Here is a 142800-nt window from a genome sequence, read left to right as displayed (position 1 = left end):
TTTTGAGTCAGTTTTGGTCATCTGTATCTTTGAAGAAGTTTGTAAATCTCTCTTTAGTTGTTAAATTTCTTGGTGAAAATCTGTTCATATTATTTTCTTTTATCTTTTATTGTCTCTAGGCTACAGAGTGATGTCATCTCTTTCCTTCTTGGTATCAGTAATTTGTGTCTTCTCATTTTTCTCTTGATCCTTCTAGCTAGAGGTTTATTACTTTCATTCATTATTTTATGAAATAGCTTTTATTTCCATTTATTTTCTCTATCATTAGATTTTTATTGCACTCAGCTTTATAATTTCTTCCTTTGACTTACTTGAGTTTATTTTGTTTTTCTTCCTCTTAAAATGTAGACCTGTCATTTATTTTAAACCTTTCTTCTTTGCCAATATAAGCATTTAAAACTCTAAATTTTTCTCTGTTATAGTTGCATTCCAGATAGTCTAGGTTGATTTCATTGTCACTCACTTCAAAATATATGTGATTTCTTCTTTGACCTAAAGACTAGCCAATTATTGTTTAATTATCAAATATTGTGGTGATATTTTAGATATCTCTATGTTATTAAGATCTATTTTAATTCCACTGTGGTCAGAGAACATATTCTACACCATATCAGTCCCTTTAAGGTTACTGATTCTTTTTTATTATCTAGTATATGGTCTATCTTGGTGAAGATCTTGTGCACTTAAAAAGATGATTTATTCTGCCATTGTTCAAGATGGTGTCCTGTAAGTATCAACTGACAATGGTTGACAGTGTTGTTCACGTTTCTAGAGCCTTGATGATTTTCTATTCTGTCAACTACTGATCATTGCCAATTATTCGTTCTCACTGTAAGTTTTTGGTTCTTATATTTTGAAACTCTATTAATAGATGACTTCAGATTTTGATTTGTTAATGTCTTCTGTTTATAAACTATGTTTTCCCCACACAATTAGAGCAAAAAGACGATAACCAAAAATACTTGCTAACATTTTTTTCATAAATTCTAGTTTTTAAATAAATAGCCATAGAATTGAGTTAAAACAGGGAAGAATAAAAACTCAAACATAACTTCATCTCTAGAGAAATAAAGCAACATAGCCCTTTTTAAACATCTTTTAATACATTTTACAGGAATATGGTAATATCTTCTTACAACCAAATAAACATGACTATTTTTTGTATCATTACTATTCAACATTATTTTTAGCGGCCATATAATATTCCATATGGATGACCTAAAATGAAATTAACTTCACATTTACACTAATCTCTTTAATCTTATAGCTATCCACTCATTGGAATCTTCTTTCCAACTTTTATTCTATTGCCTTTCCTCTCAGTTTAGGGTAATCCACAGATTTATTTGAATGAGGTCTCCACCTGCCTCTAAGATGTGGATATAAATGTTTCACAGCACAGGCCCCAGGTGGAGCCCTATGGTCTGCCCCTAGAGCTGATCCTCCAGCTAACAGCCTTTCATTCCATACTTTTCTGAAATGTTTGTTCAACCAACTCTGCATCCATCCAAGTGTATTATCATCTTGCTCCTTCAACACCATTCTAAATACCTTGTTGTAGGAAGCTAATTCACTTTACTGATTTTTTTTGTTAAGGTTGAGCCCTTAAAGAACCATTTGTGTAGCATATTAGGCATCCGTAATGGACTCCACTGAAACCCTTCCTCTTTCCTTTCAGATTCCTTTCACCAGCTCCTCATGCCTGGCTCCCCTCCTCCTGGGTACTTTGCTATTTGCTAACAGCTTGCACTGATGATTTTCAGAGCGTTGACCTTGGGCACTGAAGCTGCTTCACTCTGGGAATTTTATACTTTTCCCTGGGCAGACTCTAGCCATGACTAACTGGCTTGAGAACATAAAAGCCCAGTTCTTTTGATTCAAGGTGGTAAATTCTGAGTTTTCCACAGGATCAGACTGAGTCTGGGACCTGAAATCCAACCTTCATTTGGTTTCTTCCCCTTCCTTATCCTGCTTCTTCTGTTCTCTACGGATTTCTTCTGAGAGCAGCCCCTTAAAAAATCCTTGTCCCCAAATCTGTGGCTCAGGGTTTTCTTTTAGCAGATCCCAAACTAAGACAGCATCCAAATGCCACCCAAAGTATTACTCAAAGTAGGTCCCCCAGAACTCTCACCCACTCTACTAACCTCTCCCTTACAAACCCCTAAAAACTGGTGTGCCAGATTTTAAGACAACTTGACATGTGAATATCTATGCTTGTACTAAAAGAATCACAGGACGTTTTATTCCCCTGTAGAAGAATTCACAACGGAGTTCTAAATATAGGGAATTCCACTTGTGTGTTTAAAATAAAACTACAAAATTTTACCCACCCACCCCCAAAATTGACCTAGAGCAACTTTTCCAGAAATAACGTATCCTACATAAAGCAGTGCCTCATATAGCAACCCAGTAGCTGAGACTTTGAAATTCCTCTCTGTGAAAGTGGCTTTCTCCTGGGGCCCCCTGGTAAGTTTCTGATTCTTTCCCTCAATCCCCTCCCTGTACCCTGAAGGGAGTTGCCATGGTGACCGTGGGCCTGTGACCTCTGGAGTAGCTCCGACTCAGAAGAAAAGGGCTTCTGCTCGCTCACTTGGCTAAGAAGCAGGGAGCTGAGATGCAAATGGCATTCTCCTCGGTCAGTGGGGCAGATACTTAACTACTTTAGCCTCGGAGGCAGGAGGAAAGTGTTCAAACAGCTTCAGATGCACCTGATCTGACACTGGGCTCTCCCTGCTGCCCAAGACTGGAAGCATTAACTATGTACCTCAGAGCCGAGTTCAGACAGAGGCGTGCACTCCAAGGAGGGCTATCCTTAGGGAGGCGGGTTAGGACTGAATAGCTCTAATTAATTTATTATTGGAGTTCACTAGTACAAAGAGAGGGTCACTACATATGTAAATGATGCTGTTTTTATCCCGGGATTTAAACGCTCTTAACCAAAGAAATGAAAGCTATCTCACATTTGTTTAATTAGCTCATTTGAATAGAAGAGAAGCCTAGGAGAGACAAATAGGCCTGAACTCAGAAATCGGCTCGCCTGAATCATGCCTCACCCCATTAAGAGAGATCCTGCTGAACTGTTTCTTTGGTACTTTTTTGAAAAATGTTATTAGTATTTGCAATTACAAAAAGAGTACGTGCTCAATTGTAAGAGGCCTTTCATACCTTTGGTGATGATGATTTCAACAAACACAGTCATTCCCCATTGTCTCCCCCACAGGCTATGACACTGCTTCTGCTGCTTAGCCTCATATCATGGGAATTCCTCCAGGTCAACATATATAGAACTGATCTTTCTTCAATACCCCCATAATAGTCTGAAAGTGAAAGTCACTCAGTCGTGTCAGACTCTTTGCGACCCCATGGACTACAGAGTCCATGGAGTTCTCCAGGTCAGAATACTGGAGTGGGTAGCCATCCCCTTCTCCAGAGGATCTTCCCAACCCAGGGATCAAACCCAGGTCTCCCGCATTACAAGCAGATTCTTTACCAGCTGAGCCACCAGGGAAGCCCCCATAATAGCCTATTTATGTACTATTCTGTCCTACAATTTTCTGTAATACTATAATTTATTCAGATCTTCCCTGGTGGCTCAGCAGTAAAGAATCCACCTGTCAAGCAGGAGACCTGGATTTAATCCCTGGGTGGGGAAGATCCCCTGGAGAAGGGAATAGCTGCCCACTCCAGTATTCTTTCCTGGGAAATCCCATGGACAGAGGAGCCTGGTGGGCTTCAGTCCACGGGTTCCCAAGAGTCAGACACAACTTAGCGACTAAACCACCACCACCGTAATTTATTCAACATTTATCTACTGATGGACAGTTCTTATTTTATCAGCTTTTGTTACTATAAATATAGTAACACTCTTGTATATAGAGATATATCTATCTGTAGGTATATACACATCTTACTGTATATATACAATATTATATATCTTAATATATATATAGATATATATACACGTACTGATGTTTTTGTTTCAGCAGGATACATTCTCAAAATTGGAATCAAAGGATGTGTTCATTTTCACTTCTAACAGTCACCTTGAGATTGCTTTCCCAAAGGGCTTTAGCAATTCACATACCCATTAGCAATGTATGAGAGTTCCTGTTTACCCACGTACTTGACAGCATGGGATGTTATCAATCTTTAATTTTTGCCAATCTGATGGGTGAATATGGTATTAATTGTTGCTTTAGTTTGCATTTCCCCAACTATAAGTGAAGTGTCTTTTCAAATGTTTATCAGGAATTTGAGTTCTCTCGTTTGTAAAATGCTTGCTCCTGTCCTTCATCCATTTTTTTTTTAAGCTTTGTGTTTTCCTTATCGGGTTGTGTATTAAGCATATTATGTATTGTCTGTCATAGATATTATTGTGGGCCTTTAGACTTAGTGATACTTGATTATTTTCGTCCTTTCCTTGTCAGTGTCACTTGTGAATGTCAGCTTTCACCGTTTTCCCTAGCTAATGGGCAACGTGTGGGAATGGGGAAAAGCACGTTGTGAATATAGACCAGGGAGGAGACTCAAGTGACCAGAGGAGTGAGCCTGTGCTGAGAGGCTGCGGAACCAAGCTGGACAGCATTAAGCATCTGTAATATTCATACCTGGTAAAGAGATGAGTAGTTTCTCCAGAATTCAGTCAATTTCTGTTTTGCTTTAAATGTTCTTCCTTCTCTTAGAATAAGATCCTTCCCAGGTGGTGCTAGTGGTAAAGAACCCATCTGCCAATGCAGAAGACATGAGATGCGGGTTCGATCCCTGGGTCGGGAAGATCCCCTGGAGGAAGGCATGGCAACCCACTCCAGTATTCTTGCCTGGAGAATCCCATGGACAGAGGAGCCTGGTGGGCTACATTCCATAGGCTTGTAGAGTCAGACATGACTGAAGCAACTTATCATGTACGCCCATATTCCTTTATCTGGCTCACTCCTATTTCATCCTCCAAAACTCCACCCAACATCACCTCCTCTGAAAAGCCTTCCTTGATTCACCCACAGGCTGATGCAGAATTACGTCGTATGTACGATTCTCTTCTAGCCCTGGTTGAACACAACCCATCTCCCTCACCCAGGACTCCTTTTGGAACTTTTGTCCACCCTCAGGGTCTGGTACTGTTGTGAGTGCCCCATTTGTTCAAAGAATGGCTTGAACGAATTTAGCAAACTATTCTTCAGTACCCCTGATCCAGGTGCTCTGGGAGTGACAGAAGAATTATTACATGATCCCTGATCTCAGAGTGATTGAAATCTAACTAGAACTTAGATTTCAAAGAACTAGAAAATTGAGACAACAGCATGTGAAATCGCCATGTAACTGAGCCTATAAATATTATGGGAGCTCTGACTTGGGGTCGGGGTGCAGGAAACAGGGAGGACTTGGGGCTTGATTTGGATTTTGATGGGTCAGTGAGATTGTAGGGAGTAAGAAAAAAAACAAGGGCAGTCTGATACAGCAGTGGGCAAAGGCGTAGTGTGGGGAAGGGGACGTGCCCGTGGTGATTGTGAAACAGTGGGAACACTGAAGGGACCAGGGCAGAGCGTTTGTGCTGGGAGGAGGAAGAAGACAAGTAGGAGAGTATCTACTTCCCAGAAATGAATTTCTGAAGTACTATGAATTGGCATGCTGCCTCCCCCAGTCTCGATGGACGATTCTGACTCTACCATGTACTCTAAAAATGTGTTCACATGTCTCTCTCACTACATTGAAAGTTCCTAGTTTGGACTGTGGACACCAAAAGATGTCCATGTCCTAGACTTCAGACCTATGAATAAGGTGCATTACCTGGCAGAGGGGAATTGAGGCGGCAGGTGGAATGAAGGTTAAGGTTGCTAATCAGCTGATCTTAAAACAGGGAGAATAATGTGAGTTATTCAAGCGAGCCCAATGTAATCATGAGTCCTTAAGGGAGGACTTCCCTGGCGGTCCAACAGCTAACACTCCACACTCCCAGTGCAGGGGGGCCAGGTTCCATCCCTGGTCAGAAAGATTACACATGCCTCAGAGCACCTAAGCTCAGGCACCGCAACTACTGAAGCCCGCATGCCCTAGAACGCATGCTCTGCAACAAGAGAAGTCACTGCAATGAGGAGCCCGCACATCGTAACTAGAGAAAGCGCATGCACAGCAACAAAAACCCAGACAGCCAAAATAATTTATTTTAAAGTGTTACAGGGAGGCAGAAGAGAAGAGTCAGAAGAGCTGGAACTATGGAAGATGGTCAGCATGATATGAGAAGTATTTGGCTCACTGTTGCTGGCTTTGAAGATGGGGGAAAGAGGCAACAAGCCAAGGAGTATGGACAAGCTCTTTGAAACTAGAAAAGGAAACGAAAACAACTCTCTCTAGTGCTTCTGGAAAGAAACACAATCCTGCTGACCTTGATTTTACCCAGTGAGGCCCATTCCAGTCTTCCAGCTCTAGAACTGTAAGATGATAAATGTGTATTGTTTAAGCCACTAAGTTGGAGAGGACTTGTTGCAGCAGCAATAGGAAACTAACTCGAGAGGGACCATGTCTTATCTGTATTTTCACATACACACAACCTGGCTCCTGTTTCCTGTGGTGCCCCCAAAATGCTTAATTAATGCACCTGCAGAAAGAATTCCTCCTGACTCAGCATCCCTCCCAAAAAACACAAAGCGAACTGGATCAACACCCCTGGGCTCCAAACCACGTGCTCTGAGTCTGTTTGCGGCTCAGCATGGATTTTGTTTTTGCTATTATAACTAATACCAGAGCAAACATCTTCCTTCTGGGTTGAAACCATTTGCTTATTCTAGGCAAAATTCCTGGGTCAGATGATGAACTTTTTAAAAAAAATATTTATTTGTTATTTTGACCGCTCCAGGTCTTAGCTGCAGCATGTGGGGTCTAGCTCTCTGAGCAGGGTTTGAACCCAGGCCCCTCGCATTGGGAGCTCAGAGTCTTAGCCACTGGACTACCAGGGAAAGTCCCTGATGGATGTTTTTTATGGCTCTTGATCCATTTAGTCATCTTATGTTCCAGAGAGTTCGAGCTAATTTATGTGTCCACTTGTAACTGAGCACCACCCTCTGCCCCAACTGGACCCAGCAGGGCCCTCATGCACAGCCTCCTCTCTGCACATGAACCTGACCCTGCTCTGATACCAACTGTGTAAGTCCTGGCCCCTGAGACTCAAGAGGCCTCCCACACTGGGCAGAGATCCTGGCCATTTTGCTATGGCAGCAAGAGAGACTTCTCTGTGCAGCCATGAGAGGCATTCCTTAGGGATGATGCTGGCCCAGGAGGGAGGAACTTGACACATCTCCCTAGCTTATTTTTAGTCAGCAATTAAAACAAGAGGTTTTTTTTCCAAGGGTTACAAGAAATGATCTGCCTGTGTTCGGGAAGCTGGTAATTTTCCAACATCCCCAAGTAGGTGGCCTGGGAATCGTAGTTGACTGATCCAGAGGCGGAAGCTGGGGGACTTCAAGGTCTGGTTCTTTTTTTCCCCTTTGCAACCTACTGGGTGCTGTGTTTGGGGTCTGGTTTTGTTGTTGATTGTGCTACTAGGAGTATCGAGAAAACAGAATTAGTCATTTTTCCACCTGCTTCCAGCCAACAGGACAGAGACGGGTCTGTAGGCTGAATCTGCCCTTAGGAGTGACTACCTCCTGGCTTTAGGGAAGACAAAATCCTGTGAGCCAAACTTTTAAAAAATTTTTATCTATTTATTTTTGGCAGCACTGGGTCTTCGTTGCTGCACACAGGCGACTCTCTAGTCGCGGTGCATGGGCCTCTCATTGAGGGGGCTTCTCTTGTTGCAGAGCACGGGCCTCAGGGCGTGCAGGCTCAAGAGTTGTGGCTCTCGGGCTTAGTTGCTCCAAGGCACGTGGAGTCTTCCAGGACCAGGGGTCCAACCTGTGTCCCCTGCGTTGGCAGGCGGATTCTTAACCACTGAACCACCAGGGAGGTCCGAACCAAACTGGGCTTGCCTCTGCTTCCTCACTCCAAAGCCTTCATGGGCTCGGGTGTGGGGATGGTGTTTAAGCCTAGAGAGGCCACCAGGAAGGGGTGGGGCCGCCAGGGCCTCCCGTGAAGTCTGCAATCAGGGGCTTCTGGGAAGCGCCGCTCGGTCTCGGGCTCTGACGTGGGCAGGCTGCCCGGCGGCTCTCTCCTCGCTTTGCTGTTTGCTCTTTGCCCTCAGTCTGGCCTCTTCGTTTGAAATAGGGCCTATGACAAAGCCTAACTTAGGACGGCAGAGGACTGTCCAAAGTTACTGTGGTTTGACCTGAATGTGCCTGGTGCAAAGAATAGACCTTTCCAGACCTCTGGAGTCTGGATATGTCCATTTTAGTCTTGGCCTCTGGTCAGACTTCCCACCTGACTTGGGGCCTCAGGCTGCCTCTCTGTGAAATGGCCAAACAGTACTCCTTCCTGGGGAGCAAGCACACGCCCGGGGAGAAAACATCAGCAAATGTTTATAACTCCATCACTGACGTGGCAGCTGAAACAGCTAACAGAGCGAAGCCTGAAGGGGTCCCAGATCCCCCCTGGGGCCTCTTCCTCCGCTGCCCACCGCCTGTTCTGCACCCCAACTGAGCGGGCTGACCTCCAGCCTCAGGGCAGGCCCCAGGCCTCTTCCCAGGCGGTGAATTTCCTCTGGCACTTTGAGGCTCCCCCAGGAGGATGCATCAGACCGCAGCAGGAAATGAGGAACATATTTTTAAATCAGAAGGGGAAGCGATGTCTTGGTGTCAGATAAGTGGCCTGGATCCAGGGCTGAGAGACCGTGGCCCCTTTCCCCTCACAGACAGCAGGTGCTCTTCTCGATGTGGTTATGGCAACAAAATAAATGACGGATAATTGCTTTTGTGACAACTTGCCAATTAAATTAGACTCAGCAGAATAACATAATGACAATTTGTTATGCTCCGGTGGGCACTAACATACCAATCATAATTAAATGCTATGACTGAAATAGAATACCGCTCGACGCAGGAATATATAACCCCAATTCCCTCTCTGCAAAACATTATACGTTGAGGCTTGATTTTAATTTCGGGAAGATAATGGCATTAGTGCATATCCAAGTGGGTTTGTGGAGAGGTTTGCGGTGAGGGGAGATGGGCCTGGCTGGGAAGACTGGACCTGTGAGGAGATGCCCTGGGGCTGCACTCCAAGGTCAAGGGGAAGAACGGAGGGGCCCCTGGTTGTACAAACAGTGCTTTGTGGTCTGGGGCCACACCTGGTCGCATCAGCCCAGCTGGGGAGGCCCCAGTGATGACTCTGCAGCGACAGGAACTCTGCTGCAGCATCTCCAAACCCCACTCCAGAATGTTCCAGGGGCAGATCCTTGAATGAGAAGCCGAAGCTCACGTTTCGTGATAAAGGGGCACTGAAGGTGTGCCCAGCCTGGATCCAGTACTCTTCACCCATAAGGCATTTTCTCCTGCACAACCCTTAACTAACAGGAGGAGCCAGCCTCAGAGAAGAGGGACTTTCTGACAATCACAGTTTGTCCTTCCAAACCCAGACTGTCTGCCTTCAAAGCCTCCTCCCCTGTGCTCCCACCATGCTGTCCTCTCCACGCACTTGCGGGCCGCACAAGGAAAGTTAGGTCAACAGCCTGAGGGAAGGAAACTCAGGGGACAAAGGTCAAAGCTGACCAAGTGGAGGTGGAATATCTGCCCCGCCCACCCAGTCTGTCACGTACAGCCCCACCCTCCTTGTCACAGCTGATTGGGCCAGGAGTGGACAGCTGATTCAGCCAATCACATTCTCCCCCGGGGAACTTCAAAACGGAGCTACTTCAATTCCACGAAGCGGTCATACAGGCACACATCTACCTCATTCACTCTGAGCACTGTAACAAAATAGAAACCCGTGGTTTATGAACAACAAAAACTTATTTCTCACAGTTCTGGAGGCTGGGAAGTCCAAGATCAAGGTGCCAGTAGATTTGGAGTCTGGTGAGACCCACTTCCTGGTTCATTGCCATCTTCTGCCTCATGGGGCAGAAGGGGCAAAGGCACTCTCTGGGGTCCCTTTTATGAGGGCACTAATTCCATCCTCGGTGGCCCCACCCTCATGACTTGGTCACCTCCCAAAGTTCCTGACTCCAAATAGCATCACTTTGGGAGTTAGGATTGCAACAGATTACTTTTGGGGGACACAGATTTTCAGTCTATACAACACTGATTTTAATAAGAGCTTATTTATATTATAATATACATACAGTACATGAAGCACTTAAAGGTTACAATCCAACTATCAAATATTTGATCTACACTGGATGTTCTGATAGTAATAAGTACTAATTATGTATTCTAATTTTAATATCCTTATTGCTGTATTAACCCCAAACCATTCTGTAAAAGATTGGAGGTGGCTTTTTAAAACCAAATAACAATGATTTTATTTACTTTTTTAAAGATTGTAAGGGGGTCTTGTAGAGATAAAAAGATGGTTGAGGTTTCTCCCTTACTTTCTCAAAAATCTTTACTGAGCTTTCTTTTACCGCAACCATGTAAAAACAAATTATACAATACTGAAAGGCTAAAAATAAAAATCCACCCCAATTAAGCCACTTTTCAAGGATGACCACTGACATCAAGTCAGTATGCATCTTTTCTCCCTGCCTGGACTGTCCTTTGAATGTGAGCATGGACCTGATGTATACTACTTATGGATACGGTGATAAGATATTTGGGATTTTCTTCAAATAACCCATGGGTTGAAGAGGCAAGTGAATGGAATGGAAAAAGATGGAAAAAGAATAACCAAGAGTTGAAAACTGTTGCAAAAATATTTTGGGACTAGAGGGGTTCAGTACACTCTTTTTTTGTGTGTGCTTGAAAATTTCTACAATAATAGCTTAAATTTGAAATTATTCTTTTACTTTTTAACTATTTAAAAAATAGACTCATACTTTATGTAATAATTTTCAATTTGCTTTTTCCTGTAACTAACGACTTGTTGTGGACATTACTCCAAATCTGCACAACATAGATCAGCCCTATTCTTTCTAGTAGTTTTCCAGTATATGGATATTCCATAATTTATCTAACTTCTCTTATCGTGAAAGATTATTTGCAGTGTTTTTCTATAAGGAAGCTAAGTGAACCTACTTAGGCATATATCTTGTCTCTCTTGAAGGAAGATTTCTGTATGATAAATTTCTAAAAGTATAATTTCTGATTCAAAGGGCAAATGTATTTCAATTTAACTGACACTGCCAAATGCTTCTTTAAAAATGTTATATCAGCAAAAATCAACAGCTAAGACTATATCAAATGTAAGAGCATATGTGCATCAAAAGAAATGATCAGCAAAGAAAAAAGGCGACCTACAGAATGGGGGGAATATTTTGCAAGCCAAGTATCACATAAGGGGCTAATATCCAAAATCTATAAAGAACTCATAAAACTCAGCAAAACAAAATACAAGTCAAAGCTACACTATCACCTCACACCTGTAAGAATGGCTATCATCAAGAAGACAAAAAATAGTAATTGTTGACAAGATGTAGGGAAAAGGGAACCCTCGAACAATGTTGGTAGGAATGTGAATTCGTTTAGCCACCATGGAAATAGAGGTTCCTCAAAAAATCAAAAGTAGAACTAACATAAGATCTAGCAATCCCACCTCTGAGTACTTATCCAAAAGAAATGAAAATAGGTTATTGAAGAGACATAGCACTTCCACGTTTACTGTGGGAGGGGCTGAGTTTTAGTAAGTTTCAGTTTCAACCATGCATGTGTTTTTATCTTGTCCTATATTGCTAGCATAGAGTACTAGCAATCTGGTTATCTTGTGCCAATTCTGACAGGGAAAATAGACCTTATTTTGCTTTATGATGCCTTCTTTGTTGCTGAGGTTGTGCATTTCTTATGTGCCACATGCATTCCTTCTTCTGTGAATTGCCAGTTTGCAGAGCTTGCTCTTTTGTCCACAGTATTCCTCTTTCTTACTGACTTGTAGCAGCTCTTTGTATATGGTAGATGTTAACCATTTGTCTAGTACATGTTTTTAAAACATTTTTTCCATTCTTTAGCTTTTGTTTGTGGTATTTTTCACCTTACAAAAGTTGTTATTCTTCTGCGTAGTCAGAACTGTTGCTCTTTCCCTTTTGTCTGCTGTATTTCATGTCATGTTCAAAAAGGCCCTATATTTTCTTTTCTTCTAGTACTTTAACAGTTTTAAGTTTTATTTTTAGAGTTTTAATTTATGTGGGACTTATTTGGGTTGTGGTACCAGATAGAGAAATAAATTTAAGTTTTCTCTGAAATTCACAACCTACTCCTAACAATATTTAATAATCCTTCCTTTTCTCATTGATGTGCAATGCTATCTTTGCCATTTACTTAATAACGACACAAACGCAAGTTGTTTTTCTGAAATCTGTTGCACTTCCCTGGTCTAATTGCCTATGTATACCTGTATCATGCTGTTTTAATTATTGTTGCCTTATAATACATGTGATAGCTAGGAGATATCTCACATTCTGATATTTTAAATTTTATTGACTACCTTCATGCATTGATTCTTCCTGATGAACTTTATTTTCAAGTTGTTAAGAATAAGAATGACTATTTGATCTGATTAGTTGCCTCAACTATATCGTTGGAAAGGATGGTCCAAGACACTTTTGGTAAAAGAGAAAAGCAAAAATTATCAGTGGATGCCCACACATTCCCAGGATGCCAGGGCTGAAATCTAGCTCAGTATCAGTACCAAGAATAATCCTGCCCCACACCCATGTCCTTCTCCACTCAACCTGCTCTGTATCCAACTCTTGTTCTTTTCTATTGGGCTTCAACTCTGATTTCTACTTGCATATGAATTATGTGTTTCTCTGGCCTTCCAACCAGCTCTTGTTCGCTTGGCATGTTGTGGTCATTCTATAACCTGCTCCCTCTCGCAGGTGAGTGGTCCCACCTACTGAAGTTGGCCTGTGGGTCAGGATTGGACAATGTCTTCAATGCCATAATTACAGAAGGAAACAGGAACATTCTATTCTTCCCTGCTTTGACTTCATTTCCATAATGCAGAAATCCCAGGATTATGACACTGGGCTTAGACAAAGTCATAGAATAATTGGCACATTGAAAAGGTGCTTTGAAATTTTTTAGCAGTAATTACAAGTAACATTTTCTCCTTGTGTTCACCCTTCCTGTCCTGTGCTGAGAATTAGAAAGGAAGTATTCTAGAATTGTTGTCCATGGTTCCACCATTTCCAGAAAGCGGCTGACTTCATGGTGCCTGGGAAGTTTATTCTGATCGACCTGAAATCTTCACCACTTACTGATACTAGATGTTCAAGACTGTTTGACAGTCTATGACTGTCAAATCTGCACTTGTATGACCTTGAGAGTAACTCCTTAAATTTGGGTCCTCTGTACCTCACTTTCCTCACCCTGGTTTCAGCCCTGGAAGATCCCTGTAGTGGATACTGTAGTCCAGTGCCCAGACCCCCTCAGCACACATCCCTGTGACACGGGCTATCAGCTGATGAGGGCTCAAAGCTGGCTCCCTCGCTGGGAATTTCTCTGGCCACAGGGAACTGCCTTGCTCAAAATTATATCCCTTCCAGGGCCAAGGACTGGCAGAGGCAGGAATGTGGAGCCCCGCCTCCTTGTCCCTGAAGCACGGTCCCAGCACCAGAGCCTCTGCTCCCACCACCAATCAAGAAGCAGATGTTTGGAAGATTCTGGTGGTACCACAGCCCTTGCTGTCATGGAAGTCTGCCAGCTTGGAGTGGGAACCAGGGCAGGAAATGGCTCCAATCAGGTTCAGGCAACTCTGCTTCTTGTTCTTTTATGACCCAGCAGGCTCCCTGGAACTGCAGGATCTGTGGTAGGAAAAGATGCCACATGGAGTTTCAGGCAAGCCCCAGGAAGAGAATAATATTATAGACCCCCTTGGTTCTGAAGCAAGACAGGCCATCTGCAAGAAGAACTACAGGCAAACGTAAAAGCAGCTCCCAGATGCTACCGAACCTGGGAGAGCAAGGACTGACCAAGTGACACCAAGTAATCAGACAGGCAACCAGAGCTACCCCTCAAGAGCCTGGTTTCGTCAGATCTACCCAGTCACGGGGGCAGGCAGGCCCAAAAGTTATCCGTCGTAAGATAAAAGTGGTACATTCAGGATCAGCGCAAGTGAGCTGCAGGAATAGGTAACTCAGATCCCATGTTATACACCAGTGTTGCCCCAGCCCCAAACCTATGCCTGCACAGGGGTCCTGCATGGCCAGCTGACAAAGGAGGAGAAAAACCGAGCCAAGTTCACATGTAGATCAGCCTAGTTTACGTTAGTGTGAACCACAGCTGCTGGTTCTCAGCAAAGGTGAAGAAGAATACCTTGACACCCGGATGTTCCACTGGGGCATTCTTGGTGTTATCATACCCAGGTTTAATAGTAAATGGCTAAGTACAGCAGCCAAGGCATGAAAACAGCATGGTAAACAAAACACCTCAGAATCCCCCGGAATGAGAGTCTGGGTCATCACCCCAAACAAGCCACTTAGACCAGCAAAGATGCCAGCCAAGGGTAAGAAGAATGTAGTACAGGTGGTGGAGAGTTGGGTATTTGAGTATCAGAGTCTTGAACTCAAAAGCAGTAGCAGGGGCTGCCCTTCATTCCATTAGCCCTTTTCTTGTCTGTTTCCCTTGGAAACAATCTGCAATCCTAGAGAAACCATCAGAGATAGGTCAGACTTACTATGAGAAGCAAGTGAGTCTGAGAAGCTCAAAGGTTAATCTGTCATGGATACTGTCCACCAAAATCCCTTCAGGGCCACCCACCCATTCCCAGCTACTGTATGGACTGCTTGTGGCTCAGAGCTTCATCCCTCATTGGAAATTTCTTTACCCAAGGTACATCCTCTCCCTGGGATGGCCCCGGCCAGTGACTGGCTGATAGAGGAGAGCAAAGGCCCAGCCTTCTCGCCCAGGAACAACATTGAAGAGCCATCTCATTCACAGAGCTCCCCAGACAATTAGCTGAGACTCTGAGGCAACCACACTGGCGGGGAGTCCAGCCTCCCTTGCCCCCTTACAGGTATATCTCCTGAAAATGCTCCTAACTAAAATTTTGCTTGCAGCTCTCCATCTCAGAGTCTGCTTCCAGGAGACCCAACCTAAGACATCCCCCAAGTTCTGGCTGAGATATTGGAAAACTGAAATGATGCTGACTTGGTTCTTTGACATAAGGAACTCCGACAGTTTCACAGCAACCTACTGATCAATAGTTAATCCTTGGATCAATTTTCACATTAGTTGTTTGCATCCTGTTCCCTTTCACTGGGATTTCAGGAAATTATCCAAAAAAGGAGAGTGCAGCCTAAGCCATACTTCATTGGTGACTTCCACTCTTGTGCCTTTCCTCCTTATTTGAAATCATATGATTCAGGAAAAATTTAAATAGTAGTAGTAAAATCTTCATCAAGACAAGGTCAAATCCAGGGACCTCTGTTAAGGAACACAACCAAGCTTGTCCTTCAAAAGGGAAGGGAAGGGAGATTAGCATTTAGGATGTCTGCAGGGGACTCTGCCATACAGGAATATTTTTAGTAAATGACAAAGAAAAAGGTAGAATACGGGCTGATTGACTGACTGACAACTCCATTTTTAATCTAGACATCTTTAATAAATTTCTGCAGTGCAGGATTATCAATCTTATCTCACCTGGATTTCTACCCTTCACAAGGAGATGGCCTTGATTTTAGAGGCCAGAATAAGTAGCTTCTTTATCAAAAGGTTCTCTGTAAACAGCCAAGTCTGAGCAGCCCTTAGATGGGCCCCAGGACTTAAGTCTCATCAACTTTTCATGGTAAGAGAGTTTTTCTGACTAGTTACACATAGGCAATCCATCTCTTTACGTAAAGCCTTCTTGGATTTAAATGCAAGCAAAATGCAAATGCCAGCTTCACCTGGATAGGTAATGCTATTCTAGGATGTTAAAGTCACATTGGCAAGTTTCCTGGGTCAGCAGAGTGCAAAGCTCTTTCCACCCAGGATCTCTTTTGACTCTTTCAACCCTTTGAAGCAGATACAGTGCTACTATTATCCCCATTTTGCAGATGAGCAAATTGAGGCTCTGAGAAATAAAGTAACTTGCCCACAATTACAAAATGTTGTGTCAGAGCTGAAACCCCAATGCAGTCTGTCCAAGGTAGAGCCATGTTTTTAACTATGATGCAATACTCTGATATCTTATGGGTTTTTAGCAATGACATATAAATGTCATAGCATCATAGCCACTTACATTTTTTAACACTTACATATCAAATGTAACAGTATATTTTCTATGACAATTTAAAAATGTGAAGCGGTATAACCCTTTTATTTGCAAGACAGGGGTGTGGGATATTGTCGGTTATCTATTTTCCAGATTTTTCAGTCAATTTGTCTATAAGTATTTCTTACTTCCAAATTAATGAAAATTCAAATTATATTTTTTGAGTCACAAATAAGAGACAAAGGAAGTTCTACATTTGACATTCTTTTTTGAGGACAAACTTACTGAGAATAGAACAATGTCTTTTTTAGGTTTTCTGATACCAAGCTAAGTGAGATTTCCATATTGAATTCTGCTGCCCAGAATTTCTTCTTTATGGGGGACAACATGGGTTGAGGGTGGAATGGGATAGGAGAACGGTGGATAGACAGCTGGTGTATTTGTCCTATAACAACTTCTCTTTTTTCTGCACAAAGGGTTTTTTAATTATGTGTAATACAGGCAAAATTATATAAGTCAATAAATTTTTAAGAATTTTACATGTTCTGATTCTTTGAACTGCCAATCACCTTAGTTCCTCCAAAGTCATAATCTTCCAGAAAAGATAGCCCTTTCAAAAAGTTTTGTTCAATCCACAGCTGCCTTGTCAGTCAGTTCACAGTTCTTTTAGTTGGGCTTCTTTGATTTCCAGTGGGACAGAGCACACTTCAAAATCCCCCACCTGTAATCTTCAGGATCCAATCTCCTCAAGCAGTTTACTTTAGGACCGTGTTTAGGGGCAGGAGATGGATCCGCCTGGTTCTGAATTTGACACCCTCTAAAAATGCGTGTGTGTGCACTCAGTCGCCCAGTCGTGTTCAACTCTTTGTGACCCCTGGACTGTAGCCTGCTAGGCTCCTCTGTCCATGGAATTCTCCAAGCAAGGATACTAGAGTGGGTTGCCATTTCCTACTCCAGGGGATCTTCCTGACCCAGGAATCAAGCCCACGTCTCTTGAGTCTCCTGCTTTGACAGGCAGATTCTTTACCACTGCGCCATTTGCGAAGCCCCTAAAAATGTATTAAGTTCAAATCATATTCACTCCTAAGCCGTCACGCCCTAGAACAGTACCGATCGTTGGGTTATGCCAATACCTAAGATAAAGAAAGATTCACCGTTAGGTTTTCATAGTTCACTTGGCAGCTCTGTCTTCTCATTCTTTCCCATGGATCTAACAGGTAGTTCTATGAGTAAAGGAGCTCACACAGTTACTTTATGAGGTGTTTCCAAAGATGCAGGTTTATAGAACAACTTCTCTTTTATTGTTGTCTGTTCTCTCAAGGTATCTTAAAGCTTATCTTTTATTTACTTAAATGTAATAAGGAAGAAAATTCATTTATTTTCAGTAGTCTGATGGTTTCAAGATCCAAAATCTTTATAGATCTGTTTCTGCCGGCTGTTTTTGCTGGTTCTCACTCATGGAGTTGGGTTTCCTTGTGTGCCTGGTTCTCATCAACCACAGTCCAGTATTTTAAAAATGATTTATAGGAATAATATGTGGCCCAGTGTCCAGAGATCTGCTTCTGTAATGTGGAGCCATTCCAGTCTGGACCCACCTTAAAGCACGTTCGAGGCTGCTATTTCCTGGACCTGGACAATCTGGGTAATTGGAACCTGGGTTGTAATTCTGCCTGAAGGCTGCTCCACCCTGAGATCACCTCTCCCAAGCAGGTAGCCCTGGGGGTCCCCTGGGGCTGCAGAGAGGGCTGCCTTCCGGCTTCCACCGCTCTCTCTTCTGGGAGCTACAGGATTGTAAGCATGGTAACCCTCAGGGCCAAGCTGTCTCTGCTTATTCGCCTCTCTTGTTCCTGGTCTACCATTGACCTCTCTGGTTCCTATTCTTCCGTCTCTGTTGACCTAGTCATTCTTAGTCTCCTGTCAGGAACTTAATTTTATCTAAGAAAATTTCAAACAATGTTTTAGGCAGTTTTTTTTTTGGCTGCACTGAATCTTCGTTGCAGTGCAAGGGCTATCTCATTGTGTTGCACGGGCTCCAGAACGCGCAGGCTCAGTAGCCGTGGCACATGGGCTCAGTTGCCCCAGGCATGTGGGATCTTAGTTCCCACACCAGGGATCGAACCCACATCCCCCGCATTGGAAGGCAGATTCTTAACCACTGGACCATGAAGGAAGTCCCTATGTAGCTTTTATGGTTTCTCCAGTGGGAGAATTGGGCTAAACAGTTTCACCCACCATTGCTATGAAGTCTCTCCAACTACGAGCTTTTCAAGAAATAACAAACTTGAACCAAATTTGAGACCTTACTAATACCAGACATTTGATTTATGTGTCTTAAAATAAAACTTACTTTTTCAACAAACACATCTTGAATTGCACTCACTGAGGTCTCCTGTCCACAGAGCGCTGATGTAGGGTCCTCAAAGGAAGGGGGTTGGTCGGCCTGGAGGTGGGAGGGGAGACGGTTAGAGTCGCCTGCAGCATCAGGCCCTGCCCGAGAGCAGCTGTGCAACCTTGGCTGGTTTCCTCATCTGGAAAATGAGAAGAAGAAGAATGCCTGTCTCACAATGTTGTCGTAGGGATTAAATGAGATTAAATAATACATGCAAAGCCTTTGGCACAATGCTAAGTGTCCGATAAACATGATTATTATTATTATCCCTGAGATGCTAATGTCCTCAGACACATGCACACACATGCTTGCCAGACTGCCCGCTTTTCTCCACACATGCCCACAGATTGAGTTGAGAACCACTGCCTTGGTTAACGGTGATTTGAATAAATCAGTCAATTCCAATGGTCTGGTTGCTAAGGACATCATTCTGAAGGCCTTAAAGGCAGGCTGCTTGGATTTTATCTCCCCTTAACTCATTCTGCGGCCCACAAATCAAAAGTATGACCATAACTCAGATGGGGAGAGGACCTGGGGATCTCCCCCCAAGAAGAAGTGCCCCCCTGTAGCCATGTGGAAAGTTGTGCTGTTGTGATAAAGCTGTTTGGAAATAATCAAAAATTCTCTCAGGAAGCCCAATTATACTTTTACATCAAGAATCAAAATGCTGGTGCTGCAGACTTCAGCCCATCATTCACAAACCTTTTATCCTGTAATTAAGCCAGACCTGCTGCTGGGTTAATTCTTCCCTGAATGCCACCACCCTTTGAGCCAGCCCGTATGTCGGCAGAAGACTTCACTCTGATGATCTATTATACCAATACATCACCGCGGTGAGCTGCCTCCTTAATGACTTATCCATAACACATCATCGGAGTGAGACACACTCGTAATATACTGCTCAATACGTCTGCATTGACCAAGGTGGGGAGCCGCCAACCGCGGCCGAGTTCATGCCCTTACATGGTCGGTGTCAGCACACGGGGCCCACGCTGGGCTCTCCCTTCCTAAAGAAATGTGTATACAGGTGGGAGGGCTTCCACGCCAATAGGCTTGTAGAACCTGAAGCACTAAGACCCTAAGAAATTCCTATAAATCCAGACCAGAAAAGCCCCTCAGTGGGTCACGTGCCTACCCTCCTAAGCCTATCAGATAGGTCGGAAGCATTTTCCTTAAGCTCTTACTTAGTAGAAGGCCAGGGCTATGGCACTGGACACCTCCAGGGGGCGCTGTTCATACGGCAGTCTATGCAAATTGTGCCTGAGTCACCCCAGCTGGGCAGCCCCCTCAGTGGCCTTGATTAAGAGCACAGACTCCGGCATCACTGCCTCCTTCGAATCAAGGTTCTTTGACTCTAATGGTCCTATATCATGGGGTTGCTGTAAGACTGAACAAGATAACGTAGCCAGGGCACCTATGACATAGTGAACACTCAGTACTCATATCAGCCGTAACATAGCAACCTTTCCAAACGCCGAGAGCCAGGGCGCCTGCAGGTCCAGGGTGGGGGCAGCTGGCAGCCCTGTATTATGACCTCCATTCTGTGAGGCCCTAATTCTTATGCATTTAGATTCTGCTTCATTCAAAAGAAAAAAGGAGGGTGAAGGGACAAAAGAACGCTTATAGAAATGGGCATGAGGATAAAAATGAGTAGATGGGGATATTTGGACAAAGGGAAAGGAAGATCAAGCAAAGTGTAAGCGAAAGTAGTACACAAAACACCGTTAGGAGAGCCACGGTGACAGCGATGGGAGCACTCAGCCGCTCAGCACAACAGTTCCAGGAGAACGATGTGGCACCGCCCAGACAGTGAAAGACCGGAACGCCCTGCAGCCCAGCAATCCCACTCCCGGGTGTGTACTCAGCTCAGAGGGTCTCTTTCTTGCACAAAGAAACATTTACAATACAGTTCCCTATGTCCATTGGCAGATGAGTGAATAAAGAAGATGTGGTACATATATACACAATGGAATATTACTCAGCCATTAAATGAAGTTGGGTCATCTGTAGAGATGTGGATGGACCTAGAGACTGGAGAAAAACAAATATCATATATTAAAGCATATATGTGGAATTTAGAAAAATGTTCCTGATAAACCTATTTCAGGACAAGAACATGCGGACATGGGGAGGGGGGACGCAAGGGTGGGGTGAATTGGGAGATTGGGACAGACATAATGTACACTACCCACCAGGCTCCTCCGTCCATGGGATTCTCCAGGCAAGAGTACTGGAGTGGGTTGCCATTTCCTTCTCCAGCGGATCTTCCCAACCCAGGGATCAAACCCAGGTATCCCGCACTGCAGGCAGACACTTTACCGTCTGAGCCACTTTAGATTCCATATATACACGACCATGTGTAAAAGAGGTATTAATAGTTAGTGGGAAGCTGCTATATGGCACAGGAAGCTCAGCTCGGTGCTCTGTGGTGACTGAGATGACTGGCATGGGGTAGGGGGTGGGTAGGGGATGGGAGGCAGGTCCAAGCGGGAGAGAATTTACTGTACATATGGCTGATTCACTTCATTGTACAGAGGAAGCTAACGCAATATTGTAAAGCAACTACATCCCAATTAAAAAAATAATGTTCCCTGCCACATCCTGGAGACAAAACAAAAAACTAGAAACAGCTTAAAAGCCCACCAGCAGGTAAATAAATGTGGGACTGCCAGCTCTTAAAGAGCACACCCCATGAACCCGGCATATTTTAGACGCTTTACAACTACAACCTTATTTCAAATCTTTACATCAGCTCTATGAAGTACATGCTATCCTTGGCCTTATTTTATAGCTGCAGAAACTGAGGCACAGAAAATTTAATTTGCCCAAGGTCACAGATCTAGAAAGTGACAGAGCTGGGATTTGAACCCTGGCATTCTGGCTCCAGAGCCACGCTCTTAAACACTACAGCATAATTTCTCTAGTCTAAGAATAGAATGCTGATTTGAGTCGTAGCTGACTGACCTAGTGGTTTTCCCCGCTTTCTTTAAGTTAAACTTGAATTTTGCTATGAGGAGCTGAGAGATCAAACCAGTCAATCTCAAAGGAAATCTACCCTGAATAACTCATTGGAAGGACTGATGCTGAAGCTGAAGCTGAAGCTCCAGTACTTTAGCCACCTGATACAGAGAACTGACTCACTGGAAAAGACCCTGGTGCTGGGAAGGAGAAGAGGATGACAGAGATGGTTGAATGGCATCACCAATTCAATGGACATGAATTTGGGCAAACCCCAGGAAATGGTGAGGGACAGGGAAGTCTGGTGTCCTGCAGGCCATGGACTCGCAAAGAGTCAGACATGACTTGGCAACTGAACAACCATAATAGAATATTATACAGCAGTGAAAATGGAATTAATTTCATGTGTCAGCACAAGTCTCAGAATAAGAGTTTTGAGTAAAAAGAACAAATTATCGAAGACTACATCTACAGTACGGGCTTCCCAGGTGATACTAGTGGTAAGGAACTAACTCACCTGTCAATGCAGGAGGTGTAAGTGACTCGGGCTCAGTCCCCGGGTGGGAAAGATCCCCTGGAAGAGGGCATGGCACTAACTCGCCTGTCAATGCAGGAGGTGTAAGTGACTCGGGTTCAATCCCCGGGTGGGAAAGATCCCCTGGGAGAGGGCATGGCAATCCACTCCAGTATTCTTGCTTGGAGAATCCCATGGACAGAGGAACTTGGCCGGTTGCAGTCCATAGCGTAGAAAAGAGTCAGACACAACTGAAGCAACTTAGCATGCACACACACACACATATGGTCTATATGTAGTGTGAAACCACTAATATGTTTTAAGACATGCAAAATAATGTTGTGTGTTTGTTACAGATGCATACATTGGGAAAAAATTTTTTAATTTATTATTTTTAAGTGGGAAGCATAAATACCTAGTCCAAGAAGCTATTTATCATGGGATATGTGAATATTTGTTGTATAGTCTCTGTAATTTTAGCATGCATGAAATATTCCCTAACTATCAAGCAAGTTCCATTGTAAGCCCCTACACCAGAGTTACACATGCCTGATACTTCAACTCTGAATTTCCTCACAGCCAGAGCTAAGGGGAACTAAGATACTGGATTTTCCAAGACCACAAAAGTAAGCCATCCGATTTGTACAGAAAAGGCACAGATTTTCTTTGAATCAAGATGTGAAAGAAACTTCTCTCATGAATTTCCAGAGTGAAAAAGATGGTGAATAACATTCCTACAGAATAAAAGGGGAGCATCACTCAATCATCTTCTAGCATCTCCCAATGCCCACTGGTGCTTCATGTCAAAACCAGACTCAGAGGAAGCCGCTCTGTGAGGACCCATCTCCACAGCCTGCATCCAGAACCTTTCCAGAAGAGCAGGTCTCTGAGAAGCAAGAGGGAAGCAGGCAGATTCTGGGAGCTGGTGCCTAGAAGCATGTGAGATAACCTCAACTCTGGGCAGGGCTCTCCTTCAGCTCCAGCTCCATCACTGGGACCCCCTACAGTCTTCAAGCTGGAGCAGCTATGACCTAGCTCGGAAGAATGTGCCCTTTTGCCTGGGGCAGCTCACGATCCCTCTGACTTCTCAGACCCTGGGTCCATTCAGCTGCCTGTTGAAACCTTTGGTTCTTATTCTTATCTTACGAAATATACAGTCAAGGTAGCTGATGGAACAAGAAATAGAGCTGTATGCATCTTATGTAATTGTGATATTGTGATTTGTAATTCGATAAATACATCGGTCTCTGTCCCCAGCTCCTGACACAGCACTCCTGAAACCTTTGTAATTTCCAGCAGGCTAGGAATGTCTTTTGTTCTAAAGCAGTGGGTTCTTGGATGGTTCCTGGTTGAGGTGCTGGTCACCGGAAAGACCAAGCCACAGTCAGAAGCTTGGAATTTTTAGCCCCGACCCCCCATTCTCTTTAGGAGGGAGAAGGGCTGAAAATGGAGTTAATGATTGATCGTACCTACGTGATGAAGCTTCCATAAAATCTCAAAAGTGTGGGGTCCAAGATCCGTCCGGGTTCGTAAACATGTAGCGGGACTGCAAGGGAAACTCCCTGCAGAGGGCTTGTCCTGTGCATCTCTTCCATCCAGCCGTTAATCTGTGTCCTTTATCACATGTTAACTGGTAAATGTAAGTAAGTGTTCCTCTGAGTTCTGTGAGTTGCTGTAGCAAATTAATCATACCCAAGGAGCGGGTGGTTGGAAGCTCTGATCTACAGCTGGTTGGTGTGAAGTACAGATGATAACCTGGATTTGTGACTGGCATCTGAGGTATGTGCAGGGGAGATGGGGTGGGCAGTCTTAAAAGACTGGGCTCTCAACCTGGGGACCTAATGCTATCTCTCGGCAGACAGGGTCAGAACTGAATTAAACGGTAGGATACTCAGCTGATGTCTCAGAGAATCGTTTGTTGTAGGGGGAAACGGCCACACACTTGCTGACCAGACGTGTTATCTGTGAGCAGTAAAGGCAACTCACAGGAAGAAATACCCAGGAGGGAAGAACTGGGTTTCTCCCTACATTGCTGCTGTTGTTTAGTCATAAGTTGTGTCCAACTCTTTTGTGACCCCGTGGACTGCAGCCCACCAGGCTCCTCTGTCCATGGGGTTCTCCAGGCAAGAATACTGGAGTGGGTTGCCGTGCCCTCCTCCAGGGGATCTTCCTGACCCAGGGATCAAACTTGCGTCTCTTGTGTCTCCTGCATTGGCAGGCGCGTTCTTTGCCACTAGCGCCACCTGGGAAGGCCCTGTATTGGTTTCCTGGGGCTGCCATAAAAAACCACAACAAATGGAGTAGTCTGAAACAAACATTTATTCTTTCACAATTCTGGGGGCCTGCGGGGCCACGCTGTCCCTGAGGGGCCTAAGGGGGGACCCCTCCTTGCCTCTCCCAGCTTCTGCTGGTTGCAGGCAACCCTCAGCACTCTGGTTTTTGCTCACATCTCTCCAGTCTCTGCCTCTGTCTTCACGCAGCTGTCTTCCCTCTTTGTGTGGGTCTGTTTCCAAATACCTCTCTCCTGAGGATGCCAGCCATTAGATTTGGGGCTGGCTCTAATGCAATATGACCGTGCATTCATTTGTTTACATCTGCAAAGACCTGATTGTCAAATAAGGTGACATTCACAGGCACCGGAAATGAGGACTTCAGCATATCTTTGGGGGATGACACAATTCAACCCGAAGTAGAACCTCGGTCAGTGTTACTGTTACGGGAACCACTGACTGGAACTGCCTGCCCTGGCCAGGCAAAATAGTAGCCACCTGCCTCTGTTATCTTACAACAGGAGGTCCTGGTAAGGAACGCAGAACTAACAAGTTATAACCAACCTGAAGAATTCAGGAAAGGCCAAACGGACAGAGGGGATGCCAGTCCATATGTCCTACCAATCTCCCAGAGTCCTTCTCACTGGAATCCATCTTCACTGAGAGATGTGTGTGCCACAGGAAAGACCCTGAGTCAGAACGATGGGCCAAAGAAAACCCAGAAACAATCCCATCTCCATAAACCCTGAGACTGCCAGCCATGTGGCAGAGCGGGCCTCCAGGATTCCCTCACCCTGCTGCTCTCCGCCCAGGCGCCGTAAAGCTTCTTGCTTCGTCAGCATGTGTCTCCTTGGACAATTCATTTCCGAGAGTTAGACAAAGGCCCACTCTCGGGCCCTGGAAGGGGTCCCCCTTCCTGCAACATTACTATTCAGAGGAACTAGGTGGAAATACACCACAGTGGAAGCAAGTTAGCTGAACCCTCATCCATCCTAGCAGGAAGCTCAAACACTGTGACCGCAGATGGTAAACAAGAATTGGTGGTATAAACTATGATTTCTGGAAAGGGAATCACCAGGGGCTCTAAAACTAGACGTAGTTAACAGTGGTTGACCCCAGGGACTGACATGGGGTAGGAGGAGGCTAGGAGCCTGTCCAGAGAACTATGGGGAAATGTGAATGTGGACTGGGGATTGCATGCATGCAAGGCAATGTGGGATCTTAGTTCCCTGACCAGGGGTCAAACCCACGCCCTCTCCAAGTCTTAATCATTGGACTGCCAAAGAAGTCCCTAAATTACTTTTAATTACCATCTTCTCAGGCCTAATGATGGTATTGTTAAAGTCTTGTTTTTCAAAGAAGCAGACTGTCAGTTCAGTTCAGTTTAGTCGCTCAGTCATGTCCAACTCTGTGACCTCATGGAAGATGCTGTCCAACCATCTCATCCTTTGTCATCCCCTTCTCTTCCTGCCTTCAGTCTTTCCCAGAAACAGGGTTTTTTCCAGTGAGTCAGTTCTTCACATCACGTGGCCAAAGTATTGGAGTTTCAGCTTCAGCATCAGTCCTTCCAATGAATATTCAGGACTGATTTCCTTTAGGGTTTACTGGTTGAATCTCCCTGTTGTCTAAGGAACTCTCAAGAGTCTTCTCCAACACCACAGTTCAAAAGCATCAGTTCTTCGGTGCTCAGCCTTCTTTATGGTCCAACTCTCACATCCATACATGACTACTGGAAAAACCATAGCTTAGACTAGATGACCTTTGTTGGCAAAGTAACGTCTCTGCTTTTTAATATGCTGTCTAGGTTGGTCATAACTTTTCTTCCAAAGAGCAAGTGTCTTTTAATTTCATGGCTGCAGTCACTACCCACAGTGATTTTGGAGCCCAAAATAATAAAGTCTGTCACTGTTTCCATTGTTTCCCCATCTATTTGTCATGAAGTGATGGGACCAGATGCCATGATCTTAGTTTTCTGAATGTTGAGCTTTAAGCCAACTTTTTCACTCTCCTCTTTCACTTTCATCAAGAGGCTCTTTAGTTCATTGCTTTCTGCCATAAGGGTGGTGTCATCTGCATATCTGAGGTTATTGATATTTCTCCTGACAATCTTGATTCCAGCTTGTGCTTCACTCAGCCCAGCATTTCTCATAATGTACTCTGCATATAAGTTAAACAGGAAGGGTGACAGTATACAGCCTTGACGTACTCCTTTCCTGATTTGGAACCAGTCTGTTGTTTCATGTCCAGTTCTAACTGTTGCTTCTTGACCTGCATGCAGATTTCTCAGGAGGCAGGTCAGGTGGTCTGGTATTCCCATCTCTTGAAGAATTTTCCACTGTTTGTTGTGATCCACACAGTCAAAGGCTTTGGCATAGTCAATAAAGCAGAAGTAAATGTTTTTCTGGAAGTCTCTTGCTCTGCCCTTGGACGTGGGGAATCTCCTCACAGTCACTCCAGCACCGTGCAAAAGCAGACTGTAGCCTTGGGTAAAAGTGAAAGTTGTTCAGCCCTGTCTGACTCTTTGTGACCCCATAGACTATAAGCCACCAGGCTCCTCTGTCCATGGGATTCTCCAGGCAAGAATACTGGAGTGGGCTGCCATTTCCTTCTCCAAGGGATCTTCCTGACCCAGAGAGTGAACCCAGGTCTCCTGCTTTACAGGCAGACTCTTAACCAGCTGAGCCACGAGGAAAGACTGTAGCCTTGGGCGACAGAGGCCATGTCTGGACTTACTTTAAAAATATGTCAGCTGTTTGTGGGTGGCGCATGAGGTTGGAGGCTGAGAGCTTCCCCTGCCGCCACCAACATGGAGAGTTTGGACAGAGTCCCGTTCTTGGTGCTCGAATGCCCGAACCTGAAGCTGAAGAAGCCGCCCTGGGTGCACATGCCGTCGGCCACGATGGTGTGCGCTCTGGTGGTGGTGTCTTACTTCCTCCTTACTGGAGGGATGCTTTGTGATGTTATTGTTGAACCTCCAAGTGTTGGTTCAGTGACTGATGAACATGGACATCAGAGACCAGTAGCTTTCTTGGCCTAAATGGACAGTATGTTATGGAAGGACTTGCATCCAGCTTCCTGTTTGAGTTTTTTCATGGCTAGAGTCTTCATGAGAATGAAGCTGCTGGGGTATCTAATGGGTTAGAGTGTCTTTTGAGAAGAAATCAGCAGGTACTGAATTTTCTCCTGTTAATGAAATTTTAAAGGCTGTACTAGTCCTTGGATATGAAATACGGAAAAGGATAAAAAATAGCAGAAAAGAAACATCTAGTGAAAAAATAGGAACCATATTAAAGCTTGGACTAGAATGCCTTTTTGGTGTCAGAAACAAGCTTATCAGTATTTTTCCCTGCTGGCCTTTACTGACGTACCAATGATGTTAAGTGGCATTTTCTTTGTGGGGGTTTTTTTTTTTTTTCTTAAAGAAAATGTACTTCATTTCTACAGCTATAATACTGAATAAAGTGATTGTTTTTTACAAAGCCCTTGACATTTTTTGGAGGTGACTTTTCTGACCTTCAGAAATTAATGTAAAACCAGGAAGTGAGGTCCCATAAGCTGAGAACTCTGGACAGCTGATCAGCTTTATCAATGAGGCTTTGCCTTTAAACAGAGTGTGTGACAGTACATCATTTCAGATATGTACGGAAGACTGTTTCTGGAACAATAAGATACATGAAAAGAGCAGTAATAAATAATTTTTCTATTTAAAAAAATTTTCAAAAAAAATACAGACGAGCAGATATGGCAAAATATTAATGAGTTAAGTCTACATGATGAATATGTGGAGGATCATTGCACTATTTTCTCTACCTTTATGAGTGTTTCCATAATCAACATTTAAAAACTGAAAAGACCTTGAGTATGTATTTAGTAAGTCTTGGAGCATGCTTTCTCGCCCCAGCTTTGCAGTTCTTCTCGGAACCACAGACCCAAAGACTCTGCCTTTTGAGGTCTTGCAGCTCAACCCTTTATTTTACAAATGGCTGAAAAGGTTAACGACGTCCCAAAGTCACAGCCAATTAGGGGATGAGCTGAGTCTGGGCTAATGCTAAGTCATTTTGGTCGTGTCCGACTCTGTGCGACCCCATAGACGGCAGCCCACCAGGCTCCCCCGTCCCTGGGATTCTCCAGGCAAGAGCACTGGAGTGGGTTGCCATCTCCTTCTCCAATGCATGAAAGTGAAAAGTGAACGCTGGGGTCTCCCAATTAGGGCATGAGCTGAGTCTGGGCTGGGGTCTCCAGGAGCCGGAGCCTGTGCTGCACCTATGGTCTCCCTTCATCTCCCGCCTCGGTCTGGGGCTTAAAGGAGCTATTTCTAAATGTCGGTAAGCAATGGCGGCACACTCAGTTCTTTTGTGTCGTGTTGTGTTGTTAAGGCAGACATTGCCTGTGGGTCACTGAGTTCTCATACATACGAAATTTTGATTACACCCTGAAAGTTCTATTCTCTTCAACGTGACAGTGAAGTACATTCAAGTCCTTTAGATCTTAAAGTAACCCCCGTGGGCTTTGGCAGCACGTCTGTCAGTTGAGCAATAAGCATCTGTCATCTGTCTTTCATTAATATTAATTATAAGTGGCCTATAGCTCAGGGGAACAAAGTTCTGTAGATGAGACTTTCCTAAATTCAACCTTCTTGACTTCATAGGTATTCAAAGTGGTTCTTTTCAGAGGTTGGTCTGAATTTGATTTTGATTACTTCAGTAATCAAAAGGGAAGGAACAAACAGGTCCAGTTCTGAGAACATGCTGGATTGGCACTTAAGTTGCCCAGGCCAGGAGACACTGCTGGAAAGCTGTAGGACTGTGGGAAATTCTGGTGCATTTTATCTGCCTGGAACTCAGGTTACCAGATGTTCCTACTCAGCTGGGCTGTCTCCCACAGCCCCTTCCTTTTCTCTCACATCCAAAAGTGGGAAAGTGAGAGAGGGGGCGAGGTTGCCTTCTTAGGATTTAATTTGTTGTTTTTCTGAGGTTAAGCCTCTTGTTCTAACTTCAGGGGCCCCCACGAGTGTGGCAGGAGCCGGGTGCGGTGAGATCAGCCAGGCCCGGGCCTGGACCCTCCCTCTGCCCGGTCTGAACTGAAGACCCTGCCTTGCCATGAGAGGTGACAGTCAGCCCAAGGCTGAGGCAGCAGTGACGACAGCAGCCCGTGGTCTGTGGAATTTTACCCTGGGAGGGGTGGGGTGGAAGCCTCGAGGGGCTGAAGCAATACACGGGCCAGGGCAGGGGATGGAGCCTGGCAAGCCTGGCAAGCCGCAGGAGGGTGCAGAGGCAGGGACCAAGGCTGGAGCAGGGCCATCTCGCCGCACTTGGCAGAGGCCAGGGAAGCCGGTGAGAGAGCTCAGGACCCCCTCTCCCCACGTTTAATGTGCGGTAGGTGATCCTGAGTGTGTCTGCAGGGGGTTGTGCAAGAGCAGGCCTCCTCAGCAGGACTCCTCAGCAGGAGAGACCACCGGCCTCCTTGCTGCTCTGGACCCTCCAAAGTCCCCGCCTCTGTTCTCCTGGGGGAAGCCTGGCTCTGCGGCCAGGGCCATTTCCATCTCCCCACACCGCTATTTCCTGTCACTGTAGGAGGCTCGCGTTTACACCATTCTGTCACATCCGTCTCTTGTATGGGTTCTGCCCCCAAAGCATACACGGTGCTGGTACGAGTCTCCCCATGGTATGGATGGGGAAACGTTTATTTGTCCATTCGTTCACTCAACAAACACACTTTCAAGGACCTAGTAGGCTCTCCGGTTCAATTCCTGGGTTGGGAAGATCCCCTGCAGAAGGGAGAGGCTACCAACTCCAGAATTCTTGGGCTCCCCTTGTGGCTCAGCTGGTAAAGAATCCACCTGTAATGCAGGAGACCTGGGTTCGATCCCTGGGTTGGGAAGATCCCCTGGAGAAGGGAAAGGCTACCCACTCTTCTAGCCTGGAGAATTCCATAGACTATTCAGTCCATGGGGTCACAAAGAGCTGGACATGACTGAGCGCTTTCACTTCCCTAGAACTGAATATTTAGAAGGATTAAGTGACCTACTCAAAGCCACAGTCACACAGGGAAGCAAGTGCCAGGACTCGAGCACAATTCTTTTGACTGAGACCTCCGGAGGAAAGAGGCCAGAGCTCTTCCTCCAGGCCTCTAGGTCATGACCCCCTGGCTACCCCCTACAGTCTGGGGTGCAGAGGAGAGAAAGAAAGGAGAAAAGATTACCACAAGGAAGGCAGGGGAGCAACAATGACAAAGGGAAAAAGTGACAGAAGGAATGCCAGTAAGACACCAGTTTCTCACACACACACACACACACACACACACACACACACAGAGTCTGCTTAAGAAATAACTAAAGAAAAGCAAGTTTTTCAGTGAAACCTACCAGCACTGGGTAAGTTCCAATGATGGACAAGTTCCCAGGATGGTCTTTGGTTTCGTCCTTTGGGTTTTTTGGTTGATTGATTGGCTACTAGGAGGCTGGAAGACGATAAAGGAGATGGTAACTACTGGGGGAGAGGGTTGAGAAAAGACAAATGATTAAACAAGCATCTGGTGAAAAGGTATGTGACACCAACGTTTTGTTTCTTCTGCATTTTGGTCTAAAGCACGTTCACTTCCATCCAGTGGGAATCAACAGTTGCTGAAGCTTTCCAAGCAGAGAGAGCGAAGACAGATCCGGTTTGTTGACGCTTGTTTGCTGCATATCACAACTCCAAGAGGCAGCTGTGGGGTTTCCTGTCCTGCAGATAAGGAAACCGAGGCACAAGCTATTCACTCGCTCATTCACAAGACAAAGCAACTGATCAGGGTTTCAATCTCAGGTGTTTGGCCACAGGCCTGGGTGTTTCCGCGGCTCCGCACTGCCCCCTCTGCCTGCACCGTTCTCTCCCTCCATCCTCTGAAGCAAATTCGCAGACTGACTGGAGGTCAGAGAACCCTGCTGCGGGCAGAGACTCCAAGGGCTCAGCACTGGTTAGGTCCTTCCCCTTCTGCTCCTGTTAGGGTGCAGACTGAGCTGGGTCCACCCACCCCCCACTCTGCAGGTCTTGGCATGTGTCCTGTGGCCCTTCCACTCCCATCTCTACTGTACCCCCAGGCACCCCCAGGACCTCAGCTTCCTAAATCTCAGCCAGAACATCATTTTCCAAGGACACTCGCCAACCTTGAAAGGCAAGGTATCCCGAGGCAAGGAAACGAACCGATCGTGGCCTGTCAGCGTGAGAGGGCAGCGCCATCTAGCGGTGCTGGGGCCAACGTCCCAGGCGGTGACATTTTCAAACAATCAATATCTCATTATTAACCATAATCACAACCTGATGTTTGCTTTTGGAGAAATGTTCAGCAGCAAGGGATGCACATGCACTTTTCCGCATGTTTCAAGAGGTCTGAGATCCTAAATGCCAAAGTGACTATTAAACAGTGTCCTGCCTGTGAGCAAATAGGAGGGAGTGGAGATTGATTGTGTATCTTTTTCATCTAAGCTGCTCACCCAAAACAAAGCATCCGTTGAAGCCACTGACCTTTCACTAACTGCTGGAAGGAAAATGCTTGATCAATAATAAATAGACCACTACTGGATTTTGCTTAGAACCATCTTTTAATTAAAAGAACTGAGTGACTAGAATCAGGTGACTGACATTTCAGTTCCAGTTCAGGAAAAGCATCAGTCGAGGGTAAAACTATACCCCAAATGTAATTTCATTGTCAGCTAGAATTTAAGGAAAATCCCTTCTCTGTAATCTGCACCGATGGGCTGGGGGCGGACCACGGCAGCGGCATTTGTAGGGGACTCAGCACTTAACTTCCTGCCTCCCTTGCCTTCCCCTAGCAACCTTTTAATTTTCGTGCTGCAGCAATAAACACTTGTCTGGTTCAACCTCTCCACAGAAACTGCTCCAGTGCTGGGCTCATCCAATCAGAGACCCGCTTGCCACACTGAGCGCTACCCTGGAAGTGACAGGAAAGCCATTTCCTGTCTTTGCCACAGGAGGGCAAGTGCCCTTCCTCCATCAGCCAAGGTGACCTCAACCAAGTTGTTCACTGAACCTGCTCAGGCATCTGTCTCGTCGGGCCCCATCAAAAGCTCAGAATGCATGATTAACCCAGCCAGTCAGTCTCCCACCTTTTGGCAGCTCTGGGATGGAGCTCAGGAACAACGCCCAACCTCACAGACACAGACACACACGCACACACACTCGACTCACATTTCCTCGTTCCCAGCTCCACAGTGCCAGCTTGCTTTCACTCTCAGAGCCACCCTGTCACATGGTGCAGCTCCCAGGTAGTCAGGGAAACGGACAGCCCGGTTCTGAGCCGGGCTTGGTCAGAGCCTAGAAGGACGAACGAGGCTGCACAACCCGAGTGAGCCTCGGCTGGGTGCCCGAGAACAGAGCGGGGCATCAGGGCTGGCCTCAGAGAAAGCCTTATCATCCCACTTGAATCGGATGATAAGATTCTCATCCCACTTTGTTTGAAAAGAAAGAAGCCGGCGAGTGTCTTCAAGTGGCAAGTCGTCATTTATTTTTGTCTATTTGACTGTGTCGGTCTTAGTGGCACATCGGATCTTCAATTTTCGTTGCCGTGATCTTTGTTGCAGCATTGGAGGTCTTTACTTGCTGGCATGCAAGACCTTTAGTTGCGGGATGTGGGATCCAGTTCCCTGACCAGGCATCGAACCCAGGCCCCTGCACTGGGAGTGTGGAGTCTTAGCCACCGGACCACCAGGGAAGCCCCCAGCCATTATTCATTTGGGGAAAGGGTATCATTCTAAGAAAACCAAGAATTCTTCAGAGGCACAGTTTTTCCCGTAATACCAGTTTCACTATCAGAGAACAGGATATTGAGTGTTAAACAAATGGTCCCCAATCTTACAATGGTTTGCTTACAATTTTTTAACTTTACAATGGTGTGAAAAATCTGCATGCCATGGAAACTGTACTTTGATTTTGGAATCTTGATCTTCTCCTAACCTAGCGACAGGTACATGATACAGTCTCGTGATGCTGTCAGCCGTGCCAGCACAAGAGCAAACAACCGATACTCTGACAACCATCCTCTTTTTCACTTTCAGTACAGTATTCAACAAATTGCATGAGATATTCAACACTTTATTATAAAATAAGCTTTGTCTTAGAGGATTTTGCCCAACTGTAGGATAATGGAAGTGTCCTGAGCGTGTTTAAGGTAGGCTGGCCTAAATTCTGATGTAGAGGGGTGGTAAGTGTATTAAATGCATTGTAAACTTATGATATTTTCGACTTACGATGTGTTTGTGGGGACTTAACCCCATCATAAGTCAAGGAAGACTACACAAAATTACAAAAAGAGTTGTGCTTGCCTTTTAAGGATACACAGTCAAGGATCAGTTCTACCCATAGGACTTCTCTCGTGGTCCAGTTGTTAAGACTTTCCTTCCAATGCAGGGGGTGTGGGTTTAATCCCTGGTCAGGGAGCTAAGACACAAAGATCCCACATGCCTCAAAAATAAATAAATAAATAAAATAAAAGCAATATTGTAACAAGTTCAATAAAGGCTTTAAAAATGTTCCACATTAAAAAAAAAATCTTTAAAAGTATCAGGTCTACCCAACAAAAGCAAATGAAGAACTGTATAAAACCTGGTGAATGCAGGACCACTGCAACAAGCCTCACTATTTAGACACAGGAATATACTGAACCTGTTTCCTTTGCTAACATTCTTACTCTCCAGTCCTAAGCACTCACCTGGTTCAGCTCCCACATCCTGCATCTCCTTCCTCTTCCCTTGAGAGCTCATTCGTTCTCCTGGCTCCAGCCCTTCCCTGTGCTAAGGTTTCCTCCCCATCTCCCAGACCTCCAACCCATATCTCTGCCTGCCACTTGAATGCTGTCCTCTAACTCAGTATGTTGAGAAATGCAGCTCTCTTCCCCACCTTGACCTCTGTTAGTGACGTCACTGTTCTTCTGGTACTCAGGTTGGCAAGCTTAGAGTCTCTGCCTCCAAGTGGGATGACTGCAGAGACGGAAGTCTTTCTGACATGTCTCTTCCTCCCTCCCTCACTGCCCACCCCCCATCCCATTCTGTATGTCACGTCTGGCCGAATCTTCCTTTGACCTGACGCTGTCTTCACTATGTTACTTCTCTGCTCCAACCTTCTTACACCCACTCAACTCCTCTGTGTAGTTAAGGAGGCCACCGTGATCCAATCCCATCCTATCTGTTCAAACCTGTTTTCCACTGCTCCTCAAGAGCGTAATAAAGGTACCCATCACACATATTATAAGTGAGTTTTGTGTTCATTGTCTCAAGTAATTCTCATAGTATTAACACTAACTGGAAGCCAAAGAGGCAAATACCATCCCTATTTCGTAGTCAGAGAGACCACGATGGGCACAAGGTCACACCAGTAAAAACTGAACAACCGGAATAGAACCCAGACCTACAGACTCATCTTGAGCAGATTTCACTGTAACCTGGACATACGCCTTCCTTGGCTTCAGCTCAGCAAACCCCCATGGAGGGCCCACTCCTGATTTAATACTTCAGTGCATACACATAAGGATTTCTGCCCTTGTTCCCGCTCTGAATGGGAAGAGGAGAGCTACCCTGGCATGGAAGACCGGGGTCAACCAAACAGTGGACCTGGGACTGCAGCGAGCACAGCCTGGAAGGGGCTCAACGGGGACTTGAGAACTGACGTGAGTTTTAGTAAAGCTTTCGAGCACAGATACCATGTGAAAAGGCCAATAATGGCTTTTAAAGACCATGGTGGCAGGCAGGTGGTTCCTGGCAGAAAAAGCAGCAGGCACACTTTCACATCCCTCCCACCCCCCTTCAAGGGTCTCCAGGCAGTGGTCCTAGACTAGTCCAGGGCTGACCCTCTTCCTGTCTCTCTACACTTCACTAATTTAAAAGGATTCCTGTTCATCTTGCTTTGAAAGTCACCTTATCTTCCCAACAACGATAAGTTTAAGTTAAGAAAGAGGTCATAGGCCTTCCCTCCTAGGCCACTGGTTGAGAATCCACCTTGCAATGCAGGGGACATGGTCAGGGAACTAAGATATCACATGCTGCGGACCAAATAAGCCTGCAGGCTGCAGCTAGGGTCAGGGCACCGCAATGAAAGATGCTGCTTGACGCAACAAAGATTCCCCCCACCCCCACCCCCAGCCACGACTTAGACCTGACGCAGCCAAATAAATGCGTCAATTTTTAAAAAGAATGAGATCACACTTCCACTGTCCAACACTATAGGGACCTGGTGATGGCTTTTGTTCACAATGACCATGGGAAGAGTTTTGAATGCCCCAAGGAAGCCTCACACCTTTGACCTTGTTTTTTTCATTTACTGGCATGCCATGTGGCTTGTGGGATTCCCCAACCAGAGATTGAATCCAGGCCCTTGGCAGTGACAGCCAAGTCCTAATCACTGAATCACCAGGGAATTTTCTTGCTTTTTCTTTTTAAAGATTTTCCACCCTGGCTTCCTCAGACGCCTAAATTTTGGTCACCCACCCCCTCATCCAGGGACTGCCAGTGGGAAGGGAGCAGATGTTCAAGGATCCTTTTGGGGGGTTCCGTTCAGGGCAGTGGAACTCCTAGGTTCTTTCTCCAGCTCCAGGTGGGTGGGTGGGGGTGCTGAGCACACTTCCAACTTAGCCCAGCAGCTCACAGACCTCCCCTCAAATCGTGGGACCCAACCTGGCTCTGCGTGAACTGGTGCTTGGCACCACCACCCAGCTGCTCACAATGGCATCCCCTTTGACGATCTTGATCACTGAGATCCAACCTAAAGGCTTGCTATGCATCCAAAGGATCTGAGACTTTAGTGGAAAACAAGGTACAGAACACTATGCAGAATGTCCCCTTGTACACCTTCACAATTATTTCTGGAAACAGGTGATGGTGGTGGCCTTACGGAAGGAAAAAGGGGAGGGCCGGGGGATACACTGGGGAGGATACTGGCTTTTCACCACGGGCATTTTGGACCAGGGGCATAGTTTTTAACTATGCAACCAATAAATTTTTAAAACATTTTCACCATTAGGACAAAGAAACTGCCTTTTAAATCCTAGAAAGGTTTAGAAAGGTAACAAGTCAGCCCCGATCATTCCTCTGAGAACACAACAGTCTCTTCCCCCTGTTGAAATCCTTCTCCCAAGGCCTCGTACTTGGCACTCAGTGTTGAATGGCCATAATTTACTTCCCCAGCTAAATGCAAAGCATTCCCTAAACAAGAGGAATTGTAGAACGAAGACAAAGGTGGGGGGTAGGGAAGTAATATGGCTGAGAGTGGCTCTTGCCTCGTATATGCCTTGACCTTCCATGACCTGAGTACCGCGCGCGAGGCGTCCGGGTGGTGGGATGTGGGCCCTGCCCCTAACCTACCAGGAGACAGAAGACACTGCACAAAGAACGGGGGGAAAAGCTACATGGGTTTGAAAGGAAGAAGTTTCTGAAGAAGCTCATTAATAATAGCTGAGGAGTATTTATTCAGTAAAAGATAAGAAAATGAATAAAGCAGGACAGCTGGCAAAAACTCGTAAGCACAGCTTGACACCAGGGAGGCAAGTGGATGGGGGTGGGGGGTGTCATCCCTCTTGGCAGCTCAGTTACCTACAGAGACATCGTCTGAATTCATTTTTCAGCTACATGTGATCAGTCATTCATTCAGGAAATCTTCCTGAGCAGCCTACTATGTGCAGGTCTATGCTGTCTCCAGCACTCAATTCATGAGATTGCAGTTTTGACCTTACTTCATCATCAGTGACAGGTCCTTGCTCTTACTGCAAAGCACATGTCAGCCTGGCCTCTCAAGCAAAAAGTAAAGATTATTCACAGACAAAACAGCTGGCCAGGGAACCACATGTGATATGCAAGTCAGAGTTGGATGGATCCGAGACAAGAGTCTAAGCAAACCAACTCAGAGTGAATCCCATTCAAACAGTACTTATAAAGGTTTTCTCACGCTATTTACAATTTTAAAGTAAATTTACTTTAGAAGCACCGAGGAACTCTTTATTTAATACCACCATAACATAAAAGTTCACACAACTGCTTCTTCAAACCATAATACAGAGCTTTATGACAACCTACAAGTGGGAACCCAAAGAAGGCAAACACCATGCCTCAGAGATCAGGAAACATTTACAAAGTTCAACTGTTAAAACAGTTCAACATTCCAGTAGTGAATCCAGCTTGGATGGCAGTATACACAGATTACATTCTTCAGGGAGGTGAGAGGCCTTTGGACTCTTCCCCAGGTGACTCCAGATGCTGGGCCTGCGGAACTTCTTTCAGAGGCGGGTTCTCCTCCAATGCAGTTTGGGATTCGACACCCATGGATTCAGATTTCCGGGACACTTGACTACCTTCCTGTTGCTTAAAACACCAGATATAAGTACATCACTCAAACGTTATCACTTTCATTCAACTGGCTGAAAGTATTAATATATGACGAGGCACATTCTATCACTGAGTCAAAAATTTAGCATTACTATCTCAGGTCAAATTCAATTATACACAATAAACACGAAAACTCTCTACAGAACCACAATTTTAAAAGCCCTCATGACAATTCACTTGTTCCATGCAGCAATCCTTACCACAAAATTCTAGTTTACTCAGTCTACCAGGATTTGATCTGGAACCACGGGTGGAGAAAGAAAACCAAGCCTTCTTTTAACCTCCGACAATCAATCCTAGTAAGAGCTGTGATAATAAAATACTCACAGTCCTTGCTTTTTCTACTCGTCTTAAAATGACACCTTCCGCCAACAAAGCCTTCCCTGCTTCCACAAATAACTTCTCTTCATCTGTTTCTCCAAGTTTCTGTAGCTCAATGTACTTCTCCACGAACCTAAAATTCCAAGCAGTCACATCTTTGCTCTGTATACTGAGAGTTGTCAAATCCTGCTGTTACACATTACCAAGTATTCCCTTAAGAGATCTTCCCATAGGAACATCTTTTTCCTCAAGTGGAATTCAACAAGACTCCTCAACCTGACAACTAAGCTCTAAAACAAGGAAAGGTAACCCAAGACTTGTGGACTGACTTACCGTTGACAGGTAGACTTGAAGTTTGGGTTGAACAGATCAAAAGCTTTTGGACCAGATCCATAGGCTGCATAAAATTTCCTTGAAAATACAAAACAATACAACATAAATCTCCAGTTACAGATCATGGCCAAGAATGGAGTAAAGAATAATTGCTAGACCCTGAGAAATTGAGTATAACATGACTTACAGACCCTGAGCCAAACAGCTTTTGTCTTCAATAAGCCATGTGTGCACATGGTAAATACATGAAATGTTACAGAAAGGCATCCAGGGCAAAGTAGCACCCCCCCTCAGCCCTGTACCCCATCTCCCAGTTCCCCTCCATGTAAGCAACACTAACCAGTTCCCTGTGTACCCACCCAGGAATGTTCTATCCATATGAGTATACATGTATCTATCATTCCCTGTGCTCAGCCACATTGTGTAACCCCCAGGACAGTAAACACATCTTGCCTTTTTACTTAATATTTCTCAGAGATCATTTCAATTCACTGCATGTAGATTGCTTTTAGTCCTTTGCTATTTTACTGTTGCAATGATTACCTTTATCCACATTTCTTGGTGTACTATGGAATAATTTCATAAAAATGGATTATTGAGGCTTTCCTGGTGGCTCAGTGGTGAAGAACCCACCTGCCAATGCAAGAGACACGGCTTTGGTCCCCGGTCAGGGAAAATCCCACATGCCATGGAGCAACTAAGTCCGTGCACAACTACTGAGCCTGTGCTCTAGAACTTAGGAGCCGCAACTACTGAGCCCATTTGCCACATCTACTGAAGCCCGCACATTTTAGAGCCCATGCTTCCTAACAAGAGAAGCCACTGCATTGAGAAGCCCGTGCACCACAGAGTGTAGCCCCCATTCTCCGCAACCAGAGAAAAGCCTTTGGAGCAATGAAGACCCAGCACAGCCAAAAATAAATAAATTAAAAAACTATTTTTTAAAAATAGTACTGTTGGGTCAAGATACCTTAATTTGTAATCTGACCTTCCAAACTGCCAAAATGCTTTCCAGAGGGAGGGGCTGTATCCATTTATACCCAGACAAGGGTATCAATAGGCAGATAGGAGACTGCCTATTCCCCAAACCCTGACCATATTATATTTCCCAACTTTTTGACCTTTATCAGTCTGACAGGTCACCTGTTGTACTTCACTGTAGTTTTGCTTTTCTTATTAAACAGACTCAGTATCTTTTCATGTTTAAAAGCAAAGGAATTCCCTTTTCTGTGACCTATCCATGTTCTTTGCCCATTTTTTCCTTTTAGTCGTTTTACAGCAACGTAAACAGGAAACTAGCCCTTCGTCATACACGTCGCCAAAGTTCTTCCCAGTACGTCAGCTGATTTTTTATTTTGCTTATGGTAGTTTTTATGTGCAGAAAACTTTAATGCTTTCATTTATGGCTTCTAGATTTGGTGTGTTTTTTTTCAACTTAAATAAGTTTATTTAAATATTTACTTATTTGGCTATGCCAGCAATCAGTTATGGCACACGGGATCTTTATTTACAGCATGTGAACTCTCAGTTGCGACATGTCCCCTGCATCGAGAGCAAGGAGTCTTAGCCACTGGACCATCAGGAAAGCCCTGGCTTCTGGGTTTTTATGTCACGCTTAGGTAGGCTTTTATTAATATCATTGAGATTATTTTTCAATTATCCCATGTTTTCTTCTATTACTTTCATGATTTTGCTTTTTCCATTAAGATTTTGGCTTCCTAGATGTCTTAGTGGTAAAGAATCCACGTCCCAATGCAGGAGACACAGGAGACTCAGGTTCTATCCCTGGGTCAGGAAAATCCCCTGGAGGAAGACATGGCAACCCACTTCAGTATTCCTGCCTGGAGAATCCCATGGACAGAGGAGCCTGGTGGGCTGACTGTCCATGAGGTCACAAAGAGTTAGACGCAACTGAGCAAGCACACATTCAGTAAACTTATTTTGTTGTTATAAGTCCTTAAAATATCAAAAACATCAAAACAAACAAAAAAGCCAAAGAAAAGATAAAGGTTCAAAAAACTATTTAAGTTCACAGTGTTATAATTTGGGCATTACAAGTAACAGGAGGATGCAGTAAAATATTCCATTCTCCAATGACCACCACCCAGTTCCGCTGCTGTGTACACAGAAGCACAAATGATTTTAACATATAAACAACCCTGAAAGCATCCCGACCAAGTGAATGGAATGGACCTGAGCAGAAAGGTACTGGAAGAATATTTAATGCCCTAAAGACCTCTGAAAATTTCCAAATACAACCAGAACATACTTGTTCTCCTACCTCAAAGGTGTGTTGGGCAAGGGGGGCAGCGTGGTTTTCAAGTGAAAGGTGGGCGCCTGGACCTCAATAAACAATATGATGACTTTCTAAGTTTTTTGTCTTATTCAGGAATAGGGGCAAGAATAAGGGATATGTATTCATTTCAATTAGACACAGTCTCTGATCCTAACATTCCAGATGTTAAAAACTGACATCAGTATTTAAGGGAAGGAGATTTATCCTGTGAATTCCCGGTCAAGTCGACCTCCTTGAGCCTCACAGTTCTCATGACTAAAACGGAGACGAGGATACCTATCTTGCAGGATTAGAGTAAAACCTAAATGAAGTAACGTTTGTTAGGGGCTTAACACAGTGCCAGACACCAAACAGATGCCCAGAAACAGGTAGCTATAACTGCAATGGCTGGTCAGCTGCTGGGCACCAGGTTCTAATTCGAACTTCTGCTTCTCTGTCCTGGGGAGGGGCACTGATTACCTAGTCTGGCGAGATAATTCCTATGTAAGTGGCCAGACTGCTGGCTAAACCTTTCCTTCTGAAGTTGCGCTGCCTCTGGTCCACTGTATGGGCGCCACACTCACGCTCTAATCTGATCCTCGTGGTAAAAGATGTCCTGGGTGGGAGATTTAGCTTTGCCATATCGCAAGCGAGGCCTTCGGAAGACCGGCTCCCGCAGCGGAGGGAAGGCGTTATATATGTCAAACCAAAGGGGTTTCTCCTTCAACACCCCAGCCCGAATCAGGTCTCGCGTCCTGAAGGAAGAGTAAAGAACAAACGTCAGTAAGTGACAACAGCCTGTCTGAGCCCCTGATGCAGTCTGAGACACTGGCAGGGTCGCGGAGTCCAGAAGACAACCGGAAGGAGGGCAGAGCAGGGGGTCCCCTACCTGCTAGATGGTAAAATGTTTCCAAACTCCAAACCAACCAAACAGTGCTCAGGGTTAATCCACCTTCTCATGTGCGTTCCACTCCCCTCGCCTCATCCACGTCCAATCAAGGAAAATGCAAAGACTGTTCTGACCAGGCCCAACGGCCCCATCCTCCCTTATTTTTCCCAGAGACCTCCACTTGGAGCCCGGCTGGTAAAGAATCCGCCTGCAATGCAGGAGACCCCGGTTCGATTCCTGGGTCGGGAACATCCCCTGCAGAAGGGACAGGCTACTCATTCCAGCATTCTTGGGCTTCCCTGGTGGTTCCGATGGTAAAGAATCCGCCTGCAATGCGGGAGACCCAGGTTTGATACCTGGGTTGGGAAGATTCCCTGCAGAAGGGGAAAAGGCTACGCAACACACTCCAGTATTCTGGCCTGGAGAATTCCATGGACTGTGTAGTCCAAGGGGTCGCAGAGTCGGACACGACTGAGACTTTCACTTCACTTTCCACTTGGAGAGCGGAAAGGTGCGATCTTGAACGTGCGAACTAAGAAATTCAAGCGGTGACGCAGCCAAGCACAATTTTTCAGAAGCAGGACAAAGCACGAGAAAGGCCTGGCCAGGATCAGACCCACCCAAGAAAGGGCGTAAAAGGGGGAGACGCGCTCGCGCCCTCGGCACACCCCCGGCTCCGAGCACGCACCGCGTGAAAATGCTCCCCACGGTTTCCAGCCGGCTCCCCGCCATGCCTGGGGCCTTAGATCCCGCGCTGTGCCTGTACCGGAACCGGAAGCGCCCGCGGCAGGCAAAGTGGGCGAAAGTCGCGGGTCGAGCCACCGATCGCAGTGCCCGGGTTGCGGCTCGAACGGGAGGGCGGGGCCAGACGGAAGCAAAGGATGGCCGAATCGCCGCACTCTCGGCTACTCGCCAGGCTCAGACAGGAGCACTCGATAGCCGAGCCACCAGGGCGGGAGAGAGCCAAAGCCGGGCAAAAGCAATACATGACCGATCCAGGAGAGGGCTTATTTGTCGCTTTACCCTTTCTGGCCACCTCTGCTCTTGAAGGAGCCAGGGAAGATGATGGGGAGGGAGTAGGGAAACGCAGCCTAGGTCCTGGGGGAGCCAACAAGGCCAGGAATTCATGAGGCGGAGATCAGAGATCACCAGCTCTAGGCTCAGTCTGCGTCTCATTTTGGTTGGAGTCACATGTGGTGACTCAAGGACGGAAGAGCAGATAACTAAGGAGGGTCTTGGAACGCAGGAACGGAAAAACCAGACCCTAATCGTCCTTCGCTCCCCCATGGTGTAACTATTAATGGAACAGTATAACCTGTCTCTCCTCCTACCCCGTAGGGAGGAGGCATTTGCCCTACTCTTTCCCCCACGCAGTATAGGAGCCTCATCCAATCAGCAAATGGCCCGCAAGACCCCTAGCGCGCTCCTTGTACCCTGGCTATAAAAGTGGACTAAGGACCCCCCATTCAAGGTCGGTTCTCCCTTGAATTGGCCCGCTGTTCTAACAGCATCTCCCACTCTAATAAGCTTTATTCTTTTTTCATTCTGTCTCATGTCTGGAAATTCTTTTCCAACCCGCGCCGGGACCACGATATCCCAGTCTACGCAGAGGGAAACCGAGCCCCGAGGAGGGACGTCACCTGACCAGGGTCACTCTGGAGCCCAATCCTCCTTCCTGCGTCTCCTGCCCTTAAGCGCTCCCCACTAAACCCTTTGGCCCTGAAGCGCCACCTGCATCCGCTCGCTGCAGACAGCTGGTGTTTTCTCCCCGGGAGGCGTCGCTAGCTAGCTGCTCCTTGGAGCTTGAAAAGTGAAAGTGTCCGGAACAAACAAATTCCGAGTAGGAAGCTCAAAAATCTGGGGGAAATACACTCTCAGGATAACCTTTTAGCCCAATAATCATACTTTGCGTAAAGGATCCTGTAGAAATTAAAGCACAATTTCACAAGGATATTTGTGCAAGGACTGTCGCTGCAGCCGGAGAAGGCAATGGCACCCCACTCCAGTACTCTTGCCTGGAAAATCCCATGGACGGAGGAGCCTGGTAGGCTGCAGTCCATGGGGTCGCAAAGAGTCGGACATGACTGAGCGACTTCACTTTCAGTTTTCACTTCCATGCATTGGAGAAGGAAATGGCAACCCACTCCAGTGTTCTTGCTTGGAGAATCCCAGGGACGGAGGAGCCTGGTGGGCTGCCGTCTACAGGGTCGCACAGAGTCGGACACGACTGAAGCGACTTAGCAGCAGCAGTCGCTGCAGCATTGTTTGTAATGCACCCTCCCATCCATCGAATGGGAAATGGCTGGATAACTATGCTTCATGTAATCTATGGAGTCTTATGCAGCTATTAAAACCAACGAGCTAGATCCACATGTATTGCTGTAGATGATGCCCATGACCTACTGTAAAGTGAAAAGGAACTTGCAGAGAAGCGTCTTTAACCTGTTAAAAGGAGAATGTTTTCCAGTGTTTGTGTTTGTATGCAGATAGAAACTATGTGGAAAGGCACCCATGGGCTGTGAAAGTTGATCATCTCCAGTGAGATTGCAGGAGGGGAAGGGAGATTTTTTTTCTTTATGTGTCCTTCAGAGTTTGACCTGTGAAGAGTCTATATTCATGGGTGTTTTTTTTTTTTTTTAAGACAGAGGTCTTCTGGGGAGGTGGGGGGCGGCTGTGCTGGGTCTTCATTGGTGTGTGGGCTTTTCTCTGGTTGCAGCTGAGTAGGGGCTACTCAGTGGGCTTCTCATTCTGCGGCATCTCTTGCTGTGGAACACAGGCTCTAGGGCGTTCAGGCTTCAGTCGTTGGAGCTCCTGGGCTCCAGAGCACAGGCTCAGCAGTCGTGGCACAGGGGCTTAGTTGCTCCCACGCGTGTGGGATCTTCCCAGGCCAGGGATCAAACCCGTTTCCCCTGCATTGGCAGTGGATTCTTCACCACTGAGCCGCCAGCGAAGCCCCTGTATTCATTTCTGAACTTTTGAATCTAAGGGAAAATCTCTTGGAAGAGGGCAGCAGAGGATGAGATGGTTGGATAGCATCACCTATTCAGTAAGCATGAACTTGGGCAAACGCCGGGAGATAGTGAGGAACAGGGAGGACTGGCGCGCTGCAGTCCACGGGGTCGCAAAGAGTCAGACATGACTTAGTCAACTGAACAACGACAAATCCAAGGAAATGTTTTGAATCACGTACATACAAGCTATCTCTCAGGAGTCCATTATCTTTGTCAGCAAGAAAGAGTGTCAAGCTGTCCCAGAGTCCTCTTCTGGGAGGCTGGTGAGGTGGAGGAGGGGATTGTCTCATAAGCTGTTACTGTGTCTTTGTGTTATCTCACTGAATCCACACACCTATCCACAAGCGGCTGTTGTTACCCTCATTATAGATGAGAATGTGAGGCCACAGGGGGTTAAGTAACTTGTCTGATAAGTAACAGTCAGAGCTAGGCCTCCAGCCCCGCCTGGGCACTTTCTGGGACTCCACAGTGCCCCTTACTGGTGCCTCTGGCTGGAGACCGGTGGGCTGAGAAAGACAGGCAAAACAGGCCCCAGGGGCTGGGGACAGGCTGATCTGAGGCCAGGGGCTGACAGCGGGGGTTTCCCGGCTGCCTCGGGACCCTCTGGAACAGGGAAGAGAGAGCATAGGTCTGGCCGCTGGGTCGAGCGTGAAGTCCTAGGCAAGTCTGTAAGACCTTGCTCCAGGAAGCGCAAACACGCTCCCAGCTAAAAATAGTCTTTCTAGGCTTCAAAACAAGCTTCTAATTCTGTCCAAGTCAGAGCCAGCTGCCAACCCCAACCACAGACACACTTCCCTTCTCCCACTCAGGCCTGCCCCGCGGGCCACGGCCATTACCCAGTGACTGCTGCTAAAGAATGAGAAGGGCTCTTTCCAAGTTCAGGGAGGGGAGCCAAAGACCCAAGCCATCTGTGGGGGAAGGATTGCAAGGGGGCAGTTTTCTCTCGAGATCTTCTTCGGGAAGTGCCTTCCTCTTCTGAGCCTTCAAAGTTTCCCCTCCAGCATCCTATTTCATGTTTCTGTGACTGAGAACAGAATATTAATGGGTAGAGTAAGGGTGGGCTTCCCAGGTGGGTGCTACTAGGAAAGAAACCGCTTGCCAATGCAGGAGACATAAGAGATTCAGGTTCAAGCTGATCTCTGGGTCAGGAAGATGCCCTGGAGGAGAAAATGGCAACTCACTCCAGTGTTCTTGCCTGGAGAATGCCATGGACAGAGGAGCCTGGCGGGTTACGGTCCATGGCGTCACAAAGTCAGACACAACTGAAGCGACTTAGCACGCACGCACACAGAGTAGGGAACCATGGAGACATGGCAGCAAGATGGATTGGGAAGCCTCTGAGGCTGCAAGGGAAGTGTGCACTCCAGCGAGCATTCGCTCTTCATGCAGGAAGAAGCTAGGGGCGAGCAGAATGGATAGTCAGGGTTTTCTGTCTCCTTACCCAGGCCTTTCAAGGCTGCAAAAAGCTGATGGACCCGTGCCAGACACCACTCCAGAGACCTGGATTATCTCCTCCCATTGTTCAACTCCCTGAGGCCATAGGTCATGTCCTGACAGTCGCACAGATAAGAGAATAGAGCTTGTAAACTCTCCAAAAGGCCATGCTTGCATGTGTGCTCAGTCACTTCAGTTGTGTCCGACTCTTTACACCCCATGGACCGTAACCCGCTCGGCTCCTCTGCCCATGGGATTCTCCAGTCAAGAGTAGTGGAGTGGGTCGCCATGCCCTCCTCCAGCCAAAAGACCATATTCCTTCCATGATACCACTCAGCCCCGTTTTGTCCCACTGTATCACACTGTAGATGTGCTCACTAATCCTGGCATCTTGTGGACTTAGGTAACTTTTCAAGACTCTGTTTCCCCAGGTGACATCTGTCAGCTATCTAAGTGGCCTGTTGCCAAATTAAAAGCGATCATTCATGTGCAGCATGAATCACAGTGCCTGGCACACAGCGGGGGCTGGCGAGTCACAAACAAGTCTAGTGGCTGTTACGGCATCACTCTTGCCGTCGTGTCCTGTAATCCACTGATTGCCACCTGAGACTTCGGCCTTTTGATGCTATTTCATAGATCACCTTAACGTTTTTTTCTCTTGTTAAATAATCCATTTGTCCCAGAAACATTTCAGCATCTACCTGACCCAGTGCTGAGTCGTAGAGAAAGTGGCTACCCGGAGAGGAAGACAGAAAGGCAAATCCATAATTGATGTCATACGCTAAATAATTTATTGACACTGTTGACTGGCTCGGACAAACGGCTTGAACAACAGAAATCTATTGTCTCACGGTTCTGGAGGCTGGAAGTCAGAGATCAAGGTGTTGGCAGGGTTAGTTTCTGCGGAGGTCTCTCTCCTGGGTTTGGAGACAGCCGTCATCTCCCGTGCTTCACACGCTCTTCCTTTGTGTGAGTCCATGTCCTCAGCTATGACCCCATCACACTGGATTCCGGCCCAAACTAATGACTTCATTTTAACTTAAATGCCTCTTTAAAGAGGCTATCTCCAAACACAGTCACATCCTGAGGTACTGGGACCTCCGCCTATGAATTTTGGAGGAACCCCATTCAGCCCACACCCCTGAGCAGTAAGTACTTGTACTGATTATTTCCATTTTCCCACCCAGGGCCACACCCTCTCTGTATCCTTCTCACCCTGCTCTGTAGGCCCGGAGGCTGGCTTCTAGGACTGCCTCCTCCAGCTCCTTGCCCTCTGTTCCCAGTCGGGTTCCAGTTGGTATCACCAATGGGTGGCATTGGCCTGGGACAGAGAAGAGGAAGGAGATAGAAGTTGCTCCCCACCCCAGCCGTCACCCGCTCCCTGTACGGCCCAGGACCACAAAGTCCGTAGGGCAGCCTCTTCATGCCCTGCTCTCCCCAGCTTCCAGCCTTTGTCTCCTCCCTTCCCTTTAGACCTCGACACGGCCAACTGTGCCCATCTGTACCAGCTGTAGGGGCCAGGCCACCCTGCTGACTTCCTTACACTCTGCCCACATCTTTATAATTAGTGCCCAGGAGTCTGTCTGTCTGAAAGTAATAGCATCTCCAATGGCAGAACAGCTTTGGCAAGTCGATGAAATCCTGAATACTGCTGCTCACCTTTTGTGGGGGGCCAGGGTCAGGGAGCAGTTAGCTGTTGCTTTGAGAGAGCAGGCAAGCAAGAACACACATTCAATCCACAGGACAAGGCCCAGGAAGGTGAAGCGCACGGAGGCAGGGGTCCTCAAGGAAGCGACAGGAGGGCCCCCTCTCACCTCCTGGCCCAGACCTTCCCCGATTCGAGGCCCACGCCTCCACTTCCTTTCACAGTCGGCCAGGAAGGTGTGTCAGCCCAGCATACACTCCACCGGACTGGACAGATGTGTCCCCAGGGCCTGTTCACTCCCTCAGCTTATCGCTCCCATATGGCCGGCTTGGTGTTGTAACACTGTCTGCTTCTCTGAGTCTGGGCCTCATTGAAGCAGCAACTAGGACTCTTATCTCTGCCTCCTGACACCCAGCCTGGTGCTGAGCCTAGAGCTGACTCTTCGAAAGAATTTTCTCGTTGAACAGCCCCGAGAAATAAAACCAAGATAGGGCAAATGAGGATGCGGTGATCTCAGCACTCCTCGCTGGAGGCCTTCCCTGGGTACACCCATGGGGGGAAAGCTGTAAGCAGTCCTCCACCCCATCACGCCCCGGCTCACTTCCAGTCCTGGCTGTCCTCTGTGCCTCACTGACAGATCCCTTTTACAAACCTCTGGGCCTCAGCTTTGTCATCTGTGAAATGGGCAACATCATAACACCCACCACATAGCCTTGTTGTAAGGAGTCAGAGGGTTAATTCCTGCAAAGTGCTTAAAACTGTGCCTGGTATATAGTAATTGCTCAACAAATAGGAGTAATGATGATAATGATTTCTGACCATTCCATGCCTAAGAGCAATAAATCACAACTTATTCAATCGTGTGTGTGTTAGTTGCTAAGTTGCGTCTGACTCTGCGGCTGCATGGACTGTAGTCCACCAGGTTCCTCTGTCCATGGGATTCTCCAGGCAAGAATACTAGAGTGGGTTGCCATGCCCTCCTCCAGGGGATCTCCCCAACCCTGGGTCTCCCGCAATGCTGGCAGATTCTTTACCATCTGAGCCACCACGGAGCACACCTAACAATTTCCAAGGCATTTTCACATGGCTGCCCATTCAATGCTTCAGCAAACAGCAGCCTTATCCCCAAGAAGAATCCAGTTAAGGCAAAGGAGAGAGAAGCACTTTATGCCTACCTGCCCTGGGAGGTCTCATGATATCATGAGATCCCATGATATCTCCTGTGGTAGCCAAGAAAATAGGAGCCAGTTAGTCCTGACCTCTGGTTATCAAAATTAAAGGGCAGTTGGAATCACGCTATGGGGTTTTCTCAGCAGAAGATGAGACCCTTGAAAGCACACATTTCGGGGCTGGTGTGGGCCCTTCTTTTCTTGGGGAAAGCAGAGCCCTCCATCTTTAATGTGCCCCTGAAGCTCCTAGAATTCTTGGAAAATGCAGATTCTGACTCAGTAGGTCTGGAATGACACCTGAAACTCTGCATTTCTAACAGACTTCCAAGCTGACACCAAGGCTGCTGGTCTGCAGATAGAATCATAAGCTTGTCCAAGTCTGCCCCAGACTTTCCTGGTTTAGCACTGAAAGTTTTACATCGGAGGAAACCACTCAGTCCTGGAAAACCAGAACAGTTGGTCACCGTATCCACAGACCACACTTTGAATGGCAAGGTCAGAGCAAGGCAGGCTCATGCTGAGTTTGTATTGAGCTCCACCAGTCCTTCCTGCAGAGTCCCTGAAATAATCCTCCTGGACTGATTTTTTTAAAAAAATTGTGACTCTATAGAAATGACAGGCAGGGTAGATGCTGGTTTTGTGGGGCTTGAAGCTTATATAATCTTAGTGGCCCTTTTAAGAAAAAAAAAAGTACAAAAATATCTTTGCAAATTTTACCAAACCTAAGACCATGTGAACAGAGTAAACGTCCTCTGTCTGTTTGGCTTGAGGGAAAAACAGGTGCTGAGGTCTCCCTTCTGGGAACGCGGCGGTCGGGCCTTGCAGCGGCCAGCAACCGCCACTTCCGAGAGACAGCCACCAGGTGGCAGTACACCCCCACAGCCCCCTCAACACCCCACCTCCCCACCACCAGCTCCAGAAACTTCCACACCTTCCTCCAGCTGGCCCAGCGAGCCAGGTCAACAAATATCAGTGTAAGGCTGTGATACTGGGCAAAAGGGGTGCAATGCTTCTCCCTCAGCAGCACATCTGCCGTTTGATGGAAATGCTGAGACTGTTTCTGTTACTAAAACCAGACAAAGGATGCTAATAGCCGATTTTCAGGCATGCTGTTGGAAAGGCTTTGAAGCAGGTGGACCTTTCTGCACTCTCCAAACTGCATTTATGCAAGGGTTCTTAGTCTTACCACCTGTTCCCCCACCCGAGTGTATCGCTTAGTGTTCAGGCACCAGCTTGGAGTTCCACTGAAAGTGAAAGTGAAATTCACTCAGTTGTGTCTGACTCCTTGCGACCCCATAGAATACAGTCCATGGAATTCTCCAGGCCAGAATACTGGAATGGGTAGCTGTTCGCTTTGCCAGGGGATCTTCCCAACCCATGGATCGAACCCACATTGCGGACAGATTCTTTATCAGCTGGGCCACCAGGGAAGCTGCCTGGGTTCAAATTCAGGTAGTACCACTTACTGAATAAGGACCTGATCATCTCTGTGCTCCAGTTTTCCTGATCTGTGAAATGGAAGTATTAATACTGACTTCATAGCATAGTTGTGTGATAAAATAATGTGAACAAAGCACCCCAGGAGTGACTGACATACAGTAAACACTGATAAGCAGCTCTCAGCATCATCATTTCACATTGTGCCTTTTTCACAGCTCTCAGCATCATCATTTCACATCATGCCTGTCTTTTGCAAACCAAGTTCTCCTGTGTTTCCTGCAACCTCCCAACCTTCCAGCAGGTGCCTCAGGACACGAGAGAGGGGCTTCCCTGGCAGCTCGGTGGTAAAGAATCCGCCTGCCAATGCAGGAGACGTGCATTCAATCCCTGGTCTGAGAAGATCCCACGTGCCTTGGAGCAACTAAGTCTGGGTGCCACTCTACTGAGCCTGCGCTCTAGAGCCTGGGAGCCACAACTCCTGAGCCCAGCGTGCCACAACTGCTGAGGCCCGTGCACCCTAGAGCTCACGTTCTGCAATGTGAAGCCCATGCACTGCGACTAGAGAGTAGCTCCCGCTCACGGAAACTAGAGAAAACCCTGCATAACAGCAAAGACCCAGCACAGCCAGAAGTAAACACGTGAGCCCAGAGGGAGGCTGAGACCCCGCTGTGGTCATCAACAGCCTAGTTCTTCTGGGCACAGGACTCCCTAGTCCCGTGAGCTCCTCTCAAGCTGGGACTGAGCCCCGAGGACAGCAAAGCATAAAAAGTGGGAGGGACTCTGGTTGGACCAAAGTCCAGATACTCGGGCTCATTTTTGCAGAAGATAAATCTGCAGGCACCACCCTGTGGACACCAAGAGCCCAGAACCCACAGATGAACAGAATGGAAAGGTAGGTGGCTAGGGCAGTCACCTCGCCCAGCCTGACTCTTTCCTGGGTCTCTATATACTGTTCAGCCAGGAGGAACTCCTCATGGAGCAGGGCCTGGTAAGCTTTCTTTGCCTTTGTCAGCAAAGTGATGTCTCTGCTTTTTAATATCCTGTCTAGATTTGTCATAACTTTTCTTCCACAGAGCAAGTGTCTTTTAGTTTCCTCTTGGTTTGCTGAGGTCCAGGTTCAACTTCCCAGGTGGCACAGTGGTCAGGAATCCCTCTGCCAATGCAGGAGATGAGAGACGAGGGTTTGACGCCTGGGTCAAGGAGATCCCCTGGAGTAGGAAATGGCAACCCGCTCCAGTACTCTTGCCTGGAAAATTCCATGGACAGAGGAGCCTGGCTGGCTACAGTCCACAGAATCACAGAGTAGGACACAGCTGAGCACAGAAACTCCAGGTCTGTTTGGGGCATCAGTGGGTATGTCCATCTAGGAGACCACCTTCATCTACCTGGGCTGGGGGTAGGGCAGGGGTCTGAGCAGAATCTTTTCTTAGGGGAGGCAGGAGGGAGCTGCATTGTTTATCCAGAAGAAAGGCCACTGAACTCCAACACAGCATTGGGGGAGACTTGGCCTGGGTGACTCGGAGCCCAGAATCGAGATATGTGTGGTTGAAGCCACAAGGAGGCCCACCGGTCAATACCAGGAAGAACTTTTTAACCTTGAGAACGGCTCTGTCTGAAAAGGGCACCAGCTCTCTCCTTGGGCAATTAGCGCCCTGGCCCAGAAGGCAGTAGGGAGAAAGCCAGAGAGATTTGAATTAGAAGATCTCTTCGGGCACTTTGAAGTCTGAGATTGCACATTCCCGCAGCCCCAGGCGGCCGATACTCTGGCAGCTTTCTGTTTGTTTAGGGAGGTGATCAGCCGGAGCTTCTGCAACAGACTGTTGGCAAGCGGTTTACCTTCCCAGGCAGACAGGAAAGCGGGCAGCCCAGCAGGCGGGCGAGGCTGTGGTGCGACACGGGTGTCACTGGGCCCCTGGGAGGCCGCGCCCCAGGCCTGCGTGAGCTGCGGGTGCGCCAGGCCGGCAGCCCCGGGGCGCGGGGTGCCCGAGGGTGCTGGGGGTGTGGGGAGGAGAAGAGGGTCAGCCCAGGCGCCGTCAAGTCAGAGCACCAAGAGAACACCAAGTCTTTATTACACCAATTCCTACGAAACAGCTCCAGGAAAAAACCCACACGGAGGAGGAGAGACAGAACTAACAAAGTCACACACATGGAGTGGGGTTCCCCCTCTACTGTGCGGGGGCTGTGGGGGATTGGTGGGGAGCCGAAGGGCAACCGCACTTCCGCGGGACAGGGAGGCGGCCAGGGTCTCCCCAGGGCACTGCGTGGGGCGCGCCAGGCCCTTTTTATCTCAGGGTGACTTGTGGTCACCCAGCCCCAGCAGGCCTGGCGTCTTCTCTCAACGCCCCAACGCTGTGCAGCTGGGAGGGCTCCCCGCTCCAGCTGGGGCCTTTTACCCGCCCAGGCTCCCCCCAGGTCAGCGCACCCCCGTCTCCAGGCGGGGGGGTGGGGGGGCGGTGCCACAGAGGCGGGGCTGGCCGCCCCCCAGCCCTCCCGCTGGCAGTGGCTGGTGCTGGCTCAGGTCCGTAGGTCCCTTGTTCACCTGGCCGTTCATCTTGTCACTCTTGGCAAGGGGCACCCAGCACGCCCTTGTGGCCCGGGGCTGCAGGCCGGCTGGCAGCCTCTTCTTCATGCCCCCCAGTCCCACACCTTCCCGGGGTTACCAAGGAACTGACCGCTGCCCACCCGGAGGCAGCAGAACTTCTAGTCCAGGTGGGGGCTCAGCGCTGCTGGACAGGGGCTGCAGGATCCCATCCAGAAAAGGCTTTTTGTCTTCTGACTGAAGACCCCCCGCCCCCCGCTAGAATCCTCCAGCTCCAGGGTGGCCTGTCTCCGGATCCCTCTGAGGATCCTTGCCAGTCCCCAACGGAGGCAGCAAGGAGCCCATAAAGAGCAGGTGGCACATATGGCTCTGCAGGGCCCGTCACCCCTCAGACAGGGCTCCAGGGACAGTCCAGGGCTCTGTGCAGAGGAGGGGCACGGGCCAGCGCCCCTGGGGGAAGGCTGAAAGGCAGGAGGCCACGGGGATGAAGGGCCCCAGGTGCCCAGAGGGAGCTGGGATGAGGCGGGGGGTCAGGCCGTGTCTGTGGTCTCTCCTGCAGGACAGGAGGGAGGCAGGGGCTCCACCCTCAGGCCAAGAAGGCTCTGGTAGGATCATCCTCCCCTTTTGGGTATTCCCACCTTGCCTGCTTTCTGTTTTGTTGGGTTTTCTTTTTCTTTTTTTAACAGAAGAGGGGTTAGCTCCTGTATTTCCATCCATTCCCCTTAGAACAGGCCGGTTACAGAGGCGCTGCGGTTGGCTGCTGCCTCCACCCTCCTCCCTTCCTGCAATCACAGCGGGCAACTCGGAAGTTCTGAGTCCCTTGGAAAGTGGCAGTGGCTGGGCTGGACTGTGGCCAGAGAATCACCGGGCCTCAGAACTCAAGCACCATCTGCCCGACGGCAGCTGGGATGCCTCCGCCGGTCGGATCGTCCCCGGCAAGGAGGAACTGCTGGTATCTGGAAGGAGAGAGGGATGGGAGAGGTCTTTTTCAACGGAGCCCCGTGGTCTTCCGTCATCACTAGTTCCTGGAGAGATTGTCTGGGGCAGAAGCTTCTAAAGACAGGGGCCCTCTCCTTCCCCCAGGGACTCTGTGTCAGCCTCGGAACTTGGGCTGGGGTCACATGCGCCAATCCAAGGTCCTAGAAACATCCCAACATGCAAACCAGGGGGGCCTCCGGCCGCTAGAGGTGGAGTAGGGGTCTAAAACGCCTGGTGGATGTGAATCTTCTGTGTGTAGAGGGCTGAGAACCGTGCCAGCTGCCTGACCTCTTCTGTGACCAGACGCAGCGGGAACTCAGCAGAACTACACGGAACTACACCCAGGGCGCTTGTAGGGGTAGAAACAGCAAAATGGGGCTGGAACTTGGTGGGACCCCACACCAAGCCAAGGAGCCTTTACGAGGAAGAACCATTCAGAGAGCGAGGGAGAGACGGGACTCAAGAGGCGTCCTGGTGATGGCTGAGAGAGCAAGGGCAGGGAAGAGCCCACAGCTGTGAGCCAGGTGACGAGAGTCTGCAGGGTGGTGATGAGAGGGATAAAGAAGAGAAGTGGAGGGGGGACGTCAGGAGGAGGGGACCGTCTGGCTTCAGTGAGTGGACAGCCGAGGCCAGGAAGACTGTGGTGGGCACAGTGGGGGCTGTGGACAGATCTGGAGAACCAACACGGAGAGTCAGGCTTTGGAGCCAACCGCACACGAGTGTTGCCATCAGAGGCTGGTGGCATGGCTGGGAGAGTAGGGCGTAGGGAGACTTTGAGGGGGGTCAAGGGCAGAGCTGCCAGGAGCACTGGGGCCCCAAAGGCACACAGAGAAGCAACAGCAGAGAGAAAGGGGGCCCAAGATTGCTGGGGCCACAGGAGGCCGCGGGGAGACAATGGGCACAGCAGGCAGAAGACAGCACCAGCGGCGGATTGGTCAAAGGCCCCCGAGCAGGCGGGTGACCGTGAGTCAATCTGGGGGTTGGGGGGTAGCCAACCCAGCGGGGCGAAGGAGGGTGCGGCTTCTCTGCAGGTCGGGTGGCTCGAAGCAACATGGGAAGCAGGGGGACATAGGCTTGTGGATGGAGCTAGAAAGGGAAAAGGTGGGCTATTCAGGAGAGAAATAAGTGGTGAGCAAGCTCCTGACAGGGGGTGGCTCTGGGCCACGGGGAAGGACGTGGCAGTAACATTGTGTGGGAGGGGGTCCTTCCCCTGGCTGGGTTTTTTTTTTTCCCCAGCATTCCAGAGGACAGGGACGCATGGCTGCAGTCACACGGGTGAGGAAAGCCTCAGAGCACAGTGGGGGTTGAAGGTGCCTTGATGGAGGGTGTAGTGGCGAGTCAACTGGACGTGAAGGCCACAGGCCCAGGATGAGGACAGAGTGCCCCGTACTGTCCCTGGCTGCGTCCCCCACTCTCTGGGACCAGCACAGCAACCGGGGCAGGGTGGGCAGGCGGCCTCGTGACAGGGGGAGGGGTTGGAGGCGGGACCGGGTCCTGAGCTCCGGGGGAGGCGTCTGCAACCCCTGTCCCTCCCCAGGGATGGTCCTGGGGGAGGTGCTGGCATCCCCTGGTCCTCTCCTGGGGATGGTCCTGGGGGAGGTGCTGGCATCCCCTCTCCCTGGGGACAGTCCTGGGGGCAGCGGCATCCCCTGTCCTCCCCGGGGGCGGTCCTGGGGGAGGCGTTGGCATCCTCTGTCCCTCCCCTGGGGGTGGTCCTGGGGGCGGTGTCGGCATCCCCTGGTCCTCTCCTGGGGGGGTGGTCCTGGGGGAGGCGTTAACATCCCCTGGTCCTCCCCCAGGGGTGGTGTCGGCATCCCCTGGTGCTGGGACACACAAGAAAAGAAGAAGAAAACCAGCCTGCAGGCCCAGGGCTCCCGCCAGAGACAGAGCTGCCTTGAGAGGGGCCATCTCCTCATCGCCTCCACCACTGAAGCCCAAGCTGGCATGCGGAGACGTGGTGTGGCTCCGGCCGGGGTGAAGCCAGAATCTTAGCTTTTCTCACGCTGTTCTTAGAATGCTCTGTGCGTCCTGGACTTTATTCTCAACCGTGCTGTCAACTACTCAAGGTCAAAGCTGGTTTTTCTTTTCCTGTTCCTAGCATCTGGCACAGGCAGGTGTGATTATCTTTTGTCAAATGAATAAATAATGGAGAAAATGCAAACCACAAGCTCCCCTGTCACAACACCCAGGGGAAGAAGCCGGCCCTGCAGCATCTAGGTGCCTGAGCCTGCCGCCCCCACCCTGCAGAGACAGCCAGGGCGTGCAGCCGGCAGTCCTGGGGAGAGTGGCCCCAGGCCTTACCTCCTACTGCCCTTCCTTGAGCGCCTCCTCCACCGTGGGCACCTCCTGTCGCCTCCCCGGAAGTCTTCATCTGAAAAGCAGAGGAAAGGACCTCAGCCTCCCCTCTGCACAGCCTCGCTCAGGCACATCCCCCAGGCTGGGGAGGACGGCTGACCCTGCTCTCTGCGCTGCGGTGGCTGAAGCACATGCTGACCCCTGGGGACCTGGGGAGAGGCCACAGACGAGGGGTCAGGACCCCTGCCCGCTGGTCTGTCTTCATCTCTGAGCTTGGAGAACTCAAGGTCTTCCCTCAGTTTCCTCATCTATAAAATGAGATGGGGGACAGGGGACTGTCCCGATGACCTCCAAGGCCCTTCTAGCCCTTGTTTAGGATGTCTCCTGATCACCAAAGGGCCCTCCTTCTCTGGGGCACCAGAACCAGGGCCCAGCTGTGGGCCCAAGGAGGTCTGAGGCGGTGTCTTCTGGCCCACAGGCCACTGGGAGGGCCTGAATGGAGGCAGAAAGGCCTCTGGGCCCCAACACCAAGACTGCCCGGAGCATGGTTCTCAAGGTGAGGTCCTTCCACGCAGTTGAGCTTGTCTGTCCCCTCACACCCAAGAGAATATTCCCCAGAAGCATCACCCGGCTCTTTGTGCTCCAGGTAAAGATCTAGGTGGAGATGTGGCTGGGCCCCCTTTCAGAAGTGAAAGGAAAGGAGAGGCAATGTGGACCACGTTCAGTTCAGTCGCTCAGTCGTGTCCGACTCTGCAACCCCATGGACTGCAGCACGCCAGGCCTCCCTGTCCATCACCAACTCCCGGAGTTCCCCCAAACTCATGTCCATCGAGTCGGTGATGCCATCCAACCATCTCATCCTCTGTCATTCTCTTCTTCGCCTGCCTTCAATCTTTCCCAGCATCAGGGTCTTTTCCAATGAGTCTTCTCCAACACCACAGTTCAAAAGCACCAATTCTTCTGTGCTCAACTTTCTTTATAGTCCAATTCTCACATCCATAAATGACTACCACAGCTTTGACTAGATGGACCTTTGTTGGCAAAGTAATGTCTCTGCTTTTTAATATACTGTCTAGGTTGGTCATAGCTTTTCTTCCAAGGAGCAAGTGTCTTTTAGTTTCATGGCTACAATCACCATCTGCAGTGATTTTGGAGCCCAAAAAAATAGTCTGTCACTGTTTCCACTGTTTCCCCATCTATTTGCCATGAAGTGATGGGACCGGATGCCATGATCTTAGTTTTCTGAATGTTGAGTTTTAAGCCAGCTTTTTCACTCCTCTTTCACTTTCATCAGGAGGCTTTTTAGTTCTTCTTCACTTTCTGCCATAAGGGTGGTGCCACCTGCATATCTGAGGTTATTGATATTTCTTCCGGAAATCTGGATTCCAGCTTGTGCTTCCTCCAGCCCAGCGTTTCTCATGATGTACTCTGCATATAAGTTAAATAAGCAGGGTGACAGTATACAGCCTTGATGTACTCCTTTCCCAATTTGGAACCAGTCTGTTGTTCCATGTCCAGTTCTAACTGTTGCTTCTTGACCTGCAAAGAGGTTTCTCAGGAGGCAGGTCAGGTGGTCTGGTACTCCCATCTCTTGAAGAATTTTCCAGTTTGCTGTGATCCACACAAAGGCTTTGGTGTAGTCGATAAAGTGGGACCAAGTTGGGGGGACCGATTTCTTTGGGTCAGCTACCCACCAACCCTGATACGTGTCCCGTAGTTAGGAGCCCCTGCCCCAACAGGTTGGGTTCACCTGTGAAACACCCAGGCCCTACTCTTGGAGGACTACCCATCATGGCAACTCAAAGCTCTAGCCTCCCTGCCCTCTCTACCTTACCATAAGCATGGCCCTCCACGTCATCCAGGAGATTGGCTGTTGATGCCGCAGCCCCCAGCCTGCCAGGCCGTTCAGGAAAACTGTCCCAGGGGTTGGTGGGCACTGCTTTGGGGCTCCCAGGCCTCCCCACTCCCTGGCCCTGGCCTTGGCCTTCTACCTCCCAGCCAGAGCTCAAGAGGCCTCCCTCATACCAGCCTTATCCCCTGACAATGCCCCAGTACCTCCCACAGGCTCCTTTTATGGAGGTCAACTGAGTAGCCAGGCCCTGACTCTCTCACCCGGCTCTCATCTCTGGGGACAACTTTCTTTCTGTTCTCCTTTGGCTGCTGTGGTGGCTCAGAGGGTAAGGAGTCTGCCTGCAATGCGGGAGACGTGGGTTCGACCCCTAGGGAAGATCCCCTGGAAAAGGAAATGGCAACCCACTCCAGTATCCTTGGGCTTCCCTGTTGGCTTAGCTGGTAAAGCATCTGCCTGCAATGCAGGAGACCTCAGTTCGATCCCTGGGTTGGGAAGATCCCCGGAGAAGGGAAGGGCTACCCACCCCAGTATTCTTGCCTGGGAAATCCCATGGACGGAGGAGCCTGGCGGGCTACAGTCTATGGGGTCACAAAGAGTCGCTCATGAATGAGCGATTTCACTTCACTTCACTTAGCCGCTCAGCATCTAATATCCTGGGCCCTGTCTAATGAGCATGGGTGGGAATCTGGGTAAAATTGTGGAGGAACTAAGAGTGAGAAGGCAGGACCAACATCTGTGAAATGAGAAGATGGGAAGGTCTGTGGAGCAATTCAACTTAAGAAATCAGGGAAAGGTTTGCTGATTTAGATGGAAGAACCAAGTTTTCTCCCAAGATGACCCCAGAGAAGAAGTTAAAAAGTGGTAGGACAACTTCTGAGCCCACAGCGGGTTGACACTGGCCTGCTCCCCATGCCAGGGGTGGGGGTGGGGGTGTCAAGAAATGACACCCAGAGATAAGGCTCCCCGTGGAGATGGCAGGGGCACGGGAAGGCCCGTCCCACTCCTGGGGAGGGCGTGGCCCGAAGGAGCACAGCGCGGGGTTCCGTGCCCTTGGCATCCACCGGCACCGCTGCCCAGTGCCAGGCTGGACAAGGATACGACTGATGCTTCAGCAAGTGTTTCCTCTTTGACTTCCTCATCTTGGTCTTCTCCGAGAAGGCCCTGGCCAGCTCAAACAGCTTCCTCCGGGTGGCTGGGGACAAAGAGACCTGTGAGCCGGCAGTCCCCAGGACCTGGGCAGGCTGGTGGGGGAGTTACTGCAGGGGCAGCTCAGGCCACTGAGAGCACGAGCAGGGCCGGCCGCCTGCAGCGGAGATCTGGGTGCTCCTCCTGGCCCCGCTGGGACAGACAGCCATGCATCTGGGCTTTCTCTCTGGCCACCTCCCCGTCTTCCCCCGTCCACCTCCAGAGCTGGCTCTGGGATGTCCATGACGAATCCGAGACTCTCTCTGAAATGGGGCCTGAGGGCATGGCAGCCTCATTCACGCATGGCTGTGTCTGTGGGGACAGAAGGGGATGTGAAGGCATGCCCAGGCTGGCGGGACTCCACGGGAAGAGGCCACTGACCCGGCGGGCCTCCCACTCACAGAAAGTGGACCAAGCTTGGCTTCCCTACTCGGTTGGCCCTGGCCAAGCAGTAGCCTCAAAGCACAGAGAATGTGAACTCTAAAGTGGGGTAGGGTGGGGTGGGGAGGTGGTCCCAGTACAATATTATTTTTCTGCAGACAGCTGGGTCAAGAGGATTTAAAACTTAATTTATATCCAGACTCAGCTGCACAGGGAAGTGAGGCAGGGAAGCGGAGGGAGCCAGTCAGTGATTAAAATGTCACTTTGGTTCACCAAGAATCAGCGGGCATTAACAATGCCAGGTGGCTCCCTCCCCTCCCAGGAAGCCACAGGCCTGTTTGGGAACAGCTGGGGAGGGGGCATGGGCCAGACTCACATTTTCCCATGTGTTTCAACTTGTCCCTGAATAAGGCATCTTCAGACACAGCGGGGCTGGCATCGCTGTTTCCTGGAAGGGGGAAGACATCGCTGAGGGCCAGCTGGAGAGCGACAGTGCCCTGGTCGAGGCCCGAGGCGGTGGGTCAGGACTGTCTCCCCAGCACAGGGGCTCAGCCCCACCCTCCTCCCTAATCCGGAGGGAGCTTCAGGCAGGGAGTCACTCTAGGCTTCAACGAGCATTTGCTTCCTTCCTCATCCAAGTCTCACTTTCCCCTTTTCTGTAAAAACTATGTGTGGAGGGCTGGCTCCCAACTGTCTGCTCCTCTGACCGCTTTGTGTCCCGTGAAGGCTCTTTGGGAGCTTGAAATCAGCTGTGACTGGAGTGTTCACATCACGGAAGCTACCAGATGCTAGGCACCGGGGCCTCCCCCGCACCCCTACAGGCTGTTCAAAGTTCACGCGCACGTGGCCGGCCGGCCTGCATCCTGACGCGGTGTGAGAATTAACACGGCAGTGGAAGGAGGCTCAGGGCACACAGCAGGCCCCCGCCGTGGGGATGCCCTTCTCCCCTGGCCAGGGTCCACCTCTCCATGACTCCCCCAGACACGGAGCTTCTGACTCGTTAGGCCATCAGCAGGAACGAGAATGGGGCGAGTCCCTAAGTCAGAACCCAGCCGGCCAGCCGGAGTCTCTCGGATCACTCAGCACCCACCTGGGTCCCTCACGGCCCTCCTAAGGTCCCCACGCTAATCCCGAGTCACCTTGTCCACTAAGTCCCTGTGAGTCATTCTGATCCATCTCAGCCATCCCGGTGTCTATGGTTAATTCGGGATCAAGGACATGCGGCTGCCGTTAAACCCCCCACTGCACATCTGGTGGGGCCTAAGCTCCCAGCCTGTTGCTTATGAATCAGTTCCACGGGATTTTCTTTCTCCGGGCTGGGATCAACTGAGTTCCCCCTCCTTCTGCCCCCCTCCCCCACTCCACCACTCAATGCAAGATCTGTTTGGGGCAAAAGCTGCACATTCTTCCTCTGAGGCGGGAGGCCCATGTGTGCATGGTGGGCACTGGCTGACCAGGGCCACTGTACATACACACAGAATCCAGATGTTGAGAGTGGAACCGGGGCTCTCGAGGGGTTCCCAGCTCCAGCTCCACCCCCATCCGTGCAACCCAGTAGCCTGCCGTCCACCCTGGGCCCTCCTTCAGCCACTTGGGCAATTCCTGCTTCTCACCGTCTTGTATATAAAACTTTAAAAATTCTCTTCCTCCAATACTAAGGCAGGGCCTGGCCTGGGGGGAGATATTCCCCAGCTACCGAATGAATGAATGAACCTTCCCCAGATGGATCCTCCCTGTCCCCCAGCATGTGCTTGCTATAATTAACAAGTGTGTCCTCCGCTTTGCTGGTTCGGGCTCCCTGTTTCTTAGAGGCATCTCCTGCACTCCCCACAAGACCATAAGCTCCCCCAGGGCAGTGCCTGGGTCTCTGAGTCCCTTGCCACCCCCGGCACCCGATGGGACATTATGTGGTGTGCTGTGTCCCATTCTTGCCCAGGCTCCAAGCGCCTCTAAGGAGTGGAGCCAGTCTGCAGGCAGGCCCCAGGTGAGGGCTCCAGCAGCCGCCGGGTTGGCAGGAACCAGGGCTGCCGAGTGGAGGGCCCGTCTCACCCCTCAGGGCGTATGCTGATAGGGCAGAACCATCCTCTGCAGCCTGTTCCCCACCCTCTCTCCAAACTCCAAATATGCAGACACCCCTGAGCTGTGAGCCCCCTACACCCTCCAGGCCTCTCTCTCTCTCTCTCTCTCAGGCAAGGGAAGGTTACCTGGGACAGGAGAGGGAAAGTCAAAGTCATTTCCCACGGCCACGCTGCTGGATGTAGATTTCTGGGACTCGTATTTCAGTCGATCTGGAAAAGGTCCACAGTCTGGTCAGGGGAGCTAGCTCCCACCCGGGGCCACCTGAGCTGAGAGGTGGTTGGAGGCCAAACCCTGAGAATCACCCCCCGCCACAACACACACACACACACACACACACACACACACATGTGCACACGTGACACCTATGGGTTCTCAAAGAACCAGAACTCTCAAAGACACATAAAGCACTGCCCTGACAACTGCCTGGAATGTCAGAGTGTCAAAATCAAGAGGCCCGTGAGAAACTGGATCGTCCAGCCCTTCATCTAAAAGGAAAGGCCTGGAGACTCCCACCAGCATCTTTACTGCGGAGCTGGGGCCAGCCTTCGGCTCCTGTCCCAGGCCAGACGTTCCCCTGCACACCATGCTTCTGACCAAAACACACTGCTAGTCACACACACCTGTACGCACAACACCCCTCTCCCACAGGCCCCTCGCTGTATGCCACCCCCTTCCCACTCTAAAGGGGGAAGGCAGCCAGGCTCGGGGGCGTAGGATCCTTGGCCCAGAGACAACCCCAACATACGCAAACCCTCCAGAGGCCCTGCTCTAATGTCCTTTGCTCAGGGAGGGATGCACCCTGGCACCCACCTACACAGTCCCTCTACTGCTGGAGCTCCAGTCACACAGGGCAGACACCAGCGCCTGGCACAGAGCAGAAATGTGGGGGGGACAAGGAGGGGCAGAGCCCAGAGGGCGCCCCGCTCTCCCGCTAAGTCCTGGTGACTCCGGTCCCTGTGGGCAGAACTCTGCTTCCTACGCGGCACTAATGATAAAGAACCTGCCTGCCAGTACAGGGAACGTGAGAGACGCGGGTTCCATCCCTGGGTCGGGGAGATCTCCTGGAGGAGGGCATGGCAACTCACTCCAGTATGAATCCCATGGACAGAGGAGCCTGGCGGGCTACAGTCCATGTGGTTGCAAAGAGCACGACCTGACTGAGTGACTAACACTTTCACACTTTCACCTGGACAACTCAGACCTCCAGCTCAGAGCCCCAGGCTAAAGCCGACATGGCCCTGCCTTAGCCCCAGCGCGGCTGCAGCACCCCCCAGGGCACCACCTCTCTCCAGGGCGAGCAGGAAGTCGCGGTTGCGCTGCAGCTCCTTCATGAACTCCTCGTTCTGCAAGAAGAGCGCAATCCTCTCGTCCTCCAGGTACTGCTTCCAGCGGCTCTCCTGGTCCCGGGGCTCAGGCCCTGCCGCAGGGGGCAGGCTTCCCTCCGTGCTCGCGAGCTTGGAGCCCCTGGAGGTGGCCTGAGGAAGGGAGCAAGCATGTGGACCGCCTACTCACAAGCGCGTGCGCTGCGCCAACACCCATGCACACCGAGGGTAAACGTGTCCTTCCCAGGATGCTGCGGCCACGCCCTGTGGCCAGGACCTCCTCTACCCAGATCGAGTTGTTAGCCGAGACTCAACAGACCAGAGCCCTCTGTGCTGAGGAAGCATCAGGGGCTTAAGAACTACCCCCCACCTCCCCAGCTTGGCACCTTGGACCTTCCCACCAAAACCTTTGTCAAAACCTGAATAGTCCTGAAGAGTGATCTTCAAATAGCTCAGGGTCCCCATACTCATACTTTGCTTGTCCTGGCCATCTCAGAGGAGACTGCTTGCAAGGGCCAGCGTCTGGGGAGAAGCACCCTGGCCCTTTCCCCGGGGAAGGAAGGAAGGTGCTCTGCCTTTCTGCCACTGAATGATTCCCCACCCCTGCCCCTGCCCACCTCCTGCCAGCCTAGGCTGATGCCGGTCGTCAAAGAGCATCCTCAGGGCGGTCCCCTTCCTGAACGGAAGGGGAAAGCTTACAGGCCCCGATGGGGAAGGAGGCTTTTGGTTCAGCCTTCTTTCCCTACCACCCCAGGGCTTAAACGTCAGGGAGGGTCAGTGACTGGCGCTAACACAGAGACGCTGCACAGGCTGGGAGCGGGGGGACCCCTGTTACCTGTATGCTGTCCAGCTGCTGGGGTAGGATGCGGAGAAAGTCTTCGGGGAGGTTTCCCAACAGTGGGGGGTTCCAGTTTCGGTAACGCCTCTGGCTGGAAGGGGGTGCAGAGCCCAGCACGTCGATGCTGGAGGGCGACAAGTGAGGATGAGGAGGGAACAGTCAGGCCCACACACAGGTGTCCCAGCCCATCACCCCGGGATCCTGCTCAGAATGGCACCCATGCGCCCAAGCTTCCAGCTGCCTCCAGCACAGAGGCCCAGCCCTCTAGCTCCCCTCTCAGCCAGGCCTTGGCTGACCCCTCGCCTCTGGGCCTGGACGCCACTGTGCCACACACTCACTGCTTCCAGCCACCCAGTGTCTGCAAGGTCTCTGGGCCTAGGGGCTTCCCCGGCAGTCCAGGGGCTACGACTTCACCTTCCAATGCAAGGGTGCAGGTTCGATCCCTAGTCAGGGAGGTAAGATGCCACATGTATCTTGGCCAAACAAACAAACAAAAGGTCTTTGGGCCTAGAGAGGTCTGCGTTCGCAGAGCTCATGTTGGGTGTTGTGGATCTGGACACGGATGCAGGGGTCACAGCCCTTCAGCCTTCTGTCTCTAGCATCCAGGATAATACGAGCTCCTGGGTGCTGAGTGACAGGTGTGTTCCAGGGAACAGACACCCAGGGCGGCTGACAGCCCAGCCCTCCCCAATGTCGGTTTGCTGGGATTGGGAGACATGGGGACACCAGGGTCCCTAGAGGGCAAGCAGACCCAGGCTCCAGACCTGGTGGGTGGTCCCAGGGAGACCATATCCCCTGTGGGGCTTTCCCCTCATCTGCAAACCGCTGCCGCCCTGCCCAGGTGTGTGGGAGCCCCTCACGAGGCTGCCTTGAACGGCAAGCTGGAAAGGCACGTGGAGGGTGGGACCGGCAGGGGCTGCTCTCCTGGCCGCAGGCAGAGGCCACAGCGGGAGGGGGAATAGGAAGGGGGCCGTGGGCACGTGCCCGCCCTGACCCCCGGCCTCCCGCCCCGCCGTCCCGGCCCGAGGGCGGCCTGGGGCCGGGCCAGGAGCTCCCCACAGCTCCCCGGCGGCCTGCAGCGTGGCAACCGCAGAACACGTGTTCTGCTGAATCAGGGAAATGACACACAGCGACGGCAGGCCAGGGCCGGGGGCGGTGGGGGCCGCTCTCGTGGGGCCGGCTTTGATTTGGTCTCCAGCTCCAGGAATCCCGCCCGCCCACTCACTGGAGGGGAGCTTTTCCGGGCTGCCACTGACGATGGAAATAACTTCCTTTCCTTTTCTATTTTGGGCGGGTGGCCTGGCGGCCCAGGGGGAAGGGCGGGGGTGGCAGCAGACAGGATAACAAGCTGCTAAGTGCGTGGTGGGAGCGCAGCTCCAGACGGCAGCCAGGGAACCCTGGGCCCCTCTCGCCGTTCCAGGGGCGGGCGGGGGCGGCCTGCATCACAGCCCGGGACTCCGAATCCCGGGCACATTTTCTGCTCCATCACTCCTCTGCCTCCCGACAGAGTTGGCAAATTCATTTTGCTCCAAGGGCCAGACCACCCCCCACCCCCCACTCCAGCACCCTGGAGCAATCGCCTCCAGCCTCACCACCCTTCCTGTGGCTTTAGGGTCCTCACTGGGCCATGGGTGCCCATCCCAACTCAACCACACCCAGAGTTACCCAGGAAAGCCCTGGAGAACGCCCCAGAGTTGCAGCTGGCTCCCTGTAAACGTTTGTTACTGAGTACCCAAGTGGGGAGGGGGACAAGGAGCTGGAGGCTGAGGGTCCCTGGATGCTAGGCCCATGGTCCTGGAGGAGGGGCCGGGCCGAGCCCCCTGCCCTGGCTCGGGCTGAAATGAGGTCAGCCCACAGCTGCAAGAACCAGGGGGGGCCCTGAGCACAGGCGGCCCAGGCAACTGCATTGTGGTCAGAAAGGAATGTCAGAAATGAGCTGAGAGGCAAATGAAAACTTCCAAGGCTGTAATTTCAACAGAAGAACAGCAGGTGGCCTGTGAGGAGGGTGCTGGGGCTTCAGAGCTAGTCTCATTCAGGAGAAAGAGGCAAGGACAGGCTGCGGGAAGGAAAGGAGAGGGAAGGCTGGGAAGGCTCTTCTGGCCCAGAGTTTCTGCCTCTGCACGCAGAACTAGAACTCCAAGTGCCAACAGACTCAGACCCCCAGGCTTACCCAAAGAATATCAGAGCCCAGAAGGATTTCAGCGACAAGCCTTCCAAGCAAGATTTCTGGTAAAGGCAAGGAGGCCCAGATGGGGTCAGGCCTGTCACCAGGCACACAGATCATCCTGGTGAAACCTGGGCCCAGGGATCCCAGCATTCCCTGCCTCTCTGCACCCCAGCAGCTCCCAAACCCTGCTCCACCTTTGTGGACTGCTCAAAGGCAGTCCAGTGCCTGGAGGTGGCAGAAAGGAGCCAGGCCATTCCTGACCCCCCACCCTCCCCCAACTCAACTCTGATTGCCCCCAGCAGCCAGAAAGAGATGCTTAAAACACTAACATGATCCCGCCACCCTCGTGCTTGAACCCCTGGGTGCAGGATAAGGTCAGAGCTCCTTGGAGGACCCACGAGGGCTTCCTCTGTCTGCCGGCCTCTCAGACTCACCAGGCCTTTTCACACTTCCTGGAGTTCTCTCGGATGGCCCCCCCCACCCCCGCCCCGTCTCCTGCCTCCAGGCCTTGCTTTGCATGTGCTGTTGCCTTTGCCTGGAATGCCCTCCTGTCCTCCGCTTCGGCAGATTACAGCTTGGACCTCAGCTCCTCTAGGCTGCCTTCCCTGCACCCTGCCCTGTGTCTATACCTGCCCCCAGACTCTGATCTCCTTGGGAGGTCAGGGTAGCAGGGTCCTCGTTTCTGTATCACACACGGTTCAGCACCTGTCTGCTTCAGGTGGCTCCTAAATGCTAGAAATGTACGTCTCGGATGGAGAGACTGCATGAGGCCCTGGGGGTAGGGGTGGGGGGTGGGAATCTGGGCCATCTGGGCCTAGCAGGGCCAGCCCAGAGCAAAGCGGCAGGTGTTCAGAGGTGGGGCCTGCCTCTTCTGAACACCAGCCTCTGGGAGCAGCCTTAACCCTGGTCTCGGTGTTCACCGTCAGAGCTGACTTCAAAGGCCCGCTGTGCAGCTGGGGGGGGACGTCTGCTGACACGTCTGGTTCATACCTGGGCCTGTGCTAAGTCCCCCAGCACAGCATCTCATTCAACCCTCACCAGAGTGCCGAGACGGGGATGAGTGTTCCCACTTCACAGATGAGGCAAATGGAGCCCAGAGAGGGTAGGCAGTGAGCCAAAGGCACCTCAAGAATCAGAAGTTAGACGGCTGAGGGAGGGGGAGGTGGGGGAACACGGCCTCTGTCTGACTCCACAACTCATAGGCTCTCTTTCCTGGATCCACCCCCAGCCCAGCAAAAGCCTTCCTTTCCAGATCAGGCCCCTGAACCTCAGGCAAGGGCAGTAGCTCGTCCACAGTCACGGGGTGTGAGTGAGGCTTCCGGAGCCTTGGTCTAGTGTGGAGGTCTCTTCGTCCCCACCGGGGCTCCTATCATGAGGCTGCATGGCCTCTGCCCTCCTCCACCCACGATACCGGGGGAGGGGGAGAAGGATGCAGCTGGGATATCCATGCCCAGTTTACAGTGGGATACTGTCCCTGATGGGCTAAGTTTTCCCTTCTGAAAAATAGGTAGAACTATTCTGCCTAATAGAAACTGAATTTTTTTTTTTTTTTTTGCAAAACCATCTTGGAATATTAAAAAAATGTCAAAGGAAAATCATTTAGCCCTGGGCATCGTGACCCATCCTGGGCTGCAAGTCCTACGAAGATTTCACCCAGACTATCCACTTATGCCTCCCTCATTACAGCCTCAGCTCTGCTTCTGTCCCTGACTTCAAACAATACTCCCCACCCCAACAACTTCACAGGCCACTATCCGCTCCCTGAGCTACAATCACAGAGGTTTTTCTCATTAGGGGATGACAGGACACAACCGAGGATGGCATTTATTGGTTCTGGAGTCAGAATGACCTGGGTTCAGGTTCGAGCTCTGTGGTCTTAGGGAAGTTACGAAACCTCTCTGGGGCTCAGTCTCCTCATCTATAAAATGGGGATGACACCAGTGCCTGCCTCACAGCTGTTAGATGGTTTGAATGCCATCATATAGGTAAAGAACCTTGCCATTTTCTGGCATTCGAAGGGTGCTTAATAATGGTAGTTGTTATTGTTAGCTATGCCTGGATGATCACAAAGTTTTCCACCACTACTGCCTAGGACTCCCAAGATCCCCAGAAGGCCAGATCAGTCCCCAAGGACTGTCCCATCAGTCCCCCCACCCCTCCCCATCCCAGGCCTCAGTCATTCTCAGGACGAGCAGCTCCAGGACAAAGAGAAGCCTGGGCTCCAACAGCCACCTCAAACGCTTGTTGTTGCTATTTAGTCGCTAACTCATATCCAACTCTGCAACCCCATGGGCTGTAGCCCGCCAGGCTCCTCTGTCCATGGGGTTTTCCAGGCAAGAATACTGCAGTGCGTTGCCATTTCCTTCTCCAGGGCATCTTCCCGACCCAGGGATCGAACCCGAGTCTTCTGCACTGGCAGGCGGATCCTTTACCACCTGAGCCACCAGGGAAAGTGTGTTAGTCGGTCAGTCGTGTCCGACTCTTTGTGACCCCGTGGACTGTAGGCTGCCAGGCTCCTCTGTCCATGGGATTTCCCAGGCAAGGATACCGGAAGCCCCACCTCAAATGCAGAGCCCAGGAAAACAAGCACTTCAGAGACCAGCTTCATGTTAAACTTCTAAATTACAGAGTCCCTGACCTGGAAAAGGTCTCCAGGCACCTAGCAGTCTACTGTTCTGCTTCTGATTGTCAAATTACCCTAGAAAAAGAGACTTACTTGCTCATCCCCACAATCTCCCTAGAACCCCAAATCATTGATTACTGACGACTGTCTGGGAGTGAGCGCTGTGTTGCAGAGGATTCTGAGGTTCCGGCTTACCTGAGCCGGCAAGAGCACGGTGATCAGTTAGTGATGTCTGCCACGGGCACAGGAGGGGAAGCGTCAGTACACCTCCAGCTGTCTGTCATCCCCACTCTGCGCCTCCCTCGACTACAGACTCCCAGAAAGTGAAGGCTGAGCCTTGTTTAACTCCGTGTCCTGCCGGATGTTCAGCACAGCCCCAGCCCAGAGTAGGAATGCAGTGGCTGTCTGTTCTTAGACTCCTTAGAGCTTGAAAATTCTCCTTGGGTTCTAGCTAAGGTGTGTTTTGCTGCAGTAGAAGCCTGTTCTGGGTGGAATACGGAGGGAACCAGCCAAGGTGCCCTCTGGGCTTGTTGTACTCAATCCCAACCCTGATCTTCCTCCCCCTTGCCCTGCACTCTCGGGGGAGATTCTTACCGGGGAGGTGGAGTTGGGGGAGCCAGGGGGTAAGGCCTGTCCAACACGTGCATGTGGTAGGCAGGTGGGGAGTACACAGGCGGGGGCTCCTCGTCAGAGCTATCGGGTTCCAAGGTCCTCTCCAAAACCTGCATCAGAGACAACAAAGAAAGAAATATTAACACCCCTTCCTTGAACTGAAATAACATGTAGACAAAAAATCAAGCGTGGGCGAGGATGTGTAGTCAGGGAACTCCACTACTGCTGGTGGGGGTGGAAAGTGATACAACTACTGCTCTGCAAAACTGTCTGGCTTCCTGCACTGGCACTCAGCACATGGGCTACCTTGGAGCCCACAATTCCAACACACACAGCAGACGCGAATGCACACACCCCCGGAGGAATGCTCAGAGTCATCCAAGAAAGGTTCAAAACCAGGCAAAACAACTTCACAGGGATGGCAGGTGAAGCAGTGTGACCTCTGGGGATGGGGAGGCTGAGAGGGGGCATGAGGGGGATTCCAGGCTCTGCTGATGCTTCTTGACCCGGGTGCTGATGAACCTTCACTGCCCACTTGTGCCTTGTGAAAATGCTTCTGTTCATGTGTTACTTTTAGTAAATAGCTTTAACATCATTCCTATCTTCTCTCAAAGAATTTCCACATCGATTAACTCACCTTAAGCTCAAACAACTTGGCAAAGTAGGTTATGGATCACCCCCATTTTACAGATGAGGAAACTGAGGCACAGGCTGACTGATGAACACGGCAAAAGCTACACACTGTTTCTAGAACTGAGTCTCTAACTTGGATGTGGTGTCTATAGCAGGAGTCTCTCCTTCAAACACAATGCTGGCATGCCCAGGTTGGATTCTCAGGGCAGAGAAAAGCAAAGTGAGGGCCTAGGCCCTTCCTCATGGACTCTTCTCCTCATCCAGGAGCCAGAGGAAGGGGGCAAGTGAGGCCAAAGGCTGGGCAAAGGCCAGGCTTCCTGCTGCATGGGCTGATCTGAACCCTTCCCCAGCGCAGTCTGGAGCAGCAGGAAGCCACCAACCTAGAGAGCCCAGGTCACACAGTCCCCACCCGAGCCCTTCCCCAGCTCTGTGCCCATCTCACCTCCGAGACCAAAGGACACACGAAGGGCTCGGAGGCTGTCAACTGGCCCGAAATCTGAATCCCAAGTGAGTCTGCAGAAGTCACCACTAAGACGCCTCTGCACGTCCCTGCCCACGCCCAGCCACTCTCGGGCACCCAGTCTCAACAGGGACACCACGGCAGGTGGGAGGGTGGGTGAGCGAGCATGCATGCACACATACACACACTGCCTCATGTTTCAGAAGGCATCTGTGCTCACCACTGTACCACCATCGCACACACACTGCCACACTTTGTACACACCCAGCCAGCCTGACCCAAGGAGGCCTCCTGCTCTGGAATGCACTAACGTTCTTTCCTTTGAGGTGGAAAGTATTTAAACAGATGCTTTTGCAAAAAAAAAAAAAAGACGGTAGCTGCCTTTCGGGCCACTACTCTCCTTACCCCGAATTTCCACAAGAAAATGAGAGCGAGCGAGAGCGATCACCCTAAGATCCAGTCATGGTCCCTGGCACACCCCGAATCTAAGGGACGGAGCTCCAACCTGGGCCCGCAGTCCAAGCCCATGGCCACCCCTCGGCAGCCAGCCTGGCCCCACTGAAGCCGCTCTGAGTCAGACAGGTGAGGAGAGGCGAGTTCTGAAGGAGCTGTTCCCAGAGGGAGGCTGCTGGGGGTCCCTCTGACTGAGGCCCGCAGCAGTTGTCCCTCAGGCCTCCGCAGCCCGCCGCACAGGAGGGGGCGGTGAGGTCTTTCTCCTCAGCCGCTCCTGCTCCTTAGCGCGGCCTCCAGGGGCTCCAAGAACCAGACGCCCATCAGAGGCTCCTGGAGCAGGATGAAGCAAGAAGGCAGACAGAAGGCCAGGCACACTCCGGAAAGGCTGGGCCCCAGTCTTCGGGGAAAAGTTACCCCAGTCGTGCTTCTGGCCTCCCCCTTCCCCCGCAACCCCACGAGAGCCACAGTGAGGCTGTCCTTCCGGCTCTAAAGGTGCTGAAGTTTCTGGTTCTACGGCCTCCCAGCTTAGCCCCATGTGGGTGATGGATGCCTGCCAGGTGCTCTGGGGGCCAAGGTCCAGGGCATTTATCTGACGGGAGACATTTCTCTGTGGCGAGGATACCCCCAGGCCAGCCCACCATTCATCAGCCTCCAGGGAGGGGGCTTTTTCCAGTCAGCAGTTATTGTCAGCCCAGCTGCTGCTCATAAATTTTCCGCAGCACTTTCCGCTGGCTCAGGAACTGCCTGCCGACGGGCCCACGCAGAGCTCCAAAGATGAGGGCTGGGGAAACAGCCAAGGGGGCTGCTGAGAAGGGGCTCCATCTGGAAAGCCAGATACTTAGAAAAACAGAAGCACCCACAGCGCAGGCCATCGAGGGCATCAGGGGAGTTTTACAGAGGGTCACGGGGCTGTGGGTGCCGTGAACAAGAGGGGAAACATGATCCTACCTGCCAGACCGTCAGGGCAAATGAGACTGTGGAAGGGGTCAGTGTTTGCAGAGAACTTTCCTTCCAGCTCACAACGAGGTATCTGCAGATGCACACACACACACCTCCTCTTGGCTAAGAGCATCCATTGGCTGATCCAAGCAGAGCCAAGGTATGCTCTCCCAGGAAAAGAGACTAAAGAAAGCTGTGCCAAGACAGCAGCGACATCAAGTCATTCAATAAACACTCCTCAAGCGCCTCTCTGTACAGTGACTGTCCCGGGCGCTGCGGGTGACAGAGGGATGAGCCAGATGTCCCTGCCCAGAGCTTCTCCTCCGCCCAGGCAGCACCACGATAGGAGGAAGAGCGAGGCGGCTTTGCCAGGCAGGATGACCCTGATTAATGGAGAATGGCCACATGTAGGGCTGTGTTCAGAAGGCCCCTGGGCCACACCAGGGTCTAGGTTTCCCACTGTAAGCGGGGCAATAACCATGCAACCTCATGAAGTGTGTGCAGACTTAAAGCAATGATACATCTAAAGCATACAGGATGCTGCCTGGCCCAGGCTGGGACTCAGCGAAGAGCAGAGCTGAATCCAATCAGCTGGGTTGTTCCGTCTTGGAACGGACCGTTCTTGGAACCATGGCTATACGTGCCAGGTGCCTCTGCAGGCAGTGACCCTCTGCTGAAAGGCTCTGGGTGCCCCTTCTGGGCCCAGGACTGCAGGTCCTACCAAGGGTGGGAGGCCAGATGTGAACTCTTGGAGGGGTCACGGAGGCCTGGCCACACCCAGCAGGTGGGCCAAGGCGGTGGGTGGGTCCCTTCTCCCCCAGCCACCTCCCTGGAGAAAGGAAACAACTGCCTAAGCATCCCTCATGCCTCCGTCAAAGGAACTAAACTCGCAAGTCTGACGGGTCACCTGTTTCCCGTGGTTCCCGCTGCTCTAGAACATTCTCCCTTCTTTCTCAGCCGCAAGGCCTCCTGCTCTCTGCTCACTCGAGGAACCCGACAGAGGTCCTGCTGCCAGCTGCTAAGGACTCCTGCTCTATCCCGCCTCTGCACAAGCTGTTCCTTCTGCACACCTTTCCCTCTTCTTTACCCTTCCTCTGGGCAGCCATTTCTTCCTCTCTGCTGCTTCCATTCTCCCCATTTGAGCTCTCACTCCTGTGGCTTGCCACTGCCGGACACCAGCCTCTAGTTCCCCCGGGACTGTGAACTCTGATGAGGGCAGAAACTCTGCACCGGCCTAAGTGGATGCCCCAAGACTCCAAACATACAGACCAGACAGCACCAGCCTGGAGAGGGGATTTGGTCTTTTGGGGTGGGACCCACGTGTCTACATTTTGAACAAGCTTCTTGACTCTGATGACCCCTGACCCAAGGGCTAGCAAGTGCCTGGCACAGCCCTGAGAAGGTGCTCAGTGTTTGCTAAGCGACTGCCTGATTTTTGCTAGGAAACCAAGGCCACTGGGCTGACTTAGGTGCCAGTTTCCCCAGGTGGAACCCAGACAGGAGTATAACTCAAGTCCTCTAAGAGGTTCAAACTAGTTGCTGCAGCTCCTGCTGAAGGATCAATCGGGGCCGCGCGCCTACCTCTGGGGGTATGCTGTCCTCCGAGTCGGAGCTGTCCTCGTAGACGCCACCCCGCCCGCCTCCAGGTTCATCTGCAGCAGCTGGTCGATGGTGGCGTCCACAGCGCCGCTGTTGGCGCGCAACACGCACTCGATGATGTCGTAGTCCATGTTGGGGAACATGGTCGTGAAGTCGTCCATGGCCTGGTTGAACTCGAGGCGGCGCACCTGGCGGGCTGGCCGGCTGTTGTTGAGCTCCTGTGAGGCGGCCGCGCCGGCCCCGGCCCCGCGAGCGCCGGCCGCGCCCCCGCCGCCACTGCTCCGGCGGAACAGGCTGGTCATCTTGCCGAGTCGCTGGGGGAGAATGTTTCCCGCCGGCGCCGAGCCCCTTCCCCCGGGTCCCTGCGCCGTGGCTGCTCGGAAGCTCAGGCCCGCGCCGGGCGGGGTCCCCGGGTCAGAAGACTGGGGCGCGGCATCCGTAGGGGGCTGGCGGCTGGGTCATCCACAGCCGGGGAGCATCCTGGGGCTGGCTCCAAGGACCATCCCACCTGAAACGGAGGGACACAGAGTCAGCGGGAACGCAACCCACTCCAGCTCGGGGTGGTAAACAAGGAGGTTAGGGTGATTCCCCCACCCCAGGCCACGCCCTCGGGAGAACTGCTTCTTTCTGCTTTCTCTCCACCCTATGGTAGCTACACAGCTATACGTCTTTCCTAATTAACAAGGGCTTACATCCTACAGATTTCCCTGCCAGTTAACTCATGACACCACTATGAGGTGGGTGCTTGGATCCCCCTTATGCAGATGGGAAAACTGAGTCACAGACCTGAGAAAGTGGAGGAGGTGGGGATTTGAAGCCAGGACTGTGGCCCCAAGGGGCTTCCCTGGTGGCTCAGATGGTAAAGAATCTGCCTGCAATGCCAGCGATGGGGGTTCAATCCCTGGATTGGGAAGATCCCCTAGAGACGGGAATGGCAACCCACTCCAGTATCCTTGTCTGGAGAATCCCATGGACAGAGGAGCCTGGCGGACTACAGTCCACGGGGTCACAGGGAGTCGGACACGACTGAGCGACTCACACGTTCACTTTTACTTCTTTCTGTGGCCCTCGGCCGCTGGCCTCAACCATTACACCCACTGCCCAGCACTCGCGGGGACGTGACTAGGGCCTGTGGCTTCTGCACACCTGCTGTGGTCTCCAGCCCCATCCAGTCTCTACTTGCCTCACCTCCCACCCTCAGCGCCCCACCATCCTGCCTCCCATTTTGCGCAGACCTCCGCGAAACCTGCGGCAGAACACTCTGCAGCCCACTCAGAACCAGGGTCACATTTCTGTTAGTGCCATCAACTGAGTGTTCAACGTGTCTAAAACTATCATGTTCTGACTTTTCTCAGGCTTATCCCAGGATGTACAGTAATTTTGCTAATTGTAGAAAAGTGCCAGCTTTATTTTAAGGGACTGTTGCATCAAAGGATATTCCTAAGACTTCTCTAATGTTAGGTCATGATCCTAACAGCTAATAGATAAACGCCAGTGTGAGCAAAACAATGCAAGGTTCTTCCTTGCCATGATCTCGACAGTTAACCGATGATGGAAAGAAAACAAGACCAGAGCATGTGGAAGGGGCAGTGGAAGTGCCCTCCCTCACCCCAAGGTCAGAAGACCCATCCCTGCCTCTGGCTCCTTCTGTTCCTTTAGGTCAGTCCTCTCAGAGGTAAAATGGGACTTCATACTGCCCCCCTAGCCCTTCCAGTGCCACTGTGCTGAGATTTTTATGTCCTTCAGATCTCCACCTCCTCCGAGGGATGTGGAAATTGTCTGGGTCTCCTGTCCTGGGACTTGCTGGGTGGGTGTCTGCCTAGTCCCAGGGAGGCGGGCCGTATTCAAATCTAGAAGCACATGGGCCCCAGGCAGCCTCCAGACTCTATGTTACAGAACTATCATCGCTTCCCACCCGCAGAGAAAACCAGTTAACACTCTATATCTGGGCTTCCCCGATGGCTCAGCGGTAAAGAATGTGGGTTCAATCCCTGGGTTGGGAAGATCCCCTGGAGGAGGGCATGGCAACCCACTCCAGTGTTTTTGCCTGGAAAATTCCATGGACAGAGGAGCCAGGTGGGCTACAGCCCATGGACTGCAAAGAGTTGGACACAACTGAAGCCACTGAGAACAGCACATACCTACATCTAGATACTTTTCTTCTATGCATATACTACCATATGCATGAATTCATTTTACTCAAATGTGATCAAACCATAAATTCTACTACGCAACTTGTTTTTTTCCACTTAATACTTGATTGTAGCCATCTTCTTATGTCAGAACACAGAGATCTACTTCATGATTTTTAATGCCTGGGTAGGATTCTGATGACTGGGCTAAGTATGATTTATTATCCAGCCTCCTCCACCCCATCTCTTGCCTAGATGAGCGAGTCACAGCTCAGAGAGGCCAAAGCCATGTCACAAGGAAGTGCAGAGGAGTGACCTCAAATGGCCAGTCCAAGAAATCTGTTAGAGAATGAACACAGGAAGGAATGCCTCCCACGGCCAGCTCCAGACACCCCAGTGCCCACAGCCACGCCTCCCATGACCCCTGACACACCAGAAGGTCAGGGGACGCTGCCAAAATATCCTCCAAAGTCGGGCTCCACCCTGGTGGCTGTCTTTGTCCTGGGTTCTGGAAATGTGCCCTGAGGCCTCCAACTAGGACATGAGGGCCAGGAGGCCCCAGAAGCCAGTGCCCTGGGGGCCCGGGTGGCAGACCAGGACTGCCAGTCTGCTGTCATCACACATGGGGTCAGTGCCTGGTGCTAAGGCCTCTGGAGCAAAGCCACCTTCAGCCTCTCCCTCGAGTAATCTGCAAGATAGATTGAGGGACCAGTTCTCACATTGCCAAATGGCAGTACCTTCGAGAAAGAGGCTGGGACCTAGCCCTCTTGACAGGTCCCTTGGCCTCTGGGCCTCAGTGTCAGGAAGCCTCCATGAGGCATTCTCGCCCTCCTACCATTTACGCAAGTGCCTCAGCCCCAGGCTGCACCCCTCCTCTCTGCCACTCTAGCTGCAGGACCTCGTCCATGCACCCTCTCCTCTCTGTGTCCAGGACCTCATCTATACGAATGGGGCTTCAATGAGAATTAACAGGATAATCCCGAGCACGCTGCCTGGAACGTGGTTAGCTGCGTCACTGTCGTTGCTACTGCCCCAGAAGGCTGGCGCAGAGCCAGGGGTGGTTGGCATCCTAGCCAAGTGATCCCAGAGCTGATGGGGCAGGGGCTTCTAGGGGAGCCTTCTCCTGCATCTGGGTATCAACCCCCAGAATTCTGTCAGCCCTCAGGAAGGCAATCCCGATCCTCACAGCTGGAGACCCCACAGCCCCAGCGCCCACTTCCATTTACCCCCAGTGCAAAGCCTTGAAAAAGAGCATTTCTGCGTGTCTGCCCTGACATGTAAACAAGCTGACAACTCTAAGCCAGCCCCATAGGCTGCTCCACATTACAGATGAAGAGATGAGACCTAAGACCAGAGGAGGTGCCCAAGACACAGTGAGAGGGGTGGCAAAGCCTCAACTTTTCCATCAAAGGGTGTTTCCGTGGATGAGGAGAAGGTGGCTCCAAAACAGTAATGGAAAACAGGGAAACAGGATGCGATGTGCAGAAATGCCATTTTCACAGGACTCTGCAAGGACCCACGGACTCCCCAGACCAGGATGCCTTTAATTAACACAGGCGAGGATGTGAGAGCTCCCGCTTCTCAGGGCACCACCACCGGCCCCCCACCCCTCACTGAGCTCAAATGCAGAAGATAAGGTCAGGACTGAGGCTTGGCCAGTGTGGCTGGCAGCAAGGAGGACTGTCCTCGGGTCAGGGTCATCCATGCCAGGCTGCCGTCTGCAACCAGCACAGCTGAAATGAAAAGCCACTTAAAACACATGGAAAAATTAAGGCAGGAGACAGGGTCACGCGCTCATGCCAGTGCTTTCACATGTAATCTTTCTTTTACAACTCCAGAGACAGATGTTATCATCCCCATCTCATAGCTATGGAAACCAATTCAGAGAAGTCAGGTAACTTGCACAAAGTCACACAGCCAGCATGTAAACAGGCCAAAATTAGGCACCCACTTCCTAAGAGCCCAAAACGCCAAGTCAGGCTTGCAAGTCCAGGAGCCCGGAGCCTCAGAAAGGCTCAGGAGACTGGGCCCAGCCAGGCTGCCGTTTCACAGAGGAAAGGGGATCCAGACAGCTCTGGAGTGGGTGGTGGGTGGGCAGGGAGGGGGTCTGTTGGCTCCACCCCAGAACCAGCTCCGTGACCTTGAGGAAATCACTCCTCCACCTCTCTGAATCCTGGCTACAGGGCACTGGCAGGGAAACAGAGGGAAATAACCTCTGACTGCTGAAAAAGGAAGTGAGTCAAACCTGCTGAGCCCGTTAGACACCTTGGAGGCTGGCTCAAAAGCTCGCCTGAACTCACAGCTTGTGAGCAACCTGGGGACTGGGAGAAGAACCCCACACCTGTCCTCCCCCAGGCCCTGGGGAGCCAGGCCATCCAGCCTCCCCAGAGAGGAACCCCAAGGCCTGGCAGGGGCGGCAGGCAGCCAAGCTTCCCTCCAAGCGTGTGCAGACAGCCAAGGCCTGAGTCACTCCAGGCCTGGCCCAGGGAGGTGGGCCAGCTGCCCGAGTCATTCTCCTGACTTCACCCAAGGTCATCCCAGCGAGTCTCCTGCAGGGCCAGGTAGGGCCCACGTCGGGGAGGGGAGAGTCCAGGAGCCAGAATCCTGGTCCCACTTCTGCCTGGTCCTGGAAAGGCTGTGTGACTTCAAGAAATCACTTCACTTCTCTAAACCTCAGCTTCCTCGTGTGTCAAAGTTGAGATCACACACACCTACGTGGAAGGGGTGTTGTGATAGAACTTACATGGGTAACTGAAGACAGGGAGCACCTGACGAGACAGGATGCTGTGACCTCCGGCCCTGGTCGTGGCCCTTTTCCAGAGTTCCACTTACACCTTGAGTGATCTTATCTAGTCCCACATCATTAAATACTATCTACATGCCAAACTGGAAAAGTCCCTGATGCTGGGAAAGACTGAGGGCAGAAGGAGAAGAGGGCGTCAGAGGATGAGAGGGCCGGATGGCATCACCAATGCAATGGACATGAACTTGGGCAAACTCCGAGAGATGGTGGGAGACAGAGAGGCCTGGCCTGCTGCGGTGCCCGGGGTCGCAGAGAGTCGGACACGACTGAGCAACTGAATAACAACATGCCGAATGTTGCCTCCCAAATTTCTCTTGCCGTGAAGTCTCCCAGGAACACACCCTTCAACCCCACACCTGCATGGCCGACCTGCTGCCTCCACACGAATGTCCAACAGCATCTCCAACATAACTTATCACGTGGACAGTAAAGACGGGAAGGAAAGAAGTTGGGAGCGCAGCAACTGTGGGCTCTCGTCCCGTCTTCCTCCCCCAGCTCATCGCAGTGGTGGGGACGGGGTGCTTTCTTCATTTCCAAAGCCCATTCTCTTCCACGTGTGCAGGATTGCCCCACCTCACGGACGAAGCGACCGAGGCCAGGGCAGCCCCAAGACGCAGTTCAGGTACCTGCGCCCCTACCACTTGGCCTGAGGGCCTCCTCCCTGGCACACCAGGCAGATGGCAGGCTGGTCTTCTTTCCAAGCCAACGATGGCTCCAGAGGGCAGGAGATTGACTCCCCTCCAAGACCTGAATTGAAATTCTACTGCCTCCTGGGAGGGCCAGGACTCAATCCCAAAAGGCAGTGGTTGGCACAGGAGGTGCGGGGCTGGGACGCCAGAGGCCCCTGTGGCGAGCACTGTTCTGCATCACCCCCCACCCCCCACCCCCCCACCGAGGGGTCATTCTGTCATTCTGGAGCGACTACCCGAGGCCGGCCGTGTCCCTGCACGCCCCCAGCTCTCTTCTCTGAAAACCCCCAGGGCCGAGGGACAGGCCAGATCTTGTGATCTGTCTGAGCTGCTGTGATCGCAGCCGTCAGAGGGACGCACTGTCCCTTCTTGCCTAATAAGATCTGGGCCCAGCCCAACGGCCCCGCAGTGCCAGGCCACTAGGTGGTGTCCGAGGGCTCGGGCCACAGCTGCTCCCAGGAAAGGAGACACGGAGCGGCTTCTCCCCAGGGACCAGAGGATCGGCTCCACCCCAACTCCCTCATGATTAAAGGGGACGGGAGAGCCCCCACTGCCCCAGAGGTCTCAGAATACAAGACGGGGAGGGTTTCAGGCCAATTTATTCTCGAGGTGGGAAACATAAGGCACACATGCCACTCACTTCTACCTGGCATCCGAGGCAGACATCACTAATCCATCGAGGCACTGCCCTCTGTAACCCACTCGGCCTCAGAAGCCTGTTCATCCCGGCGCTCTGGACAAGCCCCCACCAAGTGATGAGAACTGGCACGCAAGGTACACCCTGCTTGCCAGCCATTCCATTTCCTGTATGAGAAGACCAGGCCCAGGCTTAGTTTGTCTCATTAGGAATCCAGGCTGCAAAGGCCAGCAGGGCCGGAATGAGGTCATATGATCCCTGGGATGCTTGTGTAACCGTGGCTAAGTCCTGGGGAAACCTCAAGTGGGTGACGGCTGCGTTCATGAGAGACCGCTGGGCCCAGGGCATCTGTGTCCCCGTGCAATTGTCACCTCGGACGTGGCGGGGGCAGGGTGAAGGGAAGTCTGCCCAAGCTTCTTGGCTTCTGAGCTGAGAGGCCCCAAAGCGGGAGAAAAGAAAGGGGGGACAAGAGACAGAGAGAGGCTGTCAGGGGCTGTGTGTGTGAGTGTCCGAGTGTGTATGTGTGTGTGAGTGCCCGGCGCGGGGGGTGGGGGGGTGGCAGCCCTAACAGAGGCTCCTTGTCCTCCGGCCCCGTACAGGCTTGTTTTCTTCCCAAGCTATTAATGTCATCGCAGCTTCAAAAGCCGGGTGACCTTTAAATGCCGAGCCTCCTGCTCCCGCCCAAGGCGCGGAAACAGCTTAATGGAAACTCAAATGGCCCCAGCTGCTGGACCCACAACAAAGCCAGCCTCTTTCCCGAGGCGCGCGGAGCTGCTGGGGAGCCACACCTGTGCCCACTCCCGGGGGAGGGGGTGTCAGGAAAGGGCAAGGGGGACCCTCGGCACAGCCATCGGGAAACGGAGGCCAGGCTAGACCTGAGCGGAAGAGGTCGGGGAAGAAGGGGAGAGACAGACTCAGTTCTGCCACGCCTGGCTGTGTGACCTCAGGTTAGCCACTTACCTCTTTGGGCCATCCTCCACCATTCAGTCCAATCTAAGCCTGGGGTAGAAAAAAAAAATCTGCCTCCCCCCAAAAATATCTTTTAAAAATCTATAGGAGGGGCTTCCCTGGTGGTCCAGTGGTTAAGAGTCTGCCTTGAAATGCAGGGGACACTGGTTCCATCCCTGGTCTGGGAAGATCCTACATCGCACCTAAAGCCTGTGCTCCGAAACCAAGGAAGTCATAAGAAGCCTGAGTACCACCATGAGGAGCGGCCGGACGGCTGCAACTAGAGAAAGCCCGTGCGCAGCAGCGAAGACCCAGAACAGCCAAAAATAACTAACCAAATAAATAAAACTTTAAAGAAATCTCTGCAAGAAAAAAAAATGAGGGTGAGACGTTTCAGAGGACTTTAATAAAATCCCTCCCCTATGAAAGGATTGGCCCCAGAGCCTCAGTTCTAAGGACACTGTTGTTCATGTTTGTTTCAGAGGCCCAAAGACTGGGCTTGGCCACTGTCAAAGGGCCAAGAAGTCAACTCTGCCTTCCAGTTGAAAAGATTCAAGACGAAGCCCCCCTGGGCACGAGTGACATGTCATTTGCTTGGGTCATCTTGGTAGAATGATGGTAGTAATAGCAATGATAACATAGCACTTACCACTTGCTTCTTTATGCACCAACCACTATTCCAAGGGTCTTATGCAAGCTAATGACTTTTCATCCCCTCTACAGCCCTGAAAGGTACATGTTACCAATGCTATTTCTACTTTATAGAGAGAAAAGTGAGGCACAGAGGAGTCGAGGAACTTGCTTAAGGTCACACAGCCGAGTGGCCAAAATGATGTGTGAAACCAGGAGATCTGACTCCAGATCTGACAGTCTCATACCATCAGGCCTGACCGCCCTCTGCATTCCCAGAGCTGTGCACAGGGCCAGGGCACCCCCACCCCCCGCCCCGTCACCCCCCGGCAAAAACTCAGCAAGTATGAACTGAGTGGAGTCCTCATGGGGCAGAGTTGCCCCTGGCGCTCCTGTCCAGGGGAGAAGGGAAGAGGAAGGAGTCTGCAGGCAAAGCTTACCAGACGAGAGAGAACCACGGCAATTTCCTTACATAAACCTTTTTCCCACTCTGCCAAGGTTGTCCGTTGCCTGGGCAACCAAATGCTTTCCATCTCCACCTGAACTGGCCAGGACTATTTCCATAACAGTCCCTCTCTCCATCAACAAACGCCATCAGCTCAGCCAAGACACTAGAGGAGATCCGCCCTCAGTGGACAGACGGGAGGCTGCTCCCCAGGGCCCCGCCCAGGGGTTGCAGTCTCGGGGAGCCCCTCTGGGCTGGCAGGATTGTGTCTGTGCCTGGGACCAACTGCAGCAGCTCAAGCTGGGAGAAAGGGGCACTGGCAGCCAGCTCAGGTGTAAGGCGGAGCGGCTGGGCTGGCCCGGGGCCAGCTCCTCGGGAAAGAGCTCCCCTTCAGGCAGGAGGAGGCCCCTCCGTAGGCTGGGCCTGCAAGGGCTGGGGCTGAGCCCTGAGGCCTGGGCGGGAACGAGAGATGCCTCTGGGCCCCTGGGATCACTGGCCCCTGGGTCAGTGATGCCACACAATTCAGGATCTACATGTGCCAAGGAGCCAAGATCGGGGAGGAACACTGAGAGCAGCAGAGGGCCCTCTTCCCCACACTAACACACACTTCGCATCCCTCCCCCACTGATCCATGAATTCCATTTCTATGGGATTTGCATAACATATTTAATGGAACACCATAAGGCTTCCCTCATAGCTCAGTCGGTAAAGAATCTGCCTGCAGTGCAGGAGACCCGGCTTTGATTCCTGGGTCAGGAAGATCCCCTGGAGAAGGAAAAGGCAACCCACTCCAGAATTCTTGCCTGGAGAATTCCCCTGGACAGAGGAGCCCAGCAGGCTACAGCCCATGGAATTGTGAGAGTCGGATACAGCTTATCGATTAAACCCCCCCCCACCACCATACAATGGTAAACAAAAATGAGGTATCTCTGTGCCCAAGACCTACTGCTTAGGGAAACAAGGCGGGGCACAGAACAGAAAGTGTATTTCTCTGTCCTCTACTGCCTTATAGTATGTGTATGTCTATACATGGGCTCCCCAGGTGGCACGAGTGGTAAAGAAAGCGTTACTTGCTTAGTCATGTCTGACTCTTTGTGACCCAAGGACTATAGCCCACCAGGCTCCTTTGTCCATGGGATTCTCCAGGCAAGAATACTGCAGTGGGGTCCCATTTCCTTTTCCAGGGGATCTTCCTAACTTAGGAATAGAACTCAGGTCTCCTGCATTGCAGGCAGACTCTTTACCATCCGAGCCAGCCCGCCTGCAATGCAGGAGACCCAGGTTTGATCCCGAGTATTCTTGCCTGGAGAATCCCATGGACAGAGGAGCCTAGCAGGCTATAGTGTCACAAAGAGTCTGACACGACTGAAGTGACTTAGCACACACGCATGTCTGTCATATGGAGAGGGTGAGGGAGCGGGCTCCAAAAGAAATTCTTTTTTTTTTTTATGAAACTTTTAGTATTTTATTCATTTTCATAGTTTTACAGTATTAGTAAAAATAATGACCATTATAAATAAGTATAGAATGGAAGTTGATGAAAAAATAACCCCAAGTCTTCCTTGACTCCCACCCTCCCACCAAAAAACTAGCTAGTATATGGCAAATATCCTTTTCACATATTATCTTTAGGCATATATTCACTCTGTAGTGGTGGATGGTTTAGTTGCTAATTTGTGTCTGACTCTTGTGATCCCACGGACTGTAGCCTGCCAGGCTCCTCTGTCCATGGTGTTTTCCAGGCAAGATTACTGGAGTGGGTTGCCATTTTCTTCTTCATCCAAAAGAAATTCTTAAGAAATCGATAATGTGGGTTTTCACTGGGGAGAATTAGGTCACGAGAGACAGGTCAAGGAAACTTTTCTCTGTAAATCCTTTTGCATCTTTCAAATTTTTATTCATGCTCATTGATTTAAAAATAAAATAGGCAGAGGGCTTCCCTGGTGCCTCTGTGTTGAAGAGTCAGCCTGCCGACGCAGGGACCACAAGTTTGATCCCTGGTCTGTCCAGGAGGATCCCACATCCATGGGACAACTAGGCGCATGCTTCGTAACTACTGAGCCAGTGCTCTAAAGCCCCAGAGCTGCAACTACCGAGCCCATGCACCGCAATTACTAAAGCCTGTTTGCCTAGACCCCGCGCTCTGCAACGAGAGAAGCCACTGCAAGGAGAAGCCAACGCATTGCAACCAGAGAGTCGCCCCACTCGCCACAACTAGAGAAAGCCTGCACGCAGAAATGAAGACCCAGCACAGCCATAAATAATAGATAAGTAAAATAAGAAATAATATCAAAGTGATGGCACTGCAGTGATATTGTCTGTTCCTTTTTCATATACATATTGTCTACAATGGACGTGACTTTTTAATAACAGCTACAGTAAATATCTGTGAATACTTACTGCTGCCACTTTCTAAGCACGTGGCATGCATGATCTTATCAAAGTCTCACAGTAAAGCAATTATTATCCTCATTGTACAGACAAGCTGAGACTGTGTGTGCTGTGCTAAGTCGTCTCAGTCATGTCTGACTCTGCAACCCCATGAACTGCAGCCCACGAGGCTCCTCTGTCCATGGGATTCTGCAGGCAAGAGTAATGGAGGGGGTGGCCATGCCCTCCTCCAGGGGATCTTCCCGACCCAGGGATCAAATTGCCATCTTTTACATCTCCTGTACCGGCAGGCAGGGTCTTTACCACTAATGCTACCTGGGAAGCCCAAATGAAGACCAGGAGAGTTTAAATAACTTATGTGGCGTCAGAGTCAGTGACAGAGCCAAAATGTGAATCCAAACCACCTGTCCCCAGAGTCCATGCGCTTCGGAACCCCCGCCTTACACTGTTCTCGGATTCTAAAAAACTAAGCCAAACAAACACTGAATGATGATAGGGAAAACATCTTAAGGAAAGAGCAAACCACAGAGCCTCCAGGGTTTCAAAGCTTTTGTAATCTTCCACATCCCAACCCAGTCTTTCCTGCCTGGACTCTCTGGGCAAGCCCCTCCAAGTCCTGCCTTGGTGGGAGCCAGGCTGCTCCCACTCGCTCCCCTGAGCCCCGCTTCCAGGTACAGGCACCGCCCACCTCCTGGTGGAGCTGCGGGGAGCAAAACGTTTCCCTCCAGGGGCAAGGTGATGGCTGCTGCTGCAGTCACTTCAGAGGTCAGACCACAGTGTGGGCCCCCTTCCCGGGGGCAGCGCAGGGTCGGGCCTAGCCAGGAAGCTCCTCGTAGAGGGAAAACCACACGCTGGGTTTTACTGACGCTGAGTCTGGGTAAGACCACAGGGGTTCAGGGTAAGCTTCACTCGGGGCCAAGCCCGGCTTCCACCCTGGTCCCCGCTGCCTGGGTGAGCGGCACTGCTCTGAGCGTGTGTCTTCGCGTGTGGACTGGGGACACCTGTACCCCCTGATCCTGTGGGACATCACGCACCCTCAGTCTCGGGGTACATAAGAGGGTCTGTTTCCAGAGCCTGGCCTAGGCTAGTCAGACCCGGGGTCGCGATCCTGAATCCAGTCCTGATTGTGGGGGCGAGGGGAGCATGCAGCAGAAGGCAGTACTCAGAGTTGGGGTGCTCCGGGAGCCCTGTGTGGAGCCTCCAGCTGCTGCTGGGGGCAGGGTGGGTCTGACGGGGCCTGGCCCCCGCAGAGGGCCTGGGCCGGGCAGCAGGGGCCCTTCTCAGAAGTGCGCTTCCGGCAGCCAAGGAATGCAGACCCAGGGCAGGGGAGCAGAGGCCTGGGGAGGGCCCGGCTTCAAAAGAGCCGGCGGCAGCTGCAGGGGGAGGGCCATGGCCCCCTCGGCGGGCGGTGGACACCGTCAGAAATTCCAGCGGCTGGGCGGCAGATGGGATTGTTTAGAGCCATTACCAGGCTAGCTCCTCTCCCAGCCATGGGCGGCCCCCTCCCCTCACTCCCACCCCCCTCAGCGGGGCGCCCAGAGGCCAGCTGCCGGCCGTCCCTGACCCACGCTGCTCCATGCCACATACCCGCGGGCCCGCACATGCCCTCCGGAGATGCCAGGATTAGGAAGGCAGGAAGAAAGGCCGTGTTCTCCCTGCCAGACAGGGTGTACGTGTGTGTATTGCCCAAGGTCTGAGCTCAGTGGCCACAGAGCTGGGATCTGTGTGTGTGTTGACGGGGGCGGTGTATGTGTGTGCTGACGGTGTGTGTGTGTGTGTCTCTGTCTGTCTGTGTGTGTGTGTGTCCATGTTCTTCCTGCCAGATGGGGGGTGTGTGTGTGTGTGTGTGTGTGTGTGTGTGTATGTGTTGCCCAGGTCCAAGCTCAGTGGCCACAGAGCTGGGATCTGTGTGTGTGTGTGTTGACGGGTGTGTGTGTGTGTGTGTGTGTGTGTTTCCCAAGGTCTGAGCTCAGTGGCCACAGAGCTGTGATCTGAACCCAGATCGTGGCCTCCTGGGTCAGCACTCTCTCCCTGTGTGTGTGTGTACACCCAGCACACCAACACACAGCTCACACGCCTGAGTGTGCCGCACACACCAGCTCTGGCAAAGCATTCACTACTGAGAGGATGCCACAAATGTAGGGCCACACTCCTTTAGATTTCCCCGAACTTCCCCCGCAGCCCCGGCACGCCACCCACTCCCCTCTTCGCCCAACTCGGAAGCTGTGTTTTTCCAGCCACGCTGTCCTACACACATGCTAACAGGCCCTGAGCACATGCACCCTCAGCCTTCCCACGGCCCCACGCTGCAAATCCCTCCCTTCCCCAGGCTGACAGCGGGGCCAGATGAGGCCCTCCTCTCTTCCCCAACCATGCCCAGCACGGTTTGCACAGCATCAGGTGCACTGATGATTAGGGGAGAGGTCGGGCTGACCTGCTCTGCAGCCAATCTGGCCAGAATAGAACAGGGAAGTGGCACGCCCTGACTGAGGCAGCGGCTTCCTGGTTCCCTGCAGGACCGGCTCCTGGAAGGGAGTCCAGGCACGGACCTCAGCCTGCTGGGGCTGGGAGTTCTGGTCCTCGCACAGGCAGGGGCAGGGGTCACAGAACCAGCCTTCTTTGCCTCCGAGGGCCTCAGTCTCCAGCTCCAGAAAATGGAGAGAAGCAGTCCCTATTCAGTCTGACCTCACCCATCACTGAAACTTCCCAGAGATGCAAGGACGTGAGTGGGAGTAGGGGGCGGGAGAGGGGTGCCAGAGAAAGGCATCCCTATGCTAGGTACCACTATGATGGCTGCTCTGCAGAAGTGGGTGGCTGCATCCTGGGGACCCTGGGGCTGGAAGGACCTGTCCCCTTTCTGAAGCTGCAGAATTAGAACGCCTGTCCTCAGAGGAAATCCCCAGCAGAAGCCCATTCTATGAAGACATTAGGCAGAGGCCTGCCCTGCCTCCCTCCCCCAGCAATTAGTAATGAGGGAACCTGCCATTTACCGAGTGCTGGGCTGGGTTTCCATGCCTCATGCTAATCCTCACAGTAATCTAGTCCTGCAGATCATTATCTTCTACCATGATCAGAGCCAGTTTGCAGACAGGGACAAGGAGGAGCGTGTGACCTAAAGGCTGTCCAGGGCCGTACCACATCCAGATGGCATGGCCTTCCAGGAGAGAGAGCGTGAGCCTGTCACATCTTCTGACACACCAGTGACTTGCTACCAGCTTTCAAGCCTGGGTTTACCCAGAGCCGTGTGCATCTCCACCTGCTCCCTGCACTGCTGCTGACCTGCTCACACGGCTCTGGGCAGCACAAAGGTACTTCTCTACCAGTCTAAGAAGCAAATGCTCTTTGCTTTAGAGCAACGCAACTCAGAGGATGGCCGAGACCACCTTCACCAGAGTCTTCCGAGCGGTTTGTGAAAACACCTATTCTCCACCTCACTGTTAAATCAGGATTTCTGGGGAGACAGCCTGGGAATCTGCATATTCACAGGATCCCCAGATCATTCTAATGACCAGGAAAGTGTGAAGACCACTCCCTTACAGTTTGGAGCCCTGGATTCTGATCTCAGCTCCATCAGGAACCAGCCAAGTGACCTTGCTTTCAGATTCCCGTCTGAAAAATGGGCATGGGTCTCCAAGATCCCTTTCATTCTTGGCATCCTCCGTGTCTGCCCTGAGTCTCCAGATGGTCCTGAGTTTCATGGACTGTTGAGCTGAGTTTCATGGACTGTTCAGTCCCTGGAGCCACCAATGTACACTGTGGGAACACATTAAAAAGAATTCCTGTCTGGCTGATTTAGGGAGATCTGCAAAAATACCTTACTTATCTCTGGCTCCAAGCCCTAAACAAATGGCTTTTGGATTACCCAGTGCCACCTCCCTACTCCCCTGAATATCCATTTTCTTCATTCCAGCCTGAGTCAACCAGGACTCTGTAAACATTAGGTCCACACACCTGGGCTCGATCAACAGTCATCAAACAAAGGCTCTGCCAAATCACCCCACAAGCCCAATCTTGCAGCCACTCTGTCCCTCCTGAGGAGCTGAGAGCCAGAGACGCGTGGACCCTTTCTCCCAGCAGAGGATGGGTGTGAAGGCTGGGTGGGAGAGAGGGCGTAGCCAGAATGGCCCCAGCCTACAGGTGGGTTGTGAGTCAGCCAGACTTTAAGGGTGCGAGGCGACAGTGGGGCAAGTCCAGCAATCGCTGGGACCTTTCAAAAGCAGCTGGACATCCCCTAGTCCCATGGCTCCTCGATGCGCGCTGTGGAAACACCACGAGGTGTTCAGCCAGTGCTCAGGCACTGCTGGCCGGTGGCAGGCATGACTGTGTCAGCCTTCGAGGTTTATGAATCCTTGACTGAGGAGCCATGGGGCTTATCAGAGCTGCAGCCCACAGACACGGGATGATTTCAGACTCAAGCGACCTCTGTGTAGGGGAAACCTGTGTGCATGTGCAAACCAGACAGAAAAGATTGACAGGAAAGGCAAGAGTGAAAAGCCGGCTTCCCCAGTGGGAAACATCTGTGAATTGTAGCCCATGACTGCTGATCCCAGCCCTTAAAAATAGATCATTCTCTCACTCTGAATATGCTGACTGCCCCCAAACGATGGTGCTTTCCATGTGCATGGCACTTGGCGGTCTCCAGGGCTGGGGGAGCCCTCTCCATTTGGCCAGGCTCTAGGCTGGGCCTGTGCCTGAGAGCGGGGGCTCACCTGGCACGGTGCTGGGCACTCCACCTCCACCACATCCTCACCACAACCCTACCAGGTAGGAGGCGTTATCCTGCGGACAACCTGCCTGAGCCCCACAGCCAGGAAGTGGCGGGGTCAGGATGCTACCCCACAGCCCAGGTTCCCAAGTGCTCACCACACGGTCACCCCACTTGTAATGGGGAGCCTTGCATGGGGCAAAGGGGGAAACGGGCTCCAGAAGGGCTAGGAACGTGGCGTCACCCCAGAGCAAGAGAGAAGCGCTATCTGCACTGGCTGGGAGCGGGGAGAAAGAAAACAAGCGGGGGCCCCGCAGCTCCGAGCTGAGTGGGCATGGCCTGCCTGCCACAGGTGCCCCCGCCCTCAGGCGTCGAGGGCCGGCGGGGACCCTGCCCTGCTCCGGCTCCTACACCCAGCAGGACCCCCCTGTCTGGCTCTGGGCTCTTCAAGTTGGGTTTCCATCCCAACCACCCTGGGCAGCGTGAGTGAGTCAGGCCCGGGAGGAGGAAGTGGCCATGCTCAAAATCATTAACATGCAGGGCTGAGCTCTGGGCCTTTGTTCTTGAGCAAGGACTGTAGCATTTCACTTTCAGGAAGGAGCGGGGAGGGTGGGGCAGGCTCAGAATTGCACAACCAGAAGCACAGGCTCAGACACACAGAGGTCCCATGTGGAAAGTCTGCTGAGACGGCCCCGGACCCTGTGGAAAAATACAAGCCGACCCACAGCCCTCAGACACGGCAGGTCCACACAGAGAGCACAGGCTCACTCATTCCTCGGCTTTTTCAATCAGAGAGGCCTTCCAGCAGGGATGAAAGTGTTAGTCGCTCAGTCGTGTCTAACTCTCTGTGGCCCCATGGACTGCAGCCTGCCAGGCTCCTCCATCCATGGGATCCTCCAGGCAAGAATACTGGAGTGGGTTGATATGCCCTCCTCCAGGGGATCTTCCCAACCCAGGGATTGAATCCTGGTCTCCTGCATTGCAGGCAGGTTCTTTACCGTCTGAGCCACCAGGGGTACATCGGGGCTTCTAAGGCCAGGAGGATGCAGACAGGCAGCAGAGGGGGAGGTGGGGATCTCGGGCCTCTGATCCCAGCACAGCAGGAACCCCAGGTCGGAGGGGGACAATGCCCCCCACATCCAGCTTGGAGGGGCAGCCCCAGCTCGTGGAGACCACCTCCCTATACGCCCCTCTTCCAAAACACACCATCCCTTCTCCAACCACGCGAGTATCTCCCAGAATCCAGGAAAGCACAGCAAACAGCCCTCCAGGGCGCCCTCCACCGTGAATATCCAGGTAAATGTTTCGAGGTGTCAGCTCTTCCCTGCAAGTCACATCTCCGCCACCAGCAGAGTGGGAAAGGCGGAGAAGCGAATCAATTAACTCTAGGACAGGGAGGACGAAGGCTGGGGAGGAGAGAGGAAGAGAGGAAAGTTAATCAACAGGGAGAAATCTGACTTTAAAAAGGTTAACACGACACAAGGAACTCCCCAGTGGTCCAGTGGTTAGGATGCTGTGCTTTCACTGCTGAGGGCATGGGTTCAATCCCTGGCTGGGGAACCAAGGTCCCTCAAGCTGAGTGGCCCCCCCCAAAAAATGTAATACAAATAAGAATAAAATGGCTTTCACTGAGCCTTCGTGTCCCTGGAAAAGTACCATTCATCCCTAGATCCTGAGGAACAGACCCCTTCTCCCCTCCCCACCTTGCAGGGGTCAGTCAGAGGCTAAGGGTTTACCCTGCGCCCCTCCTGCACCTCATTAGAACTTAACCTCCAGGCCCTCAAGGAAATTGGTAGAAATGAGACCCTTGTCCTTTGTCAATTAGAAAGAAAACAGCCCTCTGGGGAGATGGCCCTCCTCTTGGGGGGCCCTCTCGTGCTCTTAGACAACCCCTGTTCCCTTGGGGGTGGCAGCGAGAAGTGGAAAGGAGCCAGCTTGTTTAGGGAAGCCGCCTGCTCCCTGACGTCTGGCAGGGGCAGGCCACCCACCAGGTCCGGCTCACCCCCCTCAAAGCCCAGTCTGTTTGGAAAGGGCTTTCGGGGACAGGAAGCAATAAACAGAGTCAAGCGGCCAAGATGCAGGGGCTGATTATGCAGTTTATGGATTTTCCAGGCCTCTTTGTACTCTCCCCCCAGCTGCCTGGGGCTCTGCAGAAAAAGGTGCTGGCAAAAGGCAGGCTGGCCTCGGCTGGGTCTTGCCAAGTGTGTGAGGGGACTGCATGCCTTGAGGCCCCGCAGGCTCCCCCTCGGAGCCCCAAAGAGAAACCCCGCCCACCCCATGTTACCAGAGCCTGGACACACATACGCAACTCACTTCCACGCAGCTCACTTCTCTGCCCAGTTCTAAGTTACTTCCTCACTTCAGAGGAGGCTGACTCCTGGAATTCCCAGAGGGGAGGATGTGCCTGGCCAGGCTGCAGCTTGAGCAGGGCAGGTGGGTGGCCCTCCTTCACCAAGCAGCTTGCAGCTCAGCTATTTTAGCTTCCTCGAGTGTAGAGCAACTGAGGAAAAGCCAAGACTGATGGGGAAGGTGATTTGGGGTTGCACGGCCTTCCCAGTGCCAAGGTCAGCTTGCATCTCCCATCTGGTGAGATGGTTGCCTGTGTGTGCAAAGCTGTGAGTGCAGAGGGCTTGTGGGAATTGTCTCTCGATACCCAGGAACTGAACACGATACAAGGTGCCTTGGAAAAATGGAGAGGCAGGCAGCACAGACCTCCAGGCCAGATGACATGAAAAAGCCAAGCGGCAGGGCCAGGTGTCCCCTGCAGCATTTTTATCCAAGTGTCAGAGTGCATGCTTGTTATTTGAAATGCACAGCAAGTTGGAGGCCACCAAGTGAATACACACCCAGCACTAAGAAGCAGTTGTCTAAGAAGTAGGGTTGCACGAGGGGTTTGCTGACTACTTCATGCATCTCTGCATCCTTTGAATTTGCTTTTTTTTTTTAACAAACATGCATTGTTTTTATAGTTAAAAATTAAGAATTTTTTTTTTGTTTCATTTTTTAAAAAACCACTCATTTATTTCCTTTCAGCGGTGCTGGGTCTTCACTGCTGCACTCGGGCCTTCTCCAGCTGCAGCAAGCAGGGGCTACTCTCGAGATGCAGTGCCTGGGTTTCTCATAGCGGTGGCGTCTCGTACCACAGAGAATGGGCTCTAGGGCCATGGCCTCAGTAGCTGTGGCTCATGGGCATGTGGGATCTTCCTGGGCCAGGGGTTGAACCCATGTCCCCTGCACTGGCAGGTAGACTCTCAAGCACTGGACCGCCAGGGAAGTCCCCCAAATTAAGAATTTTTTTTTAAAGATACGTTGCAACATAGAACGTGCAGCTGCTGCAGAAAATGGTTTGGTAGCTCCTCGAAAAGTTAAACCCAGAATTATCATATGATCCAGCTGTTCTGCTCCCAGGTATTCTCCCCGAAGAACCAAAAGCAGAGATTCAGGTATCTGAACGCCAGTGTTAATAGCAACAGCATTCACAACAGCCCAAAGGCAGAAACAAGCCGGGTGTCCGTCACCAGATGAATGGATGAATGAAATATAGACTATACATACGGAACCATGGAACTCAGCCACAAAAAAGGCATGAAATTCTGATACATGCTATAACATGGATGGACCCTGAAAACATAATATAAGCCAGACACAAAAGGACAAACGCTATATGACTCCACTTTATGAGGTACCTAGAACAGGCAGATTCCTGGAGACAGAAACCAGAAGAGTTTCCCAGGAGCTGAAGAAACAGGAGAATGGAGAGATACTGTTTAATGGGCACAGAGTTTCTGTTTGGGATGATGATCAAGTTCTAGAAATGGACAATGGTGAGGACTACACAATATTGTCTGAATACTGAATGCCACTGAACTGCCACTTAAAGATAGTTAAAATGGTAAATTTTATGTTATGTGCATTTTACTGCAATGACAATAAATAAAGATGCAAATCAGGCAGGATGAGGCACTGGGTTGCAGAAGAGACTGCGAGTCACCAGGCAGAAGGGGGCACTCCTCGGGCTGTGCAGAGAGAGGGCTATCAGCCCAGGAAATCCTGCCTACACAGAGGGGCTCTGTCCCCATCTGCACGGCGTGGGCCAGGGGACAATGACAGCCCTGTTGATGGGGACTGTTCACATGGTCTCCAGAATCACACATGCCACAGGGCTGGGGGTGGTGGAGAGGTGGCCATGCAGGGATGTTCCGTGGCACATTTGGAATAGTCAAGTTATGATACACTGCTGCTGCTGCTGCTGCTAAGTCGCTTCAGTCGTGTCCGACTCTGCAACCCCGTAGACGGCAGCCCACCAAGTGCCCCCGTCCCTGGGATTCTCCAGGCAAGAATACTGGAGTGGGTTGCCATTTCCTTCTCCAATGCATGAAAGTGAAAAGTGAAAGTGAAGTCGCTCAGTCGTGTCCGACTCTCAGCGCACTCTAGGCGGTAGGAAACTGGGGGCAAAGTGGGGATAAGGGGACCAGATCAGCTGGTTAAGACCTTGATGCAGCTTCACTCCTCACTCAAAAAATATACCCATATATAAAACTCCAGAGAGATGGTGAAAGACAGGGAAGCCTGGCACGCTGCAGTCCATGGGGTCGCAGAGTCGGACACAACTTAGCAACCGAACAGCAACTAAACAAGAAATTAAAAGCTGTTCCTCATCCCCACCTTCTGAAGAAAGACAAAGATCCCTCTTACTTGAGCTGTTCAGAACAGGAAATAAGATCAAAACTGCCCGCGTGGGCTGCCACCTCCACCCTGCCCCCTGCCACCGGTGGCTCACAGGAGCGCTCTCTACCAGCTGCCGGGCGTCCACCCACACCGAGTTCTTTCTTCCCAAAAGGGAGGGGCAGCGGGGAGCACGGGCAGCCGCGGTGGGAAACCAGGGTCTGTGGCCTCTGACCACTGAATCCAGACTCAGGTGCCTGGTTCCTGAGGTCTCAGCCGCCCTTACTTCCAGGTGTACAAGGACATACAGAAGTCACATGTGGGGCACATTTATGGTCAATGGCAGCTCTGCCTCACTTGAGATAAGACTATTTAAGCAGCAGACTTTGCTATAAAAAGATACCGCCTCCAGGGCCTTCCTGAAATGTGTCCTGTGTGCATACGTTCGCAGAGACGAAAGGGGAGCCAGAGGTTCTGAAACACCTTGGCCTGGCCGCTTAGAGCCTTCTCAGACACCCCCTCCTTCCAGAACTGTACTGCCCAAGAAGGTAGCCACTAGTCACCGTGTGGCAAGATAAATGTACATTATCTAAAATTAAGTAAGGGACTTCCCTGGTGGTCCAGTGGCTAAGACTCCACGTTCCCAATGCAGGGGGCCCAGCTTTGATCCCTGATCAGGGAACTGCAGCCCACAATACTGCAGCTAAGATTCGAGCAATGCAAGTCAGTCAGGATTTGCATGGCACAAGTGAAAAGATCCCACATGCCACAACTAAGACCCAATGCGGCCACATAAATAAGTAAATTAATTAATTAGAAATTCAGTTCCTCAGTCACACTACCACATTTCAAGTGCTGAACAGCCATCACAAGGCACAGCACACACATTAGAACATTTCTAACATCACAGAAGTTCTATCAGACAGTGCTGTTCCAGAACCTAAGAGAAGCAGGAAGCCCTGGTGTCCTGTAACTGGGGGGGGCATTGTTACAATTATCTGGGGAGACCAAGGACGGTGAACAATTGATTCCCCAATGGAAAAGGCTTTCCACATCCTCCTGGGAAGGGGGCAGGTAAGTGCAAAGACCCCTTTCTCCTGGGCAGGCAGGGCTAGGGTGAGCACTAGTCCCTCTCCCTGCTGGTGGCTGTGGCCTCATCCAAGATCAAAACTTTGGCCCGGTTCCCATGGTGAGATCTGACGCTCAGGCAGGGAGAAGCAGGAGTCTGGCAAGGAGCCCAAGTCTGGAGTCAGCACCTGCAGGACCCTGGGCTCTCCAGGGCGAAGCGGGTGCTTGGCATTAGCAGGGCTCATCCACTGGCCCCTCTCCTGGGAGTGCCATATTGGTGGCCCTGGCTCTGCCTCTTTGGGCTTCTTCAGAGCAATGAGAGGGAACCAGAGGTAGAGGGTAGCTGAGGCAGGGGGTATGGATGTGAGAGTTGGACTGTAAAAGAAAGCTGAGCACAGAAGAATTGATGCTTTTGAACTGTGATGTTGGAGAAAACTCTTGAGAGTCCCTTGGACTGCAAGGAGATCCAACCAGTCCATCCTAAAGGAGATCAGTCCTGGGTGTTCTTTGGAAGGACTGAAGTTGAAGCTAAAACTCCAATACTTTGGCCACCTAATACGAAGAATTGACTCATTGGAAAAGACCCTGATGCTGGGAAAGATTGAAGGCGGGAGGAGAAGGGGATGATAGAGGATGAGATGGTTGGATGACATCACCGACTCAATGGACATGGGATTGAGCAAGCTCTGGGAGTTGGTGATGGACAGGGAGGCCTGGTGTGCTGCAGTCCATGGGGTCGCATAGAGTTGGACACGACTGAACGAATGAACTGAACTGAGGCAGGGGGTATGTGTGTGGTAAGGGGAGAGGGAGGGATGGTGCTCATTAAAAGGAAAAAACATCCTTTCCAGGAACCCAAAGGGCGAGGCCAAGGAAATGAACAGAAAGGGATTCTGAAAACACAGAACCTGGGCACTAGAGCCTGTCTCTCTGCACTAACCAGAAAGAGAGAAAGAGGTCCAGGCACCTCCCACCCTTGCACATGGCAATGGAAAATGGCTGAGATATCTTCACTTCTGACTAACCAATCTCCTCAAAAATGTCCCCATTTGAGTCAAAGGGGCATCACCGTTCTTTCCCAAGGCTATTTCAGCTTTGGCCCCGAAAGTCAAACAAAATGAGCTGTCGATCTGCAGGTTTTCCTGCAAGCTGCAGACAGGGGGCTGGGGCTGGGAGCAGGGTAAGAAGGCAACCCCCACAGGGTGGGAACAGGTGGACATGAGGCCCAAGGGAGGACCTGTGAACAGGGCTTCTGAAACGAGCTCTGCCGCACGGATTCCTGAACAAGTTCCTTTTTCCTTCCAACCTTTAAAAAAATATAAAACAGAGGACTTCCCTGGTGGTCCGGTGGTTAGGAGTCTGTCCGCCCACGCGGGGGACACTGGCTCAACCCCTGGTCAGGCGGGATCCTACACGCTGCAGGGCAGCTTAAGCCCTGCAGCACAACTACTGAAGCCTGTATGGCTTCGAGCCCCTGCTCCGCGATGAGCCAAGCCACCATGACGAGAAGTCACACACCGCCAGCCAAGAGCAGCCCCTGCTTACTGCAGCCAGAGAAAGCCCGTGCCGCGCTGGAGACCCAGCACAGCCGAAAATAAACAATCAAGCAGATACAGAGAACTGCACAGAATGCATGTAAGTCTGACGAAGTATCACAAGGCAAACACCTTGCAACCATTCATGTCAAGAAACGAAACTCTACCAGCCGCTCCAACGCCCTCTCTGCGGACTACACACTACTAGTGTGGTAATCACCTTCTTGCATTTCTTGACCCTCAAAAGTACATGCCTGGACACTATACTTAAGTCCTGCAAGCTGTCTTTAATGTCTATTTTAATCTACAGGTTTCCCCTTCATCCCTTCTTTCCCTGTAATTTATGAGTTGACAAACCCAGGTTGCGTAACTGCAGACTTCCCCACTATCTGAAGTTCATGGAGCAAGCTTCCTTTTCTCCCTGAGCTGGAGTCACTGCTTCCTTACCAGCACCGCTCTGCTCATCTTCTGGCCCTCCTCTCACAATAAAGATAGACAGCCTCAGAGAATGTCAGGAAATGCTGATGATATTTTGTTAAACAAAGGATGCAGGATGCAAACTGATACATAGGGTATGCTTTCAGCTACGTAAAGGCAAGATGTGTAGGAAAAAGGAGCAGAAGGAAATATGCCCATGAATCAATAGTCGTCCTGGGTGGTAGTGGAATTCTGTGCCTGCCGTTTCTTTCTTCACTTCAGTTTAGTTCAGTTGCTCAGTCGTGTCCAACTCTTTGTGACCCCATGGACTGCAGCACACCAGGCCTCCCTGTCCATCACCAACTCTCGGAGTTTACCCAAACTCATGACTATTGAGTCGGTGATGCCATCCAGCCATCTCATCCTCTGTCATCCCCTTCTCCTCCCACCTTCAATCTTTCCCAGCATCAGGGTCTTTTCCAATGAGTCACCTCTTCGCATCAGGTGGCCAAAGTATTGGAGTTTCAGCTTCAACATCAGTCCTTCCAATGAACACTCAGGACTGGACTCGTTGGATCTCCTTGCAGTCCAAGGGACTCTCAAGAGTCTTTTCCAGCATCACAATTCAAAAGCATCAATTCTTCAGCAAAGCTCAGCCTTCTTTATGGTCCAACTCTCACATCCATACATGACTACTGGAAAAACCATAGCTTTGACTAGATGGACCTTTGTTGGCAAAGTAATGTCTCTGTTTCTTTCCCACATTTCCATAATTAGCATATAACAACAAGATAGGAGACAGATCACTTTGAAACATTTTAAAGAGTGCTCTGAAAGTGTGGCTTGAGATCAAATGTGTCACTCTCCCTTCACAGGACCACCTGGCTCTGCTCTCTGCTCCCACAGTCACCATCAGTCCAGCTCGGACCCTGAGCATCCCAAGCCTGCCTCCCTTGATGCCTCCTGGCTTCTCTGCCCATGTCCTTCCTGCTTCTCTCTGTGCCGCCTACAGAAGAACTCATCTAAAACACGCCAGGTCGCTTCCCAGCTCCTCAGGCTCTCTTTTTTTTCCTGAATCAGCTGTCACCACAGTCGGTGAGCATCGGGGTCACCTGCAGGGCTTGTCAGCACACACTGGGTTCCACCCCTCATGCGACTGCCTCAGGGACCGCAGGGCAGCCGTCTGCACCTCTCCTCTGTCCTCACAAACAAGGCCTGTCCAGCTTTCAAGACCCGGCTCAGGGTCCTCTTTGCCAGGAGGTGGTCTCTGGAAACTTCAGCCAATATTGATCCCTCTCTGCTCTTCCAGGTCAGCCCTAGCGCTCAGAGCCATCTGGAAGAGGAGAGAGCGCACCGAGTGGCTGTAACGACGGGCAAGGTGGCACTTCATCATTTGCTGTCTCCCTCCATCAGACCAGCTCCTCCGGGCAGACCCAGGGAGGGACGTCCCAGGGTCCTGTGCCGCCCAGGGGGCGTTCTGCATGTGCCAGGGGAACTGGGTCTGTTTCATTCACAGGCACCCCAGTGACCTTCACGCACAGGCTGCTAATTATTTCCTCATTCATTCACTGTCAGGCAAAACACACTGAGTGAGGACCTACTGTACACCAGGATACACAAGATTTAAAAAAAATCGCTTTTCTTCACAAAGGCCAAGAATTACAACAGTGTGAGTTAGAACAGAAAGGGCTCTGTGAGGAGCCCTTCCAACTGCAGCCCAGAGACCGCTGCGCAGACCACCTCGGCCGGAGAGGCAGGTGTCAGTGCTGCCAGGAAACACACAGTTGCGCATGCACCCTTGCGCAGCCATGGGGGAGGCTTGGCCGCCCGTCACAGGCTCCGTTGTCCCCCAGCTAAGCCGCCCTGGAGTCGGGGCGAGGATTTATGGCAGATATTGTTAGGAGAACAGATGTCCAGGCAGGCGGGCAGAGCAACTGGGAACAATGGTCGTGACTGTGCCAGCCTGAGCCCCTCTGGAGGGAGGCAAGAAGACCCTGCAGCGTCTGAGGCATTAAGTGCCTGAGGAGCAGGCCCCCAGCCCGTTTCTTCAAACACCTGGGGCGCTGGGCCCTTAGGCCCTCTGCCCAGGGGGACAGAGCTAAAGACACCGTGGACTGTAGGGCAGGTTCTGGCTTCTCCATAACCTTGGACAACGTTTCCTCCTTTGTGCCCCAGTTTCACTATCTAATAACACCTTTTTAAACAGTGGTAAAGCTAAGACTTCAGGCTCCCAATGCAGAGGGCCCGGGTTTGATCCCTGGTCAGGGAACTAGGTCTTACATGCTGCAACTAAAGACCCCACATGCCACAACTAAGACCGAGCACAGCCAAGTAACTAAGTAAATATTTTAATTAAGTAAATTAATTAAATAACCTTAAGAAAAAAAAATTTTTTTGAGTCTTCCCTGTAGCTCCAGTACTCTTGCCTGGGAAATCCCATGGATGGAGGAGCCTGGTGGGCTGCAGTCCATGGGGTCACAAAGAGTCGGACACGACTGAGCGACTTCACTTTCACTTTTCACTTTCATGCATTGGAGAAGGCAATGGCAACCCACTCCAGTGTTCTTGCCTGGAGAATCCCAGGGACAGGGGAGCCTGGTGTGCTGCTGTCTATGGGGTCACACAGAGTCAGAAACGACTGAAGTGACTTAGCAGTAGCAGCAGCTGTAGCTCAAACGGTAAAGAATCTGCCTGCTACACAGGAGACCCAGGTTCGATCCCTGGGTCGGGGAGAACCTCTGGAGAAGGGAATGGCAACCCGCTCCAGTCTTCTGGCCTGGAGAATCGCCATGGACAGAGGAGCCTGGAGGGCTATAGTCCGTGGGATCACAAAGACTCGGACACGACTGAGCGACTAACACTACTATTACTAAGACAATTTTTTTTAAGTAGCAAAGCCAAAAAACAAGATGATAGAGATCCCTGTTGGAAAAATAAAAGGAGAGATGAAAACAAACAATAACAATGCCACTCTGTAAAAGCAAGAGGTCGTACAAGGAGGTTGGGAGGGATGACCCATCATGGGCGCCTTGGGGCGGGGAGCCCCAGATGCACTCAGGGTCGGCGGCGCTGGATCCTCAGGTGGGGGCCGGGCGTGCAGCAGGATCTCGGGGAGCTTCTGAAAGGCAGAGGTCCCGGGCCCTCCACTGACTAGTGGCACACAATCCTTGTCCACCAAACCCCCAGCAAGTCAGAGAGGCTTGAGGTATTCTGAACCACTCACAGTTAGGAGACACAAGCCCAGAGGTGGGGATAAATCATTCTCTAGAAGAGGAGGAGGGGAGGGGCCTCAGCCTCAGAGCAAACCCCAAGGGAGCCCGGAGCCCAGCGGGCGCCAAGAAGGACCGTCACAAGCGAAGCGCCCTTCCTTTCTGCTCCCCACTCTAGAGGTCTGCTTCTGGAGAGCAGACAACCGCTCCTCCTTCTGCAGGCTCACCAGCCCTTCGGCACCTGCTGTTTCAGCCACTCGGGGCCAAGTGCTGGGCTGCCCCTTCGTCCAGCCACCACACTGTCCCAGCACACTTCCCTAGTCCTGCGCACTTAATGCCTCGGCCCTAACAGATGCACCCTGCTCAACTGCAACTTTAGGATTCAGAACACAGGCCTCCTTCTCCAGGAAGCCTTCCCAGATGCACTCCTTGGCTCACTCCCACATGGCCTGCACCCGTTAGGTGCTCACTACACCATTAAGATGGCAGCACTAGTTACATGATACCACAGTTACCAATGTGCCCACTAGAGCCTTGGTGGCTCAGATGGTAAAGAATCTGCCTGCAACGCAGGAAACCCGGGTTTTATCCCTGGATCGGAAAAATGCCCTAGAGAAAGGAATGGCAAGCCACTCCAGTATTCTTGCCTGGAGAATTCCACGGACAGAGGAGCCTGGCGGGGTACAGTACATGGGGTTGCAAAGAGTCAGACACGACTGAGTGACTAACCTTTCACTTTCACTTTTAACGTGCCCACTGGTGGCCGTAACAGAGCAGGCTTCTCTTGGTCTTATTCAGCTCTCTGCCCCCAATACCTACTTCAGTGCCCAGCATAAAACAGGCAGCAATATGCACAGGCAAATCTCATTTCCAATGGCAACCCACTCCAGTACTCTTGCCTGGCAAATCCCATGGATGGAGGAGCCTGGTAGGCTGCACTCCGTGGGGTCGCTAAGAGTCAGACACGACTGAGCAACTTCCCTTTCACTTTTCACTCTCATGCATTGGAGAAGGAAATGGCAACCCACTCCAGCGTTCTTGTCTGGAGAATCCCGGGGACAGGGGAGCCTGGTGGGCTGCCATCTCTGGGGTCGCACAGAGTCGGACACGACTGAAGCGACTTAGCAGCAGCAGCAGCACTTTATTTCATTTCACAGATACTGAGGTGTTTCTTTTTTTTACAAATTAAAGGTTGTGGCAACCCTACAATGAGCAAGTCTATTGGCACCATTTCTCCAACAGCATTTGCTCATTTTGTGTCTCTGTGTCACATTTTGGTAATTCTCACCATATTTCAAGCTTTTCTGTTATTATTGTATTCGTGATGGTGATCAGTGATCTTTGATGTTAATACTTTGGCTGAATGCTCAGATTACGGTTACCATTTTTTTCTGCACTAAAATACTTTTTAATTAAGGCATGTGCATTGTTTTTTTAAAAGATATAATGCTATTATGCACTTAATAGACCACAGTATAATGTAAACATAATTTTTATATGTCCTGGGAAACCAAAACACATGTGTGACTCACTTTGCCACAATATTCATTTTACCGTGGCGGTCTGGAAGTGAACCTACAACATCTCTGAGGTCTGCCTGTATATTTATGCAGATCGGGAGAAAGGGAGGGGAGGAAATTTAAAGTCAAACAATGGAAAATTTTTCAAAGCGCTTGGGAAATTAGAGCAAATATTTTCTTAAGCACTGCCTATGTGCCATGGAGAAACCTAAGACACAGGGAGGAAGGGTGCCCACAATGGCAGAGTTGGGTCAGAACCCAGGCAGTATGGCTCCTCCTCTCAACTCTCTGCCACGATACCGATGGTTCAAAGGAAAGATAGAGTAAAATCTGGGAAAAAAAAAAAAAAGAGCTCCCTCTGCAGTCCTTGCTCCTGGGCTAGGGGTTCACAGCAACTCCACACGTCACCCTTTGGACAAAGCACAGTTCGAGGCTACCGTCCACGGAAGCAGGAGCAGTTTATGCTGAAGGTCTCCCAGTGAGGTGCCAGGGACCCTTCTGCAGCCTCTGGGAGAGTCTGGGAATCAGCATTTCCAGCTGGGAGCTCTAGGAGGCCTAGAACCAGGAACAGGGCCAGTGCCACCCAGAGCCTCTGTGTACCTGCCCACCTGGCCCCTTGGGGCCCAGAGACAGGCTAGTCGGGAAGATGGCTCAGCAGCCCAGGGGGCTTCACTCAGGAGAAGCTGTGGAGAAAAGCAAGAACTCCTGCGGCTTCAAAGTGGGCAGGAAAGGACCTTTCTGGAGGTCCAGTAGTTAAGACTCTGCTTCAACTGCCAGGGGCTCAGGTTCAATCCCTGGTCAAGAAACTAAGATCCACCCACATGCTTTGGGCACAGCCCCACTCGTCTCAAAAAAAAAAAAAAAAGGTAGGCAGGAAAGAAAATATATTAGAATCAACCAGAGTGACTGAAAACGAACCATACGCCAGGCACTTGCAGAGGTGTGTCCCCGAAGGATTTAATTTTCACACCCACCCAGTGAGGCGGCTGTCATTCTCCTTGTCTTACCAACAGGACACTCGGGCCCTGTTCTGCTGGAACGCGTGAGTGAGGAGGCAACCCTGCCAGATCCGGGCATTTGACCGAGGCTGAGTGAGAACGTAAGGATCTCTGGGTAAAGCTGCAAGGATACTTGGTCTTTGTTCTCTCTCTTCAACATAGAACAAAGAAAACGGGACTTAGACTCCAGAAGAAACTTTCTTGACTGTAAAGAGGGGTCAGAGAGAACACTTCCCGGGAGGGACCCCTGAATGGTGCTTCGCTCCAGCAAGCGCCTTTCTGCAGGCAGGAGACCAGACCACCTGGCCTCGGTCACCACGAGGCCACTGACATGCTCGGAGGTCTCCTCAGACAACTTGGCTCTAGCTCCAGTCTCATGGGAGGCTCTTGGACAACGTAAATCTGAGGTTAAATTCATCCTTTGCGGGACTTCCCTGGTGGCCCAGTGGTGGAGACTCTGAGCTCCCAATGCAAGGGGCCCAGGGTTCAATCCCTGGTCAGAGAGCTAGACCCCATGTGCCACAATGAAGAGCTCGCATGCCACAGCTAAGACTCGGCACAGCCAAATAAATAAATACTTTTTTCAAAAAACGCTTTGCGAAATTTGACAAACAGATGGGGTAGAAAGTTCTGATATTGAAATGACGTGTGGAGTTGGCGGTTTTAGTCAGTGAGTATAAAGTTGGCACGAGTGGTACTGATGGATAGAAGCCTCCTGTTTGGCCTGTTGAATAACATAGTTCGTCAAGCCAGCAGTGACCGAGATGACCATGGGAGTGTGGTAGGCAACCCGCTCAGGAAGCCCCGTCCTGTGTGGGCACGCCCACTGGGAGGTCTCAGAGGACACAGAGCCCATCTGTTGTTGTTCCCTGGTTGCTCAGGCCAACGCTTTTGCCTTGGCCTGGAACAGAAGTCTCCCCTAGTAGGTCACGATCAGTCCTGGAACGCAGGACACCCTGGGGGCGGGGGGCCGGGGGGCCTGGATCACACACGGGATGTTCAGTCTAGTCTAGAGAGGGGTTCCTGATTCTGAAGTTTCATGTCAAACTACACAACTTACTGGTTTGAATCAAACACAGAATTTACTATTCACCATCAAACAATCATATGACAGTGATTTTGCAGTTTACCTAGATGTGGGGCTTCCTTAAGGGGTCCCAGGACCAAAGGGGTTCAAAACCTCTCCACCCTCTCGCGAGAAACCAAGCCCTGGAAAGATTAAAGCCCTCACCCAAAGTACCTGCCAGCAGGAGCGGCCTTCCCACCAGCCTCCTGTTCCCAGTGGCCAGTAGCCACCTCTGAGTCGAGGGGGCCCGGGGTGGGGTGTTGAGTGTCCATAAACCACAGCGTACATGTTCCACCCGGGACCTCATGACACTCACTGCACCCCCACACAGGTCAGGCCAGGCAGGGGTCCCCGACTGGAGGACTGACCCTATGGTCCCTGGGGGAGGAGTCCCCCACTCCAGGAGCTCCAGGACGCTGCAGGTCCTCCTGCCTGGCCCCCACCTTTCCCTTTGATCCCAAAGAAGGTGGAGAGCAAAGAAAAATCCCCAGTTGGCATTGATTCGCCCAAAGCAAGAGGAACACAAAGGCTGCGCCTGTTTCCATGGAGACGAGATCAGTGAAGCAAAGGAACAAAACAGAGCAAGAAACACAAACCGTCACCACCTTCCGGGCTTGCGTGATCGATGTCGGTGGGCCAGAGCCCTGACAGGAAGACACTGGAAGAAAGAAGGGTAATCAGAAGATCAGCAGCCAAACCGAGAGCGCTTTCAGCTGCTGTGAGGACGCGGTGGCCTGCCCCCACCCCACCCCACCCCGCCCGCCCCCAAGCCTACAAATTAGCCTGGCCCCCACTCTTGAGAAAGACCCTGAACAACAACAACAAAAAATCCCAACCGAAGTCCAAAGTGAGTCATTATTCACTTTACAAAAGGATTCTTTGCTTGACAAAGAGATTCCTTGAAAGGGCCAGATCCCAAGGCGCACGAGGAGCATTGCTTTGTTTCTTTATTTACTCCTCTGGGGCGGAGGAGAAGAGACTAAGCTCCAGCTGAAAGTCGGTTTAGACAAGATGACAAAATTCCTGCGGGGAAGGCACAGGGGGTGGAGTCGACTCTGCTTCTAAAACATTTGCTGGGAGAGGCCCTCGGGAAATCCAACCAGGGCAGCTTTCAGATAGAAGGCTTGAGAGCCTGTGGCCTGTCCCCCAGAAAGGACCCAGCCAGCCGGGGAGATCGGGCAGCAAGGCTTCCAACAGGTCCCCACAGGGTGGACCCCAGAGCCCTCAGGCTGCAGGGAAAGTGGGGAGCAATCAGGGGCGGCCTTTCCCTCTGGGGGAGCAAGAAGGCAGGAGGCCAGCAGGGAGCTCAGCAGGTGGCAGGGCCCGCTCTGACCTTTATCAGGTGACATCCGTAAAGCGCCTCCGTGTGTGTGATGCCATCCCAGAGAGTCTCAACCAGGCCTTCACGCCACCCCGTCTTTTGCTTAGTTCCTTCAAGGAACAATTGTAACCACGGCAAGACTATTTCCTGAGCGTGCCCACTAGCCATTGTCTCCTGTACCCCCTCAACCAGCCCATGAGAGAGACACTGTCGTTGCCCATTTACCCGTGTGCAGACAGGCTCAGAGAGGCACATAACTTGGTCACACAGCTAGTAAGTGACAAAGCCAGGATTCAAAAACAAAGGTCTGCCCAACTTCAAGGTCTCTGAAGGCTAAATGCCTGCCGCATCAGCCCGTTTCACAGACAAAGATGCCAAGGAGGAGAGAATGTAGGTGAGTTGCCCTGAGGCAGGGGACGAGCTCAGAGGACCAGTTCTCCTGACATACCCAAGGCGGGTTTGCTTTGTGATCACTCCCCTGGGATGGCACCCAGCTTTTCTGGTGGGGTATGTGGACTGCTCGGGGGCCATGAAACCACTCAGCAGGCCCAGGCTTCAGAGTACCTCTCTGCCACTCAAGACTGTAGCATCAATGCCCCCGCTAGCTAACTGCGAGGACCTGGGAAGAAACACGGGCCAAGGGCCAGGGTTGTCACCAGGGAGACCCTGGGAGGTTCGGGCTCAGTCCCTGCTCCACCAAAGATTCCCAAAGAGCCACAGGCTTTGAAGTGAGCAATGTAATGTTCACAGAGCCACAACCCAGGGTAGCCTCTCCAGGAGGCATCTGGTCAATGGTCTGCCCATCAAGGTACATCTGGGAAATTTAACTCCCTGACATGGCAGGCCTTCAGGGAATCAATTTCCAGAACCTCCACGCCCCCATGGTCTCCTTCCGTATCAATGTGCTGGGAACCATCTGAGCCCACCAGTTCTCTTTTGAGGTAGCCCTCCTCAAGACTACCTAAAAGGCCGGCCCATCCCCACAGCCATGCCAGCTTTACCCTGGCACTTTGACCTGACAGAAGCCATGAAACAAAGGGACAACTCAAGAATGCAGTGCTCCTGGAAGGAGTCTCCTGAGGATGGACACTGAGAAGGGAGCTGGCCTTATCTTACCAAGACCGACTACCATGCATAACCATCTGGTTATTCCAGGATTAGAGTTAGGAAGCAAGGAAGCCGACACAGGGATGCCTGCTTAACACATTTATTTGAATCAAACAATGGAGTCAGACTTTTTCTAACACAAAGCATGATTTGGCTCATCGTCTAACAGCAAGATCTGGCCTTGCGAATTAAGAGCTACAGCAGACATTTTCCACAACCGTTGTGAACTGAATTTGCCATTCTAGGCTTTCATGAACATATATTTGAAGAATATGACATACAATAAGCCTGGAAATACTCTCTACTTAAAGTTATGAGAAAAAAATGCTTATGTGAATTTTTAAGTGTATAGGCCTTCCCAGGGGGTACAGTGGTAAAACAATCCGCATGCCAGTGCAGGAAACGTAAGAGACTCCAGTTCGATCCCTGGGTTGGGAAGATCCCCTAAAGTAGGAAATGACAGCCCACTCCAGGACTCTTACCTGGAGAATTCCATGGACAGAGGGGCGTGGCGGGCTACAGTCCAAGGAGTCACAAAGAGTCGGACATGACTGAACAACTGAACACACACACTCATAAGGGATATAGTTTTTTGTTTTATAAATTTTAAATTATAAATTTAAATTATAAATTTTATTTTATAAATTTATTTTATAGTATTTTTTTGTATTCTTTTGACAGCTGTGAAAGCAAAAACAGTTTTAAGCCTGTGCCTTTCCTTCCCTGGAGCCATACTCAGAGGCTATGCCTTCCACACCACCCACTGGGCCATGAGTGTAATCGATTCTCAAGAGAAGGCGGCTGCAAGGGACATGACAAGCATTAGACCTAAAACCTGGGTATAAGTTTATTTCTGCTACTTCTTAGCTGTGTGGATCTGGTAAAGTTACACACAATCCCTGACATAAAGTTACTCATAAGCTCATGGGAATAATGCCGTAAGAGACATATTAAAAATCCTGATATGGTGATAATGATAATATTAAATGAATAACAGAGAAACGCACTACACAAATAGCCCCAAATAGTAGCCAACCAGCAAGTGTTTTCTGTTTGGCTTGCACAACGCTATGGTCCTTGTCTCCAGATGATGCTAATAACTGGTATTTACTGAGCATCCACTGTGTGCCAGGCACTGGACTAGGTGTTTCACAGGTCCTAGTTCATTTCGTTTTCACATCAGTCTTATGGATAGCGCGTCCTTCTCATCTCCCCAGTTTACAAGCACAGAAAGCTTACACACTTGCCAAGCTCAGCGAGCATTTAGGGTCCAATGTGTGTGCGTGCTACGTCGCTTCAGGTGTGTCTGACTCCTTGTGAACCTATGGACTGTAGCCTGCCAGGCTCCTCTGTCCATGGGATTCTTCAGGCAAGAATACTGGAGGGGGTTGCCACGTCTCTTTCCTGTGACTCCTGCATTGCAAGTGCATTCTTTACCGCTGAGCCACCAAGAAAGCCCTTAAGGGCCAATGAAAGTGGAAGAAGTGAACGTGTTCGTCACGCACTTGTGTCTGACCCTTTGCGACTCCATGGACTACAGCCTGCCAGGCTTCTCTGTCCAGAGAATTCTTCAGGCAATACTGGAGTGGGTAGACATTCCCTTCTCCAGGGGATATTCCCAACCCAGGGATCAAACCTGAGTCTCCTGCATTGCAGGCAGACTCTATCATCTGAGCCACCAGGGAAGCCCACAAGGATCAGTGGGTCTGTTCAATTCTAGAGCATGTGCTGTCAACTCACCCTACTCAAAGGGTGGTCTCCAACTGGCAGTGTCTGCACCGAGACCCTCTAAGAAATGCAGGATCCCAGCCCCTACTCCATAACCTACTGAATCAGAATCTGCATTCTAGCAAAATTGATGCATGATTCCTACCCCATGCACATCCAAGCTAGAGACACACTGCTCTAAACCACCAGCCCAGCTGATTTACATCTTGGTTTTATCTTGCTGAAGGTAATGTTAGAATATTTGCTTTCTCCACATGCACACACACACACAGCTGGCAATTAAAGCAAGCAAGATAGTTAGAGATTACAATAATCCATCAGTAACACATGCTGAAGAATTGATGCCTTTGAACTGAGCTGTTGGAGAAGACTCTTGAGAGTCCCTTGGACAGCAAGGAGATCCAACCAGTCCATCATAAAGGAAATCAGTCCTGAATATTCATAGGAAGGAGTGATGCTGCGGCTGAAACTCCAATACTGTGGCCACCTGATGCAAAGAGCTGACTCATTGGAAAAGACCCTGATGCTGGGAAAGATTGAAAGCCGGAGGAGAAGGGGACGAAAGAGGATGAGATGGTTGGATGGCATCACAGACTCAATGGACGTGAGTTTGAATAAACTCCGGGAGTTGGTGATGGACAGGGAGGCCTGGCGTGCTGCAGTCCATGGGGTCGCAAAGAGTCAGACACAACTGAGTGACTGAACTGAACTGAACATATGCAAAATCCATGTTTTAAAAAGGGCTAGGAGGACTCATATCAAAGTGTCATCAGCAGTTACCTCTGAAGAGTGGTGTGAGATGGGGAGAAGAGGTGGTCAAAGGGGGACCATTTGAATTATTTGAAATTTTTAATGAAAGCAATGGAGTTGTATATTGGTTACATAATTTTCTTAAAAGCATGCTTTAAAACACACTCTGGGGGACTTCCCTGGCAGCCCAGTGGTTAAGCCTTCACCTTCCAATAGGTTCTAACTCTGGTTGGGGAGCTGGGATCCCCCATGCCTCGTAGCCAAAAAAATAAAGAACTATAACAAAAAACACATTCCAGATCACTGGAAATTGATGGTCTTTCATGAGCTATGTCTACAGGAGGCAACTGATGGTCCCCTGGAAGGCCAGGAAGGGGGACCCTAGGGAAGTACGATGGAGGAAAAGGATCAAAGAATCTGGAATCAAAAGATCCAGATTCAAGGCCAGGCTGTGCCCTGAATTTGCCTCAGGACCTCAGGGCCCCCACTTGGCATCTCTTGGCCCGTGATTTCCCTGCATAAATGGGGGTGCCCCCCCACACCCTTCTGGGCTCACAGAGTGGCTGCAGGGACCAATCGTGCATCAACATGCACCAGAGGCCCATGTGAAGGGCAGGGTGCTGTGTTTCTTGAAAGGAAAAGCCAGGAAAGAAAGCAGTGAAACTTCCCCCTCATTCATTCCATTCCCCAAACACAGACAGTCCATGACTTTATAAGGAAGACACACACAGTAACCTGGATTTAGCGTCCGTGGGAGCCCCAGGCTGATTTTCAAAACCTTATTCGAACTTAAAAGTTAGGTTTGGATGAGGTTCAAAACACAAAAAGAAAGGGCTATTTCTCATTCTCTCTGCTCCTCGCCAGGTCTCTCTGCAGGCTCAGGGCCGGGGAGGCGGTGTCAGGGTTCCTGCTGGGTCGTGGATGCTCCACTCTGCCGGGCTCTCCATGCCTTCCCAGCATGGCTCCAGCACTGGCCCCCAGCTGCTCGAGGGCCCAGAGTTTGGCTCTCTCTGGCCGATGCCTTAGTTTCCCCACTTTTATCTTAGAACTCAGCTTTGCAGAACTGGAAAGAGCAGCGAGTCCCCCCTGAGGGAGGAGGGGTGGAGTTTGGGTCCACAGGGATAAAGGGATTTGTTCCGACCCGTACAGCTAGCTTAAAATAAATAAGGGGGGTCAGGTTCTCTATGACCTTTGGCAATATGCCCTTTTCCTTAAGATTTTCCCATCGTTCCTTTGCAACATGTCTGTCACTGACCTCACCCCCAACCTCTAAGAGACTCACAAATCTGAGGACTAAAAGCTGGTGTGCTTTCCTCAAACTGAACGATCCTGAAACCACACAGTCTGAAGGTCTCACTGAGACTGAGAAAGAAGAGAATTCCCGGCCAGATTTTCCAAGAACCAGGCCCTTCGAAACCATTATGAGCTTCAGTTACAGTGAAGTCACTGCAAAAGAAGCCTCCAGGCAGACAGTTCCAGCCACAATACTTACATGACCTAAGGCTCCTAACTTTACCTCTCTGACCCTCAGTTTTCTCAAAGCCTCAGGTTTGGGAAGAAGATTCCAGATAAGAATAAAGCCTTTCATGTGGAGTAGGAGCTCAGTATATAGCAACTCTAAGTGTTACTATCATGATGGTCTCATTCAGGACCATCCATCCCAAAGACAAGATTCTGTCTACATCAGTTCTCCACTCCAACTTCACATCAGAATCACCTAGGAAGTTTTGGGGTTTTTTTTTCTTTTTTAAAAACGCCAATGCCTAGATCTTATCCTCAGTGATTCTGATTCAGTGGTCTGGACTAGGACCTAGGGAATCAGTTCCTTTTTCACAGCTCTCCAGGTGATTCCAGTATACACCTGTGGTTGAAAACTGTGCTCTAATCTGTGTTTCTCAACCTTTAACATGCACACGAATCTCCTAAGGGTCTTGCTAAAATGCAAGTTCTAACTCATTAGAGCTTTGGTCTGAGGCCTAAAGAGTCTGCATTGCCATCTAGCCCCCTGGTGACGCCACTGCTACTGGTTCATGGCCTCAGGAGGAATGGCACTCAAAACTCAAGGTCTTGGGCAGATGGCTGGAAAGTTTATAAGATTCTTCTCTGGAAGTCTCAAAGGCAAGCTCTGTCTAGCCAGGCTAGAGCTCACAGCCTCCTGAAAGCAGACAGCCAACTAAATGGCCTCAGACTGGGGCACAAGGACTCAGAACCAGAGGCTGTCCCCAAACGACTCTCTCTTTGGCTTCATGCTGTTATTTTTTTTGGCGGTGGGAGGTGGGGCAGGGATGGGGGATGATCTAGCCTGCAGACAAGTGTGGCCGCAAAGACACTCAGTTGTGACACCACACCCTGCGTTCACTTGGAGCTGCCTTCTCAACACCGTCTGAGGGGAAAGGCACAAGGAAAGGGTCCTAGCTGCCTCCACTCAGATTAGCGGGGTGAAGGGGAACAGGGCCTGGCTTGGCAGGACGTCCTATCCAGAAGCAGCTGAAAACAATCACAGCTCTGCTGAGCCAGCCTCCTCTGATCAGCTAAGCAGGAAATCTTCCTGCCTGGAGCTGGCGAGGTAAGTGCACGGTTGAAGGGACTCCAGGGAAACTTGAGCAGGGTAGGGACTGGGCAGACAAGTCCCTCTGGCTTTGAGGTTGGCATATTTTGTGACCCTGAACAACATCGTCAAAATGACACTGACTGGTCGCCAACGACATGCCAGAGAATAATATAGAAATACTATTTGATCCTCCCATCAACTCGGCAAGTCAGGCATCATTACTGTCATTGTACAGATGAGGAAACTGAGGCTCGGTGGATATGTGACAATGGAACTTAGAGAGGACAGAGCCAGGACTGGAAGCCAAGATCAAAACTCTTAAATCTCTCGACGCCTCAACTTAACCCCTTCACGAGAAAGGGGAAAGGTTATAAATCAACAGAACTGAAAGGATGATGCTTATTAGCATTATAAATATTATCTGTCATTATCCTCATCAGAAGTGTAGTTAAGAGATACTGGGAGAAAAGGCTGGTGTCTGTCCTGCCATTCAGGTGGCTGAGCCCAGGCCCCTGAAGTCTCCAGGCTCTCTGGGGCAGGGTGCATGGCCCCTGATGACACCAGGGTGAGCACAGACCTTCAGAAGAAGGCCCTGGCTATGGGATAGAGCAAGCATCCAAAAATCCAACAGCTCAAGGAAGGAGACTGAGCTGGGTCACAGCTATCTGCTCCTGGGACCTGGGCCACCAGGCCAGGCCCAAGGCTGGAAATGAAACCCAACTGATGGGCCTTGAGACCCAGCCTGAACCTGTACCCCAGCCTCACCTCTGTATAAACCACTGAAGGTTCCTGAGACAGAAAGCCTGTTCGAACGAGTGCCCCACTTCAAGGGCTCTGGCACCGAGGGCCGAAGGGGCCATGCTGGGAGCCTCCATCCCACGGGGCCCCAGGCCCCTCCTCCCAGGACCCAGGCAACTCTGGATTCATATTACCCCCACACAACTCCAACATTGGCTCCTGATCGTCATGCTCCACAAAGTCCTGAGGTTTCAAGAGGAGCTGGGGGTGGTCAACAGTAGGGAATACACAAGGAAGCAATGGTATAGTCACTGAAAATATTTTAAAACCACACCATGTCATTAAAAATGCTCATTCTACAGTGTTACATTAAAAAGCTACATACAAAGCTTTTTAAGTATGTAATCAGTAAGATTACAATTAATTTTAAGAAGCTATACAAATTAAAAAAAATAAAAAGAACAGAGGGAAATATAATCAAATGTTATCGGTGTGTGCGTGCCAAGTTGCTTCAGTCGTGTCTGACTCTTTGCGACCCCAGGGACTGTCGCCCGCCAGGCTCCTCTGTTCATGGGGATTCTCTAGGCAAAAATACTGGAGTAGGTTGCCCTGACCTCCTCTAGGGGCTCTTCCCCACCCAAGGATTGAACACGCATCTCTTATGTCTCCTGCATTGGCAGGCACGTTCTCTGCCACTGGCACCACTGGGAAGCCCAAATCGGTGGCAATATTTAAATTACCAGACCGATCTCTGTTGGAAATTAAGCATTTCCGCGCCCCCCTCTCTTTTTTTAAAATGAGAATACAAACTACACAAGATAAGCAGAGTACTTTTTTTTTTAAGTTGAAGTACAGTTGATTTACCAGAGGAGCACATTCTGACTGAAGTCCATGTGTCTGAGGGGTCAGGATGAAGCCTTTCTGGGATGGCGCAGCCCCAGCGCGGGCAGCCCACAGCAGTGAGACCACACGGGTGTGGCTGCAGTCCAAGGCCCTGGGGCATTGGTGCTCACACGTAGGCTAGCAGGCCAGTGGGGGACCCTTCCCAGGGGGTTAATTCTCCAGTGTGTATATGTGCGTGTTAGTCACTCAGTTGTGCCTGACTGCTCACGACCCCATGGACTGTAGCCCACCAGGCTCCTCTGTCCATAGGATTTTCCAGGCGTGAATCCTGGAGTGGGTTGCCATTTCCTTCTCCAGGGGATCTTCCCTACCCAGGGATTGAACCTGGGTCTCCTGCATGGCGGGCAGATTCTTTACCATCTGAGCCACTGGGGAAGCTGGGGAACATAACAAAAAGCCCATTAGCCCTTAAAGTGCTCTAAAGGATTCTGGTGAAAGATGCCTACTGAAACAGTCCAGACAGGTGCCCTGCCCCAGGCGAGAGGGCAGAAGGCAGTTGCCACCGAGGGCTCCAGGGTCCCTGGGAGACCCCTGGCCGACGAGGATTCCTGCCTGTGCCACAAAGCCTGCCAGCGCGAGGGTGTAAGAGGGATGTGCTTTACCATATGGGGCTCAGGAGCCTCCTAGGAAGGCTGGCGGGAGGCAGAATGGCAGGTCCCCGAGCCCCGCGAAAATGTGAAAGAGGAAAGGCCTTTAAAGTGAAGGGAGGCACCAGCTGTCGTCAAAACAACACCAATTACAGGGGCTACGAGCAAGGCTCCTCCCCAGGGGGCCAGGCGGTCACCCAGCCTCCCGGGCTCCAGGCCCAGCCTGAGGCTGCGGCTGCAGGCCGGTCACCAGCTGGGCAGGGCAGCCCCAGTCCAGAAAGCAGCCCATACAGGTCCTGCTGACCGAGAAGTCTCCAGGGTCACAGGGTCGGGTACTTGTGCTGGTGGCCAGGACTAGGGAAGCACCTTCTCTGGAGATTTTAAAGGACTAAGCACCTGGGATAATTGCAACAGTAAAATAGGAGAAAAGTGATGTCCTTGTCCCTTGAAGCTGGGGAGGAGACAGAGTAAGAAGAGAGATCAGAAACGCTGCTTCTCTGGGGCCCCTTACTCACAGCTCACGGCAAGGAGCACCATCGTTGACGGGGCCCCCTGGATGTCCTCTGCTGCCAGCATCTGAGCCCAGAGACCCTGGGGTGGAGTGAAAAAGGCCCACCCTCAGGAAGCCAAGGAAGCAGGAAGGGCCTGAGTGTCAGACCAGGGTTTTGTCCCTGTTCTGTGACTTCCTAGCCGTGGGGCTGGTGCCAAGCCCCTTCCTTCCCCTACATGAGGTGTAAGAGGCACCCAGCCTTGTTGCTGCATCAAAATGTGTGTGGATTCATGAAAAACATGTCTGTGATGATACTCCTAAAACTATCATATTCTAAACCAACGGAAGATATCTTAGGACTAGTGGGGCATCATTACAAAGTGGGGCATTATGGGGACTTTCGTGGTGGTCCAGTGGCCAAGACTCTGTGCTCCCAATGCAGGGGGCGCGTGAATTCGACCCCTGGTCAGGGAACTGGATCCCATATACCACAACTACAAGATCCTGTGTGCTGCAACTAAGACCCAGCACAGCTAAATAAATAAATAAAATATTATAAAAAATAAATAATAAAGGGGGCATTTTGCTCACCTCTCATGAGAACATACAAATAAGAAGCAAAAACAGACACATTAATCTTTTTTTTCAAACCCTTCACCCACACAGTCTAAAATCAGGACTGGATAGGAACACAGGATGGGGCTCCTGAACCAGAGGGAAGAGAAAGGGATACACAAAACCAGAGAGACCAGGGAAGAAGGAAGAAGGTTAGAAAGCACATGCCGGTCTCCCGGGAATGAGCCCCGCACCCCTGGGAAAGAGGCCGAGATGAAAAGGAGGAGCAGCTGGGGGAAAACAGGCCGAGAGAACAGGATGCGATTGTTCTCGGGGACAGGCAGGGCGGCCACCCTGCGTTGTGCGTTAATGCAATTAAGGCCCAGTGGGCGGGGGCCCGCGGTTTGGAATCCCATAGCTCCAGCCCATCTCGGGGCAGCTGAGCCTGAGTGTGGGGCTGGAGCTGGAGGCGGCTCGGCTCAAAGCGGGCAGCGGCCCGGACAGCCGGGGTGAAGCCCTCATTCCAGGAGACGGGCACTTCCCTCCTCCCCCGGCACCGTCCTGGGAGTTCCCTGAAGCCCAGCCTCAGCCCTGACCCCAGTTAACACTCCCGCTAATTGCTGGGGCTGCAGACAGCCTGAAAACCCAGGGAGCAAAAGAGTCAGAGTTAATTAAGGAGGGAGAAAAAGTCTGCGTCTTCATTCTTCCTTCCCTCCTCCCTGCTCCTCTGGGTCTGGCGTCTAGTTTCAAGGAAGCTCCTGAGGCAGGGCTCTTGAGCCCGGAGCCAAAACCAACAACGGCACATGGAAGTTATTGAACAGGAGCAGCTGGGCCAACAGGGCTTCTAGGAGCCTCCCTCCAAAGCTGTCCAGCTCTCCAAATTTCCCAGACGTGTGTCGAGGAGCCACTCCCCACCCATTCCAAGGAAAACCGCATGGTCCCTCTGTTTGCTCTCAAATGAGGATGGCACAAGTTCTTGCCACTAAGGGGGGATTCCTCCAGGGGGCAGTGGGCCATTCTGTAGGCCAAACACTAATTACGCAACACAGACATCTGCCAAGTACTACCTCACCTAGTTTCACAACTACCCAGTGAGGTAAGTACTGTTCTTGTCCTGACTTCACAGAGGGGGAAACTGAGGCTTAGAGGAGATAATGAACTCACCCAAGCTCAACAAGGCAGCAAGCAGCAGAGGAATGATTCAGACTCCTGCACTCTGACTCCAAAACCTGCCACTTGGATATTATAGTTCATGAGAAATGAGCCTTGTGGAGCTGCTTAGCCAAGGATCCTTGAGGTTTCCATGAGGTCCGTGAACCTCCCCCCCAAGGACATAAAATGCACAATTTAATGTGTTTGGGTGTGAATGCACTTTTCAGGGTAAAGGTGGGTGTCAAAGTTCTCTTTAGATTATAAAAGGGGTCTGGAACCCAAAAAGAGGTTAACAAATGTGGGCCAATGAGGTGATACCTCAAGCAATGATTTGCTAAGTTGACTCCAGGACACAGATCTTTTAACTTGAGTCCTCTACTTTTTCACTTCACTTCCTTACATGCTAATGAAACAGCCAAGAGGGAAGCTAAATTTCTCCAGAAATAGACGATGTGCTGGCAGTTTAACTTTAGGCAACTTAGCACTGAAAATCCCCTTGGCCTGCTTGGAAGAGAGTATCCAAGAGACACATTGTGGGGGAGGAGAATGACAGGTGAACAGACCGGCCCTGCGGATGAAAGGGATTTCCTACCTAGCATTTTTTTACTTCTTTCAGTCACTGAAAAACAAGTTCCAGCATTCTCCCAATTCTTGCTTGAATTCACATAGCGGAAAATACATTACCAGCAGTCTATCAGAAATTCACAGGGGGAAGAAAGTTTCTGTTCCAAACGAATTTGCTACACATGTAAAGACCACTGTCTATCTATTCATAAAAACAATGGTATCCAAGGGCTTTCCTGGTAGTCCAGTGGCTAAGGCTCCACACTCCTGATGCAGGAGGCCCAGGTTCCATCCTTGGGCTGGGAACTAGATCCCACATGCCGCAGCTAAAAAGATCCTGCATACCACAAATAATGGCCCAGCACAGCCAAAGAAAATAAATACATATTTTTAAAACCAATGGTACCCCTTAACTGGGGCCACTGTCCTCATTTTCAGATGCTCCAAGACAGCAACCAATAACAATGGTGCTGTTGCCCACATTTGACAGCCAATATTATCAAGCATGAGCTCCCCTGGTAGCTCAGCTGGTAAAGAAACCGCCTGCAATGCAGGAGACCCTGGTTCAATTCCTGGGTCGGAAAGATCCCCTGGAGAAAGGATAGGCTACCCACTCCAGTATTCTTGGGCTTCCCTGGTGGCTCAGATGGTAAAGAATATGCCTGCAATGCGGGAGACCTGGGTTCAATCTCTGGTTTGGGAACATTCCCTTGAGGAAGAGATGGCAACCCACTCCAGTATTCTTTGGCTTCACTAGTGGCTCAGACGGTAAAGATTCCACCTGCAGGGCGGAAGACCTGGGTTTGATCCCTGGGTTGAGAAGATTCCCTGGAGGAGGGCATGGCAACTGCAACTCACTCCAGTATTCTTGCCTGGAGAATCCCCATGAACAGAGGAGCCTGGCGGGCTACAGTCCATGGGGTCACAAAGAGTCAGACACGACTGAGCGACTAAGCACAGCACAGCACAGCACATTATCAAGTACGCCTTCCATGCTTCACCCACGCTTTCTCATTTAATCCTAACTCCAACCCAATGAGGCATGGGGATTATTATCTCTGACTTACAGACAACAAAATTAAGACTCAGAGAGGTTAAACAGCTGCCCAAAAACACACAGCGAGGAAGTAACAGAACCAGGATTCAAGTCTGTCTGACCCTGAAGATGGGACCTGAGACCAAGATCACTTAAAGCAGATCTGCAGACCAAACTGTTTGTTGTAGGTCCTTGGAGAGATAAGTACAGGAAGAGAGAGTAAAGAAGGCTTTAGAGAAGTTCCAGCAATTTGATAGTTACACACTCAAGCGTGTCACGGCAGACTTGTCTCTCTGAATAGAGAAAGCATACAGATCAGCCTGGACATGTCAGACTTGTGATGGTCGTGTTCATTGGGGCACATATCCGTCCCCAGATGAATGAAATAAGCCACCGGTCCTTCACCTCAGTTTGAGAAACACTGTCCTAAAGCCCTCTACAAACACAGCACCTATGCTGCTCAAAAGAGGACACTCTCCCAGGTGCCTCCTCGCAGAACAGTCTTCTAGCAGGCATTCCTCAGCTTTTTACATGCCCACACATCACCTGGGCATCTTGTTAAAATGCAGGCTGATGTGGGCAGTTCAAGTGGGGCTCAAGACTCTCCATTTCTAACCAGGAGGCATGGGTACTGCTGGTCTGGGGACCTGACATCAAGAAGCAAGGTTCCAACTGCACATCACTCAGGAGCAGATAAGGTGGAACTGGGAGCTCCACCAGACAAAGCCTGCCAGAACCCAGCAACGGGCCCAAGAACAGGCACACCCTCTGGGGCTGGCTGTGAGAGGGCGGGACGCCCTGCATGGCCGGGCTCCTATCATAGGCAACCTCGGAAACACACCTTCCCCACCCTAGCCTGAGCCTGGGACATCAGGGGCCCTTTTCTCCTGAGTTGCAGAAACAAGGCCTCAAAGGCAGAGAAAAGCAGCTCTGAAGCATTTGCTACCTATAACCAGACCAGAGAAGAGGAGGTATTCTGATTAAACTGTGCTTCCTGGGGCTTCCCTGGTGGCTCGGTGGTAAAGAATCCTCATGCCGATGTAGGAGACACGCATTCAATCGCTGGACCAGGAAGATCCCACATTCCGAGAAGCAACTAAGCCCATGGGCCACAACTACTGAGCCTGTGCTCTGGGGCCTGGAAACGGTAATTCCTGAGCCTGAGTGCTGCAATTACTGAAGCCCGAATGCCGCAGAGCCAGGACTCCACAAGCAAAGCCACCACAGTGAGAAGCCCTTGTACGGCAACCGGAGCAAAGCCCACACGGCAACTAAGACCTAGCTCAGCCCACAAATAAACACATAAACTCACAGATGCTGAAAGAGAACATTTCAGGCTTTTTCAGAGAAGTCTATTCCTCTTTGAGGTGCTCTTCCTGTCTTTAAAAAGAAAAGAAATTATGGATTCTCAATTCAATGGAAGACGACTAGTCAGCAATAAAAGAGAACACACACACACACTTTATACATACAGCAACATGGATGAATTTCAAGAATATCACGTTAAGCAAAAGAAGCTCACACATACACACACAGAGACAACTGTGCTTCCTGCCTTGGCTCTGCTCGTCCCACCCTGTGGCTGGATCTTGGACAGTGGCGCCCTGGGAGGATCACCACACATGCACTTTTGGGTCACCTCAGAGGGCAGAAATGGTTCCTCAGTGGCCACTCCAGAGGGAAATGGGAAGTTCCCACTTGCTTCAGGTTCCCTGTCCAATTCCCTGGACTGTCCTCCTTATTACCACTCTGCATCTCCTAATTCAACTTATGGCCCAAGGCGTACTTATTAACTGGGCAAATCACAATAAATGGTTCAGATCTCCCACTCATTAGGGATTCACTCTTTCATTCAAAAATGTATTTGGACCAACTGCCACGAGCCTGGCCCCACGATGGGCTCACCCTTTTCTAAGAGGTAGGGAATAAATGACCAATGGGGCCATGATGCCATTAACTCAGGCAAAGGGCCTGTTCCTGGAGCCAGAGGAAGGCGAGCTTCTGCGCAGCAGCTTTCCTTCATGCATGGACTCAGGGAAAGGCAGTCCTCAGGGCGGGGCTGGGCCCTTGAGGCTGACGGTACCTGACACCAACTCCTTCACCTCCCTCACAACAGGGCCTGAGGGTTACTGACACACACAGCAAACAGTCAGAGGGGCTTGATGTCTGAACCAAAAGTGCCTGGACAAGACACAACCCACACTGGGGAGAATCAGGCTGAAAAACCAACTCCGGATCTCAGCTGACTCTCTGAAACCACGAACCACTTTCTTCTTTGCAAACCCAAACCACATTCTCCTACCTCCAAACCCTGCTGTGTGCTACTTCCCTACAAGATGCTCTCACTCCCGTCAGTACTTGTGACAGCCAAAAACATCTCCAGACACTGCCAATGTCTTCCAGGGGGACAAAACCATCCCCGTTTGTGAACACTGCACTGGGGGATGGCCTGAAACCCTGGCTGTGTGTAAGAAACACCTGGGGAGCTTCTGACTCACCTGTACCTGGGCCCACCTCACACACATTCTAATTCTGGTCTAAGATTCTACAAGTAAACAAGAATGTCTATCACTTTACAGGCCCTTTATGTTCCTTTAACGTGCTGGTTGGTTCATCCACTAGACGGAATTTCTCCAGAAGCATGAACTACATTTTTTTTCCCCTTCTCTTCGGGAAGCTCTAGACAATGCTCCATGCAGCACCTATTTCATGCTAATCAGAAGAGTTTGGAAAGTTCTTGAGCCCTCTCCACCCCAACTAGATGAAGACGCCACTGCAGGTAGCACCCTCTCTCCCAGATTCAATTGTATATGACAAGAATAATCTACTAACACGATCTTCCAAGCTTCACGAGGAGGAGGGGACAGAGGCGGGGGTCAATGAGAGTCCAGTCTGACTGACTTTGGTCTCAGTCCCCAACCTCTGAAGGAGCCCCCCTCCATGCTGTCGCTTGGGTGTGAGGACCCTTTGCTAAATGGCCAGGATGCCCGCCTATGTGTACTCAAGTTTATTGATCCCTCTCCACCTTTCTTGGCCAGAATGGAAGGCATAAGGCCAAGGCACAGCTGCAACAGTAGAAAATCCAGTCTACCTGACATTGCTGCTTCCCTCGGGCTGATCATGACTTGGAATTAAACTCAGGCCCAGAACTAGCCTTTTTCTGAGACCCAAAGGCAAGAATCTTTCCCCACACCTTGCTTCAAGGGTTCCCCAGGAGGATCTGGAGAACTGATTGACACTGGCCTGGCCAGTGTTGATGGGATGCAGTCAAGTTCACATCCTGCCTTCCAAACTCCCCACACCTGAGGCTACTCCTGCAGGCCACCTCTTCAGAGAAAGCCAACAAAGAGCGATAAGGTGTCAAGGAAGAAGATCTGGCTCTTAACCCCTAGCAGCCCGAAGTGGAAATACATTCGTCACTCACAAGCTGCTTAGAGAGCAGACATGCCATCCTTCCCAATTTTTATACTTGGGCTTCCCTGGTATGTCAGTCAGTAAAGTATCTGCCGGCAATGCAGGAGACAAGGATTCGATCCCTGGGTGGGGAAGATCCCATGGAGAAGGGAATGGCAAGCCATCCAGTATTCTTGCCTGCGGAATTCCATGGACAGAAGAGCCTGGCGGGCTACAGTCCAGGGGGTCACAAAGAGTCCCATACAGCTAAAGGACTAACACTTTCACTTTCAACACTAAAGACTAAACAAAGGGTGGGAAACCCCAGGGGCCACACTTCCCCTAAAAAAACAGCAAAGGCTATTCGAGCTCTCAAGATCAGATTTCTCACTAAAATTCACTCGCTAATACATAAGGATGTAAATTGCCATGTGGTTAGATCAGATCAGTCACCCAGTCGCGTCTGACTCTTTGCGACCCCATGAATCGCAGCACACCAGGCCTCCCTGTCCATCACCAACTCCTGGAGTTCACTCAGACTCACGTCCATCGGGTCAGTGATGCCATCCAGCCATCTCATCCTCTGTCATCCCCTTCTCCTCCTGCCCCCAATCCCTCCCAGCATCAGAGTCTTTTCCAATGAGTCAACTCTTCACATGAGGTGGCCAAAGTACTGGAGTTTCAGCTTTCGCATCATTCTTTCCAAAGAAATCCCAGGGCTGATCTCCTTCAGAATGGATTGGTTGGATCTCCTTGCAGTCCAAGGGACTCTCAAGAGTCTTCTCCAACACCACAGTTCAAAAGCATCAATTCTTCGGTGCTCAGCCTTCTTCACAGTCCAAATCTCACATCCATACATGACCACAGGAAAAACCACAGCCTCGACTAGCCAGACCTTTGTTGGCAAAGTAACGTCTCTGCTTTTGAATATGCTATCTAGGTTGGTCATAACTTTCCTTCCAAGAAGTAAGCGTCTTTTAATTTCATGGCTGCAGTCACCATCCGTAGTGATTTTGGAGCCCAGAAAAATAAAGTCTGACACTGTTTCCACTGTTTCCCCATCTATTTCCCATGAAGTGATGGGACTGGATGCATGATCTTCATTTTCTGAATGTTGAGCTTTAAGCCAACTTTTTCACTCTCCACTTTCACTTTCATCAAGAGGCTTTTTAGTTCCTCTTCACTTTCTGCCATAAGGGGGGTGTCATCTGCATATCTGAGGTTATTGATATTTCTCCCAGCAATCTTGATTCCAGCTTGTGTTTCTTCCAGTCCAGCGTTTCTCATGATGTACTCTGCATATAAGTTAAATAAACAGGGTGACAATATACAGCCTTGACGAACTCCTTTTCCTATTTGGAACCAGTCTGCTGTTCCATGTCCAGTTCTAACTGCATACAAATTTCTCAAGAGGCAGATCAGGTGTTCTGGTATTCCCATCTATTTCAGAATTTTCCACAGTTTATTGTGATCCACACAGTCAAAGGCTTTGGCATAGTCAATAAAGCAGAAATAGATGTTTTTCTGGAACTCTCTTGCTTTTTCCATGATCCAGCGGATGTTGGCAATTTGATCTCTTGTTCCTCTGTCTTTTCTAAAACCAGCTTGAACATCAGGTTCACGGTTCACATATTGCTGAAGCCTGGCTTGGAGAATTTTGAGCATTACTTTACTAGCGTGTGAGATGAGTGCAATTGTGCAGTAGTTTGATCATTCTTTGGCATTGCCTTTCTTTGAGATTGGAATGAAAACTGACCTTTTCCAGTCCTGTGGCCACTGCTGAGTTTTCCATATTTGCTGGCATATTGAGTGCAGCACTTTCATAGCATCGTCTTTCAGGATTTGAAAGAGCTCAACTGGAATTCCATCCCCTCCACTAGCTTTGTTCGTAGTGATGCTTTCTAAGGCCCACTTGACTTCACATTCCAGGATGTCTGGCTCTAGGTCAGTGATCACACCATCGTGATTATCTGGGTTGTGAAGATCTTTTTTGTACAGTTCTTCTGTGTATTCTTGCCATCTCTTCTTAATATCTTCTGCTTCTGTTAGGTCCATACCATTTCTTTTTTTTTTTTTTTTTTTTTAGGTCCATACCATTTCTGTCCTTTATCGAGCTCATCTTTGCATGAAATGTTCCTTTGGTATCTCTGATTTTCTTGAAGAGATCCCTAGTCTTTCCCATTCTGTTGTTTTCCCCTATTTCTTTGCACTGATCGCTGAAGAAGGCTTTCTTATCTCTTCTTGCTATTCTTTGGAACTCTGCATTCAGATATTTATATCTTTCATTTTCTCCTTTGCTTTTTGCTTCTATTCTTTTCACAGCTATTTGTAAGGCCTCCCCAGACAGCCATTTTGCTTTTTTGCATTTCTTTTCTATGGGAATGGTCTTGATCCCTGTCTCCTGTACACTGTCACGAACCTCATTCCATAGATCATCAGGCACTCTATCTATCAGATCTAGGCCCTTAAATCTATTTCTCACTTCCACTGTATAATCATAAGGGATTTGATTTAGGTCATACCTGAATGGTCTAGTGGTTTTCCCTACTTTCTTCAATTTAAGTCTGAATTTGGCAATAAGGAGTTCATGATCTGAGCCACAGTCAGCTCCTGGTCTTGTTTTTTGCTGACTGTATAGGGCTTCTCCATCTTTGGCTGCAAAGAATATAATCAATCTGATTTCGGTGTTGACCATCTGGTGATGTCCATGTAAAGAGTCTTCTCTTGTGTTGTTGGAAGAGGGTGTTTGTTATGACCAGTGCATTTTCTTGGCAAAACTCTTATCAGTCTTTGCCCTGCTTCATTCCGTATTCCAAAGCCAAATTTGCCTGTTACTCCAGGTGTTTCTTGACTTCCTACTTTTGCATTCCAGTCCCCTATAATGAAAAGGACATCTTTTTTGGGTGTTAGTTCTAAAAGGTCTTGTAGGTCTTCATAAAACTGTTCAACTTCAGCTTCTTCAGCGTTACTGGTTGGGGCATAGACTTGGATTACTGTGATATTGAATGGTTTGCCTTGGAAACGAACAGAGATCATTCTGTCGTTTTTGAGATTGCATCCAAGTACTGCATTTCGGACTCTTTTGTTGACCATGTTGGCCACTCCATTTCTTCTGAGGGATTCCTGCCTGCAGTAGTAGATATAATGGTCATCTGAGTTAAATTCACCCATTCCAGTCCATTTCAGTTTGCTGATTCCTAGAATGTCGACATTCACTCTTGCCATCTCCTGTTTGACCACTTCCAATTTGCCTTGATTCATGGACCTGACATTCCAGGTTCCTATGCAATATTGCTCTTTACAGCATCGGACCTTGCTTCTATCACCAGTCACATCCACAGCTGGGTATTCTTTTTACTTTGGCTCCATCCCTTCATTCTTTCTGGAGTTATTTCTCCACTGATCTCCAGTAGCATCTACTGGAGTGACTTGGAGAAGGCAATGGCACCCCACTCCAGTACTCTTGCCTGGAAAATCCCATGGACGGAGGACCGTGGTTGGCCGCAGCCCATGGGGTCGCTAGGAGTCGGACACGACTGAGCGACTTCACTTTCACTTTTCACTTTTATGCATTGGAGAAGGAAATGGCAACCCACTCCAGTGTTCTTGCCTGGAGAATCTCAGGGACAGAGGAGCCTGGTGGGCTGCCGTCTACGGGGTTGCACAGAGTCGGACACGACTGAAGCGACTTAGCAGCAGCAGCAGCAATGAGTGACTTAGTATTTTCTCTGATATTTTCTCCTTTGATATTCATTGCCAAAAGGATGAGTGAGTCTTAAAGAGCTGCTTCAGGTGGCACTGGCTAGCTTGCTAAAATCTGTCTATGGCACCAGACTCTTCATTCTAGGAGGCCAGCAAGATAGTGATTCCCCCCCCCCCCCCCAAGCTTTCTTACCTCCTCTCAGTTACACACAGAAACACACACACACTGTCGCCTGAACACATCCTCCTGCTGAGGTTTCTCTTCATTCTCCAGAAGGAGCTGTGGAAACCCGGGCCTCCAGGAAACGAGCCGGGGAGGGAGGGGGCCGCGGGGCCGCACTTCCTCCGCCGCAGGCCACCCCTCTGCGCGGCCCCTCCCTGCCCGGGCCTGGAGGGCCCCCAGCCGGGAACAAGGCCGCCTTTGAAAGCCCGCGCGGCCGCAGCCGGCCGGGTTGCCATGGCCACGGCCCTCCGGCGGGGAGGCGGCGTGGCGCCCGGACACCCGGCCCGACCCTCCCCGCGGCCCCGCCCGTCCCCTGCGCCCCTTAGCCGCCGGGAGCGCGGCGCTCCTCCGGTCAGAAGACGCCGTCCTGAGGGGGAAAAGTGGCGAAGGCCCGCCCTGCCTCCCTCCGGCCCTGCCTCCTCGCCCTGGCTCGGGCCGAGGGCCGCGCTGCGTGGCCCTCACAGTCGCCGCGCCGGGACCCGCGGCCCGGGGCTGCCGGGCGGGCGGCGCAGGGACGCAGCCTGAGGGCGCGCGCCGGGCCCTCGTTCCCCCGGCCCCAGCGTCCCGAGGAGCCAGCCGGGCGTCTGAATAATTCAGCCCTCAAACTGTCCTGTGGTCTGGGGCGTTTCTTCATTTATTTTTTGAAGAGATCTTCAAATTTTTTTGAAGAGGTGAAACTGCCGTTTCACCACGGGAAGCAATTTAATCTTAAACCTGGCTCTGGTTTGAGACCCAGGACCCCCCCCCAAGACTGCAGGGAAGGGGCCGCTGAACTTCCTGAACCCAGCCGACCGGCAGCCCAGAAGCGGCTCCGAGGGGCGGGGGGCGGGGGCGGCGCAGTCTCCAGGGAGGAACTGAATTGTTGGAAAGCCGCGAGCGTCAGCCCGTAGACTGCCTCTAGTGGTGGGTCCCCAGGCCCCTCCAGCGTCCCACCCGCCCCCTTGGGCCTCGTGTTCACTCTGACTCAAGAGTACCGAGCACACAGTTTTGCCACGGGTCCCTGGCATCCGGCAGCTTTGGCTTCCCTTAACCATACTAGCTGATATTTTACCGAGCTTTCATCTCATGTAACTGGCACAATAACCTCATGAGGTAGGTACTATGAATATCCGCCTGTTACAAGTGAGGACACAAACTGGAGGAGGTTAGGAAATGGCCCCAGGTCACACAGCTAGCAAGGGAATGGTGAGGATGCAGACCCAACCGTCTCATTCCAGACTTCGTGCCTTCATCCCCACCTTACGTGGACATCTTCAAAGAGTGGAACTAACTCAGCCCAGGGAAAGTGACATGACTTGCTCATAGTCAGCCCACTGGGACCGTGTCAGGCAAGGACTGCTGCTGCTGCTGCTGCTAAGTCGCTTCAGTCGTGTCTGACTCTGTGCGACCCCATGGACTGCAGCCTACCAGGCTTCTCCGTCCATGGGATTCTCCAGGCAAGAACACTGGAGTGGGAGAGCCATAATGGGGACTAACATCATTTCCACAATTGCAGTTTCAACTACAGAGGTGAAAACACACGCAGAGTACTCCTTCTTTTACAATGTTATGGTCTAATGGCCTATAAATGCAGCTTGACCCAAGCAATGGACCATGCTAGTCCTGTCCACTTCCTTCAGTCTCTGCTCCATGACTTTCCAACAAACAGCTCCCCTGCCTCCAACAAAACTGAAATTCCCTCTCACAGCAATATAATCTCTCCCACCCCTCTTCAGGGCAGTGCACTCTCCAAGACTCCTAACACACCACCCTGCCAGCTCATATTTATGCAGCACTTTATATTAATAGTTCTCAAAGCTCTCTTACAGACATCCAGTCAGCTCAACAACCCTTGAACCAGGTAAGCATCAGCACCTTTTTTGAGGACTGCCCCCACCCACATTCACAGGGGAAAGGACCCAAGCCAGGTGGTACTATGTGACAATGTGCTCCTGGCCATCACTGATTGGACCATCAGGAGACAACTGACAGTAAGCGATCGATCAGATTCTTTCTCAGGAATCTGAATCAAAGGTCTGAAATACAATCCAGTCTGATGTTTCTAGAAGGAAAATGGGTATATCTGGGGGCTGAGGACCCATGACATCTAGCATACATCCACAGAAGCAGTGGCATCCTGCAGTTCCAGGCTAGGGAGGCCAGCGGTATTTCCTGCCCTTGATTCTTACATTCTCCTTGGCTTCAAATAGCTCAAGTTGGTTTCTGTTACTTGCAATCAGTAGAGTCTGAACTAACAGATGGGTTGGATAATTATCCTCCTTTTGCAGATGAAGAAAGAGGCTCACAAAGGTGGAGTGACTAAATGATTATCACAAGATTAAATGTAATAAAGGAGAGGTTAAAATTCCTGCCATGTGACTCCCCTTCGGCCATCTGTTGCCTTCTTCCCTGGACTAAAGAAAGTGGCAGGTATTCCCTTCTTGTTAGTGTTTTTAAAAAAATATGACAACTGACGATAATTGATGAGGCTATAGGCACTCTAATAGATTAAAATCAGAGATAAGAAATATAGGCAGCACGCAACCTCTGTGATGGCCCACACTCTGTGGAGTGTGCTTCTTTCTGAATCTGAATAAATTCCCTTCTTACCTATCGAAAAACAAAACAAAATCCTCTCCTTTGAAACCATGAAGACAACCCTTTGCCCTTCTACACTTCCCAGCCTCCTTTACAGTTAGGTTGGAGCCATGTGAGAAGTTCTGACCAATTAAATGTGCATAGAAGTAATAGGTGTCAGTTCCTTGGTAAGGCAGTTAAAAGCCAGGGGCTGGGGAACTGTGATGACCCCATATGTCCAGATGATGTGACTACAGATGGGAGGAGGACTGTCTGACCCACGTCAGACTTCCTATGAGCACAAATGAAATGTTGTGTCAAGCCGCCCCAATGTCAGAGTTTGATTATTACTGCAGCATAGTGCAGCTACTCTCCCAACTGAAACACATAAAACATTCAACCGGGGCTCTTCAGCACATTTCTCTGGTCTGCAGCACGCTTGAATTGTCTAACATTCATTTGTTTAACAAATATTCCTAGAGCCCCAAGACTAGACGCTGTAACGGGTACAGCCAAGAGCACAGTTCAGTTCAGTTCAGTTCAGTCGCTCAGTCATGTCCGACTCTGCGACCCCATGAATCGCAGCATGCCAGGCCTCCCTGTCCATCACCAACTCCCAGAGTTCACCCAGAGTCACGATGGACTCATGTCCATCGAGTCGGTGATGCCATCCAGCCATTTCATCCTCTGTCATCCCCTTCTCCTCCTGCCCCCAATCCCTCCCAGCATCAGTCTTTTCCAATGAGTCAAGTCTTCACAAGAGCACAGTAGTAAAAAAAAAAAAAAAAAGACCCAATTTCTCTCTTCAAGATGGCCCCTATCTGGTGACCCATAGACCAGACTTTGGGACTAAAAGGAGCAGTTCTGCAGGCATGAAGGCGGGACCTCCCCCTGGGCCACTGACTAAACTGCGCCCCAAGAAAAGGTAAGCTGCCAGAAGGCAAAAACAGCTTGTCCCAGCGACTCCAGGAGGGTGGCAGCCAAGACTGAGTCCACACCAGGTTTTCACACCCTGGGCTCTACCAGCTGCCCCCCTGCCAGCCACGTGGACACATACAAGTGCCTCCCTTGCCCTGGGCACAGAACAGAAGGGAGAAGGCATCGGGGAGGAGCCATCAGCAGAGCAGGTGGCTGGTAGAAAAACAGGAGCAATAAAAGACACAGCTCATTTGCCCTCACCCTCCTCTGCAGCCTGAGTATCTCCTCTGGAATTACCCCCCTGCTTAATTTATTCTAGCCCCAGAAGTCCCCAACACCTGAGCTTTCTTCCCCCCATCCCTTGTAATTGAGGGCCAACCAGAGAAATCACTCTGACTCTTTGTGTCAAAAGCTAGATGAGAAGAGAAGTGAGGCAGGCAGAGCCATCACATACAGTTATGTGGGCTGTTCACTACACAGAGGGTCCACCCGTAGGGGCAGATGGGGTGAATCCAGCCTATGCTCAGCTTACTAAGTTGTGAACCCTGGAGAAAGGGTCCTTTCTTCTCATTCACACAAAGGTATCTGCTGTACGCTGCAGCCCCAGAAGCACCAGAGTGGGGGCTTCTCCACAAGGAATGAACAAGTTTGGTAATGGGTCCAAGGGAACGTATTGTACTAGCTTCTCTAAGTTTGAGTATATTTGAAACTTTTTATCATAAACTGTAAAACAAAGGAAAAAAACACATCCCATACAATAAGTGGCTATTACGTGGACAAGTTACTTAGCCCTCAGCCTCAGTTCCCCCATCTAAAAAGACAATAATCCCTGGCGTATAGGTTTGGTACAGGACTAAATTAAATAACTGAAGTGAAATGCTTGACACGAGTAAATCCTCTTACACATAGGAGCAGTGTTAGAACAGTAGGTACTGGGACTTCTGCCTTGCAATGCAGGGGTCGTGGGTTTGATCCCTGGTCCGGGAAGATTCCACATGTCTCGGAGGAACTGAGCCCATGCCCCATAACTAGAGAGTCAGTGCACTGCAAGGAAAGATCCCGCAGGCCACAACCAGGACCCAACACAGCCAAATACCTATTTTCTTTTTTAAAAAGTATCTGCTGCTGATGGCTGGGGAAGAAAGGAAAATGAGGCAAAATAGAGGCAGTGGGGCCTTGTGGAGAAACACAACCACTCTGGGTAAACTGTGCTGTGAGGTCAAAGGAAGTCTGAAAACACAACCACCCTGTCACTATCCCTAAACTGGGTGGCTGGTCTGAGGGAGTCTTCCTGCAATCCCTCCTTCCCAAAGGGACCTCCCCTTCCTCTGGGGACCCCAGACCCAGCTCATGACCCAAAGGAGAGTCTGCAGAAAGGTCACAGAGAGTAAGTCAGAGAAGGATGTGCCCCCCAGCTTCCTCACAAACTCAGAGACAAAGAGGGTGACTCCAGGACCTGGAAGCTTCCCTTCCTAGTTCTAGAAGAAAACAAGAGTCCCCCAGAATGTACCAGGGGAACCAGGTACTAACTAACACAGGGAGGGCCTCGCCCCACCCCCTTCAAGGGGTGGAGTCGGAGTAGCCATTCATATCCCTAAAGATCAAATATTATGTTTGCGTTGTCCAGTTGTATGGGATGAATTTTTACATTAATATCCTCAAAATTATCACTGCTACGTATGAATTTCACCAGTGGTTTGCCATCTAAAAATGCGTGAGTGTACACTCAGTCACGTCTGACTCTTTGCGACCCCATGGACTGTAGGCCCCCAGGCTCCTCTGTCCATGGAATTCCCCAGGCAAGAATACTGGAGTAGGTAGCCATCTCCTCCTCCGGGGATCTTCCCGACCCAGGGATCGAACCCAGGTCTCCCACACTGGCAGGTGGTTTCTTTATTACTCAGCCACCTGGGAAACCCCATTGAAAACTGACCAACCCCCAATCCATTTCTCTCATAAGGTCTATTCCTTTCCCAGAGCCTCTCAGGGCTGGAGAGGGCTGGAAGTGGCAGTGCCACAAAGCCGGCAGCCCTTCCGAAAGCCCCCAGGAGCCCCCACCCTTGGCTCGAGTCACCAAGGCCCTTCTGTCGGCCCAGCTCTGCCCTGGGAGACCCAACAGAAGGCCTCTGGTTTCTGTCAAATACCATCGCACCCACTCTCTTTTCCAAGATGAAAGCTAACAGGATGATCCATCCTCTTATTAAGACAACTCATGAGAAGAAAGTCACCCAAGTTCTCAATTCTGTCTCCTTTGAGCACAAGCCACTCCATGGGTCACCCCCATAGAGGTTCACAGAAATACAAAAACAGACGAACTTCCACCAACAAGCCCCTCCTTCACCTTGCCTTTCACATCTCAAGAATTTGCTATCCGTATCTATGGCAGTTTTCTCAGTTTCTGAAGCTGTCACGGCTGAGGGCTGGAATGGAAAGACAGGCTTCCAAATAAAATGTGATAGGAGAGCAAAGAGACATGTGGCCCTTAAATCCACAGTGCAGCCCCTCACAGCAGAGAACAAAAAGCCACCGAGAAAATGTCCTTCTCTGTCTCTGCCGGTGCTCTTCGGCTCTGTCCCAAACTTAGAAACAGCTGTTTCCCTATAACTCCAAAAAAAGCTCTCATATGCTCCGTCTCCTCATTCTTTCCAACACTGTGATCTGTACACTTAATCTACCTCCAGGCTCAGCTTATCCCTCCTTCAGCTCATCAAACCACAAGAGGAACAGGGAAGAGTAAGAAGTACTACACGACAACAAAGCCGTCTTAGAAACACCGTCTGCAGTCGGCAGCCTGGCTTTCAGGGTTTAGACCCCAGTTCCTCAGTTACCTGACTGTCTGCCCTTGGGCACGTTGACTTAGCCCTCTGAGTCTCCATCCCCTCATCCGGAAAGTGGTCAATACTACTGTACACATAGTGGGCTGAGTAAATAAATGTATCCTCTTAAAATGCAGAGAGAGGTGACTGGCATGCGAAAAGTAGGTAACCAAAATGTAATTATTGTTAGACCATTACAGCCAACTAATCGGAGAAGGCAATGGCACCCCACTCCAGTACTCTTGCCTAGCAAATCCCATGGACCAAGGAGCCTGGTGGGCTGCAGTCCATTGGGTCGCTAAGAGTCGGACACGACTGAGCGACTTCACTTTCACTTTTCACTTTCATGCATTGGAGAAGGAAATGGCAACCCACTCCAGTGTTCTTGCCTGGAGAATCCCAGGGACAGGGGAGCCTGGTGGGCTGCCATCTATGGGGTTGCACAGAGTCGGACACGACTGAAGCGACTTAGCAGCAGGAGCCAACTAATGCAATGCATGCGTGCATGCTAATTTGCTTCAGTCGTTCCAACTCTATGCGACCCTATGGACTGTAGCCCACCAGGCTCCTCTGACCATGGGGATTCGCCAGGCAAGAATACTGGAGTGGGTTGCCATGCCCTTCTCCAGGGGATCTTCCCAACCCAGGGATTGAACCTGTGTCTCTTACGTCTCCTGTATTGGCAAGCGGGTTCTTTACCACTAGCGCCACCTGGGAAGCCCCATCTAGTGCAATAGGGACTATTATTACCAGCTCTGGTTAACAGATGTGTTCAAAACCATTTGTTGTTGTGGGTACAATAACAGATTAAACTCAAGAAAAGTACAAACTAAGAAATTAAGTGATCTGCTCAGAATGACAGTCCATACACAGCAGAGCTCAGACTGGATCTCTCATCTTGGACTCTGAATCACATACTCACAAATTTCACACTCTAACAAGCTCTCTCCCTCAGGCACGGAAATTTAAGAAGTCCCGTGGATCAGCATCAAAAACAGATTTCAATTCTGTAAGCCCCAGAGAGTGGCAATATCTCAAGGGAATGTTGCAGGATTTGCCAAACAAAATTAATTTCCATTTGTTCTCATATTCCAAGAAAATATACCAAAGCGGCCTTATGCCACCCCATCAAAAGTGTCAAAAGACCCCCTCAAGGCCAAGGATGACACCCTCCTCAACAATATTTCAGCCTCCCTTGGGAGGCTCCCAGGCTGTCAGCAATTTGCAAAAAAGGTCAGTGCAAATCATTTGGGAAGGCATTTGTGCTAGCCTGGCCTAAGACATGTGGACTTCTGCCAAGCCCACAGTTTTTAAAAACATGCACTGTCTTCACCCTTGATAAACAGCAGCCAGGCTACAGAAATATTTCCATTACACCCAAAAGCCTGCTTGCCATCACAACTCATTGAAATGGATGTTTCCAATTTGAGGAGAGTTCAACCAAAACATCGAAGAACACCCCAACCTTCCAGCAGAGGTAACCATTCTGGGATTTAGGAAACCTCTAAACACTATAAAGGGTGTTTGTGGACACAGATTATTTGTTAAATACATGCCCTCATGCCCACAGTCTAACTATATCTAATACATGGATTGAGCCCATTTCTTCCAGCTCTTTTATGAATGTTTATGCATTAGATTACACAAGTACTTTCACCAATGCTCTCTGTGTTTCAAGACTGTGATGAAATCATTGCATGGCCATGCTGGAGAAAACTAGTATTATAAAGAGTTTAGCACTGTAGCTCTGGCTCTAACAGCAACTAGCCACTGATGATGATATGATTTCATGAAATGAGGATAATAACAAATGTTAGCAGTAGCTAACATTTATTGAGAACTTAATGATTTGCCAAGCACTGTGCTAAGGCTTGCCGTCTATGGGGTCGCACAGAATCAGACACGACTGAAGCAACTTAGCAGCAGCAGCAGCAGCAACAATTAGCATGGCACCCCACTCCAGTACTCTTGCCTGGAAAATCCCATGGATGGAGGAGCCTGATTGGCTGCGTGCAGTCCATGGGGTTGCTAAGGGTCAGACATGACTGAGCGACTTCACTTTCACTTTTCATTTTCATGCATTGGAGAAGGAAATGGCAACACTCCAGTGTTCTTGCCTGGAGAATCCCAGGGACGGGGGAGCCTGGTGGGCTGCCGTCTATGGGGTCGCACAGAGTCAGACACGACTGAAGTGACTTAGCAGCAGCAACAATTAGCAGAGAAGGCAATGGCACCTCACTCCAGTACTCTTGCCTGGAAAATCCCAGGGACGGAGGAGCCTGGTAGGCTGCAGTCCATAGGGTCACTAAGAGTCGGACAGGACTGAGCGACTTCACTTTCACTTTCATACATTGGAGAAGGAAATGGCAACCCACTCCAGTGTTCTTGCCTAGAGAATCCCAGGGACGGGGGAGCCTGGTGGGCTGTCATCTATGGGGCTGCACAGAGTCGGACATGACTGAAGTGACTTAGCAGCAGCAGCAACTATTAGGGGATATTATTACTCCCATCATATGGTTCAGGCAACTAAGACTCAGAAATTGAGTTAACTTACCCCAAGAACACAGTAGCAACTAGCAAAGGTGGATTCAAACACAGGCAGTCTGACTCAGAGTTTTTAACTACATACTATAGTTCTTTTTCAAGGTGCTTAATGACCCAGGACCACAAATTCCTCTAGGAGCAGTCTGGATGATCTTCAAAATCCTTCCTGGCTTTAAAATTCAATGCTTCTCTCTTTTAGCAATAAAATGAATTTATGACTTGGAGGAATAAAATGCAATGGTGCTGTAACACTGCTCGGGTGGGATGAAACATCTGTGTCTGCCGCACCCAGAGCCAGTCAGGGGAGGAAGGCACTGATTTTCTGAGATAATGATGCCCTGTGAAACCGCCAGACTGGCCGCAGTCTCAACGAGAAACGACAGCTTAAAGGCAGCATCTTAAAGGATGCACCAACTCGCAAAAGTCTGCAGGTTCTCAACTATCAGCTCTCAAACCTTCATTTGTCTTTATTTTTTTAAAAAAGGGAAACTCAAATGCAAGTTGTAAGGATACGGGTATAAGATGTTGGGGGAGGGGGTGGGTTATGGCACACTGATGCCTGGCTTTCCTCCGAGCTTGGCACCTGCTCATGCAAAACCCACTCCATCCAGGTAGTCTGTGTTTTACAGCTTCCCTACGACCTCGCAGCCCTGGCTCAGAAGTTCTGTAACTGTGCAGGCTTTTGCCCTACACACACCTGCTGATACCGTCATAGGCTGCTGCCCGGTCCATAGACACAGAGATGCTCAATGGCTGCCTCCCCTGACTGTATCTCTGATTCATCTTCCTCCTCTCCCTGCTTAGCGCAGGAGTTCCCTGCCCGCCCACCTTGCCACTCGTGGCAGCCAATGGTGAGGCTCTCCCAGCAGCCTCCTCCTCCTCTCGCTCGCTCTAGCTCAGGCTCTCTCTCTCAGCTCCTGGTACAGCCTGAAACCGAAACTAATCTCAGACCTGAACAAAGTGAAATCATTTCCTAAGCCTGATCACCCTACATGACCGCAGAGGATCTTCTCATCAGAGCTCCAGATTTAGAGCGCTGGTTGCGGGGGTGGGGGGGGTGGGGGGTGGGAGGTTGAGGGTGGGGGGTGGGGGGGTGAGGGGCTGGGGGGTGGGGAGGGATAAAGAGTTGTGCAGGTGCTTCCTAGAACTCAATGCTTCCTTAATGAATAGGTAAGAAGAAGCAAGAGACCCGCCATAGGGTTTTCTGCTGCTGCTTTTCTTTAATTTGCACAAGTCCATTGAAATTCACCCCAGGAAGTAAACTTCACCACTCAGTATTCTAAATTCATTGTCCAGCACTGGCTCCTGTTTGGCTCCTTCTTAATCAGATTCTCTTCTGAGAGCAAGGCTTGTTCCTTTGGTGATCTCTGTAGCCATCTTGCTGAATGCAGCCTAGATAACTAGACCACATGCTTTTCCTAAATTTGAAAAATGCAGCCTTTTTACTTTCAGGCTGGGAACAACAAACTACAACAAACAAAAAAAGTCAAGTCATCATCAATGAACATAATGTCCACCCTTGATACAGTTTCAAAAGAATTATGCACCCTGGGAAAAGTCCCAAACTGTTTTGTTCGTCATGCTTGCCCCCAGCACACCTTCGGGTGCCTCTCTCTGTCGCTAGGGGAATGGTGTAATGATTCAGTTGCTGGCTTAAGCAACACAGAATTGAAAAGGTAAACGCACTGGCCAACAAGTGTTTGGTAAAAGAGGAATAACTTTTGGATTGTCTGCTATTTACTCTTCATTCAACCAAGTTTACTGAAGGCCCTAGAGGTATGCCCAAGCCTCTTCTAGGTGCTGGGCCAGGAGGGTGAACAGTCACTTAGTCATGTCCAACTCTGCGAGTCCACAATCTGTAGCCCACCAGGCTCCTCTGTCCATGGAATTCTCCAGGCAGGAATGCTGGAGTGAATAAGATGACTACCAGCTCCCACTGGGCCATTTTCAGAACATTTTTTGAGTAGGAGCTGAAGCTTTTCTCTAGCGCCAACAGCCAGACAGTCAACTGCTTGCGGGTTCCTGCAGCCCTCTTCACAAGGCATGGACTCCATCCGGTAGGGCTGTGGGGTGTCCCCAGAGTGCACCCCTTCTGACAGGGATCAACGCAGGGCAGCACCCAGCTGTGGACAGATGTGGTTTGTGTCTTGGCTCATTAATGAATGACCCACTTAAGGAGACAGACATTCTTCAGTCACTTTAACAGGAAAATGAGGGGTTAGGCCAGATCTGAGCGACATTCTAGCTCAAAAATTCCAGCTCGTTTTCCCCTCCCTGTGCTGAGCTGACACAGATCTCGAGGGGCCTCTACTTCATCTTCCTGTCTCCAGATGAAACCTCTTAAACCACAAAGACAAATGGAACTTGCTCCCATTTCTAAAGACCTTCGGGGATGGCCATTCCCCTCTGCTCCTGTGAGTCACTTGTCCTCACATCCTATCTGGAATGTTGTCCTCAGATCTTACTTAAGTCCTTCCTCTGCAGTTTACATTCATTCGCCGCTGGTCCTGCTTCTAAGTATGGAGAGACAAGAGTGAATCACTGTGTTCTGAGCGATAACGCTGACAAGATTTTTATTTTTTCTTCGGCATGTTCACTCAGGCAATAGAGGAGGTGACTATTAAAAACCACAAAGGTCCCAAGGGAGCCACCTAAGGCAAGGGTGCTGCAGGATCCATCCAGAAAATTCGAATCTACTGAGGAGTTCACAGAGTGGGAGAGCGATATACACTCTGACCAGATCAAAAGGCTGGGGGCAACAGCCCCTTTAACCTTCACTCAGCTCAAGCGCCCCCTCCCGCAGGAAGCCCTCCCTGCCCAGCTCCTCCTCTGGCTGCCAAAGCATCTGCCTCTTCAGCACTCATTTCAGTGCAGTGTTCGCCATGGCAACCGAAGTTCTAGGCTGACATATTTGTTCCCCCCACCTAGACTGTAGGCATCTCTAAGTCAGGTCATGTCTTAGTAACCTTTGTACTCAGGCTCAAGCTCCAGGAGGGTGTCTGGCACTCAGCCAGTGGTTCTCAGTAAACAGTGCTAGGCTGAATGCTCAGCACATCCCAACGATGCTTGAATGTTGCACTGTCAGCCCTTCACTCGGAGCACGTCACCCCTCCAATCCCACCACCCCCCCATCCCCACCTCTCAGCCCTCAGCTCAGTAGGGGTCTCTCTCAGACTTTCTCTAAAGATGTAAGCTCTGTAACCAAGCGTCTTGGGTTCAAATCCTGGCTCTGCCACTCTCCAACCATGCAATCTTGGACATGGTATTTAAACTCCTTATGTCTCCGTTTCTTTACTGAAATATAGATTTAACCTTTCATAGGATCTTGTGAGGATTAAATGAACTGATTCATGAGAAGCACTTGGAAAAGGGTCTGACCCATAGTGAGTGTTCAGTGAGGCTGGAATTATGTCCCAAACCTATGGCTTCATAGAAACCCCAACCTGCTTCTACTCTGGAATGTCATTGAGCCTACCCACCCCCACACTAGACCCCATTCCTCCAGAATCAATGTTAACAGTAATCTAAAAAGCCAGTCAACCCTCTTTACTGATTATGATCCTCCCCCTGCACCACCCCACCTTCACCAGTTTAGAAGGGAAATTTTCCAAAGAAAAGGGAGGAGAGTTAGTTCCACAGCAGGGTTACAAATGCTGAGTCATTCTGCCCCCAATGATACTTCTCTGTCATCACCCTTGACACTTCAGGCTCATCTCCCCATTGTGTGTTTCCCTCTGCTCAAAATGTAAGCCTCACCCCACTCCATCCCACATCTCCAAAAGCCAGCCTCAGCCTCTACAGTTTTTACCAAAGATCTCCCTTAATGATAAGATGCCTCGGAACGTTAGCACCCAAGTGCAGAAATAAGAAAAAGAATGATAATAATAGTTTCCACTCTAAAAGAAGACTTGCTCTTTGTCTGGCGTATTATCTCCTTTCGTTTTTTTTCTAAAGCTGAGAAACTGAAGCACCTACAGTCATAGAGTAAGATGGAGAGCTGGGAGTGCAATGGGGAAAATGTATATAACTTTAGATCCTACACGGTAAACCACAAAGCCATTCTAGAAATGGACACGGAGTGGCCAGATTGTCTCCTGGGGGTGGAAGTTAGAGAGATTTGGAGCCTTTTTATCCCACCAGTCATTCCCCAGTGCATTTCACAATTTATGAAAAGGGAGTTTTTGTGGACAGGCATTGTTACTGTATCTGTCACTTATGACCTGTTTTAAAGATAAGAGCAATAGCTGGATTATTCAGAATCTATTACACTGTTCAGACACATCAGAGAGGCCTACTGGGAGGCTGAAAGCAGAGGCCATCAGAGAACTGAGTGAGCCAGCACAACCAGCATCCTCGCCAACCTATGGCGGCCGCGGTGGCGGCAGGCAGACAAGTCCTGGAACCTCTCGTCACCGCCATAGGACCCTTACAGCCCACCTACAAAATAACTGTCAAGCCCCAAGTTAGGGACCGCCCGCTGGACCAGAGCACCCCCAGGTCCTTTACAGTTCTCACTTCCTGAAAGCGTAAAAGCCAAAAAAACCAGAGGCTTCACCTCCTTCCAGGGCACCTTGCATAGTCAAAGCAGATTCTTGCTCCCAAGGCTCTAGAACACTCCGGCCTATCCTGCTCATTGCCAGGATCAGGGGAAATCTATCAAGGCAAAGTACAGATAGGAAACCCTGAAGGAAGAAACAAGTCTAAGTGCTACTATCTGCTCAACACTGTGTCTGTTAGTCAAAGAAAAATCTCCATGAACTACCATTGTCTGGGTCCACTGGGACCTAAGAAGGGCTTCTCAATACCAAGCAGAGAAGCCACAGATGGCAGACCCTGCTAAAGGCTCTTCCAGATCCCCAACAAGGGTGATGCCACCAAGCCTTGGGCAGCAGCCCAGGGCCCAGTCAGCTTTGGTTAAGAAACAAAAGGCAGGCCTGGTCTCCTTGAGGACACACTGGGGATGGTGACAGCCATTCCTTTTGGCTTGCCCCCTCTTCCCTCGTCCATAAGGATCTAAGGAACCCGACATGAGTTTGAGCAAACTCTGGGAGATAGCGAAGGACAGGGAAGCCTGGCGTGCTGCAGTCCATAGGGTCTCAGAGTTGGACCTGACTTAGCGACTGAACAACAAGGAACCTACAATACTTTGATCCTGGCCTTGAACAACTCTGCACAAAGGCCTCCTCAAAAGGAGGAGTGTCCTGGGACTTCCCTGGCTGTCCAGTGGTTAAGACACCATGGAACATGGGGTGGATCCCTAGGGATCTAGGATCCCACATGCTGAGCGGCTCAACCAAAAAGTGAAAAAAAAAAAAAGGAGAAGCATCTTTCACACTTACACTCTCCACTGAAGCATGTTCCACCACCTCAACCTCGCTGCCCCAAGAATGAGCTGGGACTCTTACAGCGCCTGACTCCTATTTTGTTGTGACAGCATCCCTCACCCTAACCCCTTTGTGCCGTGCTTAGTCGCTCAGTCATGTCTGACTCTTTGTGATCCCGTGGACTGTAGACTACCAGGCTTCTCCATCCAAGGGATTCTCCAGGCAAGTGGGTTGCCATTTCCTGGAAAGGGTTGCCATTTCCTCCTCCAGGGGATCTTCCCGACCCAGGGATCAAACCCAGATCTCCTGCATTGCAGGCAGACTCTTTACCATCTGAGCCACCAGGGAAGTCAAAGTGAAAATCGCTCAGTTGTGTCCGACTCTTTGCAACCCCATGGACTGTATAGTCCATGGAATTCTCCAGGCCAGAATCCTGGAGGGGGGTACTGATCCCTTCTCGAGGGGATCTTCCCAACCCAAGGATTGAACACAGGTTTCCCATATTGCAGGCAGATTCTTTACCAGTTGAGCCACCAGGGAAGCCCCTAATCCCTATATTTACCTCTAATTCAACAGCTCTGTGGCATTGGCCTAGTTAGTGCCCAGAGCCTTCTCACCACAAAGGCAACAAAATCAGCCCCTGGAGAATGGCCACCCCATTGGCCCCCATTCGCTGGCTCACTGTCAGGAGCTGGGATCCGGTTCAGAGTTTCCAGGTCTCCATGGCCACAAGCCCAAAGTTGCATCGGAAGGTCATGAGAAAAGTCCTCTTGAGAGATCTGCTCTTCACACCCTGGAACTATTCACTGACTCAACACAAAAGAGGAAACTGTTCCAAACCACCTAGGCTGAACCACAGATTCGAGATCTTAACATGGGTCCCAATTCCAAGGGGCACAGTGACCCTCTGATACTGCATACAAAATGTGTCCCTGCCCACCTGCCTGTGCCAGAGGGAGGGAGAGGGGAGTTAGAGCTTTCACCAGATCCTCAAAGGGGCCCGTGACCCCTACCTCTGGCCCCAATCCGCGCCCCCCTTATTATCATCCCTGGGTCATGCTAGTTGCTCAAGGTCTTTCTCCTATCTAAGGATGTGTCCAGGCCTGAGGCCCCACTCCTGGTCCCTTGCCTCCTGCTCCTTCTAGCTGCAGTAGGTGGACTGGGGCAGGAGTAGGGGTGAATTCAAAGTCAACCCTCCACACACACCCTCCAGCTTCCTGGTGACCTGAGCCAGGTTTCTCTCTCCATCCCAGAGATGCCATCCTCCATGCAAACAGAGGTCCCAAAGACCTCATCGGCCAACAGCAGAGAGGGCCCCATTTCACACTTGATTCCTTGCCGCCAAATCTCATGGTGAGACGACTCCCTCTCTGAGAACTCCTGGCGTCCCTCACCTCCTTCAGGCACACCTGGCCAGCTCCACCCAGGCTGGCAAGATGAGCATGCGTGGCAAGGAAAAGGAACGAGAAGCTCAGGCACCTCCCTAAGTCCTTTCTCCTGGACCGGCTGGCTCAGGGTTCTCAGGACGCCCAGCCAACAGGAGGGCTTACTCCCAGTGCTCAGCAAGCTCCTGCCTGAGCGGTAGGAGGGGAGGGAGGTGGTCCTGTCTCCTAGGTCACCCCTAGGACAACTGAAAAATTCCCAGTCGTTCCCCCTCACCCTCCACTCTCACCGAAAGGAAGAAAATCTAAAAGCTTCCTCCGCTGACATCAGATTCCTCTCCAGGAATTTCCTTTCAGTGTAAATTTCTTGGAACGAAAACTTCTTTCAAAGGGAAAAGAAACGGACAAGCCCGTGCTAGGTGTAAAACGAACAATGCAAGCCGCAAACAGAGGGGAAAGGATGAATTAGCGCCAACACCACCCCCCTGGAGCTTAGAGCCCGGGGCACCGGGAGCCCGAGGGGCGGGGGCCGAGGGGCGGGGACGGCGCCCGGTGAACTTTCCCTGGCCGAACCGCGGGAGATGCAGCTCCCGGGGGACCGGGTGGGACCAGAGAAAGCGAAGCCGACCTCGGCGGGGGCAGGAAGCGCACCTCCCCTTTTCCTAAAAGGAGCTCAGGCCCCGGCAGGCGCCCCCCGCCACCACCCCGCCGCCCCCTGCCAGCCGTCGACAAGCAGCCGGCTCCCCCCGGCCCGGGCCGGGCGGGGAGGGGCGCCCACACAAAAGGGGCAGCGACTGGGGAAGGGGCTCCGGGCGGCGCCGGCTAGCCGAGGCCTGGCCCGCCTTGCCCGCGCCGCCCGCCCGCCCACCGGCGACCACCCGCCTCCCCGCGCGCTCCCCTCCCGGTCCCCCGGGTCCCCGCGCGCCCCGCGCGCCCGCGGCCCGGGAGACGGCGGCGGCGGCCCGGGAAGGACACGGAGCCGGACCCGCCGCGCGAGGCTGGGGCGGCGCGGGCTCCCGGCGGCCGCCCCGGGAATCAAACTCGCGCCCGCCCGACCCTCGCGGCGGCGCCTCGGCGAGCGGGCCTGGAAGGTGGGGCCGAGGCGCGCGCGGGCCGGGCGGCGCCGGCGGGGGTGAAGGGGGTCTTACCGAGCAGCCACGCGCGTCCGCTCCCCGCGGGCCGGAGGGGCCGGAGGGCCGGGGGCTGGGGCGGGCGCGGCCCCGCGGCGGCGGCGGCGGGCCCGGCGCGGCGGCGCGGCCGGGGCGCGGGAGGCGGGGAAAGCGAGGCGCGGCCGGCTTCCTAGCGGCGGGCGGCGCGAAATGCAGCTGTCCCTGCGCGGCCGCCGCGAGGCCACAAGTGGGGCCGCGCGGGGAGGAGCGGGCCTGCGGGCGGGGCGCGGGCCGGGCCGCGGTCCCCAGACCCTCTCCGCAGCCGGCCCCTCGGAGAGGGGAGGGAAGCGGGGTCGGGGGCCGCCAGCGACGCCAATCGCAGGGGCTGGGCGTGGGGGGTTGGAGGGTGAGGGCCGGGCAAAGACGAGGCGGATCCCCGGGGGACCGACCCCCGCGGCAGCCACGGGGACTCCCGGCTGGAGGGCCGGAGGACCCGATCGGGGAGCGTCGGTACCCCGGGCCGCGCGGGGCGTCTTGCGCCTCCCTGCTCCAGGAGCGGCACCAGGGAGGCGCACCCAGGAGAAGGTGGGGCGGGAGACCCGAGACCTCAGCTGGGGGTGGGGGGACCTAAAAGCAGGGCTGCCCAGAGGGTGTGGCCGCGCCTCTGGGGCCTGGGACAGCTGAAGTGGAGAGGAGGGGGCCCCCGGGGTATTAGGGTTCAGGAGAGGAAACAAAAGGTTGAGATCAGAGGAGATCAAGAAATCAAAGTTATTACCCATTCACATCATTGGATACCACTTGCCATCTTCCCACCTCCTCCCCAGCATACCAGGTCACCTCAGGGGTGTCTGAACTTTGCAAAGATCTCCCAGGGAAGAACGGGAAATCAGCTTTGGCTCTTATTTTTCCGCGTGTTTTAGTTTCACATCCTAATTAGGGGATGGGGGTAGGGCCCATCAGGTGCCAAGCATCCTGCTGCAAAGAGGCGCTACCTAAGGAAGGGACCTGAAACCCATGAAGGGCAGTTCCAGTTCTGCCCCCGGGGCAGCTTGCCAAGGACCCACAACCTCCTCCTGGACAACCTGCCTTAGAGACCCACTTGCCCGTCTGGGTACAGATCTTAGAGAACAGCACCCCCACTCCCACCAACCAGGGCTTGCACTCCCCCAGCCTGCTGAGACAGGGCTAGAAGACTGTGCTAGCCACAGAGACATCCGAAGGTAAAAACCACAAACCAGAGTGCACCAGACACCCATGTGTCTCCATCATTTGCTTGTCGAGGGTGTTTCTTCAGCAGGTTGGGAACCTAGAAGGGGGAGCAACCTTAGAACCGCACCTTCTGGGGAGGCCTGGGATTGACTAGCCTGTCTAGTTGAGCTCCAGGGCCAGGTTCCCAGACTCCTCCGAGGACCTCCTCTCTCCCACCCACCTCTCCCCAGGCCCCTTCACGCCATGGTATATTCAGTTTTGGGGGCCCTTCAAACTCCTAGAGGTGGCCCCTAGACCCCAGGTTAAAGATCCTTAATCTAGATGGACTGACCCATGCCTCCGTGATGACTCCTGTCTCCTTTCCCAAATGCTCTCCACTAGATTATGTTACACTTGCCCAGAGTGCAGTTCATCTGCCACTTTTCTGCTTACTTGTGAGATCCTGCTGCAGTTCCTCTCCCTGTCGCCTTGGCATTTTGGAGCTGAGAAAATGCATCTGCAAATTTGAAGTTTTGGCTGTTAGGCAAGTGCTGACGGAATCTTTTCATATATTATTCATATAGTCATCAGATGAAACTGATCCCTGTGATGGTCGCTCCTCCTTGAAGAATGCTTCTTAGGCATTGGTAACATATGCTTCCTTTCGGGGCTGTCTTCCAGGAGGCTTTTTCTCAGACTGCTTCCCTGCCTCTCACCCGCACTGGGTAACCTCCCTTGCTCCCACCACTGCCTGTGAGCTGAATGTTTCCCAGGATCCCAGGCCAAACCACTCTCCTGGGCTCTAGCCCCACACACCCAGCTGCCTATGGAGGCTCCTCACCTGTGGGACCCTCGGACACCCCAAATGCAAGGAGGCAAGAGGCCCAGAGCATTTCCTTCCCATCCGCATTCCATCTGGCTTCACAGCGGGAAACCTCAGTGCCCGGTGTCCCTTGCCCTGTAATCTACTGGTTATCAAGTCCTGTTCCTTCCTCCTCACTCTCCTGTTGCTGTACTGTGTGCTCAGTCGCTTCAGTCGTGTCCGACTCTTTGCGATGCTATGGACTGTAGTCCACCAGACTCTGTCCATGGGATTCTCCAGGCAAGAATACCGGGGAGGGTTGCCATGC

General features: G+C 50.9%; 2 protein-coding genes and 1 pseudogene across 4 annotated transcripts; 1 reads left to right on the top strand and 2 right to left on the bottom strand.

The window, feature by feature from the left end:
* The first annotated feature begins 27143 nt into the window (after positions 1–27143).
* On the top strand, positions 27144–27513 carry LOC102265505 (oligosaccharyltransferase complex subunit OSTC pseudogene; annotated as a pseudogene).
* Positions 27514–37289: 9776 nt separating this feature from the next.
* Positions 37290–42385, bottom strand: MRPS23 (mitochondrial ribosomal protein S23). 3 transcript variants are annotated; one of them, XM_005911404.3, is made up of 5 exons: positions 42210–42385; positions 41217–41387; positions 38358–38435; positions 38031–38157; positions 37290–37679 (listed from the first exon to the last, which is right to left on the bottom strand). In XM_005911404.3, exons 1-5 carry the CDS (start codon positions 42251–42253, stop codon positions 37527–37529), a joined length of 573 nt encoding a protein of 190 aa, XP_005911466.1. In that variant the 5' UTR covers positions 42254–42385; the 3' UTR covers positions 37290–37526. The 3 variants fall into 3 exon arrangements, with proteins under 3 accessions (XP_005911466.1, XP_070213365.1, XP_070213364.1); XM_070357264.1 differs by lacking the exon at positions 42210–42385 and adding an exon at positions 41522–42152 and having other exon boundaries at positions 37290–37673; XM_070357263.1 differs by lacking the exon at positions 42210–42385 and adding an exon at positions 41522–42135.
* A 13656-nt stretch (positions 42386–56041) lies between these two features.
* On the bottom strand, positions 56042–140558 carry CUEDC1 (CUE domain containing 1). Its single transcript, XM_070357262.1, is given in 13 exon segments — positions 56042–56097; positions 56100–56108; positions 57867–57925; positions 58983–59076; positions 59827–59898; positions 61655–61738; positions 62812–63004; positions 63687–63813; positions 69074–69201; positions 73158–73210; positions 73213–73683; positions 117828–117895; positions 140522–140558. Coding segments are annotated over 11 exon segments (1140 nt in total). The 5' UTR covers positions 73478–73683; positions 117828–117895; positions 140522–140558.
* Between the last annotated feature and the right edge of the window lie 2242 nt (positions 140559–142800).

Source organism: Bos mutus, chromosome 19 (genome assembly GCF_027580195.1).
Source record: "Bos mutus isolate GX-2022 chromosome 19, NWIPB_WYAK_1.1, whole genome shotgun sequence".
Classification (NCBI taxonomy): domain Eukaryota; kingdom Metazoa; phylum Chordata; class Mammalia; order Artiodactyla; family Bovidae; genus Bos; species Bos mutus.
This window is presented reverse-complemented; position numbering and strand designations above follow the sequence as displayed.

Coding starts and splice junctions, on each gene's coding strand:
- MRPS23 (XM_070357263.1), bottom strand. CDS start 41,592: ATGAGAAGGTGGATTAACCCTGAGCACTGTTTGGTTGGTTTGGAGTTT. Junction 38,158..38,357: donor TTCAAGTCTACCTGTCAACG/GTAAGTCAGTCC, acceptor TTGGAATTTTAG/GTTCGTGGAGAAGTACATTG. Junction 37,680..38,030: donor GAGTAGAAAAAGCAAGGACT/GTGAGTATTTTA, acceptor TGGTGTTTTAAG/CAACAGGAAGGTAGTCAAGT.